General features: G+C 39.7%; 1 protein-coding gene across 2 annotated transcripts; it reads left to right on the top strand.

Moving 5' to 3' along the window:
* The first annotated feature begins 17,739 nt into the window (after positions 1 to 17,739).
* galnt9 (polypeptide N-acetylgalactosaminyltransferase 9) lies at positions 17,740 to 116,209 on the top strand. 2 transcript variants are annotated; one of them, XM_067603503.1, is made up of 11 exons: positions 17,740 to 18,812; positions 35,897 to 36,077; positions 47,942 to 48,108; positions 60,282 to 60,456; positions 71,327 to 71,524; positions 80,384 to 80,501; positions 104,829 to 105,014; positions 106,953 to 107,090; positions 109,319 to 109,414; positions 114,756 to 114,923; positions 115,190 to 116,209. In XM_067603503.1, the coding sequence occupies exons 1-11, from the start codon at positions 18,572 to 18,574 to the stop codon at positions 115,334 to 115,336; spliced, it is 1,815 nt and encodes a 604-aa protein (XP_067459604.1). In that variant the 5' UTR covers positions 17,740 to 18,571; the 3' UTR covers positions 115,337 to 116,209. The 2 variants fall into 2 exon arrangements, with proteins under 2 accessions (XP_067459604.1, XP_067459613.1); XM_067603512.1 differs by lacking the exons at positions 17,740 to 18,812; positions 35,897 to 36,077 and adding an exon at positions 47,551 to 47,694.
* The last annotated feature ends 27,970 nt before the right edge of the window (positions 116,210 to 144,179 follow it).

Below are 144,179 nucleotides of genomic sequence, written 5' to 3' on the forward strand. Positions count from 1 at the left end.
CAGCATCAAGGAATCCTAGGCTGCTTTTCATTATGCATTCTCTCCTAATCCTCCGAGCTCTATTTGGTTTGCACATTATGGATAAGAGCATTCAACTACTAGAGCTGGGGAGAGCGGAGAAAGAAATGACACTCACTGCTTTCAAGCAACATGCTTTAAGTGCTTGGTACACACAAAAAACAAGTGTTTCTTGTTTTGTGGACACACAAAACTGAATCAGTTGTAAACTTGTATGAGAACAATTACATGTCATTGTAGTTATTTTAGTATTTGTAATTGTTTTTTTTTGTCAAACAGAAGCTCTAAAATTGCTCAGCTATTATTAATGAGTGTATGAACAATTTGAGAGATTTCAGAATTCAAGAATCCTTTTTAATTATTCTCCTCGCTTTCTTTATCAGGAAGCTTTGTGCTTTGGTGATGGATATCGTAATGACAAATCAACAAACACTCATAACCTCATTGACACCCATCAATCCAATTTATTTGAATTTCCAAGGCTGCTATTTAACACGTGTGAAATCAAGCCTGTTTACTGACATGCAGCTGAGTGCTGTTATTTTTCCTCCTGCTGATAATGATGCATGAATTTTATGGAGACCTGAGCTGCCTCTCTGCATCACTTTGAGCACTGCAGTGCTATGTCTATATCAAAGTGTGAATGGATCTTGGATTCAGTTTGACAAATGTGTTGGCAGGCAGCACCCACACATTCCCAGCACATTCCTGTAAGGACAATGTCACTGTGAGAAAAGGCAAAGTGATAAGCAAAGACAACCACCTCTTTGCAGGCACTCGGGATTGATCAAGGGCGACAGTGTGTGCATTTTGTTTTGGCGGCACTCTCGTCCACAGATCAATATTTATCTGTTTATGATGCTATCAAAACAGCATTTCCACTTGGTTCCTGTGGCCAAGGACACAGTTTGCCCACTTAAACAGATATATTCACTAATGCAAATCTAATTACATGTGTGCAGTAACTACAGTTAATAATATATTAATAATATATGATAGTAAAACTGGTGTAATGCATGATGCCCTTACAAATCTAATCCTGAATCATTTTAATTGCTAAGTAAAAAAACAAAATGCACATGAATGAAGCCTTATTCTTCAATTGTGGATTCATATTGTGCCAACTATGTTTATACAGGGACTGAGGTTCAAACTCTGACCAGACTATGAGCTGTGTCTGCATTCTTCAATCTCTGTGGCTGTTGGACTCCTCTAAGGTTGTGCTTTTCATGGGCAAGATTTTAGGGTGCAGCACAGAACTGGACAGCACCCAGTTTTGTGTCATCAGGACTGCATTTCGTTGTTTGCAAATAGTAGTGTCACTGTATGTAGTTGCCTGTAGGCTGTCCTGTGATAATAATAACAATCTTGTGTGTATGTCGCACTGTGCATAATGGGTCTAACAAAGTCTTGGTCACAATCAGACTGTATAATATCAATATGGAGGCATATCAGTAAGTACTGTTTGTTTCGTTCAATGTATAACATCAACCTGCCCACAGAGTCTGCAGATTAAATTTAGCCTTTTGGCTAAATCAGACAATTTGCATTATGTTAATGTTAATTAATGTGTGCTCCCCTTAACAAATGATTGAATATGAAGTAAAGTAAATCTAAGCATTACAATGCAAACTGACATTTCTATACATTGGAAAATGGAGGAGGAGGAGAGGGTGACCAGAAAAAAGAGAGCAACATGAACAAGTAAATATGTTTTTAGCAGTAGCAGTAGTAGATAGCTCGCCACTGTATTTTGTGTGTCTATGTAATTAGAATTGTGGGTTGTAGCAGCAGTCACTTTTTAGGTTTTCAGTCCTAAATTACTGACAATCAGAATTAGAACACAGTCTATCTTTGGTTGCAGAAGGAGAAGAAATTGGTTGTTGGTGGACTTGAAGACGATCTAAGACAATTGCTTTTGATTGGTGACCAAGGTTTCACCACATTTCTCTCACAACTCTCAACATTCATTAGAAACTCCCCCAAATTACCCCCCAGGATGTGTGTTAGGAATGAGTCGCTTTGCTACATTTAAGTATCTCACAGTCTTATTCAGGACTCAGAGTAATATGGAGTGTGAAGCAGGTAGGCAGATGGGTGCCTTCACTGTCGTTATGTAGGTGTTGAACTTGAACATATGGTAATGAAGACGAAGATGAACTTGAAAGTGAATCTGTCATTTTATTGTACGCTCCCACTCTCACCATATGGTTACAAGCAGCTACAATGTATTCCTTTGCAGGGTGCCTGCCACATCTATAAGGGTGGAGGAGGAGCTGAGTTATCAGTGAAATGTTCAAAGTGTAGCTGCTGCGCATTCGCATTGAATGGAGCAAGTTCAGGTGACTCGGGCATCTGATTAAGATGCTCCCTGAGTGTCTCAGTGTAGAGATATTCTGGGCAAATCCAACCGGGAGGAGACACCAGGGAAGACCCAGAACACATTGGAGACTTAATATACCTCAAGTAGCTTGGAGGCACCATGGGAACCCATGGAAAGAGATGGAGAAAAACAGTGTTGCACTGTTAGGATGGATGGATGAATGTCACTTACAGGGTAAAGGAACAATGCAATGGTATACAATTTATCATTGGCCAAGTATGGGCTGGGTATGGGTTGTATGGGCTACTCTTCATGACGTGAGTGGAAGATGAAGCTTAGCTCTTATAGCAATTGACTCATGTGGCTGCAGCTTTATTTATGCCTGGGATTTTGTAGATTGTTCCCTCAAAGGTCATATTCCTTCTGATGTTGTTATTTATGCTATACAGTCAGTTAATCAACACTGGCCACAGCAGGGAAGACATAGCGTGTTCAACGAAAATGTTGAGTTAATCTGCTTAAAAGAGACTGCCGCGACATCAAGGTTGTCAGCGATAAAAAGGGCCCGGGTGAAATTCAATTGGATGAGATGAGTTGTGACAGTTGATATAGAGAGCTGTTGGGATGATGAAATGGATTCATTGTGACGGCTGAAGATAATGAGCTTTACTCAATCAGCTTGAGAGGGCATCCAACTGCTGTTTCAATTGCTACCTTGGTGACGTTCGAGAGGTCTGTTGGGGACAGACAGTACAGAGAGGTAGAGCGCTGTAGTCCAGCTGTGGTCTGTAGAGAGACCTGCTGCAATGCACTGAATGATTTCTCCTCAGGAAACACAGCTCACACTGCTGCCCACTCCCCATGAGGACATCTTGAATATGTGATTGTGTAACTGTTACCTGTTCACACTTTCAAGGGGTACTTTTGTGGGTCAGTAAAGTGAACCTTAAAGCCACACTAAACAATATTTTATGATAAGAAATAACTATCTGTAATGTGAAAAAGGGTCAGTCATTGTGATGAATCCACCGAGAATCATCACCTGACTTTGCAGTTACCCTCAGCTTTACAGAGCCTTTGCGTTGGTTTTTATGTCACTGTTTGGTTCGGTCTCACTGCTCTGAAAAGCAGCTGCATACTGCCCAGCGTCAAACAGCACACAGACAAAGTTAGCAATTAGCTGGTGAGCTTAGTGGAACATTTAGCAGATAAAGCGGCAGACTATTTCCCAGGAGTTAATTGAGACCCAGATGGAGATGAAAGAAGAGGGAATATTGGACTCATTATATTTGTCAGGTGGACAGAAACACAGCTCCAGTATTTGCTAACGTTGCTTTGTGTCTGCTGAATGTATAAAAAATGAACATTGTTTGCAAACACATTCACCTTTAACATTTATAAGATCACAGTAACAGAAGGATTCAATTCTAAAATTCATATGCACATTAACCATAATGCCACCCAGCTACATATGGATGGCTTGAGCTGCTAGTCTTTGCAGTAGGTGACGAGCTACAAAATCATCATTGCTATGTGATGATGGTCATTGTCAGTTTTGTCTTCATCACAGATTGTATAATTTAATGGATGCCAGTGTATTATTTTGATGACACTCAACATATGTAAGTACATTATCAATAAATAGTCTAGAGAAAATGAGCAAAGATGATGAAACAGTGGTGGGAGGAAAAATGTTAAGTGTTAATGTCACAGCACAATGGTTGCAGTTATTCCTGTTATGTTTACACAGGTTATTTAGTTTATGTATTGTTCCCATTTTAACATTTGACATGAAATATTATATTTTTTCTCTTAGCTATGCTTTTTGCTTTTAGGTGATGAAATTCTTGTCAAATTTCAGCAAACCAACACTTCTAATACTTTAGGGGGTATTTTGTTGTGCTTTTTCTCTTTTTTCAACTTAATCCACTCCATGTCCATAGTATTATTGTGACGTCTGTTGCGAGCCTGAGCACTTTGACTTTGACATCTGCACTGTTTCTTGGCATCTTGTAAAGTTTGTGATGCTAGAATAATGTGTACTCTGCTGTTACCCTGTCATAGACAGACATACTAATGTTGAAATGTAATTCTTTACGCATTTACTAAAGATTTAAAGCAATAGTTAGTTCAGTATTGCTTATTCTGATTTTGCATCACAGTAGAGCTTCAGGGTAATTTGTTTTAGTTCCGCATCCACTGCTATTTTTGTCCCAAGTGTGTTCTAGCAGTTTTCAGTGCTAAATACATTCTTTTGGCACATGAAAAGATACATTTTAAACATTATGATTACACTTCTTTATGTTTTATATGAAAGAAAATTGGTTCAAAATATTATATTGTTATGGAGAAGTGGAGAATACAGCACTATAAAAGTTGAATTCACTTTTCATAACCTTTGATATATTATTGACTACTTAGTCAATCCTTGTCATGTTAAGAAAAAGCAGTTAATACCAAAATGTAGGGCACTCATTTTGGTGCATGATGCAAAACTCACAGTGTAGCTGCACAGCAGCAAATACAATAGCTATCAAATTGTCCCTGCACCACAGCATTCTGACAATTTCCTTGTAGAGAAGACAGTGCAGAGCAGATCTGTCACAAAAGCTCCCCCAAAAAGGAAACTGATGTCCATGTGTGGGAGGTGCTGCATCACCCCAAGAGAATACAGTATACAGCACCTTAAATTAGCCTGTGAGGTGATAACACATTTGGTTTACCATATGTGCAAGGAGATCCACTATTAAAAGACATTGTTTAATTATATTAGGTAACGAGCCAACTGGATGTGGACTACTTGTGTGGTTTTGCTAGAACAATTTATATTCATGACATTTATAGACAATCCTCATCAATTCACATACTCACAGTTAATGTTGGACAATCAGTCACAGCTGCATCAGCATGAAAAATGTTGTTGTCCTTAAATATTTTTTTCTGCTTGACTTGACTGCATCACTCAGCAGGGCCACAAAAAAAGCACATGACACATGAGCACCTTTTACGTTTGACCTGGTCTGAGCAGGAAGTGGAAAAACCACAAACCTTGGTAATCCATGACACCTTAAATTTTCAATATGCCACTGAATTATTACTGACACGCCTGTTGTTGCACCTTTTTGACCACCTTGCTGCTGTGAAGATCAGGATAGGTCACAATGCAACAAAAATAGCTCTCACTGTCTCTGTTGATGTTGCTTGGCTGACTGAGTCATACAGTAATGTGTAGGCTTCATTCCAAAATGCTACAATATCTAAAACTGTGGCATAAAATTATCTTTTTTTTTAAAATATACAAACTGTTGACAAATTAAAGGAAAAACCAGTACAGGTCTGAATGCTTGACCCCTACATTGAGGGGATCCAGCGGCTCTGTTATGCTGTGGGGGGCATTTTGCTGGGATGGTTTGGGTCCACTTAGAGGGAAGGGTCACTGCAAATCAATACAAATTTGTTCTGAGTGATCATCTTTATCCTATGATGAAACATTTCTATCCTGATGGGAGTGGTCTCTTTCAGGATGACTATGCCCCAATTGACAGGGCACGAAGGGTCACTGAATGGTTTGATGAGTATGAAAATGATGTGAATCATGTGCTATGGCCATCACAGTCACCAGATCTCAACCCAATTTAACACCTATGGGAGATTTTGGACCGACGTGTTAGACAGCGCTCTCCACCACCATCATCAAAACACCAAATGAGATAGTATCTTTTGGAAGAATGGTGTTCATCCCTCCAGTAGAGTCCAGAGATTTGTAGAATTAATGCCAAGGAGCATTGAGGCTGTTCTGGTGGCATGTGGTGACCCAACACCTTATTAAGACACTTTTTGTTGTTTTTTTCCTTTAATTTGTCACCCATCTGTATATGTATATACCCATAATGTGCTTTTATGTGAGCAGTCGTTCTCAGAGTAGATCTAATTATTTTCAAATGGTGGTTATCTCCCTGTGATGCATGAAACTCTCATCCAGAGTGCAAGACACCAAAAGTAAGTGAGCTTTAATTCTAGAGAAACATTTTAAGGTAATCTAGTTCTCAGCAGGTCATGCTGAGATAAATGCTACATTTGCTAGAGGGGAAAAATCATAGATTAAGAAGCATTTCTTTTGGGTTTGAAAGCCTACATTATTTTTTAAAGTATTCTGTTTGCTCACAGTGGTAGCAGCAAACAATTACCATCTAAACATCTAGCACTCCTCTTTCACAGAAGCTTGGTAGTGATCTATCCTTAATGCTATGAGGTCATCTGAGGCTTTTTCACAGTGTTTCAGTATGTGCACCAATGTAATAAAAACAGAGGAAAAGCTGTATGTGCATAAAATATAGGCCATTGCTGCTAATGAATCCACTTGATGTCATGTTTTAGGCGTTCACCACAGTGATCCATATTGCTTTATTATGGAAGAGTAAGCTTATGAATGTGTTTTTGATGTCTTTGTGTCCTGGTGTGATGAACTACAGTGAGAGTGTTAACAACACAGAGCAGCAGCATTTAGAGGGTAACAACTCAAGGAAATTTAGTTAGTGGAAAGCTATAAATATCTGTGTCGATAGCACTATATCATTTCAGCCAAATGGTAAATGAACTCCCATAATGTCTGTGGCAAAATTATAACTTTATTTTATAGGGTTTATTAAATCATTTATACTCACATTCTCTATTAAAGTCTGGTTTGGCCACTCAAGCTCTGTGCAATAAAAGCAGGCTGTGGGCTTACTGGAACAAGCCAATAAGGTTAGCTCTGTGAACCTGAACCATGCAGTGTAACAGAGATTTTTGACGAGGTGTTTAGTGATTAAAGCCAAAGCCAGTCAAACCAGATAATGCTATTATTCAAAACCACATTTTCAAACCAAATTTGGAGAAATAATGAACTGAACTGAAATGAATTGAACTGAGCTGAAAAAGCCAATCCTATGATATTCCAGGGTGAAGAGGTGGAGATGGTGGAGTCCTACACATAAACACTTCTTCAGGAGGCTTGTTGAGCTCAATATGCTCTACCAGTCAGTGGTGGCTGGCACTCTGTTCTTTGCAGTGATGTGCTGGGGTGGAAACATCAAGGGCAAGGATGCAGACAGGATTAGCAAACTGGTGAAAAAGACATGGCTCTGTTAAAAAGCTGAGCCAGGACACCCTGGAGGATGTGAACTTATCTGAACTCCGTCCTAGACAACATAAGATGCATATTTTCACATCAAGTGCATCGCTGTAAATCCACAGATTTAACTGTTCAGTTTTAAAATCTCTCAAATTTACATGATATCTTATTTTCATTTTTGATCATCAAGGTTTTTCCACATTCTAACATGCAATTCAGGTTATGTGGAGACACCAAAGGCTCATTTATATCTAACCTTGTTGGTTTAATTTATAGAGTGGCAGCTTCAGTTTCCTTTATTTTCACAAGTATGACTGACCCAGGTGTGTATAAAACAATCATACTGAGACATTCTGAGACTCTCGGTTCCCTTCCAAATATACTGAGGTGTGGTTATACTGTGTCTACAGCACTGCAGTTAAAAAGCTGCTGATGGTATGCCGCTCTTAGTTACTCTTAGTTTCGTAGGCTGATTCTTAGTAGTATGTCACTTTGACAAGTGGTATGTTGCTGCTGTTCCACTGACACATGGCTCATGAAATTGTCATGTCACATGTGTTTCACTGGCGTATACCACTCCCAGCTGGCTTATGACTAATCTTAATGACATATGAAGTTAAGAAATAAATAAGATGTCATTTTGACATAATGCCTGTTTGTATATAGCTAGTATTTGTGATCAAAGTGTGTCAAGACTACGGTTGCCATGTTAGCCGTACATGAATAAAAGGTAGCTACAGCTGGCCCTGCTAGTTTACCTTCTATGTGCCTCCATAAGTCAGTGCAGTGGCATACCAATAATCAACAGTGACATACTACTCAGAATCCGCAAATGCCACTACAGAAAAAGAGTGGCGTACCATCAGCCACCTTTCGTCACTCTAGTGTGTGCTGAGAATGCAACACAGACCAACCACAAGACATTTTTTTTTATCCTTCATACAAATCATAGGTTAGATCATTAGTATATTAGTATTAGTATATCTGGGTAAGAGATGTAGGCCAACCCCATCTAGTGAATATTATATTGTTATTATCATACATATATATAACCTAATAACTATGTGATTCTTGTTTCCAATTAACATAATTATTTCAATGTTTAAATGAAACAAATGTACATGCAGTTTAGAACACCTGAAAAGATAAAGACATTCTACCAGCACAGTTAATTGCTGTGTGATTTGCTGTGAGTTACCACAGTACATTTTTTAAAAGTTTTTTCTTTGTGCTTTACCAAAAAATATGACAGGATGGCAGGTCCCCTAAAAGGAATCAGTTGCCTCTCAAACAATTACATGTCTACACCTCTTAGTTCATTTGTGCTAAGACATGGAACCATAAAGAGACTAAATACAACATGCTGAACTGTCTTTTTCCAGTTTTTAGGTGGAACGGGTGTCATTGCATCCTAAACTGGCTAAAAGGGAAATGTGTCTACTGTTTGTCTGTTAGCTCTTTGATACACAGTCTATCTAATTTGTTCACCTGCCTTCTACCCAGTGCAATATGATGCAGTAGGATGCTATTATAGGATATTATACATTGAATACAAAAATCCAGTTTTACAGCTGCAGATTAAGGATGGCTTCAGCAACACCTGCTGTATGTGTTGACAGCTGAAATGAATTTTAATCTTACAGTTCTAACTTAGCTCCCATTTTATAATTATTAGTGATTTAAAATGGCCTTGACCATCAGCATAGAACTTACCCTAAATCCTTTGGAAGACGCCTGGAAACAAGACAAGCGGTGTCAGTGGAGGGCAAGGTGCAACAAAAACATTTACTCCAGGAGAAAGTGGGGAATAATCACCTGTGCGCGGCTTGAAATGGAACAGTTGAACAGTGCACAGATTAGAGTGCATCCTCCAGTGCCCATTAATCAAACACATTGGAATTAACTTCCAATTGACTTTCTTACCCTTCCGCATAAAATAGATGCCACGGGTGAAAAATGGAGTAAGCAAGCAATCTGTAGTTCAAACATGGTTTGTCATGCCAGTCGCAAAAAAGCAACAACAGAGGAGCTTTGAATTTCATTTGGCTTTCAAAGTAATAAGGGAAAATCTGAAGCTCCAGTGATACTTTCATTTCATGAAGATTGTCCATAACAATGGACAGCGTATTACATGATTCAGTGCCTCGGAAGATGATTCATTATTTTTGTACATTCTGAAGATCCATTATCCTCCTTTGTCTTTTCCTTTCATTTAATATTTTCATATTGCAATAGGAAGTAAGATGTGATATTAAAAAGTTCTTTAATGGACAACAACATTCTTTTTAATGAGGCTTTTAGTGACTAAAAGCAAGTTGTTGTCAAGATTATTACCACACCTGCAAATGTACGACACTTTTGTTATTTATTGCCTTCAATGACCATTTCACTTTAATTACTGTAATGCCGGGGAAGCATTTAAAGGAATAGTCACACATTTTGGGAAATATACTTATTTGCTTTCTTACAGAGAGTTAGATGAGAAGATCAATACTACTCTCATATGAGAGTGCTATCAGTCTTCTCACTCTCAACTCAGCAACAAATATTTCCCAAAATGTCCAACTATTCTATGTCTACTATACCTATGTTAAAACTAACTTGAAGTGCATTGTGAAATAAATTATAGGAACTCATAACAAACCTTTCTGTAAGTATAAGAATCTCAACTACATCCAAAAATTACATTTCATATCCTTTAACTAGTGTACAGTTGCAATATAACTTAACTGTCTCTGCAAAACATACCAAATTAGTACTGGAATAAGTAGACAAGATCTAGTTTCACTGTTTTCTTGTGTGTTTACAATGTCAGTGCCAATTTATTAGTTGCATGCAATATGAAATGCACAAGCTCTAATCTCTACTGATCCTCGGTGGATGATGGCTGGTTGATGGATCACCATCCTGCTCCACTGGCTCGCTGGTTACCATCGTGCATCACTATCTGGCTGCAGTCTTATTATGGCTACTGTCATGGACCACTATCTTGTTATGCTACTGAAACATCAACGTCACACCAAAGCCACAAACACATGGAATTAGCTTTAGCGTGTGCTCTGGTTCTTCAGTATGTATGATGATGTGGCTTTGGTGCAGTTCCACTTCTGCTCAACAGCGGCTGTGCGTATTACTAGAATAAAGCTTCAGCTTCAACTGGTGGACCATAATTTCATCCTACCGCTCCCTCAAACATTACACTGAGGCCTCTGGGGGGAGAGTTGTTTAAAAGACATCCCTCCACACACGCTCAACCCCCCCAACTGCTCTCTCCCTCTCTTTCTGCCCTCTAATCAGCCATCAGGGAGTGTGTGTGTGTCTGTCTGTGTCTATGTGTCTGTGTGTGTGTGTGTGTGTTGAGGGATTTTGAATGGAGAGCAGAGCGAAGAGCAGTGATGACCTGCAGTCCTCTGCACCCGCTTCGACCTCAGCTGCTGCATTCCCCTGTGGCTTCACCTCCCTCCGCACACACCTCAGCCACCGCACAGCCTTACATTCCTTCATCACCATCCCCCCTTTCCTTTGCCTCCTCCCCACTCCCACCTACATGCCCTCTTCACTGGCAGAGCCACTTAATTATTTTCTCTGGGAGACATACTGTTTGCGTGCGCCTCTATCTTTAATTACAATCGAGCAAAAGGGGTCTTTAACAGGAGGGACCAAACGTGCTGCTTTGATGTTGTCTGCTCCTGGCCCTCTGCTTTTTGCTTTTTTCTGGCAAATGGCAGAATGCTCACATGTCAGCCCCATTCTGGCCACACAGCATCGTAGTCTCTCTGGCAGTGATGAGATATAAAGCATGATATCTTTGTCCAAAGCAGATTTTGAATGCTTGGATACGGGGCTAGTTTTCAGGCGGTGACGTTAGCCTAACAATGGCCAGCAGGTTTTTCTGCTCTGAAAGTAAATTTCAGTCTGGCCATCTGCATGCTTTGATCCCCGCTGCCAACGACGACTTTGTTCTTTTGGAGGAAACACTGGCTGCAGGGATTTGTATGTGTGTGAGGAGAGCGTGTGCATGAAAGCACTTGTGCTGTATATACTTTTGATGAGTGTCCTCACTAAATGCATACATACTGTACTGGACATACTATATGTACAAATGTGTGTAATGGTGAGATTTATGTGGGTTTTTCAAGACTGATAAGGACAATTTTTCTTTGATTAAAGCTGTAGTTTAGCAGATGTGATATTCAATTTGATCATTTTCATGCAAAGCACTTACAAATATTCTGTTCACCCGCCCCCAGAGATATAATCCTGCCAGCATCAGACACCGCAATTTGACTAAATAAAACTTTTTTTTTTGAAAAAACAGATTGATCAAAATCTATCTAAAGACAGGTTGAGCCACCACACATATTCAGTTCACATGTGTGTATCTGTGCCCTTGCTGGTTTGTATGCGCATGCATGTGGGCTTGTTTGTGTGTGCGTGTTTGTGTTGACTGATTAGTGACTATGTCTGTGATTGCCGCTGTGAGCCTGTGATTAAAGCGTTGGCTGAGATGTTGGCTGCTGCTTCTTTTTGGCCACAAATGGACAAGAAACTGGACAGAATCAGCATGCTCCGAGTCTCCTAGTGAGGGAGGCCGGCCGCTTTCTGTCCTTGATATGCTGTACTAATCCCAGCAAGCACTTTGTTGTGTAAATAAAGCATCAAAAATGAAAGCTGAAACGTCTGCTATCATGTACAGTATGGCTATTATGTGAGTCATTTTCTGTTTTGAAATTACTTCAAAACATATCAGAGCATGCCACAGTTTGGTGAAACTGTGAACATAACTCTTTACTTCACAGTAGTGTTTTTAAGCTAATGCCTCTTTTTATGGCATTAATATAGCGTTCGAGTGATTTGAACATAAATCTTTTGAAGGACAAACAGTTGAAATGTTCTAGACTATCAATGGAAATAAGATTCTGGCTAGAAAGTGAGTCAGCTGCAAATAAATTTACCTAGAAGGAATAGTTTGACATTTTGGGAAATATACTTATTTGCTTTCTTGCTGAGAGTTGGATGAATAGATCGATAACCACTCTCACGTCTGTATGCTATTAAGCTGGACTGGAAGCAGGAGAAACACCTACTAATACACCTCTGAAACTCAATAATTAACACCTTATTGTCGTCACTGTCAGGTAACTAGGCAACTTGCGGAGACTCCAGGAAGTCACTGCAGCCGGAGAGAAACATACTCCCCATAAAACCACATCTTTTTACATTTCAGTTTTTGTACATATATAACGTGTTATTTAGTGAGCTTAAGAGGTGCTGCCAGGCAGATTTGTTTTCCAACCTTAGGACAGAGCCAGGCTAGCTGTTTCCTCCTGTTTCCAGTCTTTATGCTAAGCTAAGCTAATTCCCTGCTTGCTTGCTTCATATTTAGTGTATAAACATAAGAGTGATATCAATCTTCTCATCTAACTCTCAGCAAGAAGGCATCCTCTAACACCACTCAACACTGCTTGCAAAAAAAAAAGGTTTTAATAGGATAAAGCAATACTTTTTGCAATACATGTTTTTATTCTTGACATTATATACAGATTTTTAACATGTCCCAAGGTAATGAAGTATTCTTGTTTGTCTCAGCCGTAGCAGCAGCAGCAATATGGTGCAGGAGTGTTTTGAGATGCAACTGAACAGAGGAGAGAACTGAGCAGAGGATTTCTTTGTAATTACATCTGATTCCACTTTACAGGGTTTACTGTTGACCGTATAGAAATCCTTACAGCGTTCCCATCAGTACACTTTAATGTGCTGATTGAAACAGGACAACACACACTGCTTTGTGTATTTGTTTATATATATATATATATATATATATATGTGTGTGTGTGTGTGAGAGAGAGAGTGTAAAGATTCTCTGCCTTGGCTCAAATGTATGCTTTTGGGTGCATTTTAATAACATTTCTGTATTCTTTTGTAAATCCATCAATAGCTGTTTATGTCTGTAAGAAATACCCTCATCCATTGTCTCACCCAGAAATTGAAAACACAAACTGGAAGAATGCTCACAAGCCGTAGAATATCAATCAGTCTGCAAACAAGTCGGAGGTGTCAGCAGAGTAATGGCTTTTGTTTGAGAAAGAGTCCATAGCTGCTCCACACAGGGATTTAAAACAATAATCTTTCCGGCATAATGACTAGGTAATATGGATAGTCCATTTATCTTTGATTAGATTTTTTGATGCAGGGATTCATTCCCTTGGCTCCCTGTTTCATTATTCTTTCTAATTACCTGCACCGATTCGCCCATCAAACATCGGTACACTGGCAAGATGTAATTGCTTCTGCCATAAATCAAGAAACATTTGGGGGCGTCTCGAGAGCTCTTGCTCCATTAATATAAACACATTGAGAAGCCAGGCTTATGTTCATATTGATAAAGCCAATCATTCATTTTGACATTTTGATATTTGATTTTCTCAGTCTCCAGCCTAATGTTTTGGTAGTTGCTCAACTGATAATTCCTGTCACAATTTTGTTTGACAGCATGTTTACCGAAGCGTTGTCTGCCTCTGTCTTTGTCTCATTAAAAGGGTCAAGATATGCCTTGTCCCCACTTGAGAAAAAAAGCACTTTGCATTTGTGATTGGGTTGCCACTGAGTGATACATTACGGAAACAGCCACTGTTGTCTGCCAAGGTCAAGGAGCACATTGTGTCTTAATGAGGCTACGACTGATAAACATTCAGCTGCTGGCCTCCAGTGTTGCCTCATCCATGTTGTACAATAACCAAAAACAAGTAAAACATTGCCCGGAGCTGAACACCACATATTCCTGTCCGCAGGGTTATTATTCTAATTTAGTTAGGGCATTAGGCAAATCAACAGCTCACGCAGCAGCTCAGTGGGGAGAAGTGGCTAGAGGTGGAATGTGAATGAGCTAAGTTAAGGCAGACAGAACTGGGGCTTAGCTGTTAGCCTCGGGGTCAAAGTGATAATGTATGAACTTAGCTCTGGCAGGCGAGCAGACAGTACTAAATTAGTGACCGAGTGTCTTAGAGTGGGTGCTCTATCCCAAAAGCGACACAGCAAGTCTGCATGTCAGCTGATCAGGAATAACATGGAATATTTGCTCAGCTACATCAGTACCTCTGTTCCTGCTGCATCAGATTTGACAGCTGCTTTTTTTTTTCTTTTCACAATGGTCACGCTGACCTTGATGTAGCCTGTGGTGAATTAGATCGTTTGTGTATATGCCAAAATGTTATGCATATTAGGCACTCTGAATACAAATGGAGGACACAATTTTCTCTCTCAGGAAAAAAAAATAGTCTTGTGTATGATGATGAACTTGCCATGTCCAAAGGTGAGACATGTTTTAATAATTTACTTTTTGAATATTACATTTTCAATTGTGCTTGGTGCCTGCTGATTCTGACTAGTTATTCTTAGTTTGCATCATACTGAATACAAACTACTTTCAAAGAAGTCACAAGGTCTTCTTTTCATTATGTTCTATCAACACACCCACGAGGACATTTTGTATTCTATTACGGTGGCAAGGACACAAAGTTGGCTTGTGGCTAATTGAAACCTGGATGAAATGTTAAATAAACACAACACAACGAAAGAGCAAAAAGCTGACGGAAAGTTGTTTTGATCTCTCACTCTGCTGGTAAATGGAGTCCAGCAATGTGGCGGATGTGTGTGATCTGTTGACTTCTGGCTGTCCTTGCTTACGGTAATAGCATCTTGTCTGAACACATTCACTCTGCCTGGCCATGTTGGCCTCTTGTGAACCAAACACTGTGAAGAGCAGCTTCAACTGATGATAATGCCCAGTGTACTAAAATCACTGGACTGTAGCAAACTAAATGGTCCCCAACAAAGCACTTACTTCCTTGTGTTTTACAGTAGTTGCTATCCTCTTTGGAGCCAAGACTTCTATAGGCTCCTGCTGCAAGCCAGCATTTACTGCATGGTTGGTGTCTAGTATACACTGTGCACTTTTAAAACTGCACTAATCAATATTTTCCATAGGTAATGTGACGTTAATTAAAGGGCATCTGTTAACATTATTAAAACATTGATGCTTGTGATTAATACATAACAGACTTATATATACTCACATTTTGAATTATCCACTCTTTAGACTCAAATTGTTATGAAAGCTAGATCTAAATAGTATGTGGCTGCAGATGTTTCCTACATCAGTCTTGCAGCAGCACTGGATGCACACAGTTCTTTCCTGCCTGCGTCCTCCCACTGAACATATTCAAGTGGCTTATGCAGAAACACTGAGTGGGATGACGAAGGTGCAGCTGGCAGTGACCCAGGTTAATATGGTTATAACACTTCAGTGCCAGTGTCTGCAGTAACAGAGGCAAGCAGGGTGCTGAATGCAGAAAACAGAACATAAGTCTTCAGAGAGTCTTACATAGGAACGCATTGGGCAATGATACTGTAGCTGCTGTATGAGCAGCTGAGCTGAGGCCCTGTGGCTGAGGTGGCTGTAACAGTGATTTCCCCACAGTCTGTCTGTTTCTGCAGACCTCGAGTCAAATCAGCACCTTTTGTAATGGGACTTGTGTGCAGCAGGAATCCCAATTAAAACGCGGCATACAAAGCCAGTTATTTTAAAAGTATTTGTCATACAGAGCTGAGAAACACAAGAGCTGCAAGGCTTGAGAGGAAGCACATGGGCTACCATCATTAAAACAGATGTATGATTGAGAATAGTATGATCAGTATGGTACAGTAGTAGTAGGCTTTCACTTCTTGTTTACTCAAAATGGAAACTTCTCAAGTACATCTTTAGCTACGTGTTTGAGCCTGAATCTTATCTGAAATGTGTGAGTGGACAACATGAACAATCCATGAAACAACCTTAGCAACAAAGGTCACCAGTAGACGTTCAGGGCCTTTGACTCCCAGGAAGCATTTTACATTTGTTCACCTCAAGTCTTGGACCTTTGACCAACATATACAGCTGACGTCATAACAGTATAAAAATAACAGAATCACAAAAAGCATGATATATCCCCTTTAAATAAACTGATTTAAGGTAAGGAATATGCACATTTTCATATATTTGACACATAACTGCAAGGACTTTGTGGATAATATATAGTTCACTGAACCTCTCATGTTTAGTTTATGTCTTCATAACACTGATGAGGTCATGCTCTTTGAAGATCATGCTCTATACTACTGTGCACCACTTCTCTCCAACTCGGCAACTGATCTGCAAGAGGATTAAAAATAAAAGCTCTCGAATCTGCTCACAGAAAATCAGAATTGATTTAATCTCGAAGAAGTGTACCATCAAGGCATTTGAGGAGGTATGAGAATACTTTTGTTCGTACTAGATGTCCTCTGACAAAGATCTGCGCAGTCTATAAAGGTTTTACATCTTATTATAGTGAAGCAGCAAACAAACCAAAGTGTATAAATCTGAGATCCTCTGGTGGGTGTGAAGTGGGATCAAAGTGCTTTGGGCAGTCTGTGCCATGTCTGGGTTTGCCTAATCAAGTAAAAGTAGCAGTGAGACTGAATCTCTTTGTACGTGATTTGCTTGAGCCATAATTCATTTGGAATTGGAGATGAGAAGCTCGCAATGGCCAGAGGGAGATTTGTGAGGAGAAAGTGATCTGAACTGGCTGCTGATCATTGGAACATTACTGCATGGCTCTTGTCTATACTGCCCATGTCCTTCAAGATCTCTGTTTTGAGCTGTGGGGGTTCTGCACTGCACTCAAAACAGTAAACAGTGTGGGCTGCAATGTGAGGTGTTTTTTTTTTTCTTGAATTGTCTTAAACTTCTGTTATGAAGTGATCCAGTAGAAATATAGACGAATTCTACCTCTTTTCCCAATGGCCTTGATTAAAAATAGGTTATTTACACGGTACGGGATGTGTTTGCTAAGCTCTTTCCAAGCATGTGATTCGTGAAATGATGATGATTTTAAGCCATTCCTGAAGTTGACCACGCATGTATGCACGGGCAGTTGCATAATATGCAAATTAAAACCTATACAACATGGATGTTCAGCAGTAAAGCTTAAGTTGCCGGTGGCAGTGGCATCAGAGGTGAGATGGAAACTGTTAACCTACGCATTACGGATCAAATAGCAAAATCTGTTAACACATCTTCGCACACACTTTCACAGTTCACTAACTGATACGGGGAGAAGGCTGCTCTACCAAGTGGAAGTATTTGCTGCTTTCAGAATCCTGCTGTTTATTTTATCCTGTGAGCCCAATACAGCTCCTGAATATTCATGATTGTGCCTCTAAACGTCAGGACGCAGCAGCGGCTCTTCCTCCCTGACAGAGAGCGGAGAGACTAGGAGGAGAGACAGCATGCCAGAGCTCGGCTGCATCTCTCTCACCGACACTGAGCATCGGCATCGTTTGACAGCATTTGAGGGCAAATCTGCTCTCAACTCGTCCTACTCTGCACCGCCGACAAGGGAAACAACAATGGACTGACGGAACACAAGCACTGAGCGAAAGAGACGGAGGGAGAGAGAGAGCGGGAGAGAGAAACGCCGCCTTGTTTTTGAAGCATGCACATATTTTCTGGGCATAAGCTCCTCGGGTTCATATTTGCAGAGCGGGACGGATCGAGTGACCACAACGCCTTTGAAAAAGGAGATGCCACAGCAAAGCAGTTATAACAGGAGGATGCTTCGCCGCCAGCGGTTATTGCAGTGCATCTCCTGTAAGATGGACGAGACATATTGGGGCTAAGGAACTGGCGACTTATCACGTTGCGGAGGAGAGATGTTTTGCAACTGCCGTAGGCTGTTCAAGAGGATGAATGCCTTCCCTGGCGTCATCTCTCGGTTGTAATATGTAGCTCAAACGACGGCAGAGCGTGTGCAGCTGTTTCCCGGGGCAGTGAAGCCCGTACAAAGCATCGCTCAACCTTTCCCACCTTGAACTTCCATGTGACGGATGTGATGCCCCGCTACCAAGTGAGCGCAGCCTCCTGAGCTGTCCGTGGTGCTGAACGGATCCGTCAGCTGCCCGGGTCTCCACGAGTTGACCTTCTCTCCCGGGGCAAAAAAAAAGCATCCACCTGCAATACACAGTAAGGTGGTAAAGCAGGCCACCGCACATGGACAGCTGCTGGGCTTGACTGTGTCAGCCAGACAATATTCTCTTTCATGGCTGTGGCACGCAAAATCAAAACTTTGCTGACCGTCAACATTCTGGTGTTTGTGGGGATTATCTTGTTTTCGGTCTACTGCAGGATCCAAGACCGATCCGAGGAACTCATCCAGATAGGGCGTATTTCTGACCAGAGGCTGCGAGCCAGAAATGGCAAAGTTTCCAACTTGGTGGATAGACAGTCTATTCTTCAGAGGTTGGAGAGGCTGGAGGATGTGGTCTACAATCAGTTAAACGGTAGGGAATAGTTTAATAATCTTGATAATCTGGCACAGTGGCAAATCCAGAGGTTTAATGACAAAGAGGTCATCATCATTTCATCAAATGAAGACAATTACAAGCCAAACTGTCTTCCAAAACACAAAAAATAGAAAGGCTACATTGAGCTGAGTTTACCCTCAAACCTGAAGCATGACTCATGCATATTTTTCTATAAGTGTGTAACCTCATTTATTTGGCAAATCAGTTGAAATTCAGCTCCATTTTACGCATGAAACAATGTCAAACGTCTTGGTCATTAGAGGTCTGCTGCCTCTAAATCACTAACCCTGCTTGTTTAGAAGCTAATGAAGCAGGATGATGTATTATAGTGCAATACTTGCTGTATGTGGCTACACCATTTGTGTTGATAGACTTTACTAGACCATTACTTTAACAGCCTATCCGATTGTGACATCCCTAACCCATAACTGACTTGCTGTAAACTTCACATAAACTTATGCTTTAAGTATTGATGTCCTTCTGTTCTGTATAGAATCCCGCTTAGAGGAAGTCTGCATCTCAGCAGCAGCTCTTGTCATTTCAGTGGAGGCACCGCTGGTGAAACTGATCAGATTTAACAAGCTGTCTGAGTTTTTGAAGGAGAGTGTAATGCAATGACTCTATAACAGAATGACAAACTTGTATTTCATTACATGGCCATTAGTCTGTGGGGCAGAATTAGTCTCCTGAGCAGAGCAGCAATCTTTAAAATCAGGCTACGTATGACTCTGTCCAATGCACGGTCATATTCTGCTTTGCGAGATCCACATGATCAAACAGATTTGTTTGGCATTATTTGCACAGACGGTTGAAAAGAATGACTTGCTTACAGTACGTATAATAACCAGTCCTATGGGAGTATGGCAGCATTTAATACATCTGTAATTAATAACTTTATTGATTTAGGTCCTTAAAATCCATTCACATCAAGCTCCATTACTGCCGTGGCTTGCATCAAAAGCATATTCATTATTCATTATTTTGTGACTGCACAGTGCTCACTCACGGGATATTGAGGCTAAATGAGATCGCAAGTAAAATGTTCTCACACTGTTGTGACTGTCTTGGTGGCATACCTCAAGACAGTGTCAGTGGTGTTGTATGAGAATGCCACAGAAGTGTTTTACTACCTTACAGCACAAGCAGATCATAATATACCTGCAGGGGGTTGATAGAATTGTTGATCAATAGCAGTGACTCACTGATTATTCAACTATGTACCGCATTTCTACCCCCTAAAAAATATGTTCTGGCTCAAACTCTGTTCTGGAATAAAACTCCTCAACCACTGGCATTTCAACTAAATCCAAATACCCTAAACCTCCCACCTACTCACATGTACATCTCCTAAATGATGCAGAACATGTTTTGAGCCAGTGACGTTTCATCAATGAAAACTAAAACGTCTTGTTCTACAGCCAAATCACGAGGAATCAGCACTGTTATTCCATTTTTCATTATGGTGAAATGCTACTGTATTGCAAGGTGTTACTGACTGATTCCTAATCCATCAGTAAAGTCAATTTCTATCTACCAGCTCACTGTTCTCTCCTGGGACATTGCGACTTTATCATTCGTGTAAATTACACTGCACTGTAGCTCAGGATGACGGGGGAACTGTGAAGGATGGGGGCTGTGTGGGAGGAGGCAAGTTCTGGTAGTGTTGTTGTATTTCACACTGGTCACCAGTAGAGGTCACAGATATCTGAATACCCCTTTAATTACAGTTCAGCTGCCTGAAATCTATCAAGATGGTATTGCAAATTCAAGAACATTCAGTAAAGAAGTTAAAAAAAGAAGAAGCTGAAAATAAGCATTACCCTTTAATTCTTGAAAATGCTCCTTCTGTAGAAAAAGTCTCCACTTCTAATAGATTGTTATATTAGAAAAATCCAGAAAAAGTGTCTTGACAGCCCATTGGACTCAACAGTCAACCACTTTCCTCAACAGTCAGTAGTTAAGGACATTTCACAGCTTCACAGCCCCAAAGCAGTGCAACTCTAGATTGTTCCTGTTCCTGATCTTGTTATTATGCTCAAGCTTCAGCAGCTATTTGAGGGTCACTCTGTCACTTTGAGTTATGCTTGGCATCTGGCATCCAGAGAGAAGGCATTGCCTCTCAAAAAGTACAATGAATCCTATCAGTCAATTGGTTTTATGCAGCTGAGCCAGTCAACCCTGTGTCACTGCCGAGGGACAGAGACACACTGCCTACAAAATGATTTTAGGAATGAGATCATATAGTGGGGTTGTCCCAGCTGAAAATGTGTGTAAATTATATCAATTTGTCTCATACAAGTTTTGAATGGGTGAATTTTAAAACATGGATTTGTAGAATTTGATTTGGTACAGTATAATTTGCAGTTGACCTTTGACTAATGACTGTTGGCTGAAAGGCATCCACCTTCTCTTCAGCTAGACATACACAGTCAAGAGAGCTGCTTATTGTGTCAGATGTTTTATGTTACTGAACATCATATCAGCTTTATAATTTATTCTCAAAACTGCTTACTTGGTGCAGCAGAGTTGAGTTCTATTTGCTGGCACATAATTTGCAGGTCTTTCACCAGTGAAAAGAGTGGCTGTCGATGATGGGCTGAAGCGAGGAACAAGCCACGAACTACTATGAGTGCAAAGCTGGCACAGTTTTCTGCCTTGCAGTTAATACAGGAATACAAGAGAATAAAAGCATTGAACCTTAATGTGCATCTCAGAGAGCTGGTTAGGAAGATGTAAAATTAATTTGCTAAATTAGATCAGATCAGTAAAAATTGCGTTCAGTGTCGGGCCATTGCACTGAAATTCAAATTTGACTTCACATAACAAACTGTTGAATTCATTAATTAAACAAATCAATTTTTATAAGTCAGGCGTTCAATAAATTTACAATTCAGAAACAACCCCTACAGGCATGAATCTCTGTCTACACGATCCAAGTTTAAAAAACAGAAAATGGAATCAACTGCAGTTATGGAATTTTTCTTTGACAGCATCAGTGTGTACACAGGAGGGCACACAGGCTGGAAATGTTCGTTGGCTGTCACAATCCCTCCATGATTTGTCTTGAGCTGTTTAATGGCATTCTTAATCATATCAATCAATCAATCAATCAATCAATCAATCAATCAATCAATTAATCAATCAATCAAGTTTATTTGTCACATGTAATCATATGAGGTACAATCACAGTGAATTGTAATCCTACCAGTTCACTCTATTTGAACATTAAAAAAAAACTCTTATCTGGGTATATCCGGTACCTTCTTCCCTACCACAGCAGGGAGAAAAGGCCATTATCTTTAATTATTCTCCTAGACTTATTGTTCCAGTGCCTGGTGTAAATATCCTTTAGGCAGGGTAGAGCACTGCCGATTGTATGTTCAGCCGAACCACTCTTTGCAGTGCTTTGTGGTCCTGTTTGGTGTTGTTTCTGTACCAGGCAGTGATGTTCCTTGTCAGGATGCTCTCAATGGTGCAGAAGTACAAAGTCCTCAGTATTTGAGGGGGTACCTGGAATTTCTTCAAGCGCCTGAGGTGAAGCAGTCTCTGCTTTGCCTTTCCCTTGCCTTTCCCACCACTGAGTCACTATGTAGTGCCCAGGTCAGGCCTTTGGCAATGTGGGCACCAAGGTGTTTGAAGCTGTCCACCCTCTCTACCGAGGACCCATTGATGTTAAGGGAGGCATAGTTCCTTCCCTGCTTCTTGTCCTGACAGCACCGGGTCAGGTCCTCTGCTTCCTTCAGACAGATCTTTTCATTGTTATCTGTGATCAAGCCCACCACAGCTGTATTGTCAGCAAACTTGATGATGGTGTTGGAGTCAAAAGTGGCTACACAGACATGTGTGTACAGGAAGTAGAACAGGGGGCTCAAAATGCAGCCCTGGGGTTCTCCGGTGTTAAGGATGAGGGCATATGAGGTGTGTCCACCTACCCTCACCCCCTGGGGTCTGCCTATCAGGAAGTCAGGGATCCACATACGCAGTGAGGTGTTTAATTTCAGGTCCTTGAACTTTGTGACAAGCCTGGAGGGAACTATGGTGTTAAACATTGAACTGTAGTCAATGAATAGTAACCTCACATAGCTCCCTTTCTTGTCCAGGTGAGATAGGGTGGTGTGGAGGATGTGTGCTATGGAGTCTTCTGTTGACCATTTGGGATGGTAGGCAAACTGTAGTGGGTCCAGCGTGCTGGGTAGTGAGGAGCAGATGTAATCCTTGACCCGCCGTTCAAAGCACTTCATCACTATAGTGGTGAGTGCCACTGGGCAGTAGTCATTTAGGCAGACTGCTCTTGTTTTGGTGGGTACAGGCATGATGGTGGACTTCTTTAGGCACGTCGGTGTGACAGACTGAGGCAGGGACAGGTTGAATATTATTGTGAACATGGGCGCTAGTTGGTCAGCACATAGTTTGAGGATACCCCCATTGTTACCGTCTGGTCCTGCTGCTTTCTTGGAGTTCACACACTTGAAAGCCCTCCTGACATCATCAACAATGAGTGCAGCATCAGGATTTCCGGTCTGTGAGCAGTTCAAGTCTTTGCAAAGATCCAACAGGGTAGCCTCTGTACTCACCTGTGGTGGGATGTAGACCACTGTGATAATGAACAATGTAAATTCCCTTGGTAGAAAATGCGGTCTGCATTTGATTGATAATAATTCCAGATCAGGTGAGCAGGAACAGGATAGCACTTTAATATTTCCACTGTCACACCAATCCTTATTCACCATAAAGCACACGCCTCCTCCTTTTTTCTTGCCAGAGTCCTCTGTTCTGTCAGATCATCCAGTATTCCAGGCCAAGTTTTGGTGAAACAAAGGACATTGCAGTTCCTGATATCCCGTTGGAAACAGATGCGGGCACAGAGGTGATCAAGTTTTTTATCCAACGCCTGTACATTGGTTAGCAGGATGCTAAGATCCATGTGGCGAGGATTGCAGTCAGTGTTTAATCTGGCCATTTTTACCTCAGTGTTTCCTCTGATGTTGAGATGCATACAGAGATGGATGCAGAGATGGTCTTACTTGTCTTTGTGGTCAGGATCGTAGCTGGTGTTTATCCCCTTCACCTTTTCCTTGATGTTTACTCTAATGTTTACATTTGAGGAGACTTTACAAAGTGGTGAGTTGACCATTTCCCTATCTTGATGAGTGACTTGTAGTCATGTTAACATTGTCCAATATGATTCACAAAAAGTACAACTAATATTGTAAAAATAAATGTGAAGAGCATAAATTTGCAATTTGCCACTCCTTTAGTGGGACTAATGGAGTGGCGACTGGATAGGTCTGCACCTTCAAGCAGAGGATAAAATATATATAAGCATTTTCTCATATCCTAGGTCACTGCCCCTTTTTCTAAATTGTGCACAGAACGCAAATTGTATTCTATGGCCATTGGGAATAACTATGGTGAGAGGAGGACTCAGCATACTAATAACGATTACCGTGTCCGGCAGAGATATGAAGTAATTGCCCATTCCCTCTGTTGTTTATTGCCTACCAATGGCATGCCATGGGAGTTGCAGCACGGTCCAATTAGGTTTGAAGGACATAAACAAGTCGGAGAGTTCTTCTTTTATGGTCGTCTGATGGATGGTTGCTGGACTCCCAGCAAGAAAACAACGGTCAAGCTTTATCGGCAGTGCATTCTGTGCAGAAATGAGCAACATGAGGGTTATCAGCAGCACTGCTCTGCTGTGGATGCCACCGTCTTTGGGTAATCAGATGAAGGGGTTTTAAGCTTGTTAACAAGCTTATGAAACAGTGCTTTGACCTTAAGTACTGCATTAGTAACAGGAAATATCTCCTCACTGGTACTTACCTGCTGAAGCTCTGTGACTGGCTTAAACGAATGCTAAACACAAATAAGATTAGCTATCATTATTCAGAAAGAGATAGAAATGCACATTATTAACATCAGAGATGGACTGATGGATTTTGGGTACCACTTTCTGCTAAGTCACCCTTTAAAAAGGGTTTATATGCATTGATTAATGGTTAAAAAGCCATTGGTAAGAATAACTTTTGGGTTACCAGGTTGTGAAAAATCCCCCTCCAGTAAACCTGCTTTGTCCTTTTTGACAACTTACCTTCTAGAACAAGGCTGCAGGACATGGACCGAAATCCAATCCACAACTGTTGATGTGATGGATTACTATAAGAAGAAGCATTTGTAATTTCAGGTTTTGCTGTCACCGTTGCTATGCCTGTCAAGCTTTCTGATCATACAAAGTACATATTGCAGTTTACAACAATAACGGTGTGAGATTTACCAGCGTAGTTCCAAGTCACTTTTGAAACAATGGGTCTATCATTTCAGGCAGAGGTAGACAAGGTTCATTTCTAGCTGACGGCCGTCAATTTTGCTGATTGAAATGAACAACTGTGCTGGCAGGACAGATTTTATCAGCTGTAGCTCACTAATTAAGCTAATGTTAGCTCAATGAACTGGTTGGAAATGCCAAGGGTGGAGATACCATCAGGAGTACCAAGAGATTTCCTGGCGGGCAGCTCCACAGATAGGGTCACCATAGGGAGAGAGAGAGAAAGAGAGACAGAGAGAGAGAGAGAGAGAGAGAGAGAGAGAGAGAGAGAGAGAGAGAGAGAGAGAGAGAGAAAGAGGGTTATACTGTGCTGTGGTGATCGGCTACTCGAGTGGGCTGCCCAGCCCACTTCGGGGTTACTGTCTGTCTCTCTCCCCCAGTCTCTCATGTTATGTGACACAACATTGTTTTCACAAACTGTCTTGCTTTACATGAGTAACAAAGCCAACAAATGTAAAGTTAGGGCTGAAAAGTTAAGAGAAAAGAAGTTTAAATTCAGAAAAATAGAATCACAGAAATGCTTCAAAATAACATGATCGTGGGGCCAAAATAACTAAGAGGAGTTTCAGCATCACAGCCCACTGAAACAATGGGCAGAAAACAACAGGGATACTATAGTTTAAGTTTAGTTAGCAGATACAGATATTTAGTTCCATTTTCTGCTCTGGTTTCACAGAAATTTTTATATGCTATTTAACCAAAGTACTCAAAGTATTTTGTCTGTATGATTAGCTCAGACTGTTCAATCATGTAAGAAAAGCAAGACAAATTAATTATTTTGGTGGGTTTAGCAGTCAATTGCAAGACTAACAACATCAACTTGATAATTTTCATTGTGGTGTTCTTACGGTCAAACTTGAATTGGATTAGCCTCAGAAGAAACCCTCTTGTCAAAGCAGAAGTACTCTAAAAATGAGCCTCTTAAAAAACAGATATTGGCTATTAGCAAGTGAATGTGCCACTATTCAGTTTACACATCTGACCAGCGATGGATGTGTCATTGTTTGAGCTTGGGTGTTGTCCCACAGCTCACAGTCACACTGAGACTCTTGTCATCAGCCATGCATGTCACTGCCGGCCTTCTCCCAGTGCGTAGGTGCTGATGGGATGGCAGCCTCACAGGCCCAGCTGCAGCACCAGATACGCTTCTTATCTGTAATGCCCAATTATGGCAAAGAAACCAATGCTGTTTATATGCTAAGCCTGCTGGGGACCTGATGAGAAATGAAAAATGTCACACTCTCTCTCTTCCATGCTGACACACACTTGATGCTGTGACTATATCTTAATGATACACATCGCGGTGCACCTATATGTTGATGTGCAGTGTGTAATGGTGGTTGCAAGGACGCCACATCACATCATAGCACGATGAAGGGTGAAGGGAGCATGATGAAATGAAATAAATTCCAATAATGATATGTAGATGAGGCGCCGGTCGACAAAACAGTTTCAGAAACAGATAAGAATCAATTCTGCTCAGCCTTAAGGAATCATGATAATGAATTCAGCGGCTCACCTGATAATCAGCAGTCAGCCACAGACAATAATAGCAATTTCAGATGGAGCGAGTCCTTCTCTTATTTACACTGTTGGCCTGCAGTCATGCAGTGATCACATTACTAACATTTAATGATGACATCCTATGCAGAAGCGGCATAGGCCCTTTTGCCAAGCTGGATTATTATTGATGTATATGAATTTTCATTGACTCTCTGCACTTTGATTGTTTATTCATATTTTCTTGAGTTTGACAACATGGAACATAGTAAGTGTTTTGAAAATTTACTAGGGATGTAACTGAATATGAATATATGAATACCTTGATATGAACAGATGATGCACTCTGAACAGATGTGAACTGCATCTGAATTCGTGTGGGAATATATTTTTTCTCCACTAAGACCTGTCACCTGATTGACACAATTAGCTTCCACTGGCCTTGCGCTCCTTCTTCTCAGATTCATGACTCAGTCAAATCTGAACGCTATGACATCACTGACACACTGCTGAAATCATCAGAACTATTTTTTTGTGTTATCAGTATCATCATTGATGCCCATTATAGAGAAATGTCAATAAAGTGGCTTAGAAATTATACAAAAGGCTCTGCTCATAACCAGATTTTGCCTTATAGTCAACAGATTGCCAAAAAGCAATTCAGGTGATTGTTGTCTGTACACCCATAGTTACAGTCTGAAAAGGAACTATTAGTGTTAATTGCAGCCTAACTTTTCATGATGTGGATTTGCCAAAATGTAAGTGAATTTAGACACCCCCCCCCCCCCCCACCCCCACCTCAAAACAAACAAACAAACAAACAAACAAAAATGTTAAGGTGCAGATAATTATGATCCATATTCTGTGGTAATTCCTCAAGTTTTGAATAAGATCATCAATTTTTGCCAGATTTGTTGTTAGGTGCAGGATAAAGCTTGACTGATGTACATGTGTTATTTAAACTTATGCAAACAGATTTTTGTCAGTAGTGTTCTCATGTTTTATCATGTCCTATTGCAGGCACAACTTCCAATATATTTTACAAAATTTTGTGCCATATGAACTATTGACCTATTATGGCACATTTTTGGTCAGTAGCTTTCTTATTGTTTCAACACACTTCAGACCAACTTCATTTTCATCTGGGCTACTCATATTCTATGTACAACGACAAGTTTTTCAAGAACAACACATTTCTTTTTTTTTTTTTTTTTTTACCATTAATTTGATTAATTTATGTATATGGTTAAAATAGTTTGCACTTCTGTACAGTCTGTGAATAGCTAAGAAATTAAATGACAGTAGAAAATAATTGAACACAGAAAACAAGGCAGTTTAGATAATGCCCATCAACTTCTGGCGTATGCCTGCCCACTCCCATCGTATATCAGAACACAGCCAGCAGCATAGCACAGCAGATATTTTTGTGTTACTGTGTCACTCTGACACACAAATTGATACAGAAAATGCATTTTCAGTTTATTAAAGCACTATTCAGACAAAGGCAATGGTTGACAGTCTGTGTTACAAACTTTTACAAGCTTTTATATAAAAAACAAATGAATAAAGCTAGATAACAAATGAGCTATAAGGGTTAAAGGTGATCTTAATGTCCCACTTCTGCACTTACTGTAGTGCTGTCTATGCCCAAATGCTCTATATTTGGTGTATGAGCATTGTCATGCAAATTCTTGTACAGCTTAAATTTTGCAAAAGGACAACATTCTATTGTTAAGAGATAATTTAGGGGTCTAGTGTTACCAATTTCCAAATCAGAGTTGTTATCCTTTGTACTCACTGCTTTTATGAGTGGCAGTGCTAGAATTAATGCAGCTCTTCTCCCAGCTCTCAATATTTCATAGATTTGTTTTGGCCTTTGAAGGCTTTAAACCTCTCTGGAACGAGTTATTTTCCTCCTCTTGAAGAGATCGTCGAATCCCCGGCCTCACCATCAATATTTAGAGCTGTGCTGCATCACTTTGGACACGCATAAATCCACTCTTGCTCTTAAATCATTTATTAAAAATGGGATCATCTTTGAATTTGAGACTCTATCTTATAAAGGCCAAATCAGACACATTCTGAAGGTTACTGTATAATTTATAGCTGTTATGGGTTTAATGTATCATGTCAGAGGGATCTGAACAAATGGATTCTGAGGAATGAGTGCAGAGACAAATGTACTCTCGGACACAATGAAATTCAAATTGGCGTTATGGATACACATCCAGCTGACGCTTTGGTTAGGAGTGAGTCCTGGATGGAGGAAACAGATGTTGGGCTTTAATTGCCTTGTAGTAAAATGATGAAAGTGCTAACATGCTGTGGAATATGAATCTCACTTCGGAAATAGTTAATTAAGGGATTCTTTACAGGAATATACATGGAAATCTTTTTTTGACTATCTGACTAAGTGGTTTAGTCAAATACTACAAGTATGATGTTTATAAATGAATATTCACTTTAGTCATTGTCATCTTTTTTTGACCAGGACATAACAGCCCACTCACTGGATGCTTTTATACAAAGTGCCTCACAGGTGCATACATTTTTAACTTGTACAGTCGTATAGGGAAGAGAGCTCTTAATCCTTGCAATGTTAGTGTGATGCTTTACCCACAGATATGCACGGTCCAATTCTTTCTTTCAAGAAATGTATCAAAAGGGTCTATTTATGTTTGGAAAGAAATATTGCTGTGTAAAATAAGGATTGGGGTTCTTCTATTGATGAATTTGTGCATGTTTAATTTTTTGTATGACTGTAGTCTTCTTCCAAACAAATTTTGCAAGAAGAAAAAAATAAATGTAGAAAAACATAAAAGATTAATCAGAGGGAGGTAGAGCAATTTAACTACCGGGCATTATCAAAACAGGGTTTCATCTGTGGCTACATAATAACAGAAGCTTTTAAACAGCATATGCTGCAGGGCTGTTTTACCGTCAGAGATGCAAAGTCCTCATCATCAGATTGCTTCTCCAGAATCTTTTAACTTATGTTGGAGTGCTAGAGACAGACAGCAGAAGATCAGATTTTCCGGCCTTATTATGGGACCTCTCATCTCATAATAGAATTTCTTTCAATCAGTCAGAGGAAGTGGAAGGCAGGGGGAAGCAAAATAACACAGTGACCAGAAAACAAAGCTGGCAGGCATTGTCCTGCTTCCAAGACTCATGCAGAGACAGAGAGGCCCTCCAGACTCGAGTCTCCGGCTCTGGAGGGTATCTGTGTTATTGTGTGACACGGGCTGCTATGCCAGATGGCTAGTCCATGACGTAAACCCCACCCATACTTGTCAAAATGCCACCACGTTGGCTGGTGCAGGGCATGCTAAATCCCTCTCACGGGAGAAGGCCGTTTGCAACCATTCAGCTCCAATTACAAATCTTCAGTAGCACCCAAGGATTTGAGACCATCCAAATATGGTGATTACTCTGCAGTTCCTGGAGGGGTGAAGCTGAGAGCTGAGCTCTTCATTGGTATGCGCTGTTTACTTACTGTGTCCATCTGTTGATATGGTGAACAGACGCAGCTCGATTTTTCTGTGGAGGCCACACTGGAAGCTTGGCTCTCATAACAATTATCTGACATTATCCTGCAGTTTCATGGAATCATAAATAGTTGAACAATAGTCAAGCGACAGAGAGCAATATGAGTAAAACACTTTCAACTTTATTAGGGACCGTACATAAATTATTAAGGGGGAAGGTGAGGACAGAAAGGGGGAGGGGTTATGTATTTTTCTTATTTGCTGAAGGGAGATTAGTCTGAAATTTTTGGGAGGGCAAGAGAGGAACTTTGATTTGTCCATGTCCCAGATTTATAATTTATTTCTTTATTTTCTTGCCGTTTTACTGACATTGAAAACTTGCCTTTTGTGTGTACCATGGATCACAAAGATTTATTGGACAGCCATTGTGTCACTGTGTCAGAGTTTTATTTTCTGTAGCTAGTGCATAGGATATGTGAATTGTGAGAAACAATAGATGTGGAGTAGTAGTTTCTTTCTAAGTAGCCAACAGTTGCCGTCACTTTATTCTGCATTGTCATAACTACCATAAAGTTAAATGTACAGTATAATATAGAGTTAACCTATAATATAATGCACTTTCAGCACTATCCAACTCATTCTAGTAATGGGTAAAGGGAAAAAAATACAGTGCTAAAGCCTCTCAGAGTTGCTGGCTGTGCCCCATCAACTTATTCAGTGACAGTGGTTATTCAGTACAATACATTATTCATTCAGTTGCTGTTGGTTTAAAAATAGAGAGCAGCCGGAGAGATTGGCAAACATGACGCACCATTTGTTATGTTTACCATATTTTTTGAAATTGCTAATTCCACTCTTAATGTGCGACTTGGGCTCTGTAAAAATGATTATTTCATTAACGTATTAAGCCTGAAATCAGGGTTGAGTTGATCAATTAGGGAGGGTGGTGTGAAGGTCCTTGTTGATGATTGGCTCATTGGTCTGTGGGAACACACCCATAACCAGATAACTGATGTCAAAGTCAAGGAGAGGATCCAAAACAAATAATTAACAATGCAGGTAATGTCCTTGCTATTTGAAAAAAGTCAATCATGAGATTCAGGCCCCTCCCCACCCTAATAATTGTCACACAGTCCCTTAGAGGTGTGAATCAGTGAACAGGTTTTTTGTCATGGTTTCCTCTTTGATACTGTATGCCATTTTCTCTTTCCCCATTGACATGTCACTGTCACAGTACTAAAGTGATGCTCTGTTAAAAATCACAGTCATGAGTCACTTTAATGAGAGCAGAGGGGTATTTTAAGTCCACACATTAAATCTGGTGCTGAATTTAGTTGTGTCAGACCAAAGAGGCTGATGGGGCTGGCTGAACAAGGACCAGCTCTCATTCACCTCTAAGCACACAGATAGGCAGTCTGGTGACTCCTCAGGGATTATTTGTGGGTTATAAGGACCAAGATGGATCTAGCACTGTTTGAATAACCACTTCACTGTCTACGTGGTGCTACTCACTGCTTCTATAATGCTTCTATAATTAGCCATGTAGAACCAGAGGGGCTCAGTGTAACATCCGGAGGCTCCTTGATGGACTAAAGGTTTTTGTAAAAATCTGTGTTTTTAAAATTGAGTCTGAATTCCACCAGGCCAAACTTACATAAATTACAGGGCAGAGAAGCATTTTTGTCAGAACTGGTTTAGTCAAAGCCTCATTTCAGTCTAAATGGTTTATCATTCTATATCTGGATAATGCAGGGAGACCACCCATAGATGCATAGGTGAATCAAAAATGATCCAGCTGATCCGTTTTTAATTTCAGCATGTCATACTCCATATATGCCTCAAAAATGATGCATTATTTTAAACAGCAAGATAATTTTCTATTTAATGTGTGTAGGTGTTATATATATTTTTATCTCAGAAAAATGTATATCACTAAATTAATAGCTCTTTCACATTTACATTTATACAATTAGGTGAGAATTTCTGCCATTATAATAGTTCCCTCAGGCGTATTACATGAATGTATTAATCTTCTTCTGTCGGCTGTTCCCGTTAGGGGTTGCCACAGTGGATCCATTTCCATCACTTCCTGTCCTCTGCATCTTCTTCTGTTGTGCCAATCACCAGCATGTCTTCCTTCACCATATCCATTAACCTCCTCTTTGGTCTTCCTTTTTTCCTTTTGTCCAACCTCAGCTGTCCGTCTAATATACTCATTCCTTATCCTGTCCATCCTTGTCACTCCCAATGGAAATCTTAGCATCTTCAACTCTGCCACGCCAGCTCCGCCTCCTGTCTTTTCGCCTCCAAACCATACAACATAGCCTCTCTCACTACCCTCTTGTAAACCTTCCCTTTCACTCTTGCTGGTAGACTTCTGTCACAGATCACTCCTGACACTCTTTTCCACACACTCCACCCTGCCTGCACTCTTCTTCATCTCTCTTCTACATTACTTTGACCAGTTGACCTCAAGTATTTAAACTCATCCACCTTCGCCACCTCTACTTCTTGCATCCTCACCATTCCGCTGTCCTCCCTCCCATTTACGCTTATGCATTCCATCTTGCCTGTTATTCCCTCTTCTTCCTCTTCTCTCCAGTGCATACCTCCACCTCTCCACGCTCTCCACAACCTGCTCCCTACACTCACTACAGATCACAATGTCATCCATGAACATCATAGTCCACAGAGACTCCTGCCCAATCTTGTCCCTAAACCTGTCCATCATCAGTGCAAACAAGAAAGGGCTTAGAGCCGATTCACGATGTAATCCCATCTCCACCTTGAACCCATCCATCACTCCAACCACACACATCACCATTGTCACACTGCCCTCATACATACCCTGCACCACTCCTACATAACCTCTCTGCCACTCCCAACTTCCTCATACAATACCACACCTCCTCTCTTGACCTAGCTTCCACTGCTATTTCCCATAACTTCATGCTGTGGCTGATCATTTATATACCTCTGTAGTTACTACAGCTCTGAACATCACCCTTATTCTTGAAAATTGGTGCCAGTACAGTTCTTCTCCACTCCTCAGGCATCCTCTCACTTTCCGAGATTGTGTTTAATAATCTAGTTAAGAACTCCACTGCCATCTCTCCTAAACATCTCCATGCCTCCACAAGTATGTCATCTGGACCAACCACCTTTCCACTCTCCATCCTCTTCATAGCTGCCCTCACTTCATCCTTGCTAATCCACCACACTCCCTTATTGGCTCTTCCCACATCTTCCAACCTTCTCTCTCTCTCATTTTCTTGAATGTGAGAGCACTCCATCCACCCTCTTAACACACTCTCCTCACTAGTCAGCACATTTCTATCTCTGTCCTTCATTACCCTTGTCCTTTTCTCCTTCCTTAGTGTCCTACCTGTCATATAACTTGCCATATGCCTTTTCCTTAGCCTTTGCCACCTCTCTCTTTGCCTTACACCACATCTCCTTGTACTCCTGTATACTTTCCTCATCTCTCTGGCTATCCCACTTCTTCACCAACCTCTTCCTTTGTAGATGATGCACCAAGTACCTTCCTAGGTGTCTCCCTCATCACTTTTGCAGTAGTTACCCAGCCATCCGGCAACTCTTCACTAGCACTCAGTGCCTGTCTTAACTCCTCGCTGAACTCCACACAACAGGCTTCCTTCTTCAACTTCACTTCACTTCCATTTGATCCATGGCTCTGCCTTCATTCTCTCCCTCTTCTTGGTCTCCAAAGTCAGACCAACATTTGATGCTACCTCGCTACATTCTCCCTTGCCATCACCTTGCAGTCTCCAGTCTCTTTCAGATTGCACCTTCTGCATAAGACATAGTCCACCTGTATGCATCTTCCTCCATATGTCACCCTGTTCTCCTCCCTCTTCTTGAAATACGCATTCACCACAGCTATTTCCATCCTTTTCGCACCCACCACGCACCACCTACCACCCACCACCCACCACCCACCACCCACCACCATCTGTTCTTTCACATTCCTCTCCTTGACACCTCCTTGATACCTGTCCATCACCTCCTGATCTCCTCTGTTCCCTTCACCAACATGCCCATTTAAGTCCACTGCAATCACCACTCTATCCTCCGTGGGTAAACTCTGCACCACTTCATCCAACTCACTCCAGAATTCTTCTTTCTCTTCCATCTCACACCTAACTTGTGGGGCATGTGGGCTGACAACATTCATTGTCACACCTTCAATTTCCAGCTTCGTACCCATCACTCTGTCTGACACTGTCTTCACCTCCAACACACTCTTGACATACTCTTCCTTCAGGATGACCCCTACCCCATTTCTCCTCCCATCCACACCATGGTAGAACAGTTTGAACCCACCTCTAATGCTCTTGCCCTTACTCCCCTTCCACCTGGTCTCTTACACACGCAGCATATCTACCTTCCTTCTCTCCATCATATCAGCCAGCTCTCACCCTTTACCAGTCATAGTACTGACATTCAAAGTTACAATTCTCACCCCCACACTCCTACCCTTCCTCCTTTCCCGCTGCCTCCTGACATACCTTCCCCCTCTCCTGTTCCTTCACCCAATAGGTCAACTAACCAACAGGTACCGATCGGTCTACCAGTTGGTAACCCAGGCCTCGACGGATCCACTATGGAAATCTGATTTATGATCTGCATATTTGATTTGGCATAGGTTTTATGCTGGATGCCCTTCTTGATGATGAATGCATTAATAATAATTTAATAGCTGAGTAGCTTAGCTAAGAGGGATAGATTAATATTTGTTTGATAATTTGATGATAGAAATGGCAAATAAACATTACAAACTTTACATAACTTTACATACCAGTGTAAAATTCCAATAAATATTTAGATGACAGATACAGTATGGACTAACATGGTCGAAAACTCTGGAGAAACCTAGTAAGTGGACTTTGAGTTAAGATTATTTTTTATTATTTATTATATTATTTTAAATAATACAGTTGATCTGTAATGTACATGGACAGTTCTAAACTGTTCCTTAGGTTGAGCCTTCTGACAGGGATTGCAAACTCCTTCGTAGTAAACCTGGTTGTACTTTTTATTCATTTACAAAATAAACAAAATTTGATTGTTTTGTTTATCCTAATTTAATTTATTCAGTCTATACTAAAAAAAATACTCAAAATAAATCAAGGGGATTTTTTTGATAAGCAAAGACTCACTGTTAGACTCCCAATATAATGCCTCAAATGATTACCATCTACCTTTTAAAATATTATTTTTTGATTTGATTTGATGACATCATAGTATTATGCATCAAGAAAATTACAATCCAAGGTTTGTTTGGTCATCCTCATAATGTAAATATCCCAAGCAATCGGGGATAATCAAAACTGTAATCCCTCTGTCAGTAGATTTCCCACAGACAGTTTCAGACCTGATATTCTCTCTGTGACTTACTGCTGTGCACTGTAAATTCTCTCTCTGTAAGCTGGCCCTTATACCAGCTTCTGCTCTGCTCGGCTCAGCCCTGTGACGTCCATGTCCATGTGGGCGTTTTGCAGTTCTGTCATTGACAGACAGTGTAATGATGCCCTATGGATGAGCCCCGCTGGGTCTCGGAGCTGCCATACACTGGTCTCCTCACACTGCCATAGAATGCCAATCAGCTGCCCCTCGGCATAGCCTCTCTACTCACCTGTCTCTCCTTACTCTGTGCGTGTCTGCCTGCACCCACTGCCGTGTACATCTATGTGATTGTCTTTGCACTGGTGTCATTTTCTTGGCAGGTCTGGCGAAGCCCATGGGGCTGGTGGAGGGACCCGGAGGCCTTGGTCAGGGGGGAGCTGCTGCCACTCTGGGAGAGGACAGTCGTGATGCTGAGGGGAAGTACGAGGAATATGGCTATAATGCTCAGCTCAGTGACCGCATTTCTCTGGACAGGAGCATCCCAGATTACAGGCCTAAAAAGTATGTCCATTGTCTATTTCTTCTAATTTTTTGTCATGTACATTCATTCTCCCTCCAACTACAGCTCAACACCTTTTTTTCCCCTGGCAGGGTTGTGTAATGTTAGAGAGACTTGTAACTGGAAGGTTTGTCAGTTTAATCCCTGCAGCAGTTGATGGGCTCTATTTTTGTGAAGGCACACAATGTACCACAGGACTTTTTGCCAGGAAACAGGCATTTTCATCAAGCGCACAGTGATTTTTTTATGCTCTTTTTCTTTTTGGTGATTATTGGTATTTTGGTGCTTCTCCAGGACATTTACTTTGCCAAAATAGAAGCAGCGTTGCAGTACAAGGTGTATCAGAAAGGATAAAACAGTGCAGTTAAATGTTGGTGAGGATTACTAGAATTTCCAAGAATTCCCTGCAAGCTCAGACCAGGTCAAAAGTGCATGATACACTCATGCTATTTTTATGCTTCTGCTAAGTGGTAAAGTCTGAACAGATTCCATAGTCCACCAATTCTATTGGGTTATAATTCACTTTTGGAGAAATATGAAGACATTTATGTCTAAGTACATGTAGCAGCAGTGTGAATGATTGTGATCCAACAAAGAACTGTCAGTATGCACTTAGTGAGGCTGCACTAAGCAAGTGTAGAGGTTGCTGAATCCTCCATAGATGTTAGTGACAGGTTGGTGGATGCTATGTACTTTCATTTCAATTCAAGGTGCTGTATATTTTCCTGATGTCTTCATTTTTATTCAAGATTTTTCAATGCAGAGCAATGGATCTACTGCCTGCTGTAGAGTTGCTGATGTGATATTTTGGAAAGTCATATGGATTACAGACTGCCTCACATTGGTTTCCATATTAAACAGAAAAATGCAAATGTTACCCTTGTAAATTTAACGGCTGCCAGCAGGAGACATTTTTGTACACCTGGTGGTTTATGACAATAATTTTGTGCTGGCCGCCATCAGTTTCCATTGGCACATGGCATGTTGTAAACTTGCCCCAATGCCAAATAACATGAGGGCTCTAGCAGTATGAGTAAAGTTGTTTTGTACTACAAACACATTTTTAATAAAAAAGTACACTTCTGTCATGTTTGACATTCATTTTACCATGGTCAGGATTAATGTTGCTAGCAGTTAACATTAGCATCTACACTGGCTGATAACTGTATGGAAATAGTCTGTTTAATAGAGTTGCCTTTGTGCTTCAGTGTTCCTGATGAAACATGCATAGATATGCAAACTTGCCAACTTTCCTTCCACTTCTCCTCTTTACCTCTTCATGAGGGAGAGTCTCCAGGGGCTGCTATGACCTGCAGGTAGGTGGTCACGTGACCGACAAGAGAGGCTAAGCTAGCACTACTGCTTGCGAGATAATCTGTCAGCATTCTTACTGCAGAATAGCTGTGCAAACCAATATTACAATGTCATCTCATGGATCACACTGGGCTTGATGTTGTGCTTTTTGTGTTTTTATGTAAAAAAACCTGACACATATCAGGTTGAACTGATTATTGACAGGGACATTTGTTTTTGTCTTACTGCAACGGCATTGTGCTCTTCATTATCTGATATTTCTCTAGTCAGACATTCTTAATAGAGATGAAGAACTGCAATACAGAAACTATAAAGTAAACCTTGATTTGCAATATATTAGAAAATGTTAGTAATGATTACATTTGAATCACAGTGAGTGTTAAAAGAATAAAGAAACAACAGAAGCAGGTTCATTAACAAGCATTACTGCATTTTCAGCACAGTTATGTTTTCAGGACAGTTATGTTATGGGTTTCTTTACTAGAAACCTTCTTACAGTACGAGTAGACAAGCTACTGCAGCAAGGCTACCAAAAAGAAGCCTATTTACACCCTCAGCTGTCTCCATCAGTCACATGACCCTCGCTTTGTAGGTTGTAGTTGTCCCTCAAGAATCTCATTCCCTGCAAGCCTCCCTTACCTCTTGTTTGATACTTTTTATCTTCTTTGTCTGTTTTATAGCCCAACTCCACTCAATCCTTCTGCCTCTCTTGTCAATGCATTCAGTTTGGCCACAGGGCATCTTAGGGCCTCGGCCATGGGGACTCTGACAAAAGAAAATTACTTTAGACATGCCTAATCCAGACATTAAAGGACATGGACAAGATGATGGTCATAGTTTAACAGCCATTTTATAATGTTGCAATAAAAAGAATCCTGAATTACTTTATTTTTTTATGAAAGAGCCAGTGGACACCCAGCAAGCAGCCTTAATGGTCCTTTTAAAATAAATTTTATATTTAGAATGTGAACTACAGCTGTGATACAGTGCTGCAGGAGATGGATTGGGGAGGGGAGGTGGGGTAATCAGGGCTGCCAGTGGCATTTATATCACACACTGTCATAGAACAATGGAGACAGGCAGAGACACTGAGAGGAAATCTGACGGCCAAGAGAGGTTTCTGAGGGCTTTAGTGGGGATAACAATTCATTTCATCCACGCTGCTTTGTTCCGAGCTCTTTTTCACGCCCAGAAAAATTAGACAAGAGTGGAAAAGGGAGGAAGAGGGTGAGTAAAAAGGAGCCGGCTAATTAATAAAGTCAGCTGAGAGTGCCTCTGGAATGGAAGGGTTTTAGGAAATTCCTTTTTTTTAATCAACTTATTCAACAAAAAATGGGATGTGAGACAAAAGGGAAATGAGCATTGGAGGTTTGCTGAAGTGGTTGTTTCCGGTTTTGAATGCCGCCTACTTTGATATGTTCAATACTAGTTACATGGTTGTGATTAGATTCTTCAGGCTTGTCCTCATACACTCTATATTATAGGATCCCAGTCTCCTCCCTCCTGATATCCATCCCTGTGCATCAGTCCATCATGTGTCAATTTCTGATACACAGAATTATTTTATGCTTCCATAAACAAGCACACGGAGTCAAACTGTGAACATTTCAAACAACGTAAAGCTTGAATACATGACAGGTAACCAATAGGTACACTGTATAATAAAGACTTAGTACATTTGTTGTGGAACATAATGGAAATCAATACAGTGCAAAGTTCAAACATAATTTTCTTTGCGTTTTCAGTTTATGTCATTGAAACAGCACTTTGAAGAACAAGAGAAACATCAAAGCACTGCTCTAAGCAAGTAAAGGAATTGTTCACAGAAAGAAAATGTGCTTTTCTTGAGAGTCCAACCAACACAGTACTGTAACTGCCAGCATTGTTGTGGTACTAGTCATGACTTTTAGGGTGCTTTCACAACCAACCTATTTTGTTCAGTTTAAATGAACTCTGGTGTGTTTGCCAGGCTGGTGTAAAAGCTGTCAATCAAATTCTGGTATGGACTAAACAACTAGACAACAACATGAAAAGGTGGGTCTCAGTCAGCTTCCAAGTGGACTTTGGTGCGGTTGGTTGTGTGTTTTGTAGTAGATATGTGATTTTAGCATGAATTCAAAAGTTGAGCTACTATTTAAACCCATCTGCTGATTATGAACAATCAAGGAAGCAAACTTATAAACTATCTCCATAAGCAATGTATATATTTATACAAATTATTTGGTAACTATGGTAAGACTGTGACAATTATTACTATTGAGGAGCAGCACATTGTATTTATAATGACGATTTGCGTGGAATCCTGATGTCTTGGGGGGTTATGGTGTATACTTATTTGCTTGTCTATGTAAACTGTTGTATGTTTCTGGGGCATATTTTGTGTTTTTTGCTATGTGCTGCAGCACAAATTGACCACTTGGGACAATTAATAAACTTGAAGTTGAAGTTGAACTTAACGGATGCCCTGATACATCAGAAAGTGAAAATGAGTAAAAACAGAGGTGTGTCCTCTCTTTTGTTTTGTTCCTCATTAAAATGTAAGTGAATCGTAGTTACCACACAATAACTATTCCCCAGTTATACAATTAAGGAAACCTCACTTTCATCCTGTTTCTACCTTGTTGTCATTATTCATAAAATGAGGTTGAGTTGCAGTCTTGTAATGCTCATAATTTGGATTTCAGGAATTTCTCTCAGGAATTTGATTTCCCAATGTGGGTCCATGTATGACTTCATGTTCATACAGCTCTTGGTTCATTTGTATCTGAACATGAACAGGTCCAGAACTAACAGGCAACCATGTATTATTATTTTGCTTGGTCTCAGTCTACCTGCTGTACTCTGCTGCAGCTTAGGGTAAGAAAGACAGTCACATATTTCTAATATCTAATTCTGATTTTGTGAGCAAAAGGTGACTGCGGCACTGCAGAAGTGAGGTTAAACGAAGGAAGCAGGCACCTCCTCTCTAATGCACTTTTAATTGAGCAGGAGTCATTCAGCGGAGAGGACTTTGATGACTACAGGAAAGCAAAGTCCACCACCATGACTGAGTGATCCACACATTCTCAAGTCTCTCCCTCTCTTTTTAAACCTACCTGTCTGCGGCAAAACCAATTTATAGTAATTACAGATGCAACTGTCTCTTGCTCAAAAACCTGTAATCCCCATTCACTGCCCGCTAGCCTGTGTTTCTCTCTTCTGCTCTTCACTTCTGCAAGTGACATTCTTAACTGAGATACCAAGGGACTTAAGTAGGCTCTATATTACGGTGACTCTGAGCCTGTCATTCGTTGTCCTTGGGAGGCTTAGGTACGATAACAGCTCATTGGGCTGTGGAGAGAAAAACAATAAAGGCAGACAAGCTGGTAAGATTACTGATGCCCACAAAACAAACATTAAATGTAACTCTTGTCACTCATAAATAGAAAAATGCAATTCAAAGCATCAACCTGCTTCTCACCGACTAGTTCTCCTCCTCCAAGAGGATTCTTATTCAATTACTCCTAATCTCACTTCTATCTTTATTGTCACTTTCCTGAAGATTTGATTTATATTTTGTCAAAATAGCAGTTAAACCCAAAACTGTATTGAAGCACAACAGATGCTCTGCTTCCCCAAGGACCCCTTGTCTTGTGTTTGCCTGCCTGTGGGAGAGTGATAACCAGAGAGGACTACGAGGGAGGCTGAAGAAACAGGCTTACCTCATCTCCTAAGCGTCTGATACTGCAGAATGGGATCGTAAGGTCTCCGTGGTGCAGGGGCTCCTGCTGCAAATTGTTGCTCTTTCCAGTGCTGGAGTTTATCTCCTAGATGGGGCAAGAGGAGGGGGGGAGTGGTACGGAGAAATGACAAGGCAAACGATTATCTTCCTGAGAGGAGTGCTCGTGGATTGGAAAGTTGCTTTGGTGTTGCCTGCACTGCGTGGGTTACGGGAGGTTAATGTGAAATTTCACAGCGAATAAGAGCGGCCAGCGGGGAAAAAGTCAGAGGGAGCGGCCGGGGCTGCAGGCTGGTGGAGGAGGAGAAGGGGGAGGTGTGATAGGAATACATCTTAATCTGGCGCTCTGTTTCTGTCAAAGCTTGTTCCGGGTCAAATTATGAGCGCTGGCCAGTGAGCTCAGTCCCATTACAAACAGATGAGTCGATCGCTCATCCTGTTATGGTTTTACAAGGCTTCCCCGCTACTGCAGACAGGTACAAATTTAAGGTTGAGCGATGCCCTAAATTGGATCCAGTAACTAGGGCAATGGAACTACAATATTACTTTACGATCTCGACACTGAAATCCAGCCTCACACCAAATCTCAACTAGAAGCGATAAGGGTGCCTTGCCCCTGCTGACATTTTCAAGATATTACTGTGGTAATATTCATTAAACACTGCCTTTCCACTGGTCGTAAAACTGGACAGGAGTGAAATATACATTATTTTGTTTTGCGCAGTTGCCATGTGGTGGCTGTGATTCTGCAAAGGAGAACTGTGGTGAAAAAATGCCCCCACAAACTCACTGCCAGATTTGTCATTGTATTTATAGACCTGGCAAGGCTGATTGAGAGAGGCAATAGAGAAAGCTGTGAGAGGGAACCAAGGAGTTGCTGAGGGAGAGCATAAATGCACAGGGAAGGACTGAAATGATACAGTGGGGGATGGGAGGGGGTGGCAGGGTGGTGGTTATCAATCAAAACACTTGTGCATTTACTCTTACGACTAGAGTGTGAGAGCAGGGCTTAAAGTATAGATAGACTTACGCAGTGTGCTCCATCATAAACACTCTCTGTGGTTTAGTTTTTTTTCCCCACTTTTATTACCTCTGCTGTCAAATGCATGTGGGCTGCGGTAATGGAAGTGATTGATAACAGTGCATGAAATTAAGCTTTCCTAGTCCACAACAGCAAGCACTAGCCTACTTGGCCAGAGAGACTAGGCAGCAGATTGCCATTCCCATGCATGAATCAATGCCAATAGGTGTAGGTGTGAAACTATTAAAAATAAATGAAGATGTCTGAGCGCTTCTCAGTCTGTATTATATCCATACCACCTTAAAAATCAAAATTTGTAATAATACCTGAAGCTGGACTCTGCAATGTTGCTTTAGTGTCCCACAAATCAGACAGATCACCAATAGTGAATGCTTATTTGGGCTAAACAGTCAATCCTTTTTGTATCAAAAGCGCAGTGTGAAAGAGCAGAAATCTACTCAGCTGGCACCAATGAACATAAATTCTTTGAGTTGGCAAAAACAGCAAAAAAGATATCTTGGATGTTGTCTAGTTGATAACTGCCTGTACTATATGACTGGCCAGGCGTATGGAAGCAGAAGCAAAATAGGGAGTGTCTTTTGAGTGGCAAATAGTTTTCTACATAAAGAACAGTACCTAGCAGGTAACTTGGCAGCTGTTGAGTGTTAAAGACAAACAGCTGGTGAACAGTTGTGGCAATCTCCCAGTTAAACATTTAAGCACATCATTATCAGCGTTTTAAGGTTGTCACCACTAGGATCCAGAAATGTGTCTGGCCCGTCACTCTGTGACACTAATGTTGCCTTAAGCAGCTACAGTGCAGAGCTGTCAGCTTTAGGTGATTTACTAGCAGTTTGTCATTATTACCGTAACTGGCTGAATACACAGCTGTTTTCAGTAAATGCAACGCTACTTTTGAATGTCAAGATGAATGACATGAGGGTGAGGGGTGAATATGATGATTGTTGCGTAGAAAACTAGATTTACTTAGAGGCTTATTTTTCTCTTGGAAAAAATCTCAATTTCAACATGTGGCAGTCGCAGCCTTCCTACATAATTCTGGTATTTCTCTACATGTACAGGGCTAGAAAAACATTGTATAAGCTAGAAAATGTTTCACTGAAATTCAACCAGCATACTAGTCTCCAAAATCTTTTAGTGCCCCTTATTTCTTAACCATCTTCTATTTGTCCACTCGCCTTCCATGTATGTGTGAGGAGTCCAAATAAAGTACACATCTTGCATTTACATAGTCCAGACAAACCTCTATGTGGAGTAACACAATTAGTTGAATACATTTAAATTTAAATTAAAGTTAAAAGTAACTAGGTTAAATAATATAATAATAATAATAAATTTACAGCTGCAGTTAATGTGACAAGTGTCCTTTATAAATATGATAAATTAGATAAATGTATAAAGTAAACACCAGTAGAAATTGCTGCAGAAATCCCTTTTACTTCCCTTTTTCTTTTATTTTTATATGCAAAGTGTACTTAATCACTATATAATTACACAAGTAAATAAGATGCCAGCTGTTGTGTCATCCTACATAATTGCTAGTTCCGCTCTCATTCTCATTCTTGAAAGGTGAGAACGTACTAACACATGCCTGCCACACACACACACACACACACACACACACACACAAAGCAGTGGCTGTGGACTCTGAGGAGGGTTCCAGTGGGTGGAGAAAGGAGGATGTAACTTTAGCACCATGCTGGGATCCATCTGCTGTGTGGCCGTCCCCCTGCGGCCTGACCCCATGGATGCTGCTGACTCAAGCTGACATCCCAGTTCACCGGGGTATCAGGGCATTGAGCACCAGTAGAGTTCAGATGGCTCACAGCATCCTTGCTGCAAGCGTGCTGTCTTTGAACAAAACATGTTCAAGGTGGCATTGCTTCACCATTTAGACTTTGATACCAACACTGCAACGTTTTATATCTTAGAATATGACGACACAGTGGACAAAAGAAATCTGCAGTGTCATAACCACTGTTAGATTTGGGTAGAGCTTAGATTTTAATTTGTTCAATTTTATGAGCTTGAGCACACAGAAATAATGCAATATAACATCAAACTAAACACTTGGTCATTGCTCATCACTTCCTGTGGGCAGAAGATTTCCCTACAGTGACTGTACACAACATTGCAATTTCATTTGGGCATTTAGAGGACGTTTACTGTATCTTATTAGTTGAGATTAAGGATGCTCTTCTCTGTAGCAGTCCCAATTTGTGATTCAGGATGATGAGAACACATATTTAAATAACATCCTTGCCGGGTGCTGATTTTCAAGACTGCATTATTTTTCTCTATCACATCTAATAATCTGTGATAGCATGTGAGACTGATAATTTCTGACAAATCAATATATTGTCTTATCAATAGGTCTGACGTGAATGGTATTTCACCTGGCAAATGCAATATGTCAGGGTCAAGTCTGACTTGATGTTTAGCAAAAGACTTCAAGAGCTTAGCAGCATTTACTGAGACTACAGTAAATAGAACTCATAGATTTGTTTACACTGTAATTAATCTACTGTATGTCAATTAGATATTCTAATACACAACTGTGTTACAAGTGTTTCATTATAGCCAAGATCGCTTGTAAATAATTCACAACAATTATAATATCCACCTCATTATCCCTACATAATGACTCAGCACTGCTGAATAAGATATGTGAAAACACAGAGAAACAAAGGCAGAAGCAAGTGAAATGTGTTTGTCAGCTGTTGCGTTCGTAGCCTACTGTAACTGGAGCAGTGTGGCATGATTCAAAAGATGTTGGCTTTGTGTGAATTCACAGTGGCCATAGGAATCAGCTAAGTGCTTCTGACCAGTCAACACTGTTATTTCTGACTTCAAAGCCACTGTGAATATGAGAAAAAATATTGTATTTTACTGGAAATGACAGGGAAGTTAGACAGACTTGAGAATGGAGATTATCAGTGGAGGAGAACAAAATTTTGGCTGAGCGAGTGCGAGTGAGACTCTGAGACCAAGTGAGTGTACTGTACATTTGTATGGCCTTGTGTACAGTTCATTTTTTTAATTGGGTCATTGTAAGCGGCAACATGAGGTTGGATTCCAATCAGTGATGTGTCGGCTCAGCCGGCTCCTTTAAGTGAACGATGGGAGCCGGCTACTGTCTGAGAGCTGATTTCTTTTTTTCTTTCTTTCTTTTTTTTGGTAAATTGATATAAGACAGAATAATAGGATGATCTTTTTGCCACACTGCTCGGCCACACACACTCCATGCACTGATTGAATGTTGTGTTGATGTGTATGTGTGTGTGATGCCAGACAGAGATTATACCATCAGGTTAAAAGCAGGCAGGGGGCTGAGGGAATGTAGCTGCCCTGTGTTGTTCTCTCTTTCATTTGCCCATTTCTTTTAGCATTTTTAACATTTGCCCGACACTGTTTTGGATAGTTCAATATAAATAAAATGTTCAATACACACGTGTAATAGTGTTTGATGTTTTTACATTATTTAAGGTTTTTATACCAAACATAATGTAAAATTATGATATTCTTGAAATGATAATGTTTAGTATAATTACAGTCATACATGTAGACACATACCAATCAAAGGTCAAAACATTGCTAAATTTGGCTGAATTATAAAAGCCAGAAGTGGTACTAAATGAAGAGCCGTTTGGGAGCCGAAAGAGTGGCTCTTATTGCTGAGCTGAGCCAAATTATCTGGCTCACTAAAAAGAGCGGGAATTCCCATCACTTTTTCCAATAACAGCCCTACAAAAGAGGTTACCATGGAACCCATGTATGAGAGCAATAGAAGCAGGCAGAGAGACCAATGCGATTGGTGAGAGAGTTCACAGGCTGAGGAGGAGAAGTAAGATATTGCCTATGTGTACATGCAAACTAGTACCCTGGTTGTCCACATTCAGCCACTCTCTGCTATTTGTGTACCAACTCAGATCTCTCAGCAGGTGAGGATGAACCTATTTGGCTTTTGGTGCCTGAACTCTGCTGCAGTCCACTGCACAAATTTGGCTCCTCCATACAATCTAGAGATGCAACGTTGGTTTGTCCCCCTCTGGATAGCATCACCTTTACACTCAGCTGTACTTTGTGTTTAGTGCTAATTAGCAAATGCAAGCATGCTAACACATTCAAGTAATATATATTGGGAAACATCAGCATTGTTAGCATGCTGACTCTAGCATTTAGTCTAAAGCACAAAGTACATCCTCATAGAGCCACTAGCATGGCAGTAAACTCTTAACCTTGGTATTTATAGTGCACAAATAAGCAACCGTGTCTCCTAAAAATTTTGTTTAGATACAACTAATTTGCTTTGACATGCACGTTAAGGACAGTAATTGCGGCCTGGATTAATTTCACTGGAAAAGTTTTTTCAATCCAGGAAGTGTTCTTTTACATCACAGAGGTTGTAGGACAGGGTTAATATTCTGCAACACGTTATTAGGTTTAGGCTACTAAAAAAACACTTGGTTAGGGGTAGAGAAAGATTGTGGTCTTGGTTACAAATAGCAAAAGCCAATGAATTGCCCTTGACTTTTCCAGTATCAAACCAAGAACATGATTTTTCCTGTAGATTAACCCAGTGCCTAAACATAATCAAAAAAACTAAAGTCATACTTTACTTGCTATTAATTGATATTGTAGAAATTGTACAAATGAAATAAACTGTTAGCAAATACAAATTAGCTGTATATAAACATAATTTTTAGGAAACTGTAATAAATATTATATAGTCTTATGCGAATGAGAACATAATCATGAGTACATTCTGCCTCTTTATAATGTCGAGTATAGTGAATACCACCAAAGGTTACTTCGTCATGAACTTGTCAAACCCAAGTGAAAATACTTCCATTGGTTTCCTGACTCTAGAGAAATGTACTTTTTGCTCAACGCACGGTTTCAGCATCGCAGCTATACTGCATCGGTTGTCATAGTACAGTACAGAACATCCAGGTCTGGGAGCTGCGGTTTTACCATCAAATCATGGAAGCGGACCTTCAAATGAAATCTTAGAAGAGTGCTATTTTTTGCCTTGCCAGTTTGGTGCACTAAGGAAGAAGTGACTCAGGACACATTCTTTTTTTTGGAGAGAAAATGTAAGGCTGCATGCACAGTGGGAATACACTTTGAATGTGACACTAAACGTTTACTCAATTATTGATAGGAAAAAAGCATCTTAAACTTAAACTTAAACTTAAACTAAAGAAACTATGAGAAAGAAGAAAATAACTTACTGTCACATCCATTTAATAGATCCTTCTAATGGTGAATGTTTTGACTCGTCAAACAGATGAAACTAATCAAATTAATAATATCAGTGTTTCATTTATTGCAGATGTGTCAGCTCCAGGGCCCTGCTATTGCACATGCTTTCTGGCACACTTAAATGGAGCAGAGCCATCGTTAATGTTATTAGTTACACCTGTGCCCTTTCTGCTATGACAAGTCAAAATGTCTCCTGTGAGAAAGGTTTAAACTGTTGCTGTCAAAGTGGGTTGAGGGTCACCCTACGGTCTTCGGGGTGGCTCCAGGAGTCCTTGAGGAGGTATTAAAGCTTGTTGGGGTCCATTAAAGGATGGAAATGGGGATTAGGGATTTTCTAAGGGGTTTTCATCCTGGAGCTCCTTTAGCAAAATTTTGAATTTCTTACTGTAATTTCACCTGTCTTTCATACATTGTTTTTTCTAATGTTGGTGTCATCATCATACACTGCATACACATTTTTAATTCTTCATTTTTTGTTCAGTTTTTAAACAAAGCACTAGCTAATCATGTTTAATTTATGTGTACAGGTGTAAACTGCTGACGTACCCAGAGGACCTTCCCCAGATCTCTGTGGTCTTCATCTTTGTGAATGAGGCTCTGTCAGTTATCCTGCGCTCCGTCCACAGTGTGGTTAACCACACACCAGCACATCTGCTCAAAGAGATCATCCTGGTGGACGACAACAGTGACAGCGGTAAGGACATTAATAGCTTTAAAAAACAGTATTAAGGATCACCACTTTAAGTAAATATCAGCTCTGCTAATCAGAGGACACAGCCAGTCAGTGTGGAGGTTTGATGCAGTTTCTTTCTTTCTTTTCTTTATTCTATTTGAAAGGGCTTATGTATAGTTTTAAACATAAATGTTGCCATCTGATGCACTGTACAAGAGTTAACTTAAAGCTAGTTTTCATCTGCAGGCCCTTGTCACAATTAAAACATATTACAGCACAGTACCAAACAAAAAACATAATACAAAGGATAAAGAATAATACAGAATAAACATAGTACAAAGAGTATAAAATAATACAGGATAGATATGACAAGGTTACACACAATAGCACATCACACATAGCCACAATGTCAACTAGAATGACTAATGAATACTATTAAAATCAAGAATATTTGTGTTTATAAGAAGACCGTAGGATAAAATGTAAAATCAGTGGTTGCAGAGCTGAGTAGATTTTAGTAAATGTTTTAATTTGGTTTTAAAAGTACTGAGGGAGCTGCAGCTCTTCATGCCATCAGGTAGGGCATTCCACTGAGTTGTGGCTTTTACAGAAAATGCTGACTGATCAAATGTAGTGTGATGATATGGTGTGGTACAATTTTGTGTACACGATATGCTGGAGAAATGAAAATGCACAAAGTCAAATAATGGAGGAAGGGCTGAACCATTTAAAATTGTATAAACAAGGCACAAATTAGAATATAATCTAAAATTCTCAAAGATCAATGAATTTTATTTCTTTAGTATACTACAGTGATGGTAATGCATCAGCTTTTTGTCTAGAGTTAGTGTTTGTTTATATAACAACTTATGGTTGTCTCACCAGTCCTCCCCCAGCATGTAATACAATAAGACATATGCGAAAGGATCATAGCATAAATATTTTGGCAGCATCCAGAGAGAGACAATTTTTTCTGATGTATCTAAAGTTTGCCAGATCGTACTTTATAATTTTTACCATTTTTTTTAAACATGTTTGTTAAAATTAAAATTTGGATCCAGTACCACGCTGAGATACTGAAAATCAGTGACTATGTCAGTCCTTTTGCCTTTGATGAAAATATCTGCATTCTGAGGTTGTATTGTGTTTTTAGTGAAAAAACATACCTGTTGTCTTAACATTCAGACTGACATGATTGATCAAGCCACTGTGTGATCCTTTCCATTGCGGTTGTTAGCTTAGCAGCTGCTAACTCAGCTGTTTTTGCATGTATGTATACAACAGTGTCATCAGCATACATTTGCAGTTCTGCGACACTGTTGAGGGAGGTCGTTAATATACAGGCTAAATAATAGGGGAACTAACACTGACCCTTGTAGAACACCCATTGTACACTTCATGATACTGGACAGTGTGTAGCAAATTTTAACAAATTGCATCCTATTAGATAAATACAAAGATATCCATGCCAGTGCTCTAGATGAAAAATTAAACTTAGGGAATTTTGAGATGAAAACATCATGATTGACTGTGTCAAATACTTTACATAGATCTAAAAATACTGCACCAACCACTCCTCGTTCATCAAGCCTACATTTAATTTGCTCTATTAAGTGCAAGGTAGCAGTTTCGGTGGAATGATTTGCTCTAAAGCTGAACAAGGAGTTCAAACTGCAACAAACTGCAATTAACTGAACGTGATGTAGACAAAAATTGCTTGTGTTCAGAAAAGTTGTTAATTGTTCAACAGCAACTTTCTCTGCAACCTTTGAGAGTACTGGCAGTATGCTTAATGGTCTATAATTGCTGGCTTCAAGCAATTTTGATCATTTCCTTTTTTGCGTCATATTTAATTGTTTCTTGTCTCAAAGTGTATCCTCTCCAACTTTAAATCTTAAAACCTGTAGAGCCTGTAGTTAATCATTGTCTAATGCTTTAGGTTTGCTTTTTCAGTGGAGGCAGTCAACCTATTTATCATGTTTTGTCTTTCCCAGTGGAATCTGAACTAAGGCGTCATACACAAATGAGTTGGTATGATGTTGCTGGACTGCCAGAGCTGTCAGTCTTCTTATGCCATAGTTTTTGTGCGTTCTTGGGTATATGCATGTGTGTTAGTGTGTGTGTGACACAGTTTTGTGTGTGCGTATGTGTGTGTTTGTTTTTTTGAGTAACAGTTGAAAGAATGGAGAACCCCTGAGGGTGGATTCTTGAACACCAGGTTTTAAAATAGCTTTAAAACAAGGGGAAAGAGAGGTGATAGGATTTGTCTCGTCCTTTTCTAAACTACTGCGTACCACTGTCTCCATGGCGATGTGGGCAAATGTTTCAGTTGCCTCCACACCATGACGCCCACAGCAGCTGACAATGCTCGGCTCCACATCCCAAAAGCTTTCCTGTTTTGAGAGGGAAGGACAATGAACTAGATTCCAGACGACACTTGGAACCCCTTCACTTGGCACAGAGTAACAGGCCTGCCTCCCTCAGGCTGGCAGAGGAAAAGGGCGCATGTAAATAACATACTGAGAGAAGGCCGAGCAGGAGTAACCACTGGCACATCCCCACTCCCCACTGGGGCTCTAACAGGCTACCATTAAACAGGAAGCCGTTTAAATCTAATGAACAGACAAAAATGGAAGCAAATGCCTCTTTCCATTGCATCAGTTTGCCCCACACGTTTGAATTCTACTAGAGTTTTCCTGAAAAAGATTTTTGAAGGAAAACGCTATATTTTATGATAATATTCAATTTCATTGTACATTTACTCTGTCCCACAAAATGTTGTTCTTGTGAGGGTGTAAAAGACTTTTAGACTCTCATCCTCCACAACACCTCTCGGCTGAAATCTATAATGAAATTATTTCAGTATTAAAATGAACTATTGTTATCTGCAGGAAAACTCTGATGCTTTAAAGCTGGTATAATCAATACTTGTTATATTAACAATGGATCAATTTACTTTGTTTAATGTAAAATATGTTGCTGATATGAACAAACACAGAAAATTATCATCAGACTCTGCAGTTCCCCTCAGCTCTACGGAGCATTTTAGTGACTTTTAATGGATTGTTTTGGTTTTACGCCCTGTAACTTAACTGCTTTGGTTCACTCACACCACTCTCACTGCATCACTTTCAGCAGCAGCGGGCACCTGTTTTCAGTGAAAAAGCTCTGATTAACCCACTGTACGCTACCCACCCAGCACCAAACAGCAGACAGACAAAGTTAACAACCATTTGGTGAACATAATGCAGTATTTAGCAGCTAAAAAGCCATATATTTCCCTCAGACTCACGTTACAACCCCTACCTCCCGCACTTCTTTAGTAACCTTTGCTGTAAAGTGTCACACAGACTGGCATTTAACATTGTGTGCCATGTGCAGTTCACTGACATCATGGTTCATGACTACAAGGTGTTGATGTTTTCAGTGACCACTTGTCTGCTGCTGCCTTTCTTTAATGAAAGGTCAATTTCAGGTCACTATCTGCAAACTGACACATTCGTCAGTCGTTCCTACTGTCCGTTTACCAACAGTGATGGTAATTTGCGCAGATGTGTGAACTGTTGGGAGCCGCTCTGCTCTGACATTAGACAATTAACATGCAGGCTGGACTGCTTGACCTTTTCTGGATGGCTCTGTCTGTCCCCTTTCATTTAAACAAGGCTCAGCGAGATGAGTAGAGGTACAGCCACACTCACTACTGGCATAATGAATCACGCACAGGAAGCATGTTTGCCTTGTCGCCGCAACACATTTCCTTTGCTGGGACAGTCGGTGACATTTATTGGTGGCTGAGAGGTTTATTCACAGCGCTGGTTCTACTGTGAACTGAATTCACATCCCCAATGACGAGCTGTAGCTGTGTGTGTGTCAGGAAGGACAACTCCAATTCATTGTTGTTTGCCATGTTAGCTGCAAGGAAAGGCTTAATGAGCCCTAAAGAATTCAATTCCAGCAAATACCACCACCGAACTGATAACTTAATGATTCATATAATGAAAACAGGATATAAACTGAGCACCAGTTGAGTACAGCTTGTAGTATTAATTTCAAGTGGAGCTGAATTACTTTAAACATTGCATATATTAAATATGATGAAAGCTGCTAAATGGAGGATTTGCTCAATAACATATCGCAGGAGATTTGTTTTACACATTGGAACACTTACAAAAAATTATTTTAAAAAAGCACTGATTCTCAAGTATTACTATGATTTTCATATTTATCCATTAAACAATCTGTCACCTCTAAACAAGGGTCTGAGAACAGTGTTGTAAAGAACAAAGAACAGGTCAAATGAGTGACCAGCATTAGCAGTTAGATATTAAAAAGACAGTATTTAATTTGTGTTAGAGAGTGTATCCCTGATGGTTGTTTTCATAATTTATCTGTCAGTGAGTCAAAAAAAATCAAGCATGTGTTGCAAAGTTGCCAGAGCAGAATATTAAATGCAACGGATATAACAGTGTTAAGAGTGGGTTAAGGGTGGAGGAATTCAAAAACATGAACCATTTTAACATTGCTCTGACATGCTGCTGCACAGCTTATTTCCCTAAATGCACATCTACTGCCAGTACACAGTGCCAACGTTTCCTACTCACACTGAAGGGCTTATAGCACAGGATAGCCTGGATGAGGAGTATCATTTTACTTTTGGCTACAAATTTCTGAATATTTAATGAACATCTTGTGGGCGAGTCAGTTTACGCAATAAGTATCTTCACTAGTCTGCTTGTGATCGATCAAAGCGATCAATTTCAGACCTGTTTCTGTATCAGTCCATAAATCCACAGCTGGAAACTCAGGAGAATTTGGCCTGTGGTTAGTGCAGTAGAAGTAAACGAGAGTTCTTTGGCTGATCATACTGAAAATCCTCTGGGTTATTTTTGATACGTGTATACTGGTAGTTAGTGAACACATAGGAGGCATCTATGTGGGAGGATGCAATTCAAGCTTTGCAGCATGTGCTGGAGGTGAATACGAAAACAGTTTAAATAGCCCAAAGCATGTTCAATACCTCTCTACCATCTATCCTTAACACAGGAGCTTCCATAATCCTCCATTTCGTCAGAGGAATTCATGGTGCTCCTTGTGCAATGTACTATGTATTCATTTGAAATTCATAGCATGATGGATAGTTATTTATCCTCTGCTATGTTGCACTGCCAGTCCTTTAAAATGTATTCCCTGCTCCATAACTCTCCTCCCGTGGATGCAGTCCAGCATTTTATTTGCTAGGATCAAAGGGACGCCCATAACTTTTCTCCTTCCCAGCAAAGACCTGTAATTATTACACTCTAATAGCTTTTATCATATTGTAGCTGCAGGGTCAGCTGATGATGGAGTCCCATTGCGCAGGTTTAAAACCTGCAACATTCAAAACAGCTAAAATGCAAAGGGATTTGGTAACAGTGAAGATCCAAATGGGAGTGCAGTTAAGATGAACCTCATTATTCACAATTTTGTTTTACATGAGATTAGTATTTAATACACAAAACATGTTAGTTTCTACCCACCACTTTGTGATGCTTCATACCAAAGAGATGAAAGAGAAAAGGTCCAACTTTGATGAGTCTAGTTCTCTCAGGATGGCCATTTAGGAGACATTTTGTATTTCAAACATTATGTTTTTGTAGCATTTTTGTTTTTCTGTTGATTTCAAATACCAAATTGCATATCTACAGTCCAGACAGAAACCAAGTGCCCATGACTCAGTGGTTGCTTTAATTTGGTGTTAAATGCTTCAAGGGTCACTGCCTCCAAATGCACCCTCTTTTCCTGCACCCTCTTTTCCTGCCATAAGACTCTCAGACAGAATATGACTCCTGACAATCTTTCCGCTCACTGCATCTCCTCAGTCACACAGACAAGGGATTAGACTGCCATTTTTTTTAACTTTCAGTGGCTGATTTATGTTGCGAGTCAAAGTCAGAAGCTAGGTGCTGCTCAGAGCCTGTGTGCCACAGGCGTCCTTATTAATCTCTCCCTCAGAAAGTGAAACGCTCAGCAGTAACCCAGAGGAGAAGCTCAAACAGCCGTCTATCCTCCAACAGAACACAGACAGCAATTTGTGCAACTCGCTGTTTACCCAGCAAACTTTGTTTCCAGTGATGACTGTGAAAGCAGAGGAGTGGAGATGTTATAATCCAGCTGGAATAAACACATCAGCAGTGGAATGCAAAGATAGTGACACTGTACAGTAACCTTGAACATTGTCTCAGTTAGGATAATTGAATGAATGCTGCCTTGTCTTGATATATGCATCTAGTTTGATTTAATGAGATTTATGAGTTAAAAGCACCTCAAAGCTGCCAGAGATCAAAACTTATTTTTGCAAAAATACATGGGTCCTATTTTCATCTTTTACCTCACGCATCAGTTTGGTGTCTTTTTTTCAATCAAATTGCTCTCATTTCCTATCACTATTTGGCATCTTGCTATTTGGAGCTGCCAATAAGTATCAGTGTTGAGCAGTATAGGTGTTACTCAGAGCCTTACAGTAATGCACTGACCTTTGACATTACTTTGACAATTTGGATATTGGCTTGTTCGCTGTCTTACTGGAAATTTAATGGATAGTTGAGATCTGTAACGGGTATAGGATGGACCCAATAGCAGCACAAATGACACTGGTATAAACTTAGTAGTCTTTATTTCACACGATGCCAAGGCAATATAAGCACGGTCGGAGAAACACAGTTCTAAGGAGTATGACTCCACTGAAAATTGAACCCCGATCTTCCACTCCCACAGCAGACAAAGACCAGGGAACAGGCAGGCAGAACTCAGAGTCAGGGACAGAAGGCTGGTGGGTTTACCGGGGCAGAGACGAGGAGCGATGGTCGAAGACAAGCTGATCAGAAACCAGGAAGGCAGTCCAGTGAAGAAAGCAAGACGACTTAGCATAGTAGTGTAGACAATCTGACAAGGAGGGAGTGGACCGAGGCAGCTTATATACAGGCTTGATTGCAGATGATGAGCAGGTGGGAGCGCCAGGTGAAGGTGGTTGAACTAATGAGGGGTGTGGCAGAGCAGAGAGTGAGACTGAATGATTGGATAATTCCCACAGCAACAGGTGAGGGGGACAGCAGACTCTGACAGAGATCAGTTTGGTCCCGTTGTGTTTAGTTCTGATGCATGTTACATACACCAAAAGCAAAAGTTCAACATTACACAGAGTTTAGTTTAATTAAATTTGACCCCAAATACACTGACCTCTACAACTGGGATTAAAGTAATGTTGGGACATTGATGTTATGTCAAAAGTTTTATCCTAGATAAACGTTAATTTTGTGCTTCCCAGAGTTCTGTAACTTGAGCATGGCAAAATATATCAGAGTGATACCAAGTTAGAACATTGATATTTTGATATTTGGCGCTCTATCTGGTCTGAAACCACTGTTACTGTAGCTTGGCACAGGAGCTGAAGATATGGGGAGGTGATTAGCCCCTATCAAAAGAAGGGAAATCTCCCAATTACTCAAAAATTGTCTTAATTACACATTGTGTCCACTGAGCTAGCTTGCTAATGTTGAGCCTACATGCAGGCGTCATCAAACACACTGCTATGTGTCAGCAGGGCTAATGTTAAGCTAGCTGTTGATGGTCAGTAAATAGCCTACCTCCAAATTGTAGGATTCTCGTTTGTAGTTTCGTTTTGCATTATCCAAACAGGAAAATTTGTTGTTTAAAATCATCTGTGAGCTGTGCTTAGTAATGGAAGCCATGTGTGATGAGTAATAACTAATTACTTTTTCTGTTGAGTAATTAGTAACAAAAATACTTTTTCACTGAGCAATGTGTAATGAGTAAGTGATTACATTTTTCAAGTTCTATCTCACACAGGCTCCACCCTCTACTGGACTCTATGGGTAATACTCTTCTCCAATCACACGTATGCAATTGCCCACTGAAATTTATGTACGCAAGTAGCCGGCCAATCATCATGCGCCTACTGATCATGTTTGTCCCACACAGTATATAAGGCAGCGTCTTGCTGCCACTCATATCCTACCGCCCCCTAAGCCTTCTCAGCCATGTAGGAAAACTTTTTGAAAGAATACTCACCTCACGCCTCATCAACCACATAGACTCAATGGGCCTCTTAGGAATTCAGTAAGCCGGCTTCAGGAAAGGGAGAGCCACCACGAACAACATCATTCGGTTATAAGAAGACATCCATAGAAACTTCAACAAAAAGGAAATAACCCTGGCAATATTCTTTGACATAGAAAAAGCTGTCGAAAAGGTATGGCACAACAGACTCAAATACAGACTACTGGACACCAACCTCAAACTCCCAAAACCCACCCAATCCATCATCTCAAGCTTTCTTAACAACCGCCAAATCAAAGTTAAAGTTGCTTCCACCATCTCAACACCTTTCACCCCCCAAGCAGGAGTTCCTCAGGGTGCAGTTTTGAACCGCCTTCTCGTTCTACTATACATTTCTGATATATACTACCCCCCAGCCACCATAGCCAAAGTGTCGCAGTTGACCTCGCTGACCTCTGCTACTGGTCCAGTTCCAAATGCCCAAAACTAGCAGCCAAAAAACTTGACATATGCATAAATGAAATAGAAAACTGGTCAAATATGTGGAGAATCAAACTAAACCCTGCCAAGACACAATGCGTCCTCTTCACCAAAAACCCACACCTGCAGCCCAACAACAGTGTCAATTTAACACTATACAACCAGAAAATCAGTATCAGTAAAGAAGCAACATTCCTCGTTGTAACATACCAAAACAACATGACCTGGACAAAACATGTCAATAACCTGGAACAAAAGGCAAACAATAGACTCAACCATCTCAAAGCCCTCTGTGGAAAGCATGGTGCATCACCCTCTACAGTCATCAAAGTCTACCTATCATACATCCGACCACTCTTTGAATACTCTGTCCCTGCCTGGATCACCATTTCTGACAACTAGCTTCAACAGTTGCAAACAATCCAGAACAAAGCACTAAAACTAGCACACAGACTCCCATCCTACATCAGTAATCATTATATACACACCATAACAGGCATCAAAACTTTATGATAAAGACACCAAACAATAGGACTGAAATACCTGAGGACAGCAACAAACAATCCTTCACGCCAGAGAACCATAAGGAAAGCAAAATTAACAGTTGACACTCCCCTGTCATTCATTCTACAGCTAGCCAAAGCCCCCCAGCCACCGACTCCCCATGACTGACTAACCAAACCTGGATACACAGAATACTATTCCACCACTGCTGCTTAATATCACCCACATGCACACACATACATCAATGTAAGTAACACACACCAAACACAAGTTTTTTTGTTTTTTTTTCATTTTGTTTGTTTGTTATGTTTGTGCCTTGGCCCACATGTGTCCTCAAACCTCATGAGTCCTCCAGCTCCTTCTGCCTCTCCTTCCGTCAACCAAGACCAAAAAGGACACAAGACCACCTACTATGGACAGAAAAGGACATAAGCCTTGAGCTATCCAGGCCTGTGATCTTCTAGTCTAGTCACTCACATCCTTCTCACTTCAGCAATGATGAATCTGCTCACAGATCTTACTTCTTCAGGGATGGAGTTGTCGCTCCAAGCTTGCTCCTGCCCATCGTACCCTGGCCTCATCGCTGCTGCTGACAGGCATCTCTTCTGCCTCAAGTGCCTCGGATGGGACCACGCAGAGAATTGTATGATGCAGCCTGCGCTCACTGCTGAGGACTTCCTCTGACTCAACACTGGCAACAGTGGGACCATTTTTGGCTGTGTGACATCTTGCTCTGCCGTGACGAGAGTGACCTGTGGCTCAAGATAGATCCCTGCATTGATGACGAGTCTCCCGCCTCATCTGGTGCTCCGCCGCTGCAGCTGCCTCTGCAGAGGCTGCTTCACTGATGGACGATGACGACAACCTCACGTCTGTGTCTGCAACATTGCTGACACTTGGAAATCCACCACCAACTTCAGTTTGCCATGTTTTCCTGAAGGTCATGGCCATGGCGGCGGAGTGTGTAGGGCTCTTACTCCCCCCACCTATTCCACCCAAACTGGTTAGCTGGCTTCATGAAGGCTTTTACAGCCTGGCTCATCTTGCTCAACCTGCCTTTGTTTTGCCTCCTCTCCCGGACATTTTGCAGTGTGTCGAACTGTCCTGGAAGGACAGGCTGTCCCGGTGTGTCCCACCCCCCAGAAGAGGTCCTTGAAGCCCTCCTGATTCCTCACTCAGCTGGCTGGACAGCAAGTAGGAAGCTGCAGCCTCTGCTGGTGCAGAATAGGGACATACTGGAATATTTCAAGAAAATTTTCTAGCTGGGCATGTAACTGGCTGCGGCAGCTAACAACCTGGGAGTGTTGGGCGTCGCTGCAGCTAATACCTGCTAGACACCCCCCATCCACTGCGAACAGGCTTTCTGGGCTACACCATTGGCCAGATGAATAACCTGATTCTCATGTGTGGCTGGGACTCACCGCCTTACAGAAGAAGGACAGAGAAGACTTCCTGGAAGTTCCTATAGCTCTGGATGGGCTTTTCAGGTCCATTTCCTCTGTCACTCAGCACTTTAAGAGGCTGGAAGGGGAGAAGGTGCAGCTGAGACGCCATCTGCCGCTCGCACCTTCTAGCCAGAGAGGAGACAAGGTGCATCGCTGTAAGACCATGGAGAGGAGGAGAGCACGCAGGCAGGGCAGAGCACCACCAACCCCTGCCCTGCATCAGCCACTTCCCAGACCACCTCGATGGAGACAACGCAGCACCAGCCCTCCCATGACCATGGAGCAGCCCGTCATGGGGCAAAAAATGCTGACAGCCCCCCACAGAAGCTGGCCTACGTACGGGGAAAGTCTGCGGGACTGAAATGACTGTCAGTGAGAGGGGGGGCCACATCAGAGTAAAACAGGTTTTTGGCTGCTGTCCCCCAGTTGGCTGCCTGCCCTCTGACACAGTTTTATGAGGAATGGCATCGCAGCTTAACAGAGTGGATGGACAAAAAACTTGTGATTTTTCACACAGTTCTGCCGTCTTCCTCCTCCATTTTTGGGCATCAAGGAAATTAGTCTATCCTCCCAAGAGGAGATAGATTCTCCCTCCAAGGCAATCCAGGACCTACTGCTGAAACAGGCTGTCTCCATCATTCCCACTCATTACAGACAAAAGTGGATTTTACTCTGAACATGGGAAGTTTCAGACCCATTTCGGATCTCCGCATCCTGAACCAGTGCATGGTCCAAAAGATGTTATGCGTGCTGTTCTCTTGGAACCCATGGATGGCCTTGCAGCAGGCAGTTCTCAGACTGCTTTGGGGAGCAGCGGTGACAGTTTTGACTGTCATGCAGGTGTTGGGGCATTCTCCCGTGATCCAAGATGACTCAGGGAATGAGGTGTGCAGGGTCTCTGTTGTATGGTTTTTGACCCCTGTGAGGTAAGGCCATGGTTACACCCAGTTTCATGCTCATATTAACTGAGCTGAGTTGGGCCTCCTACTGCTCTGCTGAAGTGGCTTAGATTATAAAATAATAGTAAGGCCGTGGCGACTTAATTACCTACAGCCGAGTGGGCTCAGTGAGGCAGTCTGATGACATGTCACAGCAGGGCGTACATTCATTGGGCTCCGCCTATTGTACCTGCTGAGTCCATTAGAGGGCAGAGCCTGTGTGAGATAGAACAAAAATTATGATATTGTAACCCTAGTTCTATGAGCACAGGCAGAGCCCTCTACCTATGGACCATGCTGCTCCTATCCCATCTGCTGAAGTGTTTCTGGATGTGAGTTGCAGCAAGATGCTGCTTTACTGTGTCGGACACGTGTAATCAGTAGGTGCGTCCTGATAGGGTGATTGCGTGTGTATGGTTGGAGGAGAGTATTACCCATAGAGTCCAGTAGAGGGCTCTGCCTCTGCTTATAGAACTAGGGTTAAAATATTGTAACTTTCATTATTTGCCCAGCACTGGTTATCATCCTGTGTACACTTTTTTTTTTTTTTAGCTAAATGTGTAAAAATAACCAAACAATTGTTAAATTGAACACTTATTTTCACTGCAGTCAAAGACTGCAAGGCAATTTGGGCCAGAACCATTCAACATTAATATTGGGTTAGGTATCCTGGAAACACAATATCATTTCCTAAAGCTGCCTGGTTAATGTTCTCACACTGTCATTTGGATGTCACTTAAAGGAGCATTCTCTCTAATCTGCCCCTTTTCAGTGGAGCTGAAATTCAACTTGGACCAGTATGTGAACAAACGCTACCCAGGCCTGGTAAAGATTGTGAGGAACAGCAAGCGGGAGGGCCTGATCCGAGCCAGAATACATGGCTGGAACGCGGCTACAGCTGCTGTCGTCGGCTTCTTTGATGCCCATGTCGAGTTCAACACTGGCTGGTAAGAAAAGGTCATGTTTAACTCAAGAAGGTCTAAGCTGTTTCTGTATCCTCTCTCACCTTTGCCTTGGTGGGTTGCTTTTTATGTTTCAATACAGAGGGATGTCATGTAAGATTATTATCGTTGAAATATGCAGTTTAGTCTGCCTTTAGCATTTTGATGTAGCGCCAAGCCAAGTTCTAACTGAGTCAGCACTTTTGAGGAGAATGACCCTTATTATTAGTGAGAGTTCATCATTAATAGCCTATGCTCTCCCTCTTGCATCTCTTTATAAATTGTGAGTAATGGGGTTTGGTTAGAGCCGAATAAAAAAGACATAGTAAATGACATTACCTGTCCAGCAAATACAGTTATGACAAGAGAGAGAGCAAAACACTATGAAAGGCAAGATTGAGTGTAATTAAAGAGGGAGCTGAAATGTTGAGCATTTCGACATTATTTTACTTGCGGGCTTGGTTTATTTTGCAATATGAAATTACTTTTGGGGGTCTCAGTCCAATGTCTGCCTGCTGCTTAAGTTTACTGGCAAACAAGTCACTCAAATACATGTAAATGGCATCTAATTTGAGCCTGTCATGCTGTCAGTGTTTGAAGATGTAGCGTAGCTTTTGTTCCCTGGGAAGATGCCTGGGAGGCAGGAGAGGGACGGGTAGGGATAAAGAAAGGAGAGGAGGGATGGATGAGGAAAGCACAGTGAAACATTTCAGTTATATATTGTTTACAGTCCCTGAATTCAGCTCAGATTTTTTGGCTAACAGGATACTAGGTGTGTAAACAAATATGAATCCATTATTTGTATATGAACACATAATGAACTCTAACACAATTTACCACAAACATCACACCTCTTCTTGTAAGTCAAATTGAAATACACATTATCATAAACATACTGCTACAATGAGATGAACTCACTCTTTACAGTGTACAATTTAGTTCTTGGCTCATAATCATCAGATTCAGACTCAAAGCAGCATGACTTTCTATGAGGCAGATTCACTAGAATATAAACAAACAGGCTTACAGGCTACAAAGACGCAGTTGTATAGATAGCTTTCATATTTAATATTCAGACATTTGGTGTTGTTCATCCTCAATAACTCTTCATCAGTTTTAATCCACTTATAAAGTTGAACATGTTGCACAGGTGTTATTTTTTCCTCATTATCTGATATTAAATCCTGGCTCTTTATCCGACAGTAGACAGGAATTTGACAAACTGAAGTTAGGAGTCATCTCAAAAGTGTATAAAAACTGACAAAAGTGCTTTTCAGATTTTTGTCAATAGCTTTCTAGTTTTTGTCATAGAAACTTACAACCAACTTCATTTCATCTAGACCTTCCCCCATTGCATGTACAACATGCAGTGAGCTATTGTACACTGATTTTGTCAATAGCTTTCTCACTTCATAGACACCATAGACACTTCAGACCAACTTTAAATTCATCCAGCCCTAATCTTAATACTACACAACCTTCAGTGTTTTAAGAAAAATCCATTGCAATTATGACTATGTTTCCATAGTTAAAACCCCTGGTTGTATTTTCACCTGGACCAATTACATTTACACAACATTTATTTAGATTCACTTTAGACTTTTTTTCTTTTTTAAAAGTAGGGTTTAAATACAAAACATGATTTTACATGTGATTAATTTTGCTACATGGCTAAAATATGATGTTATTTTGTTGTTATCAGATAAACTTAAACATAGATGCATATGTATGAAGAGCATAAATAGCGGGAAACAAGTTAACGCAGAAAATGAAGTAGTCTGGAGGATGTGATACTATCTGTGATACAGATAGTAGCCTTGACACTGCCATGCCAACATATCAGACCTTACAGGTTGAAAACATGAAAACAGGGTATTGACATGCTAGTTAAAGTATGCTTTATGTTTATTTTATTAAGTGTGTAGTATATATGAATCTTACTGTTTCTCTCGTGGTTTATTAAGATGACACAAAAGCGCTAAAGTTTAGTGTGAAGATTACTCTACTTATGAAATGAATTAAGTATACACATACAGTTCACTATGGATTAGTCAGCCATTTACCAAACACAGTGACCTGCTGACCCTTGCAAAGAGATGATTTGATATACCTCGATCACTGCCTCTTGCCAGACTGTTTTATAGCATGAATGGGAACTTCAGGCCTGGAGGCTACAAGGGGAGCCGACCAGCCGTCCAGCCAACAAGCAGCACTCAGGGAGAAAGTTGCATCATTACCAAGGTGCATTACAGAACATAATTGACACCCTGGTGGTTCCCTCATCTGTTTCCCCATCTGTTCTTGCTCAAAAATAGATGTGCCTTTCATGCCCCCATATAACCCATTCACCTTCGTATAGGTTTCCTCCTCGTCACTTCTCATGCTAGCCTTGCACTCACCCCCTGTTTTACATGCTGAGGCTGTGTCGGCGCATTTCCTTTGAGTTACTTCACCTGCTGCCATCATATCTTCTGTTTCCCCCCCACACACCCTCACCCACATGCCCGCCTCCATCTTCCTTTGATAACTGACTGCCTTCATTTTTTGTTTTGGTGCTTCAGATTCGCTTTTGCGTGAGGTTATATTTACAGGAGTCAATGAAAAGTAGAGCAGAATCCCTGTGATTTCTTGGTTAAGATATATAGCGAAGCAGGAGATGACAGACATTTTCAAGAAGCTTGCTCGTGTTGCTTAGATTTCTTTGTGTGTTGATTTGCATTATCTATTGTATGAGTGCCAACATTCTCTGCTCCTCCTTTATTCAGATAGATTCACTTGTGGTATCTACACTATCTATTTGTTACAATGGAAGAAGCCCCCTATTTATCATAATATGATTATTCACCATGGCACATACAGTGATAAGTGAGATGGATGGTCCCTCTAAATGTTGTGGTGAGTCTCCCTCAATGACCTTGTGCACACTGCCTGTGCATACTGAGCCAGAGACAATGCTGCCAGCTCTCAGCTGCAGTGGTGTGATTCATTGGCATGGCGTTCCCCCTGGGGTGCTGTACATTTGCAGCTGAAATGTATTGCTGGTTCGCATTACTGTTAAAGCAAACATAATTGTATCATACTGTATAGTGCACTTGACAGCTGTTTCCCATTCCTTTACACCATGTTGGTTTATGAGGAGTTAAGAAGCGGGTGGTTTTCACCAGAGGAGTGATGGAATCTGATTTCCATGGCTTTACTCTGCCTTAATATGAGGATATGAAATCGTTGCCTATCATTGATGCGGTATTGCATCAGCTAAATGCTCACAATCCATCTCCTCCAGTGCTTTATATCCATCCATCCCTGAGACAGAGGGTGTCCATTCTGCTCCTAACAAGACCCGTTTTCCTCCCCTCGCTCTGTAAATAAACAGGATTAATGGCAGGAAATGGGAGCGTGTTGTAATTAGGACCTACTGTATGCCACACTCGAACCACACGGCTGCAGAAGGGAGGCACGGGGAAATTGATATTTATTTGGTTTTTTGAAACCCCTGCACAGTTGCAATCTCAGGTTATTAACGTTTAATGATTAGCAGTGTGGCAGCTGCTCCCTGCTGAGTGTGTGCTGGAGATAAGATTGTCATTGTGAGGAGGTTGTAATGAAATACATGCCTCAGAAAGCAACACTTTGATGAATGTTGAATGCTCCGTTGCTATGTGACCTGGTGAGTTTATCCAAGAATAAGACAAACTGGTGGAATTCAAAAAAGTAAAAAAAGGATAAAACCAACCTCCGCCTCCTGTAATTATGAAATATGTAATATTTGTCACATACATATTTGATATTAGCTCCTTTTTTAATATCATGGAGCTCTATATGCTTATTATGCCACGCAGGTGCAACGGTATTATATTCAGTTCAATGGTACATAAATTTCTTGCAAGTTCTTGAAGGCTGTGGAAATATTTTTTTTTAGCTAAAGTAAATCATGTCTTTACTCTTGCTCACTGTGTCTGTCTCTGTGTTTATATCTGTCTGGAGACGAGAAAGGAGGCAAAGCAGCCATACCGAGTACTTCACAGAGTACAGGCCAGGCATACCTCCAAAACCACGAAAAAGACAGAGATTTATGCCGCCTTTACATTTGTATCATATCAACCACATCCTGAGCAAATGCTTTTAGAAGTAGTATGCAATCTAACATTCCGCCGTAAGAACCTTTTCCAGTTCATGCGTCCGCATCCCGTTATCTACTTCAAAAAGCCCTGACACTATAATGAATTGAAATTCTGCGTGGACACCTTTACTTTCTTTGGATCCTGCATATTTAATGGGAGGCAGGCGACTGGCCAATATTAATATGTGCTCTACACATGTCTGAGCTACTCTGCAAAACAGCCAACCAGGAGGACTGTGCAAGGCCTCATATTTAGAGAGATTTAATGCGCTTAAAAATGGCTCAAGGCAATGCAGGCTTAGATTCTTCTCAAAGAGACATCACACAAACTCTGTCACATGCACATGTATGCTGTATGCATGTGTACAATACTTGTGCGTCCTCTCACATTAATTATTTGGGTCATCATATGCCGAAAATTGAATTTCTTCCTGCATGGGTAGCTCACATGTTCTGCTGCATTAGGTCCAGTGCAGAATTAAAGGGCATCTTATTTTAGGCATCTAGGCCCCTGCTGCTCTTGGGGCATAATTCTGAGTGCAGTTAAATCCCATTATCTGATAATTCCCTGCTTCAGAATCATTCCAAATTTAAGATCCATTAATCAGTAAAATTTAAATAAAAAATGTAATCTCAAAGGAGAGAGCTCCTGGGTTTTTACATCAGCAGTGGACAAAGGTAGGAGACACAGTGAGAGCTGAGTCAAGCAGATATAAATTGAGATTGTAGTGATATTTATCCTAGCTTGTGATTTTTCCAGTAAGACACACCATTCTATTTGTTTAATTCTGCAAAATGTGTGCATAGTCTGATGTGAATCTCCACAAAGGTAGTGGATATTATGAAAGACAAACAGTCAGCCATGAAGAGTTAATAAATCAAAAGGGTTCCTCCTCAGTATGAACCGATACAAGAAATGACATGGTGGTGGGGGGGATGGCAATTGAAGTTGTCAACATGTATTCACAATATTGGATGAGTCATCACTGAAAGGGGGGAAAATACTATTGTAATATGGAACTGAGTATGATTCAGTCCGATGTGGATGAATAAGCCTCTCGGTGTTATGCAGATGAAATGGCAGATACAGGGACAGGAATGACACTGGCTCGTCTCTCAAAACCAGATGTGTCCTCATTTCTAAAGCATCTCTATCTTATCAGCCTCATGGATCCCTGAGGTACAGGAGCTGCTAGCTGGCTCAGGGGTGTTTTGGGGTTCTCAAGGACGCAGGAAGATGAATGGAAGATGTGCAGAGGCAGGGATGGCAGAGAAATCTCCTCAAGGTTAGAGACTGTACACAGACATTCAGCAGCAGCAACACTTCAGCTACAAGTCAAGAACACGGCTATGTTAAAGCTAGTTTGAAGTCTTTGTTGCAGTGAATACTCACAAACTGTACAAGATACAGTTTGGCCTTCAGGTTTGCTCATACTGTCCTTCTCAAATAATGAAGTGACACATTGAGTGTAATAACTGTTTGTAAGATGGCTTTGAAACTTCAAACGTTCTCTGAGTTTCTTTCTGAAGAATTCTCTGTATTACAACCTGCAGCCGTAAAAATGCAGAAATGATTCATTTATCCTCAGAAATTTTTTGAGGTATATTTTTGAAGTTTAACTGTCAGATCTATTTTATTGTTTATCTAGCAGACATCAGCACTTTTATATACATCCTATATGTGCATATTGTGCAGTCTGAATACCTTCTAGTGATGCCACCAAATAGACATATTTTCATTGACAGTGAAAGTACAAATAATTGTGTTAATCAAGGTTTGCAGTCTCTCTATCTGACAGATCAAGGTAGCCTATTTGAATGTGAAAGTTATTCAGTCTCAAAACACCAGGCACAGGTTTTGGCAAACAAAGAGGATGTAAAAGTTCTGTGTAACCCCATATGCCACATTATTTGCTAGCTTATGATTAGAAATCAACAAACTTGCAATACATGGTTTTTTGCAGTATAATTGGACAAATTAAAATCTGAAACACATGAAATTGTTAAAGTCCGATTTCAGCCAGGAAACATGCAGTACATACCCAGCCAAGCTAGAAAGGGATCGGCTGCAGATCAGACAGACTTTCAGTCTTCTGTTGCTGTTGCTGGTCAGAATGCAATCATGAGGATTTAATGGAGATGAATTAAAGTGATATTGATTTCATGGGGGCAGCTGATAACAGTATAATCCAGTAAGTGTGGCTTTGGTGATTTGCGGCTGTCTATCTACTGTATTTCTTTGAAGTGTTTTAGATTATAACCATTATCCCAGTGGCATTTTGATCGCTACATTTTCAACATGTTCTTGGAAAAAGGCTGGGTAAAAAGTCTTTCATACATTACAATGCTATTGTGTAGGTATAGTTCAACATTTTGGGAAATACGCTTATTCATTTTTTGCAGGGAGCTAGAAGAAAAAATCAATACCACTCTCATGTCTACACAATAAATATAAAGCTAGAACCAGCAGGCAATTAGCTTAGCTTAGCATAAAGAATGGATGCACGGGGAAACCGCTAGTTTGGCTCTGTCCAAAAGTCAAATAATCCACTTCACCAGCACCTCTAAAGCTCAATAATTAACAAGATTTATCTTTGTTTAATCCACACAAAAATACTCCAAAATGTCTACCCCTTCTTTTACAAGTGAGATGCCTCAGCAGTAGTAGTGATGTGGTTATTTCCACCTTCAACTCAGATTTTTCTTTTGTTTTGTATTGGTTGTGTGACAGAAAAAGCCGTCTGCCAGCCTATTAGGATGAAGGCTGTAGTACTTTTAACAACTACTCTCATGTTGTTAAATGATGACTTTTTCTAAGCACTGCTTCATATTTTACTGACATCATCGCATATAGTTCAATTTGGATCCATTCCCTCAGTACTTTCTGTCCCCTACCTTCATATGATAAGTAGTAATTTTGCTTTTGGAAGATAAATGGGTTTCACTTTTTTGAAGAGAAATAGATGGGGGGAGAGAGACAGGACAAGAAACAGGGTGAAGAAAGTCAGTGGGTGGAAAGATAGAGGGAAAGTTGGAGTGTGGGAGTGTTTGTGAGAGATACATTTATCATTTTATAATTGCAGCCTCTTTTTTTAAATTTAGAAGTATATCATATGAAGAATTGATCATATGTAGAGTTGCTTTGAAGATATGGTGGAGATCATCTGTCAGCATGAGGATGATTATACAAATGTATAATCTTCATCATGCAAGGATGCTGGAGTCACTGGCACTGACTCCTTCTGTAGCATATGGACTTCAAGAGCAGTTGCCCTCAGCCAAGCCTTTGAATAGCAGAGGGAGCTTACTGTATGTGGCATTGACATAGACCATCATTCCAGTGACTCAGAGACAGAAGCACACAAACACATCAGAAGCATTTTGTCTCACCAGTTGAAGTCCTCCTACTGTAAATGGCAGTAAAACAGCAGTTAACAGTTTTCTCTGAAGACCTATTAACAAAGCTGCTGAGAGCAGCTTGAACTGTTGGGAATGGAGAGGACTCTAAAGCTAAGAGAGAAAGTCAAGGTTGGCATCACTGATTTTGTCATGACTCATGATACGTTGAGGGGTCTGGTCTGTGTTCATCATAACAATAGAGAAGCAGAAAATACAATCACCATTTTCACAATTAAGATGTGTAGCTAAAAATACACATTTTGTGAATGTTATATTAATTATACCAGTCTACAACAGGGCTGCAAATAAACAAATATTTTCATTATCAATTAATCTGTTCAATAGTTTTACAATTTATTGATTAGTTGTTTGGTCCATAAAAGGTGCAACTTAAAATGTCTTGTTTTGTCCTGGCCAACAGTCCACAACCCAAAGATATTTAGTTTATAGTACTTACTTTGGTTTACTCAAAATGAATAATTATTTATCAAAATAGCTGCTAATTAATTTTCTATTGATTGACTAATTGATTAACCGTTGCAGCACTAAACAAATCCCATGAAAGGACAAAAACCAGCAAAGAATCGGTACATCTCTTAATACTTTACGACTTAATCTGTCCGTGCTATTCAGTCCCAAGCCCATTTATTCCTGCTGAAGTCATACATCATTAAAAACAGGTTACAAATAAACATTTTCACTTAAAAAACTAAAACTGTTTCACTACTTCACTATTCTCATGGAGGCGCAATGTACCGCACAAGCAGCACTGTTTGGTATGGATAGTTTGGTATTTTCCTGACCTTGAAACTCTCTTTGTGCGTCTGTGTGGTATTTTGGTGACCAGTGCAGAGCGCACTATGCACAGGTGGGAGGAGAGGCGCAAACAGGCGGGAGTTTCATTCAAATGAAGCAGTGCAAAGCCAGTTGTTGTATTTTGGTTGAAATTTGGTCCTAGATGTTGCCCTGAGAACAAACATCTCAGAACCACGTCTGTTTCTTGGGCAATGTCAATCTGTTGCTGCTTTGGTGATTTTATCAACAAGAGCAAACTAAATTCTTGCTGCAAATGTGCTGCAATAACAGATTAATGCTTGAAATATAAATAAGTTATTTCAATTAAACACTCTCCAACCAAAATCAGCACAGAAAATAATGTTTAATTTGGTTAAAGCAGGAAAGTCAGTAAATCAGTCTACATTGATCTTTAAATGAATGTGGGTGATTCGTACAGTATCTGTTGTTCACAGCTGTTTATACTGTATGAAAAGCTTCTCCAGCTCATTAAATCCCTGCAGCATCTGAATGCAGTGGGACAGATATGTTGATAAATCTGCAGACTCTGAAAAGTGCACGGTGTGGTTACGCACGGCTGTTCACTGTGTTTACCTTCATTAAACCACCTGAGGACACCAGGTTGCAACAGAATAACCACACATACCTCTACACACAATCTTGATCTTGTAGATAAACAGTTTGAATTCTTGACTTAACTTTTAATTCCACCTGATGCACTTTGCTCCAGTTTCCACCGTGGGACTGCAGGCTAATGCTAATGCTAACTCCAAGATGTAAACAGCTGCTGACAGTCCTTGTCAGTACTCTATGAGGAAAACTCTTACATGAGTGTTATAGAACATACACGCCAACATAAAAGCAAAATTATTTCTGCACGTTTCTGTCCTTTTGTTCCTGTTGCTTTTTCAAAGCGAGCAGCACTCCTTAGCTCTCAACTCTTGTGCTGAACTACGTGTATTCTCGCGAGACTGGGTCACCGGCCGATCATATTAAACATGAATGACCAAAAGTATGAAGATATGTGACTCAATAATAAACCCTTTGTAACTTTTATTAACCCAGATATAGAACACATCATTGTTTAACTATTAAAAATGTTTAATACCCAGTGACGTTGATTCTATGAGCAGAGGACATCCCTCTCAATCTGCTCTCAACCAATTAATGAATAAAATTAAGTTTTTGTATCAAAAATACAAAACAAAACACACATAGATGTGTTGCAGTGAAGCTTTGAGAAGTATTTGAAATGTTTTTGAAGATTGGCATAACTGTTCCAGAGCTATGAGACTTGTGATGTGACTGTCTGAGAGAGTATTTAATCATCACCACACCCGTTGATCTATATTGTCCTTCACTCAGCACTGGTCTTGGTGGTGACGGTCTCGACACCAGCTTCTTTATTATAATAGATCTATAGGAAATAAACTGTTAGACTGTTGCATCAAGAGAAAGCATGTCGGGATTGATGCAATGTCAGCCACTTTTAGGACTCTTTATCACCCTTTCCACAGACTCAGCGCCAAGTGCTAAAATGCCCCATGAACTAAGACAAAAAGTATTAAAGTTGGGGCTGACAAGCCCATAATTTTGAGGAGTTTCTCCTAAATTGGCCCATTAAGAGCTACTCTTAGCCTTAAGATGTTTCATGAATACAGCTCCTGCTCTCTATTTGATGTGCTCTAACAGAATGTGTGCTAGTAAAAGCAGCCCTGGAGCAAAAGCTATGAGATGAAGAGTGCGGCAAGCTTTTGGAGCAAGGCTTTAGAAAAAAAAAAAAGAAAAAAAAACTAACTTGCAACCATTCATGCAGGGGTAAAAAAAAAAGAAAGGGGGTGGATAGTTTTCCCAGTAGCAGTCTAAACCTCTCTTTTCACTTGATGTGTTTTGCTTTATCAGGTTTTACCTCTTATCAAGTCTCTTGCCAGGATAAGTGTCACATTTTGACATTTCGTTTTCATGAGCAGCAGATATAAAATATGATATGATATTATTTGTTGTCCCATGGAAAATTCATTTTGCAAGACCTTCACATCATAAACAGTCGAGGGAAACGAATCCCGGCAATCGTTTTGAATGTTGAATAAATGCTGATTCGACGGACTGCATCGACGCTGAAAACCCATGTAAATGCAGCGCTGGAGTGAAATTTGAGATGACATCTGCAGTCGTCTATAGCTGCTCCTGGCATCGTTTTCTGGAATCAGGATCACAGTAAATAACTTTCTGATATTAGGTTCAGTGACACAATATGTTTTAAAAATATGCGGGTTGATTTCCTGCATCACATTCACAACTTTCAAAGCAACATTTACATTCAGTTACATTATCCACCTGGTCATTCCTGACCAGATTTATTCATTCTAACATTGTTGCAATATTAATACTTCAAACCTCTACAGAGCAGACTGAAAATATGCACAGCTTTATTATTTGCCCTGTAGCAGACTGTTCTCTCCTCACTCTCTTTTTTCACCTTTTTCCACTGTGTGGTGAAGCTTCTGCATACTTGATGTAGAAATTCAGCTCTTAACTCCTTTTTCTTTTTTTTATCCAAAGGGCTGAACCCATTCTGACCCGGATTAAGGAGGATCACACCCGTATCATTCTGCCCGCCATAGACAACATCAAGTACAACACGTTTGAGGTGCAGCAGTATGCCAACGCCGCCCATGGGTACAACTGGGGGCTGTGGTGTATGTACATCATCCCTCCGCAGGAGTGGCTGGACAAGGGCGATGAGACAGCCCCTATCAGGTGAGGGCCTCGGCTGGTGAACAGCGTCCATTATAGATGAGGATGTCTGATGAAATATGGATAGCCACGGGATATGACTTATTCATGTGTGGAAGCATCAAACTAAGGTGCTCTGTCGTCTGATGTGCCACCCAAACACACAAATAAAGCCTCTGCATAGAAAACTGTCTAATTACCATGATGAATATCTTCATTTTGATGCGGGATCATGAGGCCACAGCGATGCAGTGTCATTAGTGTAATTGTATGTTGAATATGAGCAGGGCATTCCATTACACTGCCGCTGATTGTAGGACAGCTCTGGCTTGTATTATGTTTCTGTATAATCCTAGAATTGTGTCCTTGGTAAAATCATTTAGCATTTCAATAGACTGAAAAAGAGCACATGAGTATCATATTGCATTGAAAGAGTCTTATGTTCCAATCAACATCTGTTTGTCCAGGGCAAGCTGCAGTAACACTACCTGCACAATCCATAAAGCTAAAGAGAATGCTTTATCTGCAGACATGAGCTTACTTAAGAAACATTTCACTTCACCTGTAACCTGTTTGTATTTCCACAACACTGAATCCATAAGTACACATGTCATACTTGCTGCTCTGAGTTTCTCTTTATTAAGAGGAATACTGTCTTCATTTACTAATTAATTCAAATCGCTTCTACTTTGCTGTTTTTTCGATCGCTGGTAAACTACTGTCTATGATACTAAATGAATGATCTCTAAAATGATCACTTGAAATGTGGTTTCTACTTCCTTCCTTCCTGGTTTCTACACCATGACAATAATTGTTACGGTTTTTAAAAAAATGTCCTGACTCATGTTTAAAAACATGACATTAGCGGTTAAAAACGGGAAGTGAACAGCAGTCTCCTGCAGTGAAGTCTTCTTTGCCATCTAACTATCTAGCCATCCACCCAAACTTCCTCATCCTAATAAGGCAAATTGTCATCTTATATTGACGTCATCTGAACTGCGTTTCTTCCACAGATCATAATTACTACAGCCGCTGGATGGGAGAGAGAGAGAGATAGAGAAAAAGAGAAACTCGGCAGACAAATGCTGATGACATAACTCTGTAGTTGAAATTTGTGCTGTGGAAATGTACATTATGCTGAATTTATCAGTTAACAGGTAAAATCTGCATTAACAGTAATAACAGCTATTTTAAAGCTAATTCAAGGCTTCTTACTTAAATACGAGCAAATGTTCTTATAAAAACATTAAAAGTTAGGAATAAAAGCCTGCCCTTAAAAGCCTGTCATTCTAATAGACTGAGAAAGAGCACAGGACTACAATATGTTTTGCATGGAAATGGTCTTGTATTCCAGTCAATATCTATTCAGCCAGGGCAAGCTACTGTAACACTACGGACTCCATGGAGCCAAATGCTGAGTGCTTTATCTGTTGAAATGAGTTAATACTGTTGAGCATTCAGGTTCTCCAGTAACTGAGACCAACAAATTTAAGTCAGACTACAGTGGAAATGTGCTTAGCCTTTATGGTTACAGTATAAATGTATATAAAGAAGAACAGTTTCCTGCATTTTAAGTGTCAGATCTCTGACTCGTCTATCTTTTCTCATCAGTATTAACAGTAAAAGACCAGGAGTCACCATTTGGCAATGTAATAGTACCAAATACTGAAGCATGCAGCCTACCAGCATCTGCTGTTCGAATGCACAAATCAGAAATGGTCAGCAGTGCCTTAACAATAGGAAAATCTTACATCAGTCAATAGAGAAGATTACCATGATTTTGTTGCCACGGCAGCGTGGCTGAGCCTGCCTGAACATGAAGGCACAGTAACAAACAGACAGGGAGAAAGTAGTAACTGGAATCTGCTCAAAATCAGCGAGAGAGGTGTAGCAGCAAAAATGCATGTGATGTGTTTTACTCGTCAATGTTCAATACCTCTTTTTGGGCTCTATTTTAGAATAGATATGAGCAAACACGTTTTAAAAAACAGATGAGAATAGGTATACACCACTGAGCTTGACATCCTGCAGTGTGGTCATGCCTATTAAAATGTCCTTTAACAAAACACTGCTGTTGCTTTCCAGGTGCAAGGTTTACTCCAGCTGCCCCTGAGCTCTGATCCTTCTGATGAAATGCATGAATGCATGGCTCTCAGTGGGATATGCAAGGAAACAAATGGCTCTGTGAAAATGTATGAGCTATCATGACTTAGATATGCACGCATGCAGGACCTTATATTGTAGTATGGCCATTTAAAAATTCGGCCATACAGCAGCTAACTTCTTCTGCTGCTTTACATGGAGGAACTGCAGCTATAGATGTTTGCTTTAATGTTGTAAATCTAAAGCTGGTGCAGGAGCCAACTATGTGAGGTCAAGCCAGAACCAGCATGAAGCAGCTCAGCTATTGGTTTTCATCTTTTCCATATTCATGGCACTGCTGGATTGCAAATGTTGCTGTGAGCCTGGTGCATTGTCACTGCAATTTTACTGCTATAAAATCTTGAGTTCAGAACTGAGGGCAAAACACCCTGAAATATGAATGGATTCAAACTAGGATGCTATTAAACTATGTCAGAAAAGGTATAGAAAGCTAAAATTCAATGCTTGGCTATAGATGCTGAATGATGGCCTCAGCAGCCTATAGTCAGGACCACAGAGAATTTTTTTAGAACCATGGAAAGTAACAAAAATACTGCAACACATCAGAGGGATCAAAGGTCGGGATCAGCAATAGAGCAGCAGCCAGATGGGCATTCTGTGTCATCCAGTAAAAAGAATCACTGAGGGAAGTTATTAATAAAGAAAAGTGGTTAAATGAGGGAAGGGACTATTAAAAAAAAAAGAAAGATTTGAGACAACTGAGATGTAGATTGTGCCAACAAAACTATGCCTCAATGTCAGGAAGATGTCCTTAACACTTCATCCATTACGTGTGTCTCACTTAGAACTTCACCGTCACCTTTATTTGTGTAGTCCTTTTAATCAAATTTTGCACTCACTTCAGCAATAAAAAAAAAATCACACTTTTGGGATTAATTAGAGTACAAAAAAAAACCACAAGATCAAGGACAAGCCAGAAGAGTATAAACAGTCATACTAAAAATTAAAGTAAAAGCAATCACATGAATTAATTAGTAGCATAAGCTCCTTTGCCAGGTTGTTTCAGAGCCAAAAGCCTGATCAACTTTATTATTTTGATTGGACATCTGAGGCTGCACAGTGGCTGATGGGAGTTCAAATGTCTGCAGTATTTTAGGGTCGAACTCATTATGCCATAACTCTTTCAACTGACACTAAACCCATCAGTAGGAATCAGAATCAGGTTTTTTTGATTGTATTTGTATCACTTCAAGTGCTGCATTTTAACGAAGCTGCAAACATGAAACAAACTGATGCTTAATGCCAGAATGACTTTGAACATCCCAAAACACTATTAGCTAAATCATTCACAGACATTGCTCAGTTTGACCAAGGGCCACAAAAACTAAATTCCAAACCAGAGTTTCATTACCTCGCTCGGCGTAGCCTAAGCAGTAACACTTTCATTTGATACAGGGTGCCTAATACAAACAAATAACGTGATGAGGAGTTTATACGGTGGAATAAAATATTGGATGTCTTATCAAAGCTCTGTGAAAATCTTGTATTATTGAGTATTAACTGCTGGACTCGAGATAGGAGAAAGATAAGACAACGACCTCAGACATTGCAGAGCTGGTTTGTGTTCCACTATTGACACTTTGCTGCAAATGGACAGATCGCCTCAAGGGCCAGCTAAAGTGTGTCGGCTGTGTGGATTTCTATTGGAAATCATTCACCCGCTGGCTTCCTCAAGGTTTCTGCCTATCAACAACAGACGCTCTGTGGCCATTCAGAACTCAGTCTCAAAGCCTTTTCTGGCCATTTGGACACATTCAACAACAAAGCGAGTAAAAGGGTACAAGAAGGCACAAAAACTGCCACATTCTGAGAGTGTTGACGATTGCAACAGTTTTGGAGATTTGCCTTAGAAGCTTTTCTTTGACAAGTACAGCAATTATTGACAGGAACAGAACAGGATGGCAGAAACTTCAATTTTCGATCAAATCACCTGGAGACTGTGTGGGAAGACATCTATTTGGATGAGAGTAATACTTCAGTAAGTCACACACTGAAAATGTCTGAAATTATCATCTGTTGTGGCCTAAAATCATGTTCAGGCAAAATCACAGCATCACTCTTGTTTTGTACAATACTCTCTTCAGTCACTGCCTGGGTGTGCTTGTGGAAGATACTTCAATCAAGGCATCATGCTTAAGCCGATACTTGAAAAAGATCCAACAGGTGTAAATGCATTTGAGTATGGTGTGAACATGAAGCAGGGAGGAGAAAAGGGATATAAGCTTTCCATGGAATGGCTATATAATTCAGAGTTTCCTCCGTAGTGGCTTTGATGGCTAACCCTTAAAAATATATTTTTTTAGGATAGTCACTCTATTATTACATTTTTTCATATACCTTACTTAAAGCGTCAGGGCTGGAATTTCACTTTTTAAATGAGAGGTCACAGAGAAGCCAGATGTCAGGTTCAAAAAGCAGATTCAACAGGAAAGTCCTCATCTGGGAGTGAACTAAGCCATCTTATATTAAAGTGTTTATCTTGCCAAATTGCATAGATATATCAGATGCTCATACTGCATACTGCAAGCAAATGATCTTGGGGCCAAAATTAAGGGGTGTGAGGGACGGATGAGCCCTGCAGGCTGACCATCTGTACACTAAAAATAACTAACCTTAATGACTCTAAATGAGAAATCCACTGGAGGATTCCACTGTCAATCTGTCATTCAATCTGTCAATCTGTCATTCCAAAAGTTATTTTGTGACAAACTCTTGTGATGTCCTCTTGTTTTTGGTGTACACACTTTCACCCAAGCTGCCATCGCCACCCTCAGAGACGTGGGTTCTCAGTGCTTTATACATGTAGGTACAAAGAGCCAGCAGAACAGTGCAGGAGGTTTTCCAGATGAGAAAAAGTGATGATGCAGAGAGAACAATGGCTCTCTGTGTCATTGATGCTTACAAAATATTGCAAAAAAGCCACTGGAGACTGTCTTGTATTTCACATACTGATGATGGCAGGTAGGAAACTGACTGCATCGCTTTAAAGTCTATCGAGGCTCTTATCGATGGAGAAATTAGTATCTCTGATTGATTACTCTTTGTATGAATGTTGAATATTCGCACCAAAATAGTGAGTTGGGAATTAAACTGTCGCAACCAAGAGTGGAAATGTATGTTATAGTCTGCCTCTATTTTCTGCATTTTGCCGTAACAGTTGGCTCTAATTATTCATTTAATTTGGCTGCAGTTAATTGGCTCTAGTGGGGGAATTACTTTTTCATCCCTTAATATTGTATGTTTAATCACCTTGCACAACATACAAATGAGAGAAGCACCAAACTCTGCTATAATTTGTTCTTGTCTTTTCCCACTAAACATTACCAATACATAACCCACAATAGTTCTGACTATAATCAGTAAGAACATGCTTCTTTTACAACATTATACCTTGTCTTGTGTTGAAACACACACAGCAAACATAGCAAATCTGGTCAGCCAGAAGTTTTAGCTTCATCATCATATGCATCTGTCTTAAGGTGCTGAGTCTGTACTTAAACATTGAAACACTGTTCACATTGCCAGGAAGCTTATTCTAAAGGGAACAGTCAGCGAGCACTGCACATAGTTTGCACTGTACAGACAGGCAAGGTACAGGCAAGGTAGGTCACTTGTCAAGAGAGGAGAAAGGATGAGGTGAATGGGGCTGAGTGTGTGCTGGATCTGTCTTTTTATCTGCACAGCAAGTGCAAATAATGGCACTTGAAAGCCTCCCTGTCACCTCCTTATAATTTAAACACGACTGTGCAAGGCTACGTCAGGCAGAAAATTTATATAAGTTGGAACGCATGGATAATTTTAGGCAAAGTTACATAACAGCATAAAACAAGTTTGCGTTGAACAATTAGCAATGTGCAGTCATGTCATATTGGTCCCTGTACTTTGTTAGAGGTCACATAACGTAACATAAAGTACTTGAAGATAAGCAAGAGACAAAGAGGATGAGTGAGTGTAACCAGAAAAAGCAGTGATGGATTATTGCCATAAAGAATACAAACTAAAACATTCAAGCAAGAAGCCTAAAGAGGTGAAACATGAGAAACTAAATCAAGTCCAGTTGTCCTTGACAGAGCACTCCTACACATTCATGAGGGTTTTATTTATTAACAGTGAGCATTATTAACAAAAAGCAGTTATAATTTACATCATGGTCTCTGTAAAATAGTCTATTTTTGTGGAACTTATAATTCAACATTACAATGGATGTAAGGCCATCAAAACAATTTATGTCATGCAAAAGTGGTACGTTTTCCTGAATATATAGTGGTTCAAGTGGGTTGCTCTGGCATCAGAGTTTTATTTAGCAACTGATCAAGGATTTTCAACGTAACATTTCATGGTGACAGTCCAGACAGTTTGGGGTCTAAACCTAAAAGCACCTTTCTCTTTGGCTCACACAGCCTATGGCTAAGTGTACTCTTTTAATACGGAGTCAATGAATCATAATGTACCTTCCACTTTACAGTACTTCCTACTGCCATGTCTCTCAAGCTGAAGTGCCAGACACACGTTTGACTCTACTGTGTGTGTGTGTGTGTGTGTGTGTGTGTGTGTAACGTTATATGGTGAACTTACCCCGGGCGTCATTCCAAAAAGAAGAATAAAGCCACTCATCGGTCACTTTAGAGAAAAAAAATAACGCAGCAAAGTACTCTGTATGAATGTAATGCTTTTTTGTGAGGCTTTGTCCCAGAGCACTTAAGACCTGACAGATAATAGTAGTGAAAAGCAGCCCTGGGGAGACAGACAGCAGCTAAAGTGGGACCATTTCTTGTAGCAAAGGTGGACAGCACTTGCTTTTGTGAGAAACACTGACTAACTCTTGCTCTACCAGCTGAACTTGGGCAGTTTTCAAGTAGTGCTAATTAAAAGCCCGGTCCTGGATAATTATACTGGACTGAGATGGGGAATAGGGCTAAAGTCATGCTTTATTTTCTTCTCTAGATTCTGTAGTACTTAAAGTGGAGATGAAATTGCGAAATAGACACCTATTTATTGCATCAATGAATTATTTAGATCTGCTGCAATAGAAGCTACATTATAAAAGTAAGTATTTTCTAAGAAAAATCATCTATCAATATGTCTTTACATTGTATTTGTAACCTAGCACGCCACTGTCTTTGTTTTGCCAGGGCTGACGTCACAAGAATAATTGTTTATAAGGAACCCTGAGTACAACAGTGTTGGTACAATGGAAGTTTGTGGGATGGAAAGACCAAGTCAAAAACCCAATTGCATATGCTTTTGAGCCAATAAGAGCAAATTTAGTGGTAAGACCTGCTCCCATAGAGTCCTTAGGTTTACATGGCTGTGTTTTTTTTATGTGCCTCAGTGTTTCCCCTAAATGCTTTCAACAGCGGCACAGCACTGCTGCTAAATGATGAAATTTCACATTGTATCTACATAATAATCACAATTAACGCAGACCCCGCGCACTGTCCGACTCAAGCAGCTGATTGGAGCTTGTGGGGAGAGAATGGGATATTTGCTTCTCTCTCCTCTGCTCTCTGTCTGTATCTGTGCCAGTTTACATGAGGGCGGGGCTGAGCTCCACACACACACACACACACAGAGCAGAGAGGTCACAGCGGACAGGATGAAACGGACAGGAAAATGGATGAGTTTAACACTCTCTTTTGTGCGATAGTACTCATTTGAACATCCAGGGGCAATACAAAAGGACTCTTCTCGCGTTTGTTTTTGCTTAGTCCTTTGCTCTTTTTGCTATCCATTTTTACCAACAACTTCTAGTGACGAACAAGCTAACAACAGAGATGATCCATGCAGCAACATCACCATGTAGCTTGTTCAAAGATGGCTGCACCCTAGTGGTGAAAAATGGAAATACTATTTAGTTTTCCAGCAAATCTAGGTGAATTTCAGGTTTGATTGCAGAGCCCTATCTTACCGAAGGTAAAAAGCAAATGAACCACGCTCATGTTATTCAGTGCTTTAATTCCACTTCAATATATTTTATTCAACCTAAATATTAAATATTCATATACATATTTTATATTAACAATGAATCAAATTACTATTGACACAAAATGTTGTAGCATGTTTTATTTCATTGGTTTTATGGCGCAAAACTTTACCGTTTTGGTTCACTCTCATGGCTCTAATTAAGCTGGTTTCTAGCCATAGCAGGCAGCTGTTTTCACCAAAGAAAGCTGAAATTAGAGTGAATATTGGACTTTTTTCAGGTGGACAGAACTTGCTTAAAATGAATGCTAATGTTGCTCAGTGTCCGCTGGATGTGTAAATAGACAGCTGTTTGCTAGTACGTTACAACAACTTTATGAGGTGATAATATGTCAATGTTGTGTTTATAGCTTGTTCTGCTGCCCCCAAGTGGCCAAAAACTCAATTATTGCTACTTTAAAGCTGCACTACACCTGGCAAATGTATAAATCACAATTTCCATAAAACTCAAAATCGCATTTTATTTGGTTAAAAGACTATTTCCCATATTCAAATCAAGTTTACCCAAGGCAAAAAACAAAACTGAATCATATCTGGACATTTACATTCCACTGATTCAGCTGATCAGTGGTACTGTAACTTTTCTATGAAAGTCCTTTGACTAATGAAAACATTCCAAAACCTGAGATGTCTTCTGTCTTGATTATGTTGAATGTTTTAGCATTTTCTGTGGGTGTATGAAAGTTTAGTGGCTGGATAATGACATTCAAACAATGCTGTCTCTCTCTGCTCATCTAGAACTCCAGCTATGATTGGCTGCTCCTTTGTGGTAGATCGGGAATACTTTGGTGAGATTGGTCTGCTGGATCCTGGCATGGAGGTCTATGGAGGCGAGAACATTGAGCTTGGCATGAGGGTAAGGACTACAGATTATTACCCATAATCACGTTAAAATGCATTCAAATCAGGAGACTTTGATAAATATCTTGGAATGTAGACTTTTTCCTTTTAAACTGAATTAAATGTCCCATTGTTAAGCAGAAAAGGAAATTGCTCAGAGAATTGCTTCAAGGGAAGTTGGTTCTTTTTTTAATGAGGCATTCCTTCAAAGCTGGAGGGTTTTGTGTGCAGTTGTACACCAAGAAGGCCACACAAAAAGCCATGATTACATATCCAATATTTGAGGGGGTAATATTTAGATGAACAGTCCTGTTTGGAATGATTTGCTAAATCTATACTCAGACTTCACAACAGCTTATGATGAAGTTTCCTTGTTTCCCAGCCTGGGGGATACAGCTTATGATACAAAACCCAGGGGCGTCAACAGAAGCCATGATTAAACTTTGCAAAGTTAGAATTTCTTAGATGGGAGTAGAGGAGAAAAAAAATCCCCTTAATGCAAATCTTCAGCCAACCCAAAGGCTCTAAAGCCTGTATACGGAAAATGTAAATCTCTTTTGCTGCTGCTTTAAGTTGAATTTAACGCTTCATGTGAGCAAAGGGCTTGGTGAAGAATTGGCTAGCGTTTTAAATTCAGAAAATGTTTCTCTCCAGTCAAGTGGAACTATTCTGAATCTAAACGTACTCTTTGGCTTATTGGAATGAGAAATGCTTGAAAGATCCCACTCCTTCATTTAACGTCATCCCCACATCCACTTCAAAATCTTGAGATGGCTTCAACGACACCTCTGAAGTGTCAGCCGCCTTTGAAAAAGCACTTAAATGGCCAGAGAATAGATCTTGGTTTACAGATTGCTGTAGTGCTTTATTGAAGCCAGAGACGTTTATAGTTGTTGATGGCCATTTCAAACCCTCTCATTATTCCACATAGAATGGCCTTCCCCCTACATCAGCAGCATGTTTTTTCTATGCCATTGACAATAATGACACAATCATATGGCTTCCTGTGTCTTTATCAGATAGTTGTTTGGCCATTATCATAGTGTGATAAGCCAGCATTATGTATTATGTGCCAACTGCCAACAGCCTCCCCCAAGGTTACACAGTGTTTTCTCATTCAGTGAAGCTGCTTATATGTACCTAACAAACCATGCAACTGAATTAGACGAGGTTTGTGGGGGGTGATCAATTCAGCTACAGTCGCTAAATAAAGTTAGAACAGCTCTGTGATATAAGGTAACAGTGGACTTCTTCTTCTAGCTCACATACACAAGCCCCTCATTGACTCACATCTTTTTTTCTCTCTCTATGAATATTTACTGTTCATTTTTGATTCATGAAGTGAAGAAAATATGCCTCCACGTCTGTGAACACAATGCCATCACAAATGCAATTACCTTTCCTGCTGTTTGGCCTGTCCGTGTGGAAATGAAACGCATGCCACAGAAAGGAGCCATTCAGCACGTGTACAAGCTTGAATAGGTCTGCAGTCATCAACCAGCTTCATCCATTCATGTTGTACAGCCGCTAATGGAATGGAGATGGGCTCCTGGCGAGTGGACGGCAATTACTCCTCTAAGGCTACTGTTGCTCAGGCATCTCATTGTAGTGCCAGCTGAGGAGTTGCCATTTGGGATAGGCTTGATTGACAAGAACAAGTTTAACAATCAGCTAGGCCAGCTCACAATAGCTGTGGATTCTCTGTTTGACATCTTAATAGACTGCAAGATACCTAATTGCTGCAAAATTAAACAGAATCAATTGGGTGCATTCTTACTGTTACTGGATCTGTGTAGCCTCAAAACATTTTTCCTCTACTTGTAACGTTGGAATCGAATATTTTCTCTTTTCAAATGACTGTACATGCCATGTCTGAACATCCGTTTACTGTGAGGTCCTGTTGGCAAATGAAGAAAAAAGGTTAGGAACAGAAATCATGAATCCTGCCAGAAGTGTCAATATTAGTTTATTTTAAAATGTGTCTCCCACCCTTTGTGCTTGCTAAGTCTTTGCTGATATAGCATCTCAGGAGACCAGGACATTGCCTTTCATTTCAAGGTTCCTGTGAGCATGGGTATCATATTGTGGTATGTCTGTTAGCCCCTCCAGGAAATTGTGAATTGCAATAATTAATGCAAATTCAACTTAATATTTGCAGGGGCTAGCAATTTTGCAAATTCCTGTGATTTTTCTGCATTAAACAGTCCCCCCAGGAAATTGCAACTCATAATGTGAAAGCTCGCAATTTCGCTAAATTACCGCAGCTTTTCTGCATAAATTGGCCAAATCAACAGACTACTTGTGATTTGGTCCAACTGTCCCATTTTGTGTTGTGGTAACTTACGTCATCGCAGCGCTCAAGAGGTGATTACAAATATAATTCCTACAGGTTTATTGCGAAAAGAGCACATAAAACATTGCAAATTTAGCCTTTCCTCAAATATAATACTAAATTAAATTCATCAAGGGTTATGCCTGCAGCTGTCGATCCTGCTATTTTCACTGAAACCTGATGTGGAGTGAAACTTTTCCATTTTTTTTTATCACTCTGAAAGGAAAAAATATTTTGACATCTGGGGAAGTATGCTCATTCACTTTCTTGCAAAGAGTTAGCTGAGAAGATCGATACCACTCTTGTATGTGCATGCTAAATGTGAAGCTACAGCCAAAAGCTGGTTAGCTATGAGCTTTAGAGATGCTGGTAGGTGGAATTTTTTACCTTCAGCCAGATCCAGACTAGGTATTTCCCCCAGTCTTTATGCAAATCTAAGCTAAGCTAATTGGTGTGGCTTCATATTTAGCTTTAGCATATCTTCTCATCTAACTCTCAGCAAGAAAACAAATAAATAAATTTCCCAAAATGTTGAACTATTCCTTTAAGACTTTTGGCTACTTAACACCTTGGAGATTGAGGTTAAAGAATAAGAATCAACAAAGTTTTGAATTTGAATTTGGCCGATCAAACACTGATACCATTATATTTGCATGAAAGCCATCAATGGGCATTGATTGTATTATTTAAATATCTTCTCATCTTCCATTTCAAAGTAAAACTCTTCCCTAGAATGTTGTTTTGAAAAGCCTCTGAAAGAGTATCTAGACCAACTTTAAGAAAAGCTGGTGAAATAGGGATACATATCATGTTAACATTTAGTTTTCAAAAAGAAGAAAAAAGTGCACAATGACTGCAAAGAAACTGAAATGTCATTACAAGGTTTAGTAATGGTGATCAATGCAAAACCACCATTATATCGTATGACTGACCAACATTTGATTTTTAATAAAAGACAACATTACATTATTTGTCTAAATCTAGTGTACATTGCACAGTGATTTAGTGCTAAATGCAAAGGATAAACAATAAACTCCAGTTGACCATCACTGATAAAAAATAAAATCCCGCCATTAAATTACAGTATATGCCTTTTCCTTCAGTCCTAACATGACTCACTTCAGTTTGGTTCTGCTTTCTGTGACGTCTACTAATTTGGTTTATTTCTGTCAGTGAAAACATGACAGTAACCTCTTTTCTGCCAAAAAAAGGCTAATTTGAGTCTAGATGGGTTTACCCCACACAATATGCCCATGTGCTCACTTTGTCATCAGGAAACCATCCAAGCTGCTTTATGAAATCTGTCTCATTTTCATAACAGTCCAATAAATCTGTCACTTGGGGTGGCCTGCTCCTCTCGATGACATTTATTAAACTCACCAGGAATTCCTTTCAGAAGTAATGAACCAAAAAAATTATTATATTTCTTTTTCTTTGAAGTCCCGTCTCCATAACCACCTGGGCTGGGCCTGGAGGCATCTGGTCATAATCTTTCTGTAGTGAGGAGAATGGAGCTAATTAAAGTGTAGCGGTAACACCAGCCAGACAGGAGTAGGACATAATTACACTTCACTTGGTCCCCTCTGCATCCCAAGCAGAGTTATAACTTATTATTATTAATTAAGTTTTCGGACGACTCTGCCATTGTGGGTTGTATCAGCAGGGGACAGGAGGCTGAGTACAGGAATGTAGTGGACAGATTTGTGGCGTGTTGTAAATTAAATCACCTGCAACTCAACATCATAAAGACTAAGGAGTTGGTGGTGGATTTAAAGAAGCGAAGGACCCGTCCGAACTTAGGTGTCCACATAGTACCTGGGTGTCCACATAGACAATAATAGGGACTGGACAAAAAACACAGAGGCTCTGTACAAGAAGGTTAGAGCCGCCTGTATTTTCTCAGGAGACTCAGATCTTTCAACATCTGCAGAACCATGCTGCAGATGTTTTATCACTTGGTGGCCAGCATCACCTTCTATGCTGTAGTGTGTTGGGGCAGCAGGGTGAAGGCAGCCAATGCTTAAAGACTCAGTAAGCTCAAACTCAATAAGCTATTCAGTGTTATGGACAATGCCTCTCTCTCTCATATAAGAGCACCTTCAGCTTTAGACCACTGAGGTGTACCACAGAACGCCATAGGTCATAAGTCTTTTCTACCTTCTGCAGGAAGGACAGCTGAAACACCGGAATTAGGAACAATAATATTAACATCATGTGCATTATTACTTTTTCGAGATCATATGCAATATTACTTTTTATTACTTTTTCAATATCATTGGCTATATCGCTTTTCAATATCATGTGCAATATTACTTTTCTATTTTAGTTTACTTATTTTACTAAATCTATCTTACTTTTATTTTTATTCTATTAGGCACTGGTGTTAGCATTTACTCCTTATACACTTTACATTTATTACTCTGTTGTTTTTACTCTTACGTTGTAATTCTTGAGTGATCTTTGACAAAATTTCCTTTGGGATTAATAAAATTCTATCTTATCTTATTTTATCTTATCTTATCTTATCTAGTACATCAGTTAAGTGCATTTAGTATTTAGGGATTCAGATTTTATCCTTTCATCAGTTTTATGTGGTAAAGATTTAATCATAACATTTAATTATATTATAATTCACAAATTCTGTGTAAAATATAAACTGCTGTGTAAAATGTTTGGTTGCAGAATTTGCAGGACAGTTGCATAGCACAGAGGAGAGGCCTCAACCAATGCAGAAAAGGGATTCTCTTTCCTTGTTTCTTGCTGACTGATGCACTGCAGTCCTATAGTGCCTGTACAGCATCAGCTGGTGCTGAAGTTAAACTTTTTTAGTCCTTGAATAATCATCGACCACCTCATCACACCAAAGCTGGATCATCTGACTCTCTTCTACTCAGCCATGGTTACTGCTCATGCTAACTGTATAGCTTCAGGTCATTCCAAATCAACTGAAAATGAAAATGCTGTCATTAGTAAGTAAATAAGTTTTGTGATACAATCTTTCATTAGGTAGCAAAGACACAATGAACCTCAGGATCAAATATTGTAGATTACTGTTTAACTCTAACAATCTTTACCCAAATGATGGACTATCTGTTATAGGATGTATCAATTACCAGTCAATTAGACAATGAACCTCAGAGATCATCTTCTGCTGCTCACCAATCTCATCTCACAGTCCATCTATTTTTTTCTCCAGATGGTAACTTTGTTGAAAGGAAAAAAAGGAAAAAAAAAAAATCAAAAATGAGCCAGTAAGTATTATTTCAGGCGGCACAATAACAGGTGCAGCATCAAAGCAGTTGGTAGATGCAGTCAGATGTTGCTTTTAGTTTATTCTGAGAACATCTGCCCACTGATACAAATATGAAACCTGGACACTTTAGCACAGTTGATTAACCCCGCAAGCCATCTGGATTTATAGATACAAATGGATTGAGATAGAACTGGCACACAGATGTGTTGATTTGTTGAAGTTATGATGACAGTACATTGTATTGTATCATATTAACACTTATCGTTATGCATGTCTGTATAATTTTACAGTTTATTTCACTTGTATTAACTTCTATATTTCCTCTTACATGTTAAATATACAATTAAATCTTGTAAAAAAGTATTGTTGAAGTGAAGGTTCGAGTGACCTCTATTTTGAATTTTGGTAAAAGAGGCTAAAAGCTAATACCACCTTTAAAATTCAGTCTATAATTTTGAGAAACACTGACTTTTATTCAACATTGTTTTTTGTGTTTTGGTCTGAGTTAAAGAATAGTTTCACATTTTTTCAATTCCGTCTTAAAATAATACTGACATGACCATGAGTACTTTAAAGAAATGGATGAATATAGTTAAAACCCTAGTAGCCAGCTAATCATGCACTTGCACAATATGAAACAAACACACCAAATTACATCATTAAACTATCAAAAGAAAAAACTGTGGCATGTCAAGAGGGAGACGACATAATGGTAGTTAAAAACACTGGCAGCTACAGCACTGCAAGACCACTGTTACAGTCCCTCCAAAAGCTGCTTTTCTTTTAACTAGCAAGCCGGTCCGTCCTCTGTGTTTTTGTCGGCGAAAATGCCAGAAATGGAACATATGCACCTGTAATTACCTTTAGTATTTCCATTCTCTTATACTTTATTATTCTACTCCCCTTCAGAGAGAAATATTGTACTTTTAACCACACTACATGTATTCAACAGCTATACTGTAGTTAAGGGTTACTTTGCAGAGAAGGGGAGCAGCATATACCCATCTACACCACTGTTTCCATGCCATCTTCATGCAGTCGTTCTAGCCCATAAATTGCTAGAACAGGGCTGTGAGATTCAGCAGGTAACTCTGTCCTATGAGTGTATTGTTTTGTGTTATGGTTGGCTGTGACATTCATAAATGCTGGGCTTGACACTCATCCTATACCAGGTTGAAAACAGTAAATGTTAATGTCATCTGTAGGCTACAAGGACCTTTCATGGGCTGCTTTGATAAGACCAAAGCGAGTTATTTCCTGATAAGCTCAGTCATTTTGTGAGCAGCAGAGCTTTGTTCGCTCCCTCCGTCCATTCTTAACATGTCACACCAAGATTTCTCATGTGTAAGGTAATGGAGATGTGTTTGTGTGCATGTGTTTGAGGAGGTTGTCAAATCTACTCAAAACACAGGAGCATTCAAAAATGTAAAAAAAAAAAAGACATACAGTAGCTATACATTATACCTTGAACATTTTAGACATGTAACCAATCAGGACGGCTGATTGAACCTCTGTAGCGCTTGCCTGGGCCCCTACTTGCTGCAGCTTTCCACAGCGAAAGCAGTCACCTTGAGAAGGGCAAGAGCGTCGTTATGAGGTGGCATTAAGCCCTAGCCATCTGTGGACACCAGCCACTCTGGCAGCTTCAAAATCACTAGCATGCCCATGTCCATCAGGCAGCAAATGACAGTGGGTGCTGACCATATGTGAGTCCTTTCCAACAAACTGAGTCATTCCAAAGACGAGAACAAATCTCAGACCGCTGAGGAATTCTGCCATTACACTTGATCAAATGTAAGAGACAAATGTGGAGAATTATTGGGTAAATGCCATAATAAGCAATGCTGTAGGAGTCTTTGGACAGTACAGTGTATCATTTATTGACTTCTGCATATATAACTCCTGTGGTAATTTCCTCTGTTGCAGTGCTGTAGTGCTTGAGTCAGGTCCCATTTTTAAGTCTCAAGACATTTTTTCTATCATCTCAGAGTAAAAACACAATTGAGTGGCTTCTGGTTAAATATTTTTTCCAAGATTGGTCTTGAGAGAGGAATCAGTTTTTTGCACTCTTGGTCTTGACATTATCTGGAGCCCATTTATTCTTACCTCAGGGTGCTCAGTCTTGGATTGTCTTGGGTTGTCTTGACTACTAGTCTACTCTGTTGGCCACAGAGTCTCATCCCTGGTACACAACTGATTCAGTTTTTCACAACACAGTAGAGCTACAACATTGGAGGAGTCATCTGCTCTCCATCAATACAGCCTGTGTAAAGGTAACAATAGCATTGGATATTGATCTGGCATTTGTCTTTTTCAATGCCTGCATTATTTAGCGGCCAAATCAATCTGTTAGGGCTTAATGGACTCCAGGTGTACTTACTCCATGGTTCATTACTGTATGTTCGAGTCTGCATCAGGGAAGCGAGACAAGTGAGAATTGATGCAGCTGCAAAAGTTCTGTACACAAGAATCGGATCAGGTATTGTTTCAGTGAAATTACTGCAGCTATTGAACGACTTACTGCTAACATATGGCGTAGTGGAGCAGCTCTGCATATGCTTTGTATTGTTTTACTGTAGGGTTTGCATTCAATCAGCCGACATTATAAAACTTGTTCATGATTTGCATTTATGCATCGGTGCATTCCATGCATATATAATTCAAGACTTATACTGTCTCTTTATCTTAGGTCTGGCTGATCCAGGCTGTATTCGTAATTTAAGCCTGAACAGATTGTGTGTTCATACTTTATGTTTACCATTTAACAATGACATGGAGCAAACTCCTCAGCCTGAAATGGCTTTTGAAAAATGTCATGACTTCCTGAGCATCAGCATACCTGGGAGAGTTTCTGCTTTGGCGTTCAGAGCCAGAGGGACAAGTAATTAGACAGACCTTGTCAGCCTGCCTATTATCCATGTGAATCATAAACTTCATTAAAAAACCACTTTCAAGAGTGACTGCAGATACTCCCACCTTAATTTGAGCACTTTTTGACAAGGTAATTAAGATAATTTGAGATGAATTGTGCCTTCACATACCTCTTCTATTCAGCACAATTGAAATTTATGGAGGAGCATCAGAAGCTCTCTCTGTAGACAATATCATCACCAGGAAATATAGTAACTTTTAACAAGCACAGATTGGCTGATCCTACTCATTGGTTAATCTGTTCATGTAATTGCGTCTCTTGGATGTCTCAGACTTCGGCTAAAAACTTGAAATGATCTGACATGGCCAAAGATATTTGAAGAGTAGTTGCACGCACTGATTTGGCTGCAGCAGCAAATCGACAGGCATGTCAAAGATGAAGGGCAGCAACTGGATGGAATTAGCTTTCGACAGGCACAGTGAAGGGGCTCTGTGTATATATCTGTCTCTCCATCAACATCCTCCATTTTATGTATGTATGGGAAGGAGAGGCAGGAAAAAGGAGGCATGAAATGAAGAGATGGACCATAGGGAGCAGTGACTATCCAGCCTCTCAGTGGAGGAGGGAACCTTCAGCATGCAACCCTTTGAAACATCAGTCATCATCACATCATCAAGACTTGAGAGGAAGGGAGTTGAGGCGGCCAGCATGGCAATGTCTCTGTCCAGTCTGAGATATCAACCTAGTGGGGAAACATGTAGAAGCTGTTTTTGGTAGCAAAATGTCCACAGAAAATCATCAACTGTTGACCAGGCTCAGTGTATTGCACAGGGAACAAAACAGTTAAAAACTAATGCAGGTGAAAGTTACAGAAAGCTGCAACATAAATTATATTTGTATTATAAATACAAGTTCAGACACACTGTGACTCAGGGACTCAGGGAACACTTTGCTAGATGCTAAGATTTCTACATTTCAGAAGTCATTTTGTTACCTTCCTCTTGCACACATGCACTCTTGTTGGATCTCTGTCCTAATTACCGCGCTTGTTTGTGCTTTTGTAAAAATGTAAATGTATTATTTATGGTAATTATAGGCCACTGTGCAAGAGACGCGTCAATGTTGCATTTCTTCCCTTGCTGATAGAGGTCGATAAGTCATAAAATTACTTAATGCACCTTTAACTCTTCAACTGTCAGTGTGAGATGAAAACATTTTGCTTCATCACATGAAAGAGAGAGTCTCTTCAGAGCTTTGATATATACACAGATGTCTATTATTTGAAACTGAATAACGCAGACTGATAAATCAGGGTGAGTTTGCAGTTCTTGATATTCTTCTCACTCACACAGCAGCTTTGAAAAAAGGACTTGCTACCATGTGATATTCACAGCTTTAAGATCTGGAAATTAGTGTTGGTGTGAATAAACATTGCATTATAGTGACACCAAAGCTGATTCTAAATAAGGATAAAGGTTAGCACCATGTCTGTTCTAGTATTATGTTTATGTCTCTGTGTTGAAGAGCAGTTTTGTCAGTACAGAACTGGGTCCACTGTACCCTATAAATTCTTGATGCTTGTCGAAATGTCTTGATGTCTTTCTTTCCATAACCTTAAAAAAAGATGAGAGAGGATATAAACACACAGTGTGGTTGGGTTTGCTGCACCCTTAATCAGCATTTGCTGGCATTTCTTTGAAACGGGTGAGACTTTTCGGCATATTATCCTGCAAAAAGGTATCCCTTGGGTATAGAGATTGCAGCATGGAGAGCATTTCAATTAAAAACACGGATGTGTAAAATTCCCCAGACGCAACAGAGCGCACACAACTCATTATCTCAAGTGGATACAGCCACTCTGTGGATGGCTTTCTTCCAAGTAAATTGCGAAAATTTCAGTATGAACTTGAAGGAAGTCTTGTGACACAGGTCTGCACAGTGATCCACCCAACTTTACTAGAATAGATAAAGCATTTTTGTTTTGGGTCTACTGGAGCTGGAGTCTGGCACCAGGATTAAGTACTTGTAATTCTGTTTTTGGTGGCTACAGTTTTTTTTAACTGAACCTGAACTTAAAGTTTATGTCATCTTTCATCGGTAGAGAACAGAAATGTGACTGAAGTCTAGCAGCTGACTGCGTACAAATACACACTCTCTTTCAGTTCCCATGTTGTACAGGACCAGAGTGCAGAGTGCTGGTGTCTAACCTATTTTCTCTGTGTGAGTTGATAGAGATAAATAAGAAATGCACTCAATGTGGTCCTATTTGTATTGTACAACCAAGAGCATTTATACAATTCAATGGCCAACATACCAAGGAGACTTTTGTTGCTATTGATAATGCTCTAGCTCTCTGTTTTTCTTAACACCCGGGAAACTAGCTGAATTCTATTCAGCCTCTGGTAGGACTGAAAACCAGCTTGGCTGTGGTACCTAAGCACCAGGACTGAGAGCTGCTGGATTAATGCATGTGCACAATCAATTTTGAATGGAGCAGTCACACTGCAGGATGATGATCTGTTCAGGTTCTGAAATGTCACTCGCCCACCAACCGGGTCTGTTATTGAATAGCCACAAAATAAAAAGGAAAAGATATTAAGGTTTATTTAGTGAAATTATTTATAATGCATTTTTTAAATAGACAGAAACAGAGACTACATAGAGTTGCCCCAAAGTTTGCATTATCACCAGTCACCACAGTGGCTGAGAGGAATACTTTATAAACTTGCATGTTTGAAAGTAAAGTGATGAGTAATATAAAGTTAATTCCCAGTGTTCCGCCAACAGTGCAGTAATGACACAGTGGTAATTATCTTCTGCTCCATATGGAGAGGAGCAAATGAAAGGAAGAATTACTGCATTTTTATGAAGTTTTGGAAAAAAGTTTTATCAGGCAGGTAGATTGACAGTCAATTAATGCCATCCAGTGAACCAGAGAGACTACAACATTTCACTTTTCGATGTGACACCTATCACAGCCTTTTTGTTGAAATGTGAATAGCTCTCAAAGTTTTGACCAGAATGAGTAAAGTTCAGACAACTTGAAGAGTTTGACTAGTGGATAACTTGAGCTGCGGTGTGATGAAAAGTCAGCCAATCAACAAAATAATGAGGATTCATCCTAATAATGTCTGGACCATCTTTTATGACTCCAGAGTGATTAGCTTAATCTGCAAATAAGGATGAGCAACCTAAAGTAAAATAAATTAGTTTTTCATAACTATACTGTATCTACAGAGATACTGGCATTGATGTCTCATGTGTCTAAATACCGTGACTCCAAAATGTCAATAATCTGATGTGTGTGATTGTGCATAGGAAGAAACCATTAGCTGGGGCATTGATTTCTAGAGCAGAATGGCAAATGTCACTTGAATGTGCTGGTGTGCACAGTACATAATGGTAACCTTGGAAAAAAAACTGAATACATTTGGGAGAAAAATCTATCTAATGACACAGTTCCTGTTGAGACCACAGCAAAAATAAAAATATTCTTAAAGGACAGGTTCACAAATTTTCAAGACTGTCTTAAAACTGCAGTCAGAAGCCCAAACAAACATCAAAATAAGTTTTTCTTGCCATAATCATTCCTCCTGTTCATACTGACCATTAGAAGATCCCTTCATAATGCACTTATAATATAAGTGATGGGGACAAAATCCACAGTCCTCCTTCTGTGAAAAATTGTATTTAAAGGTTTATTTGAAGCTACTATGAAGCTTCAGCCGTCCAAATGAGTCAAATCAAGTAGATATCTTTCAATGTTACAGTCGTTTTAGTGCCAAAGTCCCTCTTTTTGTTACTATATTCCCACTGCAGCTCAACAGAGAAACACAAAGAGGGAATTTAATGCTAAAAAGACTGTAAATGTGGCAGATATCCACTTGATATGACTAACTCACACTGCTGAAGCCTCATATAAGCTGCAGATAAACGTTTAAATGCATTTTTGCACAAAATGACTGATCACACTGTGGATTTGGGCTGCAGATGATTACAGTGAGGGAAAAAAACAACCCTTTCAGTGTTCATATGGGCACATGACTGATGTTTTAAGACAGATTTGGAAAATTTTGAACCTGTCAAACACCAAAACAACAAAAATATACTTTGATGCAAAACTCTGTACCAAATGTTAAAGATTTCCCTGTGAAAATGTCCCAGTAGAAGAAGAAGAAGAAACATCAGGACACAGTTCTGTGTGTTTGTGTTGCTGACAGCAGGAGTCTTCTCTTCTCCTTTTTGAAATGATCAATAAACCCTGTGAATCAGTTGATCCTTCAGTGTTCAGTAAAATAGGTCCAGATAATCTGCCTTTTGCTGATGTTCAAATATCTTAACACCCATCTATCTATCTCTTCGTGGCTGAGCTGTGTCGGTCATGCACACAGAATATCTGAGAAACGTGGAGATGAACTCTGGTTGACCCCAAGCTACTGCCACACTCATTTGGGCAAACCTGAGGCCTCTGTTTGTCACTGCAGGATAATTTCCTTTTCCATGTCTGTCAAATACCTCAGCTGACTAGTAAGATGAGACATAATATTAAGTCTGCATGACCTCAGCCCACCCTTTCATCATTTCAGTGTGGGCTCTATGCTGCTACAGACTCCCTCCCCTCTGTCCTATTTTCCATTTTGACCACTCACTGAGAAAAAGACTAATTGGCAAAATCATGCTTGCAGTTTCAGTAAAGGTTACACTGGTGGGATATAAAGGCACAGACCACAGTATACTCAATAGGTCCAGTCTGTGATATGTCTGGTCAGAGGCCTAGAATTCCTTGCATCAATAATTTCAAAGGACACCACTTTAGAGAAGTAGCCTATTAAATTGTGTATATGTCTAGTTTGCACTTCCTATGTGACTTCAGTGTCCACTGGATGCGGCTTCATCGTGTTTCAGTTTTGCCTCAGACAATCCACTGCCATTGTAGCCATTGCTGCAATGGTCACCCGGTCTGCATCTCACTCGCAGCACATGCATGGCTCATTTCTCTGCTCTGCTATCTTTACGCACCCGTCTGTTTTTGTTGGAGCAACTCATGTCTTTGAAGTGTGAAAATCACTGTCAATGTATATAAATGTTTATATTTGTTGGCAATTGACACAAGATTAATATTTAATGAGGATTTTCACTTCTCCCTGACTTCATCTTCACACATACACAGCAAAACTTGTTTTTCATGATATTGTCAGACATGATAAACAAAAATACCGACAACAGCAGTGCTGTGTGATCGGCTATACTGACATCTAAAATGAGAAGTCATAGAGAAAGTTAGAGGTGCAAAAATGTTGTCATATTACAGTATAGCTGCAAAGCATCTGTTAAAACCATCTAAATGAATTGCAAACATGAATTCAATGTGCTTGTAAAACTCTTAAACTATTTTAGAAATATGGCTGCTGAAACATTTTCTGTCGACACTGAAACTGAAACTAAGCGGTTGTGCAACTGGAACCCAACGCAGCCAGATCCAATTTGTTTTACTTCATGAGATGAAAGTCTGGAAACCACATAAGCAGTCAGTGAACAACATGGAAGGTTTAGATATTGTCAACAATGAGCTACACTATTCATACATGACAACATAAAGTTAAATGGATAATAAATGTTTAGGTTTAGGGCTTCTGACTGGTTTATGGTTGATTCAGTCACCTGCAAAGTACTTCTGATCTGGGCCCACTGATTATTATTGGGCTCCATTATTATTGTTCAAAATGTTATCCAGAGGTTTCATAACCTGTGATGGTCAATCATCAGTGCTGTCATGAAACTGGTCATCCACATACCTGTCATACAGTAAGCCCCCATGTCCCGCATTCCTGTTTCCTGTTTTGCTGATGGTGTTGTGTAATGGAGCTGATGGAAACCTGTTTACTGCTGTTAATAGCTTTTATGCTTTTTATGGCTGATGTTTTGTGTTGCCCCGTGGAGCTTATTACGCAAATGGTCCAGCTGCAATCAACTAACTGCATGTACAGCGACAATTAAATTAAATTAGCAATTACATTACCACTACATCAAAGTGCTCTGTGTTAAGTGAAGGGTCAGTGCCAAAAGGACTTCACAAAACGTAATCCTGAGGACCTGTGTGTGGGATGTCAAACGAGGTAGAAGATTAAAACAATCTTATTTGGTATTTAGATTTGATTATATTTCCATAATATTACAATATTTAAAAGGTACAATTTGCAAATGCTGTATGTTGCTCCCAGGTGAAGCACTGTACCCTGGCTTTTTTTTTTTTTTTTTTTACTTCTTATTGAATCTGACTGAACATTCATCTGAAATTATTTGACCTTTCTTCATGATGGTGGAACATTTATTTTCTTAAGGATTGTACATGTTATATGATCATTTATTTCAATAATGAGGTGTTCAAACTGGTCACTAAGTACAGCAGAAGTTAAATTATCTTATGAATAGAAAAGCTCAGTGTAATTAGCATGAATGGCTTCACCTATAGTTCAGTGATTTGCAATATGGTAACATGAAGCGAGACCCTGTCATTAGCAAAGGTGCTCTCAGCATGGAGTTAATATGTTTCCAGACTGAGCAAAAGAGCACAAACATCATCATTATTAGGGGGGAAAAAATCTGACACTTGGTCTGATTTCCTTTGCTAACGCTATGACTAAAGCCTTGGTTATAAAGATACAGGCTGCAAGTGATGAGCAGTCCAGGAATGTGACACACCATTTCAGCCAGCAATCTGCTGAGCGCCACCTGTTTTTCCTCCAAGTCATCAGATCAGTGCATCTCTCATGTGTTGAAAAAGGTCACATCTGCATTGATGATCTTCAAAGACTGAGTTGACTCCCTGCAAATGTCTTGTACCATGTTGTAACATTTAAGGATTGTAAATGTGGTATGATAATTTATTTCAGTAATGAGGTGTTCAAATTGATCACTAAGTGCAGCAGAAGTTAAATTATAATATGAAGTTAAATTAAAATCTTCTCCCCTGTTGTGTAAGCGATGGTTTGTAATTAGCTCTTCACATCAGCAGATAGTCTCTTAGTTCAAAGAATAAAGGTTATATTGCAACTAAATGTTCTCTATTGTCTGTTACACATCCCACACTTACAGGGAAACCTGTAAATTGAGGGATGGTGAACTGTGTCAACAATGGCTGGTAACAGTTTAGCTAGCAACTACAATAAATGTAGTATATAATATATTTGCATACCAAGCAGTTGACAGGCCCTGCCAGGTCAAGACCACAAGCAGATGGGATAAGGTTGAGTCTTTGGGTTCAGACAAACAAACACATTCTCCTCATTCATTTCAATGGGACCACTGCTGTGACTGTAGAGGCTCTAGCCTTTAACCCGGCTCAACTTTTGCTGCAAGGCACTTTGTTGACCTATCAGACATGTGTAAAGCACATATGTAAGCACACATTTCTGGTAGATACCTTGTAATGAAAATTATGTAATTGTACCATAATAGTATCATAGCATTATTAACAGCTGTGCAGTGTTTTAGCCTCTAATAAGTCTTGAAAAGCATGGATATATTACTGGACCAATGCAGCCTCTATTGTTTTGTGTTTTTTTAAAATCAGGGTTATTTTTGGTTCAAACACCCACGTATGGAAAAACAGTAGGGTCAAGTAGTTCAGAACACCAAATCTCAAACAGAATTTCTGACTAGTGAAAGAGTCTGTTGAAGGCGGTTGGAGAAGTAACCACCACGCTCATGTCCACAGTCAGATATCAACAAATGCAAACACTGCAGTGGATGTAATAATAATGTTTATCTCAGTGTCTTTCAGAAGAGCATCACAGATAGAATATTACATCCAACATGTAGGGGCACAATTACATTCAACCCTGTAACTGTCATCTCGGAGGTGTCCAATTTTTCAGCAATCTATACATGTACATAAGCTGTGGAGGAGATATGGCTTTTCTGATATAATGTGATTTTTGCATCTCAAATACTTTTGTCACCATCACGCATGCTCATACTTTGTACAAACACAGATAATCAGTCACACTGACACCGAGGAATATCAACGATCAAGTTAAACCACATAAGATAAACACACAGCCTCGCAGACTCTGCTTACTGTCAGAGGTAAACAGAGCTTAGCATGTATGTAAGAACCTACAGCAGCTCATTTTAAGCAGCCATGCTCTCTTTTTTTCCAGCACTGACACAGTCTTGGTGTCTTTTTCTTCCATTGCCCTAAAAGTAACAGCTTACAAAATTGGCAAATTACATCACATTGTGCTTGGTTTGATATCACATTAAATAGTTTCTAGCAGATTACTTAGCATTTGATTTATAGCACACCATGTTGTGACATATCCTATATTTCCTCTAATATTGGCCGGGGCCTTTATTTACCTCAACTGCTGAGGGTAGCAGTCCTTTATTGGAAGCAGGCTTATTTTAGACATAGGCCTTTATCTCTAATTCCCTCTGTTTGATAAGTATATTTGCTCATATTTTAGTATGAAGCCTCCATTCTGATCTGCTTCCGTTTGCTCTATTAAATTTTTGTTACTGCATTACCAGTAATCCACTTACTCCAATGTGCGGAACATGTGGGTAGCATGCTCATGGATGTATGCTCGCTGGCTTAGACAAGTTCAACTGGTTACCCTGGTTACCCATGCTCATGTAGTGTCGCTGCCTTCATTATTAAAATATGCACCATTATCCCCATATTTAAATGATACTGCGACTCCTCCGTCCCTCTCCCCTCTCTGTGATGGTCGGCTAGAGGGCTGCGCATGTAGTTATAGAACTGGAGTTACAACCAGGTAACTACTATTTATGCTTAACTGGCACCAGGAGTCTATCCACCCTTGTTTTTTCTCTGGCCTGTTTTTGGGGCTGGCTTTTATTTGTTCATGTCAAATTTGTGCTGCTATATGAAAAAATAAAAGAAACACCTGACATACTAAAATATATGGATGTAAATGTGAAAATAATCTGTCTTTCTTGACACCACATGAAGACTCATTTGATGCAAAGAAACCTTAGCCTGTTTCACAAGCCTAGTTAGCTTTTAGGTTTCTGACCTTCTGGAAATAGTGGTTGAGAAAATATTGATCTTCAATTTGCTGTTAAGTGCCGGGCAAACTGCTAACTGCAATTACACATATACACATTTTCAATTATCCATGAGTGCTCCACGTACATATCCACAAGCACTTGACACGCATAGATACATTCCCACACATATACCCTCACACTCACAGTATTGATTTTAAAGAGGAAACCTGGAAAACCAAAGAAAGACGGCATTACACAGGGCTTACTATCGTACAAAAGGTGATGTGTGGAATCTGCAAGAACAAAAGACTTACCATTAAATTGGTATTGCACTTACACCTACATAAATGCATCAACCATGAAGGCTATTGTGGAAAAGCAGCACTTGTCATGGGCTGCAGCAAAGTAGGTAAAGCTTACTTTAAAAGTACTAATGGATTTTTTTAGGCCAGGGTCACTGTGGTTCATCAGCAGTGAAGATGAGGGGTCAGTCAGTCAATGATGGTGTTAAAGCTTGGGTCAGCTCTGGCAAGCTACTCCACTACTGATACAGAGGGGGCAAAAAAGGGTTTCAGGATAAGAGAAAAACAGAGGACAGATGCCTCAAATGCCTTTATTAACATACAATTAAACAAAAGCTTTAATACACCCTTGAGCATTACAGAAACATGTAAATTATGATAATTGGGACTTGGTAAATGTTTGATAGTGTCTCATTTCCATGAACGCGGCACACTTGGCCATATGGCTCAAGGCTGATTCTACTGATTCAAACATCTTGCTTGCCCACAGGAGCACAAGTTGGTACAGCTTACTCTGGTGATTTGATTTAGCGTTTTGCTATCTTAACAAGTGCTCCGCTTGTTTGAACACTGCAGGTGACAAAACAGGGTTGAAGCCAGATGTTCCTAATGTTATTTTGTAATCATTTTAGGGTCTAGTTATTAGATAACTGGAGCAATATATAATCTAATACTGTTACAATTCACATTAAACATGAAAACAGACTATCCTTTACCACCGCTATTTTCTGTAGCCAGTTCAACATACTCAGGGGCAGATTTACGAAGACAACAATGAAGCACAAATGTGTTTGTGGCCACATTGTGTGCATATGTAGAACCTGATTTACTAAGGTAGCAGCTCATTATTCTTTCAGCTCCTGGAGTGGTGGGATTTCTATAAGTTTGCCAAGTTTAGAAAATCAATGATAGTGTAATGATACTGATGCATCAAATAATGTAGTGACAGGAAAAGATCAGTGCAGTTGCAGCCTGAAGTGTATTTAATTATTATTATTATTATTATTATTATTATTATTATTATTATTATTATTATTGTTATTATTATTATATATTGTCAAGTTAAAGTTTAAATTTAATGGATACAAGCCACACCTCTCATCCACTGTTGATTTGGTACTAATTTTCAATGTTCATTCATAATCCTCGCTCCTTTTTGTTTTTCAGAACTAAATTATAGTAGTAAGATCAATGTTTTCATTGGTTTATTTATTTTGGGATAACTGATGCCTTTGACTGCTCAATCTGCTCACATTAAGATTTCTGCACAATAATCTTAAAGTCGTATTTTTTAAAACCTTTCTTGTAAGTCCTGTAAATACCATCTGCACTGTCATAAAACCTGCATCCCCGAGGTGGAGAAACTTCCCTTCCCTTTGCACATTGCATGACATTAGTAAATGCAGTAAAATTCACAATAAACCTGCAGTGAAAATGTGTCCTCTTGTTATTTGTGTGACCCTTAAATGCCGATGACATAAGGAGAGAGACAACTTTTAAAACAATTGCTAAAAATGCAGGCAAACCGTGACTCAAGCCTGGTGTGACTGTAAAAACTGTTAAATACACCACATGCATCAAATCTGCACCTGAAAAGCCTTCACTCTATAATGAACTACACAGGAGGGGGAGAAGCGATCAACACCTGCACTTTTGGGTATCTTATTGTGGTTACAAAGGTGGTGTTATCCAAGTTCAATGGCACTAACCAAAGCAGCACAACTAAAGGAGTAAAGAGAGGTGAAGAGTTTGAATAAACCACTCCAAACATGCTTCTTGTGCACATGCCCTCAAGTTCTAGGAGCTGTATTTACCACTATGGCATTAAATAAACATGGTCAGCTCAATGCAGGCTTTAACCCTGCTTTGGACGTAATTGAGAAAATTGTTTTGCAGCAGTATTCTCCTTTAACACCATGCAGGGGGTCTCGTTTTGGGTTCAGAGAGAAGTTAATGGATCAGAACATCTGGTGCCCGTTGTGGTGATCGTCATTAAGAGACTGTGGGTGGCGGAGGCTCTGCAGTTTGTACAGCTTGAAGGACATTACCATATGCTGTCGCATTCTGATGGCATTGCACGAGTGTAACTGCTGGGCTACTTTCCCACCACATGGCATGGATTTGCATACTGTATATCAATGAAGGATGCTGTTTTGCAGAGAGTTTTAAAATTCATATCTTTGGCTGCACTCTGAGAAATGACTGTTTTACCACCATGTGACTGCCTGCCACTATTTCCTTACCTTAAATATGTTGGTTGAGTGTCAGAACATCCCTCAGTCTACTATCAATCAATACGTTCTGCTGTGATGGATGTTTTTCGAGATTACATAAAGTATATTTACTGCCTGGCTTTATATATCACTCCCTATGCCATACGGACAGCAATCAGATATCAGGGTTTTCTGGTTGTCATGGGCAACTCTCTGAGGGCTTTTGTATTTATGGACCATAGGCTTACAGAGACATTTATCACACGTTTTTTTCACTCAGTTCAGCAGAATATAATGGACAGTAACACCAACTGTAATTGCAGCATCAAGTAAATGTGTGCCATGCCAAAGATAAATTAGAAGGAAAAGTTGATATGAGAAATTATTGTAAAAGTTTTTGTAAAGAATGATTTGTACTTTTTCTGTGTAGTGCTCATTGTGCACACAAGACTAGAGGAGAGAAATATATCTATAGAAAAATAAACACAACAAATAACAAAATAAAATAGCTCAATACAAGGATATAAGAAAAAACCTTAGCATACACTATAAATATAATAAAATATAAAAATAGGATAGGATACTATTTACTTTAGGCAAGTATGCAAAGTTGTTTAAGTTTTAAAAATGCAATGAGGTAGAGTATAAAGATGTGCAAATTCACCATGAGCAAAGTTAGTGAAGGAAAAAAACAGAGTGGAGTTTGGTTGAGACAGAAACTATAAAGATGAGGGTTCAGAGAGGTCTCCGTTAGACAGAAGCTGAGCCAGTCTGTTAGAGAAAGTGCTCCGCTGTCTGTCTAGTAGGTAGTGAAGGGGGTGGTCAGGATTATCCAGAATGGATAACACTTTGTTCAGTGTCCTCCGCTCCACCACTACTTCAGAGATGTCTGGTTTGCAGCCAATTAAGGAGCCAGCCTTCTTAATCAGTTTGTTAAGTCTGTTGGTGTTGCTGGCTCCACTGCTGCTCCTCCAGCACACTACAGTGAAGTACAGTGCACTGGTCACAGCAGACTGGTGGAAGATTTCCAACATCTTGCTGCACACGTTAAAAGATCTCAGCTTCCTCAGTAAATAGAGTGTGCACATCCCCTTCTTATATACAGCCTCGATGTTGATCCTCCACCACGCCAACATCCTTTCCCAGAATACACAGGGGTTGTGTATTCCTCTTCCCTCTAAAGTCGATATGTGACATTTGACATTTAGTATCAGATTTCTGTCTGTCCATGCAGAATCAGACTTTGTGATTGATATTTGTTGTATGTTTTACATTATGAACTTGATGTGACTGTTAAAGACACATTCATGAGGACGTCTTTTTTTTTTTTTTTTTTTACCCGTTTCCCTTGGCAGTTTTTCTATTTATTTACTTTGTTCACATGTGGCAAGGTGTGAGGATATGTTTTTTTTCTGGTTAATCTCCTGGGCTTCAGCATCAGAGCTGCAGCAATAAGTTGTTAAGATGTCAAGTCTTTGTCTTAGCTGCCTCTTTGTTGCAAGTGCTTACATCGTATGAAGAAAAAAACATGCATGTATAAACATATAGTATAGTTGTGATATGAGTATTAATTTTTGATTGGACAAATGTAGGCTATGCATCATGTTACTTAAAAATTATTTTTCTGCATTTATATTAATTGGGGAAGACTTTTACATATAGCCTCTACATCCTCATGTCACCAAAAACAAACAACAACAACAAACCCCCCCCCCCCCCCAGCTGTGTCTGTGTCTCTCATAATGGCACACTGTCATGAAAATGTAGTGCACTGACAAAAAGTTGAGTTCTTCAGGAAATGAATCAATTTGCAAGCTAAACAAAAACATATTTCACTCAGGAGAGACTAATTGAAAAGTGTAAATAGTAAAGTGAATTTATTTGACATTGTGTGCACAACAGAAAAAGTTGGTGAGATGTATGAGGAGTCTTTGGTAATTAGACCCCATAGTGATGTCATCATTTTATGGAAGTAGTCACATCATTATTGTCAATATTGTTTAGACACCGGTGGTGGTGAAGGAGTGAAAAACAGTCTAGCTGAAGATCTGGAGCGGGACCCCTGATTAGCTCACTGGAAGGACCACTGCATTGATATGACCCAGAAATGACAGCTGACAGCAGAGGAGAAAATTTTTTTAAAGTTTGACAGCAATGACATGATTGACTCAGATGTTGTGGCAAAATCTAATTGGATGAAATGAATAGTGCAAATGCCCTCGATCAACTGAATATGAAAAAGAGAAAAAAAATCAAATCAATTTAATAATAAGCATAAAGATAGTCTTACTGATTGAACTAATGCTGAGCTTCATTTTAGTGTCTGTCTCATTGAAGCTGTCATGCAATTCAGCAAACATTCGCTTCATATTCTTCTTTTTGTTACCTGTCTTTATATTTGATAAAATTAACATTATGCTGTTGAAATTCAGGTTAGTGTTCAATTTCATTAAATGATATAAATGTATTTTTTTTAATAGATCAAGAATAGTTTATGATACTTTATTTGATAATAGTGTGTTTGTGTGTGCATACGTGTAGGGGGGTTTGGTGGGTAGAGGATGGGGTTGAGGGTTAGGGGTATGGGTGAGGTTGGGGGCATAGGGTGTGAGTGAGAGGCAGAAATGTGGGCTCATGAGCTAAACTGAACCCTCCAATAGGCAAGGAATTTCCCCACATCCTCATCTTGCTCAAGGAAATCCTGCCAGTTGAGCCCTGCTTTCTTCCATTTGGTTTCAACATCCTTTGGAGCGATTCTGAGGTTCAAGTTCACAATGTATGCCATGAGACCAGATATTATACAAGGAACACGGTCCTTGATGCGGTTGAACAGCTCTCCCATGGGGATGCCTCCCTTGCATATCATTGGGGACATGATTTCTGCCATGTGCAGCCAAATTTCAGGTACATCTGTTTCCGTGTACTCTGACAACTCAAGGATTTCCTGCAGACCTTTCAGGCACTGCAGGCTGGGCAGCGTCCCCGCCACATGCAGCTGATGAAGCAACAGGCCCATGCGGTTTCTAGAAATCCTGCTGCCCTCAAGTGTTGCGTCCAAAGCATTTTTTACAAACACTGACCACACTGGAGCACTGTTCAGGTTTGCCACATGCTTCTCTGCCTCGGTCACATCATCACTTTTTGAGGAAATACTGTTAGCTCTAGCTGCTTCTCCTGTGACTTTCAATCTTCACAGTGATTCTGCTTGAACTCTTGCTGGCAGTGTCCGAGGATCAGAGTCAGGAAGGTGACTGTCACAGTTTAATCCTCTGTGGTCGGGACTTTCACCTGAAGAGCAAAATACAGAAGAGACTCTTGTTAGGACTTTAATCCTTTTGGAAACCTGAGAAACATTTTTCATCCCCTTGCTCTGAATTTTTAAACGATTTCGGTTTTAACAAATAGCAGATTGTCATCAGGACATTATTTGGTGTTCTTCCTGCTACTTTCAAAATATAAAGGTGACTTCATCGCCTTTGTAGCTTTATTGGCTAGAGGTGTCAAATAAGTCAGAGGTAGTATTTATCTACTTCCCCCCACATACTAAATTCTTCTAAATTAGAATCAAGAAGACTCAAATTAGAAAAATCAGCTTAACAAAAATGATCACCCAAACTCTGTTCTCCATCCATTACAGTTTACAGACCAATTTACAGGTTCAGTTTCACCCACTGTACTTAAACATAGTTGGCTTTGCACACAGCTTTCCTGTGCAATGAGGGATTATTACATTACAGCTACACTTACTTTTGGTTTTAACTTGACATAAAGTGGTTTAAGTAATCTGGTTAATGTGTTGGCGTGTTTACAACCTGTTTGATTGACAGCTTGTCCTTTGTTGCAGCCATGTTGCTTTGTTCCAAGGTCTCAGGATTTAAACTCTAACAATAAGAATCGAGTTGTAACGAACCAAAAAATAAAAAGAACTGCAACTGCTTTAAGCTTGACTTTGTGTCAGGTACAATACAATGGTAATAAGTCTGAGTGTGTCAATTTTCTCAAACCACTCCTGCAGCATAATCCATTTCTTTATCAGTATGCTCATTGTGTTCCAAAGTTTAATATTTTGGAGTGGTGAAAGACTGCTTTTGCTTGTTGTTAATGAATCCATAAGGGTGATTAATTCATGAAAAAGAAAAAGGAGAAATTTAATTGGCATGTTTTCATATTTGGGCCTCGGTAGGCTCGATTTTGAGTCAAAAGGCTTGGAAGAGTTGTGATTGTTTTATTTCCACTGCAAAACATCTGCATTTCTATTATATTTATATATATAAATTTAAATAGAACACTGTAAAGAAATTCCTTTTGAAAATCCACATTTGATTGAAACATGGACTCTCTCTTGCTGTTGTCTAGGTGTGGCAGTGTGGTGGGAGTATGGAAGTCCTGCCATGTGCCAGAGTGGCTCACATCGAGCGCACCAAGAAACCCTACAACAATGACATAGATTACTACGCTAAGCGCAATGCCCTGCGGGCTGCTGAGGTGTGGATGGATGAATACAAATCCCACGTCTACATGGCCTGGAACATTCCCATGAATGTAAGTTCTTTTCTGTCTGAGATCACTCCCTCACTCAATCCCCTAGCTCCCTTTGCCCCCTGTACCCCATTCTCACTTGCTCATTCAGACATGCAGCCCAGGTCTCAAGAGACACAAGTCAATAGAAATTCAAAATTCAGATTTCTTCCCACTTGACCTTGACACTGGTGGCAGAATAAAGGCAGAGCAAAGAAGCAGTGGAGTCTCACTCCAAACAGATGAGAGAGGTGCACCAAGTGAATGAGAGGAGACTTATGTCCAATCAGTCTATTTTCATGCATGTCACTTTAGCTTAATTGCTTTCAAGGGTCTTTTGAGATGGGCTGCAAAATAATAAGCTACTTTCATTAATAAAGAGTTTAATATTGAATCCTAATTGCCTCTTCAGCCATGCAGAATGAGATGATTGTCAGTGAAGGACATCAGTGAAGACCTCTGAACACTCCCCAAAACATTACACTGCTGTTCATAACAAAATTATACTGGGCAGTGTAGCAGTCACACGGAGGTGTGATACGCTGATGATGCCTGTGTGTTGTCTAGAAATTTGGCACAAATACCATTACATGAGAACTCACTAAATGCAGGTAGGAAGTGCCAACTGGGAAAATATGTGTGTGCCATGTGTGTGCATTATGGAGACATGTTGGGTGGGAGGGGGAGCAACTTTGACAAACTAGCCAATCAGGCCACATCCCTTCTCCAGTGTAATTACAAACACAGTGGCATGGCACGTTATTACCCCGGCTGTCCCGTGGCGCAGAGTTATTTTGTGTACAGTACAAAGACATAATGCTACGGTTATTCCATCTACCCCCTTATTGTGTAAGGTACCCACTGAGAGCACAATTACTTTGGTGAGGGAGGGCTTTATGATTCACCACAGTGGCCAGCCCCAAGTCCAAATACCAAACAACATCTAGCTGGAAATTAAATGCATTTGTTAGTGTCGTTTTATGGATACAAAAAAAAAAAAAAAAAGGAAAGTGGACATTTCCAATTAGAATTAATTATAGACAGATGTTGAAAGCAGGTTCAGCAGCTGGCTGTAGCCTCCAACAAAGAGGGGGAAACTGATGAGTAGTATTTGCCTGGAAACACTGTCCGGTAATAATACAACTGTGTGTGTCCAGATATATGTGTGTATGTGTCTTTGAATCAGTCTTTGTCAAGGGAAGGCCATTGTTGTTTCATATGCATGTACTATATATTTACTGTGACCAAACAGAGTATGTGTTTATTTGCATATTCATGCATATTCACACAGTGTACTGTATATACACATACTGATATACGAGTATTATTAAGCTACATAAATTAAATGGCCTAATATTTCTTACTGAATTATTAGGAGAATAAAGCATCTCTAAGCCAGACAACATGAAGATATATAGTATAAACAATGTAAAGTCCACAGTGGCTGCAGCCCACAAACACACATACTAAGCAAAAAGAGAGGCTGCACAGTTTATGCAAAGTTTTTGCACACTGTGTAGTGCACACACTCACACACACACCATTACGTTGCTATGCAACACAGTGGTGGTCAATGGTCTCCTCTGGAGAATGAGTTGCAACCATTAGTGAGTTTGTTGTTGTATTCACCTGTCTGAGTAGCATTCTGTGAGCTTTGTGCATGTTGAAGTTCTCCACTATCTACTCTATGTTAAACTTCTTTGCTTAGTCATTCTCAGTGTATAATATAGTTTGAGTCACACAGTCACATCCCATAGTCACAAGTGTGGCAGGGATTGTCAAAGACATAAGAAAGGTCGTGCACACCTCACTGAAGGTAGAAGTTCCTAAGTGATCATAGACAAATACAAATAATATGAAAAACATAAAAAAAACAACTGTCACAGTAATTGTAGTGTAAATGTAATTCATAATTCTAATTAAGAGTTATTTTGTCTTTGTTTTTTTGCAATTTGCTGACAGAACCCAGGGGTTGATTTTGGGGATGTCTCTGAGCGTTTGGCCTTAAGGAAGAGACTCCAGTGTCGGAATTTCCGCTGGTACCTTGAACACGTCTACCCAGAGATGCGGATCTACAACAACACCATCACATATGGCGAGGTGAGAAAGATACTTGCTAACAGGATTACTGGCAATACTCAACATGTAAATTCTACTGTATCATCATCTGTAATTCTATTACAGAGCTGTGGTTTAAAGAGAATGCATACAGGATGGCAGATAATTTGATAAATACACAAAATTTTATGGTGAGAACTACTAGCTGTGCATTATCTGGATCTTTTTTGTGGCAGTCTTTATTGAAAAACATTTGTCTGCAGCACAGCTATCAGCAGCTAGTGATATCTCTTTAGTTGGAACAAAACTATTTGCATATAAGCATTGATCAAACACAAACTGATGAGTACAGATAAACAGTCAGGCATCATCACAGTGACAGACTTATACTCTCCACATTAAAGATTACACTTTAAAGATAATAGAAATGAATTCACTATATCCAGTTTAAGGTAAAGGTATCTTGTTGCTATAGCAATACAGCATCACCACACAGGATTAGACGCAATTTCCTCATAATGAGTTTTAATTAAACACTTATTAGTTTTCCATTCCAACTTGATTGTTTTGAGCATGGCTGCGCACTCAGCACAGTGGGGGAAGAAAACAGGATTATGACAGGTTGAAGAATTGAACACACTCCAGAGTCAGATACTATTTTGAGGTATGTAGAGACACAAAATTTTTACCCATATCAATTTCAACAATGGAAAATGGAGGAACAGAGGAAAATCTAAGTGGTCTGCAAATGCAATGTCAGAGCACATAAAATTAACCTCAAGATTCATCAAAGCTCTGTGATTTTACCACTGCCTTTGTTTCCCCTGCCGCTTGTTTTGGCTTTGGCACCCAGCTAATAGATTCCTCAGAATGGCAGCCACTTAAGTGGCACTATTTCAGATCTGTCGACACGCTGGGTAACAGTTACCTTGTGTTGCCACATGGCTGCCACAGCGGAAGTGAGTCTCATCTGTCACTGAGCATCAGCGCTGCACTCGGCCATGCTGACCAGACCAGCAGGGTGGAACCTTCCCTGACAACAGCACATGATAGATATGTCACAACCTGGAAATGAAGCCATACGCATTCAAATCACACAGAACCGAAGCTCATGCTCAGTGCACACCACCATCTTGGGGCCTGGAGGAGAGGCAGAGGCAGAACTGGGACTGGTCCCTGCATGATGATATCCTATCATGGCCCAGGCATCACTATGGGATAATAGAAATCACTGTTGTGTGAACAAGCCACAATGGATCTGGTAGAGAGGAGGCAGTGTAACATACACGCAGGAATGAAAGTGTGGGTCAGTTTCAAGGGAACAGAGCCATCCCAAATAAACAAAGGCAATTGATTTGCTTTCTGTTTAAATTCTGCAGCAAATGTAACTACAGCAGGACCACCTGGTAGGCAAGATGTACCTTATGAGCAGTTGGAGCAAATCCTTCAACACCATGTTACACCAGAGTTTGACTCCTACAAGCTTCAATACTGATACATATATTCTAGGGTTGTAGCAAGTTGTAGCTAATATTTAAGGATAAAATTCAGGATATTCAAATTTTACCACTTTCATGTAAAATATTTTATATGTTCAAGATTCAGTGTTTCTGGTGATTTTTTTAATTATCTTATCTCAGTTCAATTATCATCTTGGGGACGTGTAAATTGAACAGTTTTTTCTATTAAAAGCCATGCTACTGAAATAACCGAATGAGAGAAATGAGATCCTCCCCTCCATCATAATTTGTGCAATAATTAATGTCCAATTTTAGAATTCAAGGCATAGTTCAACATTTTGGGAAATATGTTATTCACATTTTTGCCAAGAGTTAGATGAGAAGATCAATACAACTGTAATGTACACTAAAAATTAAGCTACAGCCAGGAGATGTCTAGTCAAGCTTAGAAAAGAGTGGAAGCAGAGGAAAACAGCTAGCATGTCTCTGTACAAAAGTTAAAAAACAAAAATCCACCTACAGGGGGTTCTATGCTGGACTATTTCTTGTGCATAACTTCCTTCCTGGAGAAAATGAACAGATAATATTCTCATCTAACACTCAGCAAAATGAATAAACATATTTCCCAAATGTCAAAATATTACTTTAAAATGCTCCCTGGAAAACAACCTTTAATCCTGATGGCTATGCACCTGCCATCTACCATACTAGAACCCCCTCTCTTGTCTCTTTCTAACTCCCAAAGTAGTCGCTCCTTGAAAAAAATTCAAGCAGTCTTAAAATTACAGTACCTCCTGTTGTGTCTTACAGGTGAGGAACAGCAAGGCTAGCGGCTACTGCCTGGACCAGGGCTCAGAGGATGACGACAAAGCCATCCTCTACCCCTGCCATGGCATGTCCTCCCAGGTAAGACCACACCCATGAGCCGTTTGTGTGTTCATATTCAGAAAATGTAAATAGTTGTGCTTGGTTTCATAAATCAACATATTCTGCAGTAACACTTGTGAACTCTCTTCAGGTTGATGTGATGCAAGCTTCTCTTCAAGCCCCCGAGGAGTTAAATTGCATTTTACTCAATAACTGTTGGTGGAAATAGCACTAGAGAGAAAAATAATTGCCTGATTGCTTCTCATGGAACAGATCTATAGACTCCCACACACATCACTACTAAAGCTTTTAAGTGATATAGTCAAGAGCTAAAACACACTGAGGGTTGATTATAATATGATACCCCAAATCACCTTGTAAATGCAGTGAATTATAAATCTATATGTGAGCTATGTAGATGGAACTAAACATGTGATTGTGTGTGTGTGTGTGTGTGTGTGTGTGTGTGTGTGTGTGTATTCAATCAGGATGCACATACCCACAAAATGTTTTCAGTTCCCTTCTTTCTGATTTTAACCACATCTGAGGTTGATTTGAGTGGATTTATGCTTGAAAGCTGTTCCAGGTCAACAAACTTTGCACTTCTAAGAATCATAAAGGTGTAAATTGTCTCGCACTATCAGGTGCAACAACAACAACAACAACAAAAAAACAGGAGGTTCAGGTAGATGACAGTGTAACATGGTCTTAACACACCCACGCATTGTATATCCTGAACCTGTGTGGGTGTACCTTGTGTCAAAGACTTATAATGGATGTAAATATTGAAAAAGAAAGAAATACAAATAAAGTGATTATATGTAATATAACTTGACATAAAGCTGGATGCTCCTACTGCAGCCCTGTCATTCTATGCTCAAAGTGCATTTAACCAAAGCATAAAGGTTTGGCTCATATGAATATGTAGTAATCCATGTGCATCAGTCATAGTAAATAGTATAACTCTTCAATTTTTTCCATTCAGAGAGGAACATAAGGCTGCGTCTTGCCTCCTCTCTTATTCAATTAGCACTTAAACCTCCTGCAGAGTCGATAAGGATTCAGAACAAATTCTGAGTATTACAGTTGGAGAGTATGAAATTAGATTAAAAACGCACACAGATGATATGTTGCCACTTATTAAAAAATGTGAAAAACATCAGTCAACATGCCTAATTGCAGTTCTGTGGTACTCTACATCTGCATTTAAATACACAAAATCTGGAATTGCATTGCTTTTAAATACACAGGTTTGCTCAGGTTTATTCCCCAAAACAAGACTTGATTTGATCAAAATGATTGTTATGACGAATATTACATTTGATGACTGTTGATGTACCATTCTCATCTATAGATGTCTTACATTTCAGATTTATTTTGTTTTGTTTTTTTCTAATAATGAATTTAAATGAATTATGCAAATGAATTCAAGTAATTTAGACTTTCTAGCAGCTAAGAAGAAGAGCAATGTGTCTTTGAAATCAATCAGTGAAGGAGGTTTATTGCAAAGTTGCACTCTCACAACCATCTAGCATCCAGAATGTACTGTTTTTGTACAGATGATAGTACGTTTTGATAAATAGGTCTCACTAGGCACTGGTATTTTTTTGATGGTAAAAGAGAGCAGTTGGAAAAAAAAGTACAACTGAGCAAAGCATCGCCATTTCCAGTGGCTCTATTGGAGCTGCTCAGCAGGAAAGACTAGAAAACTGGGGCACTCCCAGGTGAGAGTGCATGTAATTATATGAATATACAGTAGCTTTTGAAAAAAGAATCGATTTGTTCAACATAACCTTTACTTGAATAGATACAAGGACAAATTGCACTGTGGGTGGGAGACTGTTGTCTTGGTATTTTTTGTGTGTATTTTCCTTTTGTGCAGTGAAACAAAAGCCAATCCGGAGGAAAAATCCTGCAAATACTATTCATGTATCATTTTTCTTACATCTCCCACTTTTCCAAACCACTTCTCCAGCCGGTGAGCAACATGTTCATTATCTGTCACATGAGAGAATATAAAAAGGAGGCCAGCAGCAGCAGCAGCAGCAGCTCACCGGCCTCTCCTCTTTTCTCCTTCAGTGAGAGCTCCATGGGGTCCAGTAATGTAAAGCTTCACTGACTCTTTTAATCCCGATCCCCTGGGGAAATAAACAAATGGAGATGAATTTTGTGTTTTTGTATCATTAGATTACTGTGATGACCGACATTACTGAGAGCGGGACGAATTCAATTTTGTGGGACGCTGTGATTTTGCATTCCTTTTACCATTGCTCCTTTTACTTATGAAAAAAATATAATTGCCCAGAATAAATCTTTATTGTGCTTGTGAGGAATGAGTCTCTCTGCTGCCTCTCCCAGTGGAAATTTAAATCATGGATAATGTCTCACCTTTGTCCAATAGTATAATGCAGTGGAAGCATGCTGAAGGAGCTACAAAGCCTGCCTCGTTGCTCTATATGTGCACACTACCGCTTAGTCGGTTTAAGTAAATAACACATTTTTTTACTTGGATTTTCTGTTGTTGAGATTTGAGTTTCACCTTTTGTTGGCTAATACTACTTCTGCCAACTACTAATACTATCAACTGTTACTATCAATATATCACGGATTATGACTTACAGCAAAACTACAGTATTCTCTATCATGGGACAAGGAATCCCAACTATGTATGGTGCACTAGGGTGTGCATGGTGCAGATGGACACCTTCAGCACTGCTCATGCTGTGGGGCCCCTTAAGTCCTCATATATTGGTTTATGTGAAGGCTGGACGCTCACTCAGACTCCCATGTTACACCACACTCTAGTGCCACACGGAGAGGACATGTGATAGGTCCCAAGCCAAGCCCTTCATTTGCCATAATCTGTGGCATAAATGTACTCATAACTTCCTGGTGGAGCAAGGTACTGGAAAGTTAGAAATGTGGAGATTACAACCCAATACCATGTACAAACAAAGCATCTTATATTTACATTGTCACAGCGTTGCACCATTAATGAGATCATTAAGGAACTTGTGATTAGCTTGACCTCCAAAAAGTGGCTCCAAAACTTTCCAGATGCCAGGAATGCAATGGAGCGTCTAATGTTGCTGCAGAGGCACAGGCTAATTGGCTTGGCAGAATCATTTCCTTGCGTTAATTATTTGTTATGGTCCCATTTTAAATGTGTTAGCGTATAAAAGGCTGCCAGACTGAGCTGTAAACAGGTATTAGTGAGGATTATGTGGGTTTTTTCTTGTGCCCAGTCATAGTTTACACCATGGATAAATCTGCTTACAGCGTTATAACCCCGAAAGACCTAAGATAGCAACACAAAATGCCATGAGAATTCTTAATCAAACAGCCTGTAATAATGACCTTTAGGCTACCACCTTCAGAAAAATAGTTCTGCATTATGTGTCTTGCATTAGTCTGAGAGTTTGAAACGTGTTTATGTAAATGTCTGACATTCCTTAGTCCAAAGAATTATCCTTATCGGCATCCTTATGAACAGCCAAACCAGTTCCAGTGAACCTTGACTGACACACAAAGTGGTACTTAGTTGTTTTCCTATTTGTTCCAAGTGGCTCTTCAGGGCAGAATATTGGATTAAAAACCACCTGCAGTCTCTCTTCTCACAAGGGGCAACACCCACACAGGCCACTTACCGTACTGCATCTCTAGATTCTCCTTCCATGCTCCAGAAACCCTCCACCCAGAAAATGTTATATCAGTTTAGAGAGTTTTCACATGCTAAAATTGATTAACTAAGGTACTTCAATAAGGACTATCAGTATAGGACAGCAGGAAAAGGTTTTTCCTACTACTGTACTGTATGAATTTGAAGTTTTAAGAGATTCGGTTACAGGTGTGTAGAGATGGTAGTCACAAGGACTTGCATTTGCAAAAGGGTCTAAAGTATGACAAATTTTTTTGGTCCAACCTTCAGAAAATCAGGTAGCATATATTTGCCGATGCACTGGAAGACACATTGTTCATAAGTCAGCTTTCAAGCAGTCTGGATTCAGAGGCATACTCTGCTTTAATAGATGTGTATGTGCACTTGTGTATGTGTGTGTGGGGGATTCAGGACACTCATGTGAGTATGTTCTCCCTCAGAGCAGGGCTGCTGCTGTACTGAAGACCTCCCTATCTTTGGCATATCATTTTTCAGAGAGGATCACTTCCATAAATAATAAATGCTACCTCTACTGTATCCTTACGTAATAGATACGTATCATCACAGAGCCTTTCATGTGCAGGATTAAACAGCTAGGGATCAAGTTTTGGTTCGGAGAAATATTGTAGTATTAATAAGCTGCATACTGTGGTTTCCATACACTGTAGTTTTCTACAAAATGTCATGTAACAATGAGACACAGTCTTTTAGATGAAGCTCCATACACAGTTGAGAAGACAGAAGTGAATTATCCTGGTTCATTGTTTTCTGCAGACATTATCATGTCTCTTATGGACACTAGTGATTGTAAATGGAGGAAATAGTTAATTTTTGAATCTTCCTTTCCTATTTCAAAATAAATGGTCTATTAATTGGCGAAAACCCGAATCTGACTCTTAGACATCTATTTTACCACATAAAAAACATATATAATAAATAGAAATATATCTTTTTAAATTTGCAGTCACTACAGAACAGAGCTAAGAAACCAAGCTAAGTGCAATGCCTGCACTCTGGCTGGGTAATTTGTGGACTCTTGAAGCCATTGTTGCACTTACTGCACTCTGTCATGGAGAAACACACAACTGAACCATTAAAGCAAGAGAGCTACGGTACATCAAGTGAAAGCTTGCTGGGGAGACAGCCACGGCAAGCCTTAGCTAAAGAAATTTACTTACTGATTTTTATCTTACCTGCAAATGAAAACTGTCTATTTGATGAACTGACATCTTGGTAATTATTCAACATACAGTAATTAAATGACGTAGTTGCTAAATCCAATCAAAATAGAGAAAAAACCCCAGCTAAACATGCTTTCAGTAGCTGCCATCTCAGCTTTTGACTGCTGGGATACACGCCATATGCTGTTGGTAAACTACCTTTAAAATCACATATATGAAATTATTAATGATTAATGGCATTGATTTCAGTTTAAATATTAATAGTAGACAGACACCTAGCAAAACAGATAACTCCTGTAACATATTGGCTGTAAATAATCAAAAAATTTATTTTTTAAACAAGATTAAAATGGTCAAACAGTGTCATTGCAAACTGCATTCAGTTTTCTCTTTTATTTTTTATTTTGTCATGTACAGCTTGTGCTTTCCACAGATACTTAGGTGCTCTCTAAAAAGTCAAGTATTTGTTTGTTGCAGCTATGATTGCTGCTATTGTACTTGAGTCCAGCAGCGTAACACATCGGTTATCTCTGTGTTGCAGCTCGCCCGCTACTCTACCGAGGGGCTTCTTCAGCTGGGACCCCTGGGGTCGACCACCTTCCTGCCTGACACTAAATGCCTTGTTGATGATGGCAGAGGACGTACTCCCAGTCTGAAAAAATGTGATGCTGTTTCGAGGATTTCGCAGAGGCTTTGGGACTTCACACAGGTAAAAAGAAAACACATGATCTGCTCTTTTGACACTGATCTTCACCAATGTGACACTTCAAACACACCAGATGTAATGGCGGCTAAAACAAGATGGTGAAGTATATGTTTTGAAATCTTCCATCACTGAATGGGTTATAACTGTAATTGATCCCATGACAACAGGTATGGGGGAATGGGAGTAATTCTGTGAATGAGTACAACCATCTGTTTTTTCGCAAGACTGATGAGGAAATTGGGTCATATTTTTACATGTTTTTGTTGCAGAATGGTCCAATCATCAGCAGGGACACTGGTCGATGTTTGGAGGTAGAAATGTCCAAAGATGCCAACTTCGGCCTTCGTCTGGTGGTGCAGCGATGCTCCGGTCAGAAGTGGATGATACGAAACTGGATTAAGCATCCCAGGCACTGAAGCCAGAGAACAACCTCCGAGACAGAGTGGGCAGTGTTTCAAGTCACAGCTGGATCTCAAACTGTGGACAGCGAAGAGAGGAGCAGGGACTGGTGGTGCTAGTGTGTAGTATTTCGCACTGCAGACTGCACTGTACACTGAGCTTTCTTCAGTCCACAGAGCTTTCCAACACTGAGTCTTAAAGAAGAATATGATCAATTCATGTGTTCCACTGAGCTGTGCGTTCACAGAGACATTACAGCAAGCTGCACCGTTTGAAATGGCCCACATTTCTGACATTCAGCTACATGTATAGAACAGAGTAACAAGACACCTCAGTGCAGCCCCTGAAGGTGGTTCAAAATCCTAGTTATTCTTTTGTTTCTACTGTAAAACTATCAGATCTTTGGAGATGAGAAAGAGAGAATGTGTGTGTTTTGTTTTTGTTTTTTGAGTGCGTCCGAGCAATTCAAAAGATATAATTGCGGTCACTTGCCACATCAAAGTGATTATTTTGGGCTGTGATTTGGAAAATTGCGTCAGACATATTGTGCTGCCCTGGCAAGACATGTAATAGGCTTCAAAGGGGCTGCCCATCATCTGATCGGGAGGCATTTCACCTGCACTCACACAAACCACTTCAGTACTTTGTTTTCTTTGGACTGTATTGCTCACTGTGGACAAGGAGCAATCATGTGCCTTTTTTGCTCATTTTTCTGCTTCATCTGACCAGGGAATGTCAGTCCCAAAAGCATGTACAAAATTATTTGAAAGTTATTAATATATAAAACAATGTATAAAACAGTCTAATGATAGTAATATATTGTAAAAAGTAAAAAAATTGATATCTGTCCTCTGATAACAATTAGGATAATAAAATCATTTTTATGATGAGCTGCCTCACTGCCTTTCACTTTGCTAAGTTATTATACATCTGTCATCAGCTCACATAATTCAACATCAGCTTTTGCTCCCTGAGTGTACTTGGCTATGTGTTGAAACTATGCATTTTCTATGCAGAATTGTTAAGCCAGTTGCTAACAGAACCACCACAATTGCCTGTCTTTTGTTGTTCCTGTACTTACAACCACCTCAAGCCTCCATCAGGTTTCTGGCCCTGTGCATTGCAATGGTTCCATCCCGCCCATTGGATAACAGGCCTTCAGAAAGCACTGAAAGCTTTCCAATTATTATACTTGGAGAGAACCTTCTTTACTTGCTCAGTTTTTCCTCATGTCTAACCAAAAATGTGTCAGTTTTGGAAGAATGACTTTGATTAAAGTGTTTGACATGCTTTTAACTTGAATATCAAAATATGTTCCAAAGATTCCCACCATCTTTTTCTAGTTTTGTACTAATATATTACATTTATTGATACACAATATAATAATTTGACTGTACCAGCATCAGCAGGCTCTGTACTGATCTCCCTCCCCTGAATAGCGAAATCATACTGTAGCTTAGCAACATTTTACAAAACCAGAGGCACGAGAGCATAAGTCTAAGGAATGGATTAAACGGTGGGTTTGACTGCTTGAATGTCACCCGCAATTGTTAGCATGTCTGGCTAACTATCTTACAGTAGTAACCCAGCATTACTTCTCAAGTCAATTAAGGAGCACATCAATAACTACCTACATGAGTTTGCAGGGTTATAGGCAACATTAAAAAAAACCCTGTTTTACAACTTGCACATGCACTGTGTAGTAATTCCTCACTGTGTGGAAGCTGATCCTGGATGCTATCAGAGGCTAATATAAGCAACGTTTAAAAGAGAAAATGGTCCTACTGTTTGAGAAATACAAACACATATCTAACCTAAGTAACCAAATTACGTTAGAATGAAATAACCATTTGATAGTTCTTTCCAAGTCTTCTACATGGATCATCACTGCAAGGATAATGACTTTTTGTCAGGGACATGCAGTTTTAGCCTTTAGTCTTTTACCACTGTATGTTCATAGCCATCAAGTTATATTATAACCCCTTATATGGGATTCACAATAAGCTAAATAATTAAAGCAGTAATAATAATGCATTTTTTCTTATTTTGATTGAGAAGACACTGTGGAAACCTAACTTCTTTTCCCTTTGAAATAGACATCGCAGCAGAATGTAAGCCAAAAATTGCTGTCTGTTCTGAAAGCTCTGAACACAGTTGTTGCATTCACAAGAGGATTCCTTGTGTGTCCAATCTATTTCTCCACCATCCTCAAGCCCAGAAATACTGTGCGTTAGGAGGCAATGGAAAGTGAAAAGTCCTCTTCACTGGGGTTAGCCATGCTATTCAACCTGCATGTTCCAAAGGCCCATTTTAATTTGGTTTCCAGCTGGTTTATCCTGAGAGATTGCCTGCACTTGCCACCATGTCATGCCTCTTTGCCTCTAATCATTTCATATAAGCAATGCATCATCTGTATGTCCTCTAAACGAAGACTGCTTCAGCTCTCCCAAGGTAATATCTTATTCTGGTCTCTGACAAGGTTTACAAACACACCGCCAGTGCAATGTCTCACGGCCCCTGTGTCAGGAAATAGCCTGAACCGGGAAATTATTATTCTAGTAATATGGGTTTCCCCGGACTTAACACCTGCAGAATAATGTTACCTCACCTGATAGAATGAATGGATTCAGTGGGTTACAGTTCTGTGCCACAGAGGCTCACCTGCCAAGTTGATTTAAAGTGGGGCTCCGAGGAACTGTGGTGCAGATAGCAGGAATCAGAGAAGGAGTGAGCTACTGTTTGCATCTTAGCTATATCTACGTTAAATTTTTTGTGTACATGCATGTGTTATAACCAAAGAAAAATGATCTCAGACAATTATATCTACCTTATAAGTATCAAACTTTTTACTTTTTTTATGTTTACAAACTTTTTGTAAACATAAAATTTTGTAGTTTACAGAGTGTTGATGGTGTAATTATCTTGGATCCACAACAGATTTTTTAAATTGAAGCCTCCATTTGGTGTGTACAAATTTTTGAAAGTGAGTGTGTTTCATATTACAAGTATTCCTTTTGAATGATTTATCACTTAAGGTTTGGGTTATATATTAAATTTAGGGATTAAGCTATGTGTGAAACCAACAGTTGTCTTTCAAAAGGATAGTTAGAGTTGCACAGTATGTGTGCTCATGTGTATTAGCATGCTTGGGCATCAGACAATAGCTACTTAGCCTGTCGCAGCAGGTGAAAAGGAGGGTTAGTCTGCATTAAAAGGTTTCATTTTCCCTGAGAGTGGATGACAGAGTGACAGTGAGTGATGTGCTGGTGGGGAATGAGGGGCTGGGGGCGGGGAATGATGTTGAGGCTTGGGGGAGGAAGGTGGAGGATGGACAAGGACACTGCATCCTTCTCATGAGCAGTAGGGGACCCTCGTTCATTCTCATTGTGATGCTGACAATACTATTTTTACACCTGGGCCGCAGCCAAGAGGGAGAGGTGACTCCATTATTCAGACAGCTGCGGGCTGGGGGTGTGTGGATGGGTGGGGAGTGGGTGCAAGGGTTGGTGGGTTTGCTTTCAAATGATAAAAGTGTTGCAAAATATAGCATTTCTATTGTGAAACCAAACCAATGCTAATTCCCTGGACCACCACGAATAGATACTGTTCGAACACACAGTAAATTCATAAGTATGAGAGAGCCAAGAGAGCAATTGGAGGTTTATCTGCAGAAAAACTGACAGCAATTACTGGCGTGTTTGGAAAGCAGAGAGATCTGGACAGATAGCTGGTTCGATAAGGGAAAAAGTGCTAAAGTTTTAATGAGCAAAGTGTGGTGGTACTGATTCCCTAGACTTCAGCTGATCGAGAAGAAGCCTGAGAACCACCAGTTCTCAAACTCATAAAAATACAAAATATATTTACTTGGAGAAACAAACTTCACAATGAAAAAATGCCTCCTTAAGAATGATGAACAAATGTTTCTTCAACAGTAATGAACAAATGCCTCTTCAATTATAATTGTGTCCTATATGATAAACAAATGCCTCTTCAATTATAATTAAATGTCTCCTCAATAATAAACAAATGCCTCTTCAATAATAAGGAAATGAGTATAAAGGAGGTTTCAATGAAAATAAAACAAAATAACAAAATAAAGCCTGCAGGCATTAGGCTATTGTTTGGCAAGCAAAAACTCTTGCACACATAGCACTAAGATCTTCACTAATGCAGGCAACCTAGTTGAGAGGTGATTTTTTTTAAAAAAATATTCACTCAAACTAGGCTCCAAAATATTCAAAATTACCCTAAAATCAGAAAAGCAAAAGACAGCAAAGAGGTCTCAAAAAGACCTAAACAGACCAGAGCTTCTGACTGACAATATCTGCTAAAATGAGATCTGCAGTAGAAAGATCAGAATGACATGGGTGGGGTGTGCAAATTCCCATCTCTCTTAAGCCCCAGTGAAAGGGTGTCATCACACCCTGATTGGGGAATTCACCCAGCTGCTCTCAATTATTTAGGAGCCAGTCCCCACACCCTGTGCAACAGGTGATCTGAATAACCCTCCAAACTCAGAGGAATTTTGATATTCAGCTACAACAAATTGGGAAAAAGGGAAATGACAGCAAGTACCCAAGAACGCGTGACTGCTACAAAGGTTTGTGGGGCAACCACAAACTCAAACCATGTGTAATCACCTCATAGACTCATCTCATAGTAAATTGTATGCAGAGGTGCAATGCAAATGTTATCTGTGGAGGTTTAGATGTATCCAACTATCACCACATATAATGTTACATATAATTTTTTTCTTAACTAATAAATTCAAAATGGCCTTTTTGGCTATGTCTTCTTAAATCTATCAATGGGGATTATAAAAAAAACCTCACATATTTTCCTGTGGTCTGGATAATAGCCAGACTTTACAATCCCTGGACTGTGAGTGGGTCATTTCTGTACAGATTAATGTCATATAGTTTATGAGCCCTTCTTGAGATAAAATTATAAATTTTCTATGCAATATTTCACTTTTTTAATAGTCTTCATCAGAGCTATCCAATGGCATTCCATTCATTCTGGGCTCATATAACAGGAAACACTTCTCCTTGTTGCATTTGATATTGTATACAAAGGCATTAAGTAGCAATAGTAGCAATATGCACAGAAAGGAACAGAATACTCAAATAAACTGCACATGTTAGGTATTGAACTATTATAGTGTCATCCAATGAGGCTTTGCCTGTACAATATACCAACTTTACAGAGAAGTTAGTCTGGCTGTGACACAGTAGTCATAGGTAGGTTTATCCACTCAAGTGTCCTTGAGCAAGATATTCAGTCCCCTTTGTTTCCTCATCTCCGCTAATACGTCCACTCAAATAAATGTACGTGCTATACTGGGAAAACTTTCAACACAGAAAAGATTTGAAAAGAATAGTTCATTATAATGATCGCACTTTGGAAAATACACTTATTCACTCTCTTTCTGAGAGATGAGAGGATCAATACCACTCTCATGTTGTGTGTTAAGTACCAAGGCTGGAGCTGGGAGGTGATTAGTTTGGCTTAGAATAAAGAGTGGAAGAAGCAGCTAGCCTGGCTCTGTTAATGTTATGTTATCAATGTAATGTTTTTACATTAATGTTTGGTTACTAATTAAACAATGAGATACAATATGTCAGTTGGTGAGCTTTTGCTCCCCTTTGCTTCCAGTCATTATGCTAACTTAAGCTAATCACATTAACTCCAGCTCCATACTTGATAGTATCTTCTCATCACAGTGTTTGGAAAACATTTTCAAATATGTTGATCTACTCCTTTGTTACCTTGGCTATCAGAAACATCTCTACAGGTAATACTGTAGCTGTAACCTGCATCTTTTTGTGCTATCATGACCCAAACACCTTTATAATATCGGTTCACAACAGTAATTTACACCTACATGTTGATATAATGACTGAGAATGTCCACAAATGATATTACTCAAGTTGCATTTTGAATGTTGAGGAGGCAAAAAGTAACTGAGTAATTAGAACACTTAGGATTTTAGGTGTTAATCATTTAATATTTGTATTCATATTTTCTCTTCTCATGGGTGTGTGTACAGGGCAAACAGGAGGAGGGAGCAAATGCAGACAGGTTGAATGAAAAGTGGCTATAATGATCAAAATCTGAAATACAGGCCAGTAGCAGGAGGCTGGTCCAAAACAGGGCAAACAAGTCCAAAAGGGCAAGGCAGGCAGCCAGGTTATAAACAGGCGGATGGTCTAAACCACAGGTAACAGACAGGAACACGTAGCAGAACGGCTGGACCTCAAGTACTGTACAAGAAAGTAACATGGACAAACTGGCAGGGTATGAATTGCAGAGGACCAGTATATATGGTACTGAGGCTGATGAGATAATGGGCAGCAGGTGAAGATGTCTGGGGACAACAGGTGAGCAGGTGGGTGTGGGAACCAGGCAAGAAAGTCTGAGGGGCATCTGGTGGACAGGTGAATGGCAAAGCCAAGAGAAGAGAGTATGGGGCTGATGGCAGGGACAGAGGCAGAAAGGAAACAGTATAAACAGTACAAGGCAGGAATCATGACAACTCATTTATATTTTAGGTGTTGAACTAAGGCAACAGAATGAAATTCTAAGACATTACAAGCTAGTCATATAATCAGTCACAGAATCCACAGATAAAAATGTAAGTTGTACTGTATACATACTGTATTTTATATTTACAAACTTGTATATAATGAATTATTTTTTGAAAATACTGAACATTTCTCTTTCATATCAGTTGTACCTGTGAGACAGAGGAGAGGGTTAAACGAGCAGGATCATGAAAAAAGTGATGCTTTGGGCACTTCATCAGCCGTCTCTGCTGCCAAATGGACAAAACTTTCTGAAGACTTTGAAAACACGCACTGCTCTCATGGCTTGGATCAGAGGTATTAACAAGACACTCGCTATTGACAGCTAACAGCAAGATCAAACAGCTCGCCGAGCAGTTTATCTCTTTGTCTCTATGTATCTCTCTTTAGGTGCATGGTGCAATTTCCTAATCAACAATAATTGCTTTATTCTGTCAATACTGCAAAGGTGCGATGGAGATTTCAGACAGTTATGCTGTACAAGCTGATGGGATGAGAGACTGAAGAGAGCTGGTACGTGCCTGAACAGCTTGTGGATCTTATAATGAGATCTCCAGAGATGAGCAGCACAGTAGCTCCAAGACACAATTAGGCCCAGCATTGCTCTGCCTCCAAGATAGAACTGTATAGGCAGCACCGAGGTGGTGTGTGTGTGTGTGTGTGTGTGTGTGTGTGTGTGTGTGTGTGTGTGTGTGTGTGTGTGTGTGTGTGTGTGAGTGTGCACATATAATACTGGTGTGTTTGAGAATTAAGAAAGCGATGAATAATAGACCATTTCTTGTTGACCAACTATAGCAGTCACACACAATGACCTGTTTCCTGTGAATGGACCATATGAGATTGGTGATTTTCATTCATTATGTTTCATTTCAAACTTAATTTTGTTATATTTCACATGGCAAAAAATTCAAGCCAACCATACTGTATGTAGCTGTGTATTCATATATTGATTCACTGTAGCTAGTCAGATCACATTCTTTCCCCAGACGAAACTCCAGGCTGATGTGGAAACTCAGATAGGAACCAGCCCCTCAACAAGGTCTCTGGTAAATTGGTTTGGACTGCAGCAGTCCCACATGCTCAAACCAGTCCAACTGAGGAAGAAACTGCTCCAGAGTTCTAAATAACTGCTGTAAACCAATGAGTTGTTAAGATGCCTTTAGGCTTTAATTTGGCAAATGAACAGAAAAACAGGTTTGATCAGGTTTAGTGGGTTTACATTTAATATGATAGGAAACAAAAAGTTGTCTGCAGGGACAGTTACCGAACATAGTGCAGGAATCTCTAGCTTGTAGGATGGCTTTTATGGTACGAAGTTGTTCCAGCCTTTAATAGGACCATAAAGAGAGCATAAGTCACACTCAGTGGCAACAGACCAAACTCAATAATCTATGAGTTTTACAAGACCAGTAAAAGTCACATGAGCATTGATGTAACTTGTCTTCTCCTACACAACCATGTGAGTCTGATGCATGGGGAGTTTTTATTTCATCGAGTTCAAGCTGGAAAGTATAATTTTCAAGTCAGAAACATCTGACAAAATAAATAATAAGCCTCTTGTATTTATCAGCAACTCTACCCAGAACCCTACTCAAACAAATATTTACTCACACACATTCACAAAACCAAGCTGTCCCAACATGAACCTGTTTTATTTTTTATATAAATGATGGATCAATTGACAAAGTGTCATGTGAAAGTGGTTTCTTGTGGTGATGATAATTATCACCCAACTCTGTAGTTCCCATCAGTTCCATGGAGCCTTTTAGCTTCAACCAAAACAGAGCTAAAAAGACATTGATTGTAGTACTTTGAATCATCAGGTTGCCAGAGACTTCAAATGAATGCTAATGTTAGTTTGTGTCTCCTGAATGTGTAAATGAGATGATAATAAGTCAATATTGTGTTTTCAGCTTGTTCCGCAGCTCCAAAGTAGCCAAAAAATCAATTAAAGCAGCTTTAAATATTAAAATCAGCCGTGTGATCTCAATACTACTGGATTAATGTGCTTTCAAGTATCCATAGATAATAAAATCAAAGAAAACCAACCAACTTTTAAAGAGTAATGCAATCACAACTTAATTTCAGGAAGTAATTTCTTCCAAATTTTCGATAAAAGCCTCACATCCAATTACTGTGGGGAGTCTTCCTCTCAAGGTGTTCACGGTTACTGTAACACTAAATTGTTTTAGCGGTCACAAGATTACAGCAATCCTATTATACAGCATGTAATCTGTTACTCTCCATTTCCATTTGTAGATACAATGAGCAGTGATCATGGCAGCTATATTATCCTCTTTTTATTCTCTGGGTTGGTACGATACAAGGTTACAGGAAGCAGCTTGCAGTGCTGACTACATTTCCACATATGCACCACCACCACCCAGTATGCAGGACCCAAAGGGCTGCTTTATGCTAATAAGCTCCATCAAGGTCAGCCAGTCTTTTCACTGCTCCCACATTTCTGTGTTCTTTCCACATTGTGGAGTGATGACTTTAATGGTGCTATTTCCCAAAACAGCACAGTGACTTGAGGGGGAATGCATTACCCAGAGCAGCATTTGAGGTTATTTGCCACAGCAAGGTTCCCTCAGCCCCTGAACTCTTTCTGCAGCTTCATCCCACCAGAGATCTCTCACAGTGTGTTTCCTGCTCTCGTTTCTGACAATACATCTCCTAAATACAGTATCAACGCACTGGCCTTGCAAAATGCTCAGTGCATTATGATCAGTCTGCCTGTAAACATCAGTGAATTACTGTATTAAATGTAATTAAATGCTGTATGTGGTTAAAACAGGCACATGCAGGACGGTTTTAAGTTTCGTACTGAGTCATAAATTTTTGTCAAGTGCAGGATTTCTGCTGTGAACTGCACACTGATGTGGGAGGAGAAGCATGGCAAGAGTCAGTAATGATCAAGAAATGCAGTCCAATTTTAGTGTCAAGGATTACTGGGATTGGTGTTTGTGTCACTTAAGACCCTGTCAAAGGCTCATGGCAGAGTGGTGTTCTGTGCTATTTTCAGGTTTTTACCAAGCGTGCACATTAACAGCTCCCAAGGCTTTGGAACTCATGTTGTGGATGATGCAGGACAATTTGACTCTGATATAATACCCTCAAGCAGAAAAGAGAGAGCCAACATGTCATTCTAACTACAGTATATAAACATGTGACTATATATATGAGTGTTTGTCATCCACAGTGGACATTTTGACCTGATGATGGTGCTAAGTGAAAACTTTAACCTCCTGATTGGCTCTCCAGAGAAAGTCAGGGGAAAGTCAATAGGATTCATCCTCTCTTCCCTCTCGCTCTCCTGCTCTCTCTTGCTTGGTGTGTCATATGTTTAGCTATCACTCTGCCTCCTCTAGTGATAATGGTACATTTAATAAATGTAGTTTATTTGCTGTGTTAGAGGCGAGGCTCAGTGAATTGGAAATGCGGCTCTGCACCATGGAAAACTAATCTTAGTTACTGTTGTTAGCCAGCCCCCAGTAGCCGGTGCGGGCTGACCAGGCGTAGCTATACTGTCCCCTCAGCAGCTCCCGAGCAGCTGGGAGGCCAGGATGGCTGGGTGACTGTCTGAAGGAAACATAGCCCTAAGCAGAAGTCCACAGTTCACCACATACCAGTTCATGTTTCTAACAGGTTCTCCCCGCTCGGCGACACACCTGCTGAGAAACCAACTCTAATTATTGGCAGCTCCATAGTGAGAAATGTGGAGTTAGCGACACTGGCGATCATAGTCAAATGTATTCCTGGGGCCAGAGCAGGTGACATAGAATCCCATTTAAAACCACTGGCTAAGGATGAGTGGAAATAAGGTAAAATTATTATTCATGTTGGGGGTAACGACTCCCGATTACACCAATTGGAGGTCACTAAAATGAATGTTGAGTCAGTGTGTACATGTGCAAAGACAATGTTGGACTCCAGTGATGACATGTATAGCTGCATGTCATCATTCAACTGCTGGCTGTCGAGGTGGTGTCCAGCAGATGACGTGGGCTTAATAGATAATTGGTGGACTTTCTGGGGAAGACCTGGTCTGATTTGGAGAGACGGCATACATCTCACTTTGGATGAAGCTGCTCTCATATCTAGAAATATGGCCCAGTTTATTAGTTGACCAAAACCATGACAACCCAGAGTTGTCCACCAGGAGGCAAAGCTGCAGTCCTACACTCTTCTCTGTGCTTCCATTAGAGCAGTTACCCACCCAAAACCACATAGAAACTGTGTCTGTCCCCCGACCACTTTTAATCAATTAAATCTAAAGTAAAAAGAAGAGGATTCATTCATAAAAATCTAATAAAAATTAACACCACCACTGCAATAGTACAATAAAATAGGAGAATTAAATGTGGACTCTTAAACATTAGATCTCTGTCATCTAAAACCGTATTAGTAAACGATCGAATCTCAGATTATCATACTAATTTATTTTGTCTTACTGAAACCTGACTGTGTAATGAAGAGTATGTCAGCCTAAATGAATCCCCTCCCCCAGTCACATTAATACTCACATCCCTTGAGATACCAGCCGAGGAGGAGGAGTTACAGCCATTTTCAACTCAAGCTTAATTATCAACCCTAGACCTAAACTTAATTATAACTCATTTGAAAGCCTTGTTCTTAGTCTCTCTCACCCAAACTGGAAAACTTTTCATCCGATTCTATTTGTTATAGTGTACTCCACTCCTGCCCATACTCTGAAGTTTTTTTTTTAATCAAACTTAGTCCTTAGTACAGATAAAGTAATTATAGTAGGTAACTTTAACATTCATGTGGACGTCGATAATTATCTTAATTTAGGTCTTAGCACTGCGTTTATCTCATTGGCTTCTCTCAGAGTGTAAATAAACCCACTCACTGTCTTAACCACACCCTCGACCTTGTTCTGACTTATGGCATCGAAATTGAACATTTAATAGTTTTTCCACAATATCCTATTTTATCAGACCATTACTTAATAACTTTTGAATTCCTATTACTGGACTACACACCATTAGACAAAAATGTCTTCATTAGATATAAATCTGATAGTGTAGTCCTGTACTGTACTTTAGCCAAATTTAAGGGAGTGATTCCATCAGCATTTATTCAATGCCTTGTCCTAATACTACAGAGGACTCTTACGCTAACTTTAATCCCTCCCAAATTGATCATCTTATTGATAGTGCCGCAGGCTCACTGCGAATGACACTCGACTCCATCGCCCCTTTAAAAAAGAAGATAATAAAACAAAAAGAGGTTAGCTCCATGGTATAACTCCCAAACCCGCAAATTAAAGCAAACATCACTAGCTTGAAAGGATATGGCGTTCCACCAAACTGGAAGAATCTCACTTAGTCTGGCAAGATAGTCTTAAAACATATAGGAAGGCCCTCTGTAATGCCAGAGCCACCTATTACTCATCATTAACAAAGGAGAATAAAAACAGCCCTGGGTTCCTTTTCAGCACTTTGGCCAGGCTGACAAACAGTCATAACTCTATTGGTCCATGTCTTCCTATAGCTCTTAGTAGTAATGACTTCATGGGCTTCTTTAATGATAAAATTCTAATTATTAGAGACAAAATTCATCACCTCCTGCCCTCAACAGACACTGATTTATCCTTAAACACAGGAACCTTAGAAACAGCTGTAAAACCTGATATATATTTAGGCTGTTTTTCTCCAATCATTCCTGTTAAAGCAGACTTTTTCCTTGCCGCTGTCGCCAAGTGCTTGTTCATGCGGGAATGTTGGGTCTCTGTAAATTAAAGAGTACGGTCTCGACCTGCTCCATGTGAAAATGGATGTCTGGATGAGATTTCATGGTAATCCATCAAATAGCTATCGAGACATTTTACTAAAAAACAAAAATGTCAAACTCATGGTCAGGGGATCACCAAATCCACTAGGATTCATTCGCTGGGGTGCATGAATGTAATAAATTTAATAAGAATCCATCCAATAGTTGTTGAGATATTTCAGTCTGAGCTAAAGTAGTGGACCGACTGACATTGCCATCCATAGAGCCATGCTGCTAGCACGGCTAAAAGTCAGTCATACAAATTACACTGGGTGCACTTTGCACTGTGCAATTCAGTCACAAACATACAATCCATGCAGTTTGGACTCATGGAACTTCACAATGAGCTCTATTCTCTGGTGACAAAATCAGTTCAACTGTTCGGTAACTTGTAAAGAAAAGAACAAGGAGAGATTACCTTCTCTTCTATGAGATACATTTCCATGTCATTCAGAATGGTGCATAATAAACTGTAATACTGGTGTCAAGCAATAATCATTATCTTCACTCATTCCACTGAAACATATCTACTGAAACAGTGATCAGAGAATAAAAGTGCAATGTACTGTACTTGTTTTATGTATTTATATCTTTTTCTGTTTGAAGGTGAATATCAATAGAAAAATGGATTAGTGATGAATTAAGATGTCTTTCTCTGTGTGGAAATAGAAGCAATTGGCAAATAATCACTATTACACAGTGAACTGTCAACAGAACATTTCAAGGCTTTGTAACATTGTTTTCCCATAAGTATGGTAAACAGCAGAGGAAATGAAGGTCGCCGTATGTGTATAGATGAGTGAAGGTCAATCAGCCAACCTGAAAACAGTGCACAGTAATCTGGTTTACAATATTCATCTGAAATGAGCTACTCGTTAATCTTGTAACACACAAATCCAGAAATAAAATTACAGGTTATAAGTGAAGTACTGCAGCTGCAAGATAAATGATTATATTCATTGAAGACACACCAGTCGCATTCTGAGAGAATAGAGGAGAGAGCTGTAATTTGACTGTGCTTTTATGTATTCTGAAATTGAACCGTCGCTGATTTTCTACAGCTATTACACTGAAACCAATCTCAGAGCTGCAAATAGCAGGAGAAGCCCCCTCCACCCATCCCATTAACCTGGAGTCCTTTCAGCCAATCGGCATGTTGGGTGCGTTTGCGGCACAACCCAAGGATGCCATCACTTTACATAGGTTGATCGTCAGCAAAAACTACTGATGCAGGTCATGTGGAGGTTGTGCAAAGATGGAGGCAGCTAATTGAATTGTCACAGGAGCTCTGCTGTACCATACTGTACTGCCCCTTCATTGGCTGCCCTCCAGGCCTCTAATAACACGGATGAATGAAATCAATCTCACCATACAGTGAGGTGGTAATGGGACATTCAGACATGCATGAATCTGTGTGTGCAGTGGGCTGAAGAGAGTTAAAGTCAGCTCAATGGAGTGTACACAACTGACCAGGTGACCTGTCCAAACATGTCCTACATCCTGAATGAAAAAACGTTGATTTTTCTTTTCTAAACTCTGCATTCTCCCCCTAAATTTGTTTGGTTTTACTGTAGATCTCCGGTAAAGTCTTCCTGGACGCCCTCAAGTCAACATATCAGCTCACACAGGCAAAGACGATGCCATCACATACAGCACCTATCCGCAGGGTTTACTTCCATCTGGAGAGGAGAAACATAGTCAAAATCATGTTATCTGACTTATTCAGTGCTTTTCAACAAAATAAAGCCACATCTCTTTGGAAAAGGCTCAAAGCAATATTCTCCACCTGATTCCACCCAGGGTCATACCACCTCCAGAAGCTCTTTGATGACTCTCCTGTTGTGGGATGCACCAGCAAGTTAAAAGAGGAGTTTGATGCAGAACTGAAATTTGAGATCTGAAATATTTTGAACACAGTTACCAGGGACACTGGAACTATTTTCTGGGAGGGGTGCTGTAAATATCTGTTATCACTTCTTTTGTGGTGCCCCACCCTGGACAGTGCTGTCTAACACGGCAGTGCTGATTAGACTGAGCTATTAATGAGCACAACCCAAGGCTTTAATTTACAAATAATCTTCAAATAATACAACTATTAAGAAAACTAGAAAGTAAGATTTAGATGTTCACAAAGCATCTTTATTATTATGACAATAAAAATGGTTCATATCAATGAGGCATAGCCTACTTCTGAATGAAGGCTGGCTGTTCCACATAGTCATATACCTATCTATAAATAAATTGCATGAAACAGAACATGAGGCCGAACGAAAATAGGTGAAAATAGAAAAATAGGTACCTGCAGTTAACTCAGCTGGTGCACAAATGGACACTTTTCAGAACTGTACAGTACTTTTACTGTCAGTTGTTGTTTCTGTCTCCCTCTCTCTCTCTCTCTCAGGTGCTTACCTGGCTCAGAGGGAGGTTTTGAAAAGAAATAGAATGGCTGCTTTTGGGACATTGCTTTGAGCCTAATTTGACCCCACTTGCTAGCTAACCAGGTAAAAAAAATTGCTCTGTGTGTATACGTTTACATGACTATGTCAGACTGCATATATGTGCTAGTGTTAGTATGTGCCATTTATTTACATAGTTAAAGACACATAAGTGCTTTGAGCAAGAAGAAGGCTTATCATTTCTGACAGTCACATCACTAGGCTATGAAAGCATATATTCTTTATGTTGTAAGGATTTATGAAAGACAGAAAGTCAGACAAATTTAAGCACCAATTGTTATTTTAAAAAAAACAACTAAGTGTCGCACTCCCTGCACCCCTACTTTCAACATCTGTCTTTGCAAACAAATTGTTGATGATGCAAATCTGAAGTTACAGTATCTTATCTGGGCCCTTTGTTGCAAGTTATTCACACAAAAACATCTCAGTAATTTAGCTTCCTGCATCACACCCTCTGCCAAAACTGCTGGACCTTTTATCTTTTGGACTTAATTTAAAGCTGCATTTATTAATATTTTTATGTTAACAATGAGATAGATTGCTATGTGCCCCTCCCTGTCTGCTGGATAAGTAAATAATAATTATTATTGTTATTGTAATTGTTTGCTAACATGTTTGTTATGTCAGTATCAATGATGTGTTTATGGCTTGTTGTACAGCCTCCAAGTGGCCAAAAATCAATCAACAACAAGTAGTCATTATCACATTTGATATTCATCTTTTTTTTCCCTGGGCTCTCCATTTAATATGAATCATTGTTTCATGCAAGTATCTCTAGCTGCAGCAAGACTTTTAATAAGGGTGAACAATTTTAGCAAATTTGAACTGGCTCTTTGGATTATAGAATGTATTTTAAGTTATTGCTGAAAAACTGAATGATTTAGATCCTGTCTATATCACTGTCCCTACGCACCACACAAGTCTTGTCTTAAGCTTTGTTGTCACCTAACCAATGGGGATAATGCCTTTTTTTGTTTTTGTTTGTTTGTTTTTTTGATAATTGATAATATTCAACTTCTTCTATATTAAATAACAATTAACAATTTCATACTTGTATTTATAATGTCATATGTCTGTGTGTGTCTGTGAAACATTTGTGCTATTTACATAACATTACATATAATAACAGCCATAATAACATTATTATAGTATAGAAGTATTAGTAGAAGTAGAAAAGCTGTCTTCGTATTTATACACATTTATTCAAGGGAGCTGCACAGTAGAGCTACAATCTTCACACTGACATTTTTCTGCATCAAAGACACAAGATGGAAACATTTGTAAGTCGCAATAGTGGTTAATAATGCAAAGCAAAGAATATACTAAATATTCAACCGACTGAGGTTCCCAGTTGAACTAGAAGGCTGCGCACGTGTCAAAGCATGTACTGGGTCCAGATATTGAAAGCATTAATAGCGCAGAGCAAACAGTGCAGACATATAGCCTTCCAAAGCCTATACAGGAAATTGAAACCTGTTCACTTGTATTACAGGTCTATTTTATATTACATGGTTAAAATGGCAAGAAGTGGAGGTGTTGACGTCATCTAGGGATGGTTTCTCATTCCAAATATGCAGAGGAGCGAGGAAAAAAATAGCAACGCAAATGTCAATCCTCTCCTGAATACTTGAAGCTTTGTTTAAATGCCAATCAGAGATTGGCTGAGGAGAAAATGGAAATGAAAGCTTAGAAAACAATTCTCAACAGATGTGACTCATCTCGGAAATGAATTTAGAATATTCATTCAAATATTCATTCTTACAAGTTCTCTTTTGCATTGTTTTTCCTTTCTAACTCATAGACAAGCATAGGATACATGAGTGGTTGGGTGGTGCATGTGTGCATGTGCAATTCTGCTACTTCTGTACTGTGGTTGTTCGTTGAATTGTTGAGCTGGTAATTGTTATTAAAGATATAAATGGCCTTGGTATGCCACTTTACAGTATTATTGTAGACAGAGTATTGATTTGACCTGTGGGTTGCTTTCATTTGCAAGTATCTGTCCTGCCCGAGTGTGATGTACTCACTTCTCCCTCTTTACTCATCCCTGAATACAAATGAGCCTTCTTTTATCTATCTAAATAATCAGCCAGGCCTGCTCAAATTGTAGACAGCCACTGATGCCCTTGATGTAGTTCTTAGAGGGGACATTTGCACAACAAACACACGTGACAACGCTAGTCCTTACCTCTGCCGAGAAGGACATTTAATCTACAGTTCATGAAAAAGAACTGAGTTTCAGAAATTTCAAAGTGTAATCTTGCAAATTGAGGGGCAATCTGTCCAAGGTTGTTCTCAGAAGAAAGGAGAGCTTTTATCTTACTCCAAGATAACCTTTGCAATCAGTTGGTGAATTGTTGCAATCGGCAACACTTTAGTGAAATACATCACTTGCTACCTCTTTGATGGAAAATCAACAATTAATCATCGTTGCTGTGCTCAGCTACAGCTGATTATCATCGATGGAAGTGTATTGCCATCTAAACAGAGCCAAGGACTAAAACAAACCAATTTATTACCTGTGCTCTTTGGAGAAAATTATGCCAAGGACACACTGTACCAGGCAAATCACACAGTCCTACACTGGGCAGTCTGCTGCCTTATGAAAAATTAATGACTGTCAAAGCAAATCAAAGCAAAAGTGAGTATTTTGGCCCTAATATTTATAGGAGCTTACGGGTTTACAGACACTTAAATAGTGTTTACACAAGGGGAAATGGTAATACTTTATTATAACCCCCACTATTTAATTTATAATCAGCATATAAACAATGAACAGGGTTTATAAGACTTTGTAATGTTGTGACTGATTGACAACATAACATAACACAGTTGTAATAATACTAAATGTCCTTATATTTTATATAATTATGGAAGATAAAGTATTATTTTTATTATATTCATTAATTAAGAATTTGGTCACTCTCATGAGAAACTGAAAAACTGAGAAAGCTTAATATGTTGATGAAGGCTACAAGATGTGGCTGAAAGCTCTGGTAGAAATCTTAAATTTGGAATACATTTATAATCAGTTTTAAACTCTCCTGTGAATTTTCATGTATATAAACAATTATTAAACGTTTTATATCACACTGTTAGGATTTGTTCATATGTGTGTAATTATATATTTTTCTTTATTATTTACAGCGTTACACTGTTATTACTGTTATCACTGTTATTAATCATTCATTAACTGTTTATACATCACTTATGGTTTAAATTTAAATACTGGCAAAAACATTAACAAACACTTAATAATGTTCTTATATCTGCTTACAACTACTTTACAGTATTTTATAAAATATTTATCAAGTATTTATATATTGCTTACAAATGCTAACTAGGATGGTTAAGATGCTGCTGGAAAATCTTTTTCATATACACAAAAGTCCTCATAAGGCTATAACAACGTAATATAAAGGTTCAAACAAGAACATACATCAAACCTCAACTACAGGGCTGCTGACTGATCATTAGCTCCATATGTTGGTTGAAACAAAATATTTATAGCTGACTCATTTTAAAACAATAATCTTGTAAAAAGGGGTCTTAACTATGCACTTGAAGGTGTAACACAATATAATGCTAAAAGACTGAGGCTAAAGTTGCATGTCCCAGGCAAAAAGTCATCATCCTCACCAGTCAATGTAGAAGACATGGAAATAGCATCATTTCTTGTATTGCAGTGTAGAGCTACTCCTATTATTATAAATATAAGGAAAATGTAAGATCCAATTCCAGCTGCATTTTAACATAATGCTGACAGTAGGCTATGTTTTCACTTTTCATGTTTCAAGACAAAAGGGTTTTAGGATGAGGACTAACGGATGAGTATGGCACACGTAATGCTATCTCAGGCAATATTGGCAAAGGTTTCCTGAGTGTACCTACACCCTATAGAGCAGGACATGGCTGCTAATGTTAGCCGATTTCTGATAGCATCCAGGACCAGTTTCCACACAGTTTGGAAATACTACACAGTGGATGTGCTATTCGTGAATGGGGCTTTTTCTAGCTGCTAAACTAATTGTCAATAATGTTCTCCTTGGCAGTTATCGGGACATAATGATGCAGCTTAGAGCAGATAAACACACAGTTCAATTCATTCATTACACTTTCTGCTTGTGTTTTTGGTGGAGGACGGGCTCCTGCTGTCCTCCACAGGGCGGGATCTCCTACGTCAATTTAATGTACTTCACTTTTTTTCATGCTAATCTATGATTGGCCAAGACACGTAAAATGACGCTCCAAGGGAGGACGTCCTCCCTAACCGATCAACAACAAGAATACAATATTGACATCACATTGGTCCAATGATAGTGTCTGGATTTCATCTTCAATTCTCTACCACTGTAACCAGAGCCGGCTCTGATTGTAATGTAAGTGAGTGTGACAAACTGGTAAGAGAAGAAGACCGGTAAGATATAGATAAATTACATTTCACTTCTTTTATGGAGCAGTAGATAGCTGCTTCCGATATCCAACACAACAGTTAGCTTGTTGTAGCAGCCCTGAAGGACTGTTAAGGACTGTTTGGAATTGATCCCATTTTTAATTGAGTGGTTGTTCAGTCACCTGTTGATGTTGTGTGATTTGTGAGTGTGCAGGAGGTCTGGCTGCTTTGTGACAATTTCTTCATTGTTGGTTTTTAAGCTGAGCCTTGTAGTGAGTAATAAGCTTAAAGTAACTAGAATAACGAGTGTTAACATGTCATCTTTGTAGACTATATTTTATATGTTGTGCATATAGATAAGAGTGTGTAAGTCATGTATTTGATACATGCATTAATACTTTCTGATGTGAACCTACACTTTTAGATCTGTGAATGTTTTTAGTGCTCAGTCTTTCTAGTGTTTTGCACTGATCTGAACCTGTATCAGATTATAAACTTTGTGGTACTTTCTGTATACTAAGAAAATACCCAGGAAACACGTGTAAATCATGTGATATGTTGTTTGTTTTTGATGAAAACATAAATCTGTTGTTACAGTAGAACAAACTATAAATTTGAATTTAACTTTGTTGGTAAAATGACACATTCTGAACTACTCCACTGCTAAAATGAGCATTTCTTCTTCTTATGTATATGCTAAATGTCTTTAAAGAAGCAACCACTCAGAGGTTTTTGTTTTTGAAAGCAAATTGTTTTATTGCCTTCTAAAATTGCCCCCCACACCTCCGATTTCATCAGGTGGGAAACAATAATATAGTATGATGCGGTTTGTTGTAAGATTCCATGTTGGTTTTCCTCCTGTCCTCCCCAATTTTTTTGAGTCACCAGCCGCCACTGATCCTTACTGATATTAAAGTTTAGTTTTTGATCTGCCACATAATCGCTTAATGATGATTATAATAAAAAATCTTTGCTCTTGGCATTTACATTCCAAAGCTTTATTAACTTTTATTTTACCTCACTAGTGGGAATCTTGGTTTTCTTGCACCAGCTGTGGTGAAGCCAGTGCCGGCCACACTGTATCAGTAGTGATTTATGGTTTGTTTGTTTCATGAGACAGAAAAGGGTAGCCTTTGATACCCACAAACAATTGTGGTGCCGGGTGCTCTTGCCTCAAATTGATTCTCTTCTGTATCTGCTTTGGAAAATGCACTTGCTCAACCTCAAAGATCAATTGCTTTTCAGCCTTATGGTCCTCAGCCAAAAATGGAAAGAAAAAAGCGTGTGGATAAAAAAACAATTACAGCAACAACAGGGTGTGTGGTGAGTCATATTTCCAGTGTATTAGTCTTTTTCATATGTGCACAATACTATTTAAGGCATGGATAACTTTTAGGATAAAAAGACAGGATATAGTGATTTGTAGCTGGCCACACAAAACTAAAAACCATAAAGAAATATAATTTGTGTATGCAAACCCACAGAACGGCCACTATATGAATTTAGTATACTGGAGGAGTTGTTTATACTATCCAAAATTGCATTTTTAACTCAAATAGCAGACTAAACTAGTGTGATGACCTCTGTGGAGAGAAGAGAACCAAGTTTATCTCAGCCAAAATCAACCCGCAGTATTTAGATGCACTGATTGTATTCAGTGTTTCCCCTAATTGTATAGGCCTGGTGGGCCACCGGGCCAACGAGAACCCCCAACAGGCCAAAGAAATATTTTTTGAATGCCAAAAATGACGCCAAATATCCATTCATTCAGAAATCAATAATCAATATCGTTTGAGAGCCTCTGTGCGGCCCTGTTCTGAAACGTGAGTCAACCTCTGTGTTGTTGCCTGTGAAACTGTTGATGTGATGCGAGTGCCACTATCAGAGTCCCTTTAAATTACTGCAGAGTGAGAGCGTATGGGATGCAGGTTAGCTAACGTGAGCATGGCACCACCTAAAAAGAGAAAAGCTCTAACGTGGGTGACAGACAAACAAATATATTAACATTTTTCTCCAGAACTCTGGAGTCAAGCAAAATACAGATGGGGAAGAAGGGAGAGGGGCAGCTTAATTTTATGCAATACATGCACTTTATTAAGTCATCCTCTCCTTGTGACCACTTTGTTTTAAGTTTTGATTATACCGAGCAAACAAAAATTTGAATGCAAATATAAATTGCAGATGCCTGGTGCGCCACCTGACCGCAGCCGACCGCGCAAATATGCCATCCCACACGCATACTACCAGGCCTGAAAAAAATTCTAGGGGAAACACCGGTATTGTATATAGTGCCTTTTACCTGAGAGCAGTGCAAAGTGCTTTATAATACCTCACATTCACTGAATTGTTTGTATTGGGCCTCTTTCCTCCACTGCGCACTCCAACATGTGCAATTTAGGGGTAATATTCGATCAGTCCTCATCATTTGACGCCCAAGTAAAGCAGCTGACTAGATCTTGTTTTTTCCACTTGAGAAATATCAGTAAATTGAGGTCTGTAGTTTCAACGGTTGAACTAGAAATGCTTGTACATGCCTTTATCTCTTCTCGCATCGATTACTGCAACGCACTGTTCACCTCTCTTAGTATCTCTGCCCTTGATCGTCTGCAGACAATCCAAAATGCTGCTGCAAGACTACTCACCAGGTCAAATAGACTGTCTCACATTACTCCTATACTTAAAACTCTTCATTGGCTTCCTGTTGTATATAGGATTCAGTTCAAAATTCTCACTCTTACTTACAGAGCTTTGCACGGTCAGGCTCCTGCCTGATCTACTACACCCATACACAACTACTCACTCTATTAGGTCTAACAAGCAAAACTTGCTTTCTGTTCCATGCACCCGTCTTAAGACCCGTGGTGATCATGCTTTTGAGGCCGTGGCACCTAAGCTATGGAATACTCTGCCTGCACCTTAAGGTCTGCTGATTCTGTTTATTCATTTAAAAAGCATCTAAAAACACACCTGTTTAAACAGGTGTTTGGGTAACCTGTAAGAAGTCAGCACTTTATGCTTCTATGTTTTTATTGTATATTTTCATGTTTTACTGTCTTCTGTTTTTACTGTGTATTTTTTATTACAGATTGTGTATTTCTTTATTTCTTTGTATTTTTGTGGCATTATGCCCATGTAAAGCACTTTGTGACTAATGTCTGTGAAAAGCGCCATATAAATAAATTTTACTTACTGTTTGTACTATTATCTCATGGATATCAGCTTCAATGATTACTGTTTGTATTACATTCATTCAAGTGGTGAAACACGGTGAGCTTTTATTGTGAAGCAGTTACAGGAAATGCAATGTGTATGTTGACAGTGTTCGTTCCATATCTATATACAAAACGAGACATCGTCATTTTGGACATTTTCCAGAGTAAAATCCATTGGAGTAACAGAACAAGAAGCCACAGTGAACTGAATGAAGAGTTGTAGACTGCATAACTCCTCAACTTCACTGTGTGTGGAAAACTACCAGCAGAGCATGAAATCAGACTGTGGTTGCTTATGGCATGATGAAAAAAGGCAGATTATTGACTTACTTTTTCATTAAAACAATGTGAGTTTGTTTGGTTGTGCAGTAAACAGATACACCAGTTGTTCTGCTATTGTATTTCTGAAAAAGAAGTGCTTGCTGATTGCTGAGCTGAGTTTGTACTGTAGAACTGTACTTGCTATTACCACCAGTAACCATGAGTGCTGCCAAATCAACCAGGACTGACATCTTAAGGAGAACTAAATCAATCTTGTATTCCAAGCAACATGAACAGATTCCTCAGAGTGAGTGCCTGACTCACAGATGCATTGATTCGAAAAAACTGCAGTATTATTGAACACAGAAAAGAGAAGGCGCCTTCAGCAGAATCATTTCACCATTTACCAACACATTTGTTTCAGAAAAGGTAAAATATTTGTCACAAGTCAAGGCTCACTGGCAGGGCTAGATGGGCACTGAACAGGGTCTTGCTGATTCAAAGGATTATCACAGAATTGAATCAAGACTGTAAAAATCTCTGTCCCCCATGTGGCAGCACTGACATTTAGAAACAGCTCCTGTCCAAGGTGAATGCACAAAGTCACATAACACAATATGGTGTACAAACGACAAGGATCTGGAAAGAAGTAATATGGTTAGACTGGATTTATTTTTGGAAACAGCCAAAGAATCAACTTTAACCCACATTTTTTGTCAGCTATTAAACAAGATGGAGGTGGATTGCTAATGGCAGCCAAGATGGAATGATGCTCATATGATGGTGCTTTCCGCAGCATGCAAGGGTGCCCACACTGATCCCTCATGATGTTGCCCTATTTCAAGACGATACATACATCAGACACACTGATGTGCCATGTCAAGAGAAGTTTCATGAATCCAGGATGAAGTCAATCACCAGATCTAAACGTCACTTGAATGTTGAACGTTGAAGTAGATTTCTGTCATCTGTCAAAAAGCATAAGGCTTTCCGACTGAAGAAAGATCCACTATCTGCACTTGGATAACAACACTTTGAACAGAGGATTTAAAGTGCTTGCAGGGCAAAGTGTGGGCTTATGTTTAAGAAGTATGTCATGGAGGTTATTAAGAGCTTAAATTCCAAATATTGCAGCACCAGCTCTCTGAATCTCCAGTGTCAGCGATCATGACTCTCAACAATATGACATACGGTAGTGGTTCCATAAATAGCCTCAAGGAATAATCATTAAAAAAAATTACCTTCAAGACAACATGTAACATGACATTGATAAACTGCAAACAGTGTTTATGTGTTTACTTCTGCTACTTTCTGAAAAAGCAACAAGAGAAACAAAAGATCAGAGAAAGTTCAGCTTTTGAGGCTGATTGAATGCATTAATTGCTGTTTCAAGTCTTCATATGTAAATGACAAGAATTTCATCATACCAAAATGATCTTTCTAAGATCATTCTAAGATCACCCTGATGTCATCATCAGGGTTAAAAAGGTAAAATCGGGGGAGTGCCCTTTAATATAGGTCATCTTAAGCTTTAAGATGATTTAAGATTTTCTGGATATGACAGTTCAGTTGTTTGGGCCACAGTTACTATTTTGTTCAAAAGTTTGGAATCAACTTTTCCTGAGGGCAGAGAGCTGTCCATACCATAATTTTAATTTGGCAAATAGGGCAAATCCAAACCTCTGAGCTTCAAGAATGGGACAGTCTTTTCTCCTGGCAGAACCTACTTTCTCGTCTTGGATGGTATAAGAGCTGTATTTTTTGTAAAATCCTGTCAAATGAGACAAGATTTAGGATGACGTCGAGCAGCCGAAATCTAGCTCTGCCTTAATCTCGGCCTACATTTTGGCCATGTGCCTACATATGCCTTCCCCCGTACCATTCACCAAAGACCTCTCAATGTTATTCACCATCCTGTATCGACAGGCTTTAGATTGCTTTCCATGCTTGATTGATGAGGAGGTGAAACAAGCACACTCCAGCCACTCTCTTAGCGAGCTCTATCTCTTGTGTGAGACACTCTATAATTTATTCAGGTTGCTCTAAAGATACTGTGCTGTTCCATAAGTCTCCATGACTTAAATAGCTGCAGTACTGTCCTTGTTGCATTCTTGAGTGTATTTTCTCCCTCTAGGTGCTTTTCTCCCTCTTAAAAATGGGATCATAAGTCCTATTTTCCATGTTCTAGTTTGAAGAGCAAGTAACTGAGCCGGCAGTTCTGTGGATGCTGGGTTATGCTTTCTTGACCTGCTGCCGCCCCACCAATGAAGACATCTATCAGGGAAATAGTGAAATGCATTAATGAAAGTTATGACTTTTTGTGTATAGTAATCACAATGTTGCTGAAAACAGTAGTACGTGGGCTGGTAATTAATTATCTCCTGTCAAGATGATATGTAAAGCAATGCTATTTTAATATGAGGTCCTCAGGAACACTCATTAATCTTGCCAAGATACTGCTCAGTGCCTGAGGCCATGTTGTTTTGTGTTTATTCTTTCCTGAAACACTAGACATTGCTTTCATGCTTTGTCTTCACATTCTCATGTTTTTCCTCTTTGATTTCAAGAAAACATATACAGACCACACTCTCCCAACCTCTGTAAGCATGTAGGGACATGAAATATGTTGTTCTGCAACAAGCCTCCTGAAGCACTTAATGCTGTTCATGTATGGTCAGAAAGTAGGACACATTTGTAAACATGCTCAGACGAAAGCTAAGACACACAAAACTGCTGAGTGAACACATTGGTACTGAAAGTCAAAGCAAAGTGCTATTTTGTCTCTCCTTCTCTCCAGTAAACTGTATCACAGCCTTTCAGTCTGTTCTTTTCTCCATGACAAGATGGGTGGTGACAGTCCTGTGCCGAGTGTTTGATCTGCTGGCTCCAGGAGAAGAAGCGAGGGCCCCCGGGTTTGACAGGGATGGTGTTGTAGAGCCCAAGGGACCGAGCATCAGCCACCGCTCTCAGATGTGAGCCGAGCATTTTCTCCTTCCAACATCGGAGAAACATTCTCCAGACCTCGGAATGCCAACAAACACAATGCACAGGCTGTACGCACTGTCAGGGAGGAACAAGAGCATTTCACTGTGCTTCCCGTGTGGCCTCGATTCATTCTAACCGCTCAAGACAAGGCCAAGGCTCTCAGGCTCTGTTGTGTTGCTGCTTATGCATTTGTTTAGTGAAAAAAAGTAGATTTGCTTTCATTACTGTGTGTGTTGTTTGTCAGTGCTGGCTTGGGATAATAATTTCCATAAACCACATCCTGCTATGCATGAAATATTTTATTGATGTGACACAAAAAGTTACTTTTTTGCTATTAAAAATGTCAGAGCACGGAAATAACACCAGAGTTAATTCAAAGGATAATTCCACTCTTGAATACCTTTAGTCAGCACCGACACCAGTTCAGATACTAAAAGTTCTGTCCCAGTTTACAAGGATAAATTATTTATTTGAAAAAAAAAACATCATTTATGAAACATTTATTTTTTTTGGCATTTTTGCCTTTTATCGGATATTGGGCAGTGAAGAAGCAGACAGGAAACAAGGGGAGGGAGAGATGAGTATAACATGCAACAAAGGTCCCTTGCTGGAATCAAACCAGGTACATTGCGTTTATGTGACATGCGCAGTAACCATTTCGATTGCTAATTTTTAGCCATGCTAGCAACATTGATGTTGGTCAGTCAGTCAGTCAGCTGGTTGGCCACTTTGGTCCAAACTGCAATAACAAAACGAGTTTTGAATTTGCTACAGATTGGTACAAATATCGATGGTTTCCAGAGGATCCTTATTGATTTAGTGATCCTTTTCACATATCCAGTGAAACATCTAAACACAATGAGTCCCAATGACTTTGTTGATCCCCTGCTGCTTTTCCCTCTAGTGCCAGCATGAGGTTGGCATTTTGAGTTAAATATCTTGAATATTGGATAGATTACCATTAAATTTGGTTAAAACATTGATGTTCCTTCTGGGTTAATTGTAATTATTTTGGTCATCCCTTCAATTTTTATCTAGCACATTTACCAGGTCAAAATTTTAATCAGTTCAATACTTTGGTTTTTGACCAAATACCTAAAAAAAAAACTGATAGCATTCCCATCAGCCTCAGCTGTAGGCTACTGTAAGACTGTGTCATTGTGAACATGTTAGCATGTTATGTTAGCATTTAGCTCAAAGCAAGGCCAATAGAAAACCTGAGAAAACACTGCTAGAATCAAGTGTTTTTGAGCTTTTTTAAGTGTAACTGCTGCCTAAAAACTAGACTACAGTACTCTTGTTAGTGATCACTGCCATAGTGTTACTCTCATGTTCATGTCATGTTGTAATCCAGATGCCATCCAGGTTGTGTGTTTCTACCTTTTATTTGTTGCAGATTTAACAACATCTGCCCTCCATACAGCTGTAATTATTCACTTGATGGGAGCATTTACAGTGAAGTAGTATCACTACACTGGATTAGATAAAAACAAAATCATTGCCTCTATGCTGTGCACATAACAGTATTTGCCAGTCGAACTCAATTTCCACAGTGACATTTCTGATTGTCCAGCTGGCTCTCTATGATAAGAATGTGTTTGGTGCCGGACTGCAACCAATGTTCCACTTTTCATCTGTGTTTATACTTTCACCCATCAAGACAGACACTACAGCTGTAACAGAGTCAGTATGGGTCAATTCAACACTGAGGAATGAGTGGCAGTCAGACAAGCTGGATATCTGCATACATTAATGCTAGACTGCTAATCAACACTATGCTGTAGAAATATAACTATGGATACCTCAACAAGAGGCATTCTGATAACATGACTGGACTGGATTTGGCAATCTGGGGATTAAAGTAGGTGTAATCATTGCACACTGTAAGTATGTGATAATAAAAAAATAGATTTTTCAGCACAGCAGTTGAAACATTCATAACCACTGATAACAGCAGTTGCATAAGCAGTACACAGCAGAAAATAATAAGACTGCTTGATATAGATAGACTTTAAACAGCAGTGGGACATATTGACATATACAATAGATGTTAGGGGTGTGCCCAAATACAAATATGTTATTCGGCAAAGCACAAATAGTGGGGGGAATATTTGTTTCATACTAATATTTTAAAAATTATTTGTTTTCAGGAAGAAAAATAAACTATGATCTGGGAGAATCCAGTTCAAGACCCAGTGTGGGGACCTCCTTCATAAGGTAGTTTATTCATGAACACTTATTGTAACTTTAATTTTCTAAAATTAAAAGCGTAATAAAAACAAAAACAGGATTTTTAAGCCACTTTGCACTTTTATTCGAATACAAATACAAATACAAATAATTTCACTGCCTCAACAAATACAGACAAAAATACAAATCCTGGGCCCTCTGCACATCCCTAGTAGATATGTGGTTGGAAAATATGTATCAAGTCATCTGTTGTAACTGTTGATTGTGTTGTTTATTTTTACAGTAACAGTCATGATAGAATACAATACAATACAATACAATGATGAGGATGAAGTTTTTGCATCCTGTAAACCATGTAACAATTTAAGTTGATTTTGTTCACATGGTAAACACTATCCAAAAACAAGAAAATTGTTAATTAGAGAGAAAATCCTGCTAGTGAAAGGCAGTCAGTAACAAAAGAGAAAAAAGGAAGACTTTTGGCAAGTGTAAAGAGAGCAGTCATTAAAGTGCACAGTGCTGTTTGTCCTCCTTCTCTGACTTGGTGTCACAGGTCAAATACAGTTGGCATGAGAAGAGTATCTTCATTGCCAAAGGATGGAAAGAGCCCACTTACTGTTTAATTAGTGCACAGACAGGATGAGATTATTAGGTTTGTTTTGCGGAGCTAGAAAACTGTAAAGCATTTCTTTGAGCAGATTTATTAAATTCTGCAGAAAGATGTTGTAGATGAATACAGTGTTATCATTTTCAGTTAATTATTTCCTGTCAATTGTGAGGCCAAATGCTGATTTATATAAAAAAAAATCATTTAGGTTTCATGAATATTTGATGCTATAATAATTTCAGTGAAATTAGTGATGATTGTTTGGTGACAAATATTCAGAGATGTGTTGATTGGAGAATTGTTCGATATGCTTGTGTGGTAGCTGTAAAAAACTAATTAAAGTGTTGTTACTGGTGTGGATAAAACTGATTAGTAA

The sequence above is a fragment of the Thunnus thynnus genome, chromosome 2 (genome assembly GCF_963924715.1).
Source record: "Thunnus thynnus chromosome 2, fThuThy2.1, whole genome shotgun sequence".
NCBI classification, from domain to species: Eukaryota; Metazoa; Chordata; class Actinopteri; order Scombriformes; family Scombridae; genus Thunnus; species Thunnus thynnus.

Excerpts from the sequence above, each read along its gene's own strand:
- galnt9 (XM_067603503.1), top strand. The coding sequence starts at position 18,572 with ATGGCTGTGGCACGCAAAATCAAAACTTTGCTGACCGTCAACATTCTG. Across the intron at positions 36,078-47,941 it reads CCAGATTACAGGCCTAAAAA|GTGTAAACTGCTGACGTACC; the intron begins GTATGTCCATTG and ends TTATGTGTACAG. Across the intron at positions 60,457-71,326 it reads GTCGAGTTCAACACTGGCTG|GGCTGAACCCATTCTGACCC; the intron begins GTAAGAAAAGGT and ends TTTTATCCAAAG.